Genomic DNA, 144,179 nt, shown 5'->3' with positions numbered 1-144,179 from the left:
GATATTGACCACCCCGATCGCTCCATGAGCGATACAGGCACACAAAACAGATGTTAATTTGAAGGTTTTAGCGGTGGCACATGCAAATTTACTTGGAATGGCAGTGAAATACCATATGTAGGTACGTATGGTGGACTGTCATGGAAGAAACTTGGCTCAAGGATTTGTGTGCACAAGTAGTATCTCTACTTAGTACGAAGTTTTGGCTAGCAAAAGGTTCTAAACAAGCGTCACATGTTGGAGGATCCATAGCAATATAACTTTTATGCAAATATAACCAAACATAACCACTACGTTGTCTTCCTTGTCCAACATCAGCTACTTTATCAAGTTTGAAAATAATTAATGGGAATTCACAATCATAAAAGATGCCCAAGATAATATATTTGTATGTGGAAGTTCTTTTATACGAATCATTCATGAATTGCTTGTTTGACCAATATTTTGATTGTCAAAGTTCAATAAGTTTTACTTTATAAACCAGATGTGAAAGTACTACTAAGCATAAATCACATCGATAATTTTAGATTTATGATATTTCATTCATTCACATTTTATTCTTAGGATACAAGTGAAGCACAAGAGTAAACCTTCAAACTACTCGCAAAATATATAAGTGAAGATAAATGAGTAGTTAAACAATTAAGTAGCTATGTGAGGACTCTCTCGTAATAAATATTTTCAGATCCGAGAATTTTATTTAAACAGAAAACTAAACAAAAATGCACTCCAAAAATAGCCCATATCATGTGGAGAAATAAAAATTTGGGATCAACGTAGGCTAACTAATATTTGTTTATGAAGAGAGGTGGGATGCGTAACATCCCCAAGCTTAGATGCGTGAGACTTCTTGAAATATTTACTTGGGGTGCCTTGGTAATCCCCAAGTTTGAGATTTTGTATCTCGTTCAATCCTCTCACGTCCCGGTTTCACCTGAGTGTCAAAATCTTCATCCACAAAAACTCGAAAAGAACTTGTAAGATAGGTTAGTACACATAAGAATAAATCCACACTTCATGTACTTACAAGACATGTTGCATAATAATTTTCAAACATTAGGTTTTGTATACTATCATTCCACAATTTATATATACTAATATAAGCCATGAAAACTCTAGGAGAAGTAGATAACGAGACTAAGACAACAATTTGTGAAAAGATAACAACCTGTAGCAATTAAATTAAAAAGTGTACTTGTGTATCTCCAAAAATTATGAAAAGTTAGGACATGGTAAAAAGTTTTATGAAAACATTGCATAAAAATTTCAGAAACTTTGGATGTTCCCATAAAATTTGATAATTCAAAAACTATAGCTAAAGTTTATGTTTTTGTACAACACAAATCACACATGCAAGTCAAGCATTCTAAAGGAAATTCTTGGAACTTGTTATTTAAAAACATGATTATAAATAATATCTAACAGAGAACAACAAAATAAAATGAAGCTCCAAACAAAACACATATTATGCGATGAATACAAATATAGCTCTAAATTTTATAGAAATAATTAAACCCTCACGCTTCACTTATACCTATTTAAGAGTCAAAAGGAATTGGTCATTTACATGGTTAGTCATAAAATCCTACATAAAACTTGTAGATCAGTGAGTATGATATGTTTGATTCCTTGCAATAGTTTTGCGGCATTAAGATAGTAATATGTGGATGCACTAGTGATGATTGGGATTAGTAAGAATATTGATGTTAAGGTTTTTGATTCCCAAAGCATGCACGTATAGTCTCTCGTTATGTGATGAAGTTGGAGCATAATGTATCCTTGTTTGAAATCCTTTGTGCTGTTATAATTAGAGTCGCACGATGGTTAACTCCTCCCAACCTTCTCCCTAGGGGCATGCAAGTAGTGCTTTGCTTCAAGAGATCTAATAAATCTTAAAATAAGTATATGAGTTCTTTATGACTAATGTGAGTCCATGGATATACACACTCTTACCTCTCTGCAATTTGCTAGTCTCTACGGTACCTTGCATTGCCCTTTCTCACCTAGCGAGTCAGTGCAAACTTCGCAAGTGCATCCAAACCCCGTGATATGATACGCTCTATCACACGTAAGCCTTATTATATCTTCCTCAAAAAACCACCATACCCACCTATTATGACATTTACATAGCCATTCTGAGATATATTGCCATGCAACTTCCACCACTTCCATTTTGATGACTTGAGTATTCATCTTCATATTGCTTTGCATGATCATAAGATAGCTAGCATGATAATTCCATGGCTTGTCCATTTTTTAATGTCCGTGTTACGCCCGATCATTGCACATCCTGGTACACCACGAGAGGCATTCATATAGAGTCATACTTTGTTTTAGGTATCGAGTTGTAAGTAAATAGAAGTTTCATGATCATAATTATTCATTATTAGAGCATTGTCCCAGTGAGGAAAGGATGATGGAGACTATGATTTCCCCACAAATTAGGCTGAGACTCCGGACGAAAATTGGAAAATGGGGGAGGCCAAATGAGCCCACCACAACGAGAGAAAAAAGAGAAAGAAAAAAGGAAAAAGGAAAGAAAAAAAGAAGATAAAGAAAAAAGGGGAAAATGAGAGAAAAGAGAGAAGGGGCATGCTAATTCCACACTTGTGCTTCAAAGTAGCACCATGTTTTTCATATGGAGAGTCTCCTATGTTGTCACTTTCATATACTAGTGGGAATTTTTCATTATAGAGTTTGATGCACGCCCACTTAGTTTTCATACTGAGCTTTCATACACTTATAGCTCTTAGTGCATCCGTTGCATGACAATCCCTACTCCTCGCACTGATATCTATTGAAGGGCATCTCCATAGCCCATTGATACGCCGAGTTGATGTGAGACTTTCTTCTTCAATTTTACTCCTTTGAAACCTACCACCATATTCTATTCCACCTTTATGCTATATCCATGGTTCACGCTCATGTATTGAGTAAGTAATAAAAAGCTGAAGCGCGTTATAAAGTACGATCCAATTTCTTGATTTGACACCGGGGTGCTCATGATTTATACCTTATGCTAGGAAGACCAAGCATGACACGCAATATGATTTTGTATGGATAGCATTCTTCAAGCACTGTTATTTTGAAAGGACATGATTGTTTGCTAGTAAACCTGAGTATGGATGTCTTTTTTTCAAATGATATACTATTGCCTTGAATCACTTGTATCTTAATATTCATGTCATGATTAGATATATGATCAAGAATATGCTAGGTAGCATTCCACATCAAAAATTATCTTTTTTTATCATTTACCTACTCAAGGACGAGCAAGAATTAAGCTTGGGGATGGTGATATGTATCCTTTTTATCTATAAGTTTTGATTGTTCCATGCCAATATTATACAAATTTCACATATTTTGGCAACATTTTATATGATTTATTGGACTAACATATTGGTCCAGTGCCAATTGCTAGTTCTTGTTTGTTGCATGTTTTTTGTTTCACTGAATATCCATATCAAACGAAGTACAAATGAGATAAAAATTGATGGAGAATTATTTTGGAATATATGTGATTTTTGGGAGTTGGAATCAACACAAACGGAGGCCCGCAACCTCCACTAGGTACTAGGGCGCGACCCATACCCCTAGTGCGGGGTAGTGCCTAGTGGCCACCTCGTAAGTCGGTTGGGGCTCTTCTTCGGGCGCAAGAAAGCTAATTTATGGATAAAAATCGCTCAAAATTTGAGCCCAACCGGAGTTACGGATCTCTGGGAATTTAAGAAACGGTGAAGGGCGAGAGAATAGGAATGTGAAACAGAAGAGAACAGAGAGGGAGATCTAATCTCGAAGGGGCTCCTGCCCCTCCACTACCATGGAGGCCATGTACCAGAGGGGGAATTCTCCTCCCATCTAGGGGGAGGCCAAGGAAGAAGAAGGAGGGTGCTCTCCCCCCTCTCCCCCGGTGGCGTCGGAGTTCCGCCGGGGCAAGGAGCATGACAATGATCTACATCAACAATCTTGCCGCCGTCAACGCCAACTCTCTCCCCCTCTTTGCAGCAGTGTAACACCTCTTTTTCTGCTATGACTCTCTACTTAAACATGGTGCTCAACACTACATACTATTTCCTAGTGATATGTGGTTATCCTATGATGTTTGAGTAGATCCATTTTATCCTACGGGTTAATTGTGATATGATGTTATTGATATGAGTTGCGTGTTGATATGGTACTATCCTAAGGTGCCTTCCATGATGCGCACACGTGAAGGATACATGTTGGAGGGTTTGCAATATGTTCATGATTCGCTTATAGTGGGTGGCAAGAGTGACAGAAACTTACACCCGGGTAAGGGAGTTGTGTATGTATGGGAGTAAAGAGGACTTGCTGCTTAATTCTATGGTTGGGTTTACCTTAATGATTCCTAGTAGTTGTGGATGCTTGCTAGAGGTCCAATCATAAGTTCATATGATCCAAGTACAAAAAGTGTGTTAGCGTATGCCTCTCCCTCATTGCACATAATAAGTACCTATCATGTTATATTCAATTGCCTATGGACAATATTTTTCTTGGGTTACACAAAAAGCTTTCTACTAAACAGCCCCAAACTTTTATTTACATGCTCTTTATTTTTACACAAAATAGTTTCATACTTGTTCTAGGTAAAGTAAGCGTTTGTGCGCGTAGAGTTGTATCGGCGGTTGATAGAACTTGAGAGAATTTAATTCTACCTTTAGCTCCCCGTTGGGTTCGACACTCTTACTTATCAAAAAAGGCTACAAATGATCCCCCACACTTGTGGGTTATCAGCTGTCATTAGCCACCTAACTGGGCTGACAACTATTCGATGCCGTCTAGCCCCTTTGTCGTTTCCTGGTCTAGAAAGACCGATGGCAAAGAGCTTTGATGTCCGCTTCCTCCCAGCAGATGACAAAGAAGGTATTTATCATGACTTTCAGTGCTGAAAATTAGGCTGTCAGCCAGCACACGACAAAGGTCTTTGCCATCCGTGAAGTGGTCCTTTGTTGTCCGCTATGGCAGACGACGAAGAAGCTGATTCCTATAATGTACATCTCCAACATATCTATAATTGTTTATTGTTCCATGCTGGTATGTTATCATTCTCGGATGTTTTATGATAATTTTATAGAAACTTTATATCATTTTTTGGGACTAACATATTGACATAGTGCCCAATTCTAGTTGATGTTTTTTCCTTTGTAGAAAATCAATATGAGATGAAGTCCAAATGCCACGAAACTTTATGAAGATTTTTTTGGACCAGAAGGAAACTTAGGAGACAAGGATGATCATGAGAGGAGGCCCATGCGACCCACTGGGTACTAGGGCAAGCCCAGGGCCCCTGGCACGGCCTGGTGCCACGTGTGGGCCTTGGGTGCCTCCTCCACCACCTGTGAGCTTTATAAATACCGAGATATTCGAGAAACCCTAGAGGAGTCGACGAAAACTCATTTTAGCCGCCGCATGTTCCAAAAGCCATGAAATCCAATCTAGAGCCTGTTCCGAAGAAGAACACGGTCATGGAGGGGTTCATCATCCTCATTGGTGCTTCTTCGATGATGTGTGAGTAGTTCATATCAGACCTATGGGTCAGTAGGTAGTAGCTAGATGGCTTTCTCTCTCGTTTTGCTTCTCAATACAATGGTCTCTTGGAGATCCATATGATGTAACTCATTCTTTTGCGGTGTGTTTGTTGGGATCCGATGAATTGTGAGTTTATGATCATATCTATGAAATTATATTCATGCTTGATTTTTATAGCCTTGTATTTCTTCTCTGATATTGGGTTTTTGTTTGGCCGACTTGATCTTTTATCTTGCAATGGGAAGAGGTGCTTTGTGATGGGTTCGATCTTGCGGTGCTCAATATCAATGATAGAAAGAGACATGACACGCATATGTATCATTGACATTAAGGATAAAATGATGGGGTCTATTCCTACATGAATAGATCTTGTCTACATCATGTCATCGTTCTTAAGGCATTACTCCATTTCTCCATGAACTTAATACACTAGATGCATGCTCGATAGAGGTCGATGTGTGGACTAATAGTAGTAGATGCAGGCAGAAGTCGGTCTACTTGTCTTCAGTGTGTTTCCTATATGCATGATCATTGTCTTGGATATTGTCATAATTTTTCACTATTCTATCAACTGCCCAAAAGTAATTTGTCTATCCACCGTTTGCTATTTTCTCGAGAGAAGCCACTAGTGAAACCTACGGCCCCCGGGTTTATTTCACATCATCTATTTGCATTCTCTACTTTGCTATTCACGTTTTTATTTTATTTGCTCTTTTATTTTCAGATCTATATTATCAAAAAACCCAAAAATACCTTGTTGCGTTTCATTTGCTATCACTTTATTTGCATCTATCAATCTACCATTTACTTTACCCACAAGGGATTGACAACCCCTACACATGTTGGGTTGCGACGGTTTGTTATTTGTGTGCAGGTACCGCTTACATAGTCTTGTGGATATTCCTACTGGATTGATACCTTGATTTCATAAGTGAGAGAAATACTTGTCGTCTCGTGCTACATCATCCTTTAAGCTTGGAGGAAAACCAACACAAATCAGCGGGGAGTCAATGAGCATCATTTCTTCACGAGTGAAAATCCTTATGACTCTCCGAGGATAAGGCGCGATAGGTTGTGGACATCAACACACTGGTGTAGCGACGTGCTATACGAACGGTTTTAACCCCTTTCCTTGATGGCATTTCAAACTGTTTCCTAGTGAGTGTGGGCGATAGGGGGTCCTTTCCACACGACCTAGAAACTGTCGGAGATAGGTATTCTGGTCACACACATTGCGCAAAATGAGCTCGTGTGTGATCGGGCTAGCCATCACATACAATTATACACGACCAATCATTTCCGTTTGTATGTATCCCACACAGTCAATCCAAGAATAACGTTTCCGTTCGTATGTACATCCCACACGATGAATCCTAGACAAACGTTTTAGTTCACACGTACATCACACACAATTTCCCCCATCAAATCGTCTAGGATAGTGTTGTCATTGCATACGATATTAGCAATTTATCATTCGCGTTTTTGAATGCATTGTGCACGGTGCGTAGAATAAAGTGTGTGGCATAGGCTGTCCATCACACACACTTTTTATGTGGAAAACATTTGCGCAAGGAGGCCTAACGCAAACAGTTTTCAAGAGGAAGTCATGTGTGATTGTTCATTGATCCAACACATTTTCGTCCCAGAAACTGTGTGCATTGTCTTAGTCCATTGCCCACGATGTTTTCTCAATAACCATTTGCAATAGAGAAGCCCAATTAGCAGGCTAATTGGCCTATTATTAATAATCCATTTATTAATTAAACTAACATTTCATATTAAGCACACAATATATTTTATCGTATTATGAAACCAGGATTTTGTAAATTGAAATACATGAGAGTACAACATCATGTACCTTCAGCACTTAGTTACACCATATAGGCATATAGCTAGCTACCCCATTACACAACTGCACCAGCACCAAGTTTCACATGCAACATTTATAACCTTTGGAAATTAGCATCATAGACGGTAGATAGACAAATGAATCTCACCTCGGAAACTGCTGAAGCGGAAGGCGAATATTGAGCCTCCATTGATGTTGAAGGTCTTTGCAACTTTTGGCCAGTGCCAGTGGATGATTGAGCATCCATCCTTCATTCTCTTCACGAAGACTTCAAGATTGTAACATGGGTGTTGTATGAATACCTTTCTTGCCTCCTGACCATACAGGTGGTTTCACAGGTAACCATCAATCAAGTGCTTTGGAAAGGCTTGAAAACAAGGGTGTGGATAAATATCTTCTCTAGATTTGAAATGGCACAAACGAATAAAAAAGGCAAGGTATAATAGTTAGTACCATACTGTAGTGCACTGATGTCTTCTTCATTGTGGACACAAAGATCTTGTTGTTTTTTGTCACTCGTTTCTTTATCCTAACAATCTTTCTGAGTTTCTTGACTTGACTAATATTCATGGACAACTCATTTCCCCATATGCAAAAAGGGTCGAACAGTGGGTTAAAACCTCTCACAACAGGACCTACATGTGCAAGACCAATTTGTTAAAAAAACTAAATATTAGCATGGTTCCTGCAATTGCACGATAATGTGCTACTATTAGACAAAGGACCATGCATGTGCAAACCTCGATTGTAAACCTCAGTGCTTCTCATTGTTCCCCTGCAACACATATAAGGTAGGTATTGATTAGGGTCGACATGCTATCAGTAAAATATGTTAATGAAAAATAAACACGTTGCATATTCAGCAGATTAATGGACCACCACAACAAATGAACCAAACATTAAGTGAGCACCACATTGCACAATATAACATACTCCTAATAGAAGATCACATAGTTGACCAAACCAAGCATGCTTAACAACTTGGAAATATAGCAATTGTTTTGTTTCTCATGTATTTAGTATAGACAAATTCGATTTATTTCTCACATGGTAGACAATAAAAAATGCACCAACAAGAACGCGTCGCACTGTTCGTGGGATCAGAGACTGGATGAAGGACACATCAAGTACGCGACCAAGGATGCATGCACAAGCTACGAGATGTACAGGCGGATCATTGACATGAGCATGTGTCTTCATCGTGCCCTAGACGAGGGATCAAGCCACACATAGTGGTGGGAGCTTCACAAGAAGTAGATGACTACATGATCGTTTCTCCTAGTTTAGAATGCATGCAATTGTTTACTGAGGTGTGTGCGAGTTATTTGTATAGTCACTTATGTAATTGGATATTTATTTTAGCTATATATATGTTCTTCTTCTGTACACAGAGCAAATCACACGGATTATAGCAGTAATTTTCTGTGTTATTGTCGGTCTTCGCACACATTTCATATTTTGATCTGTTTGCCGCGTATCACACACATCTTATTCAGTTGAACTGTTTCTATTGTCTTGACTCATCACAAACAGGTCATTCGAGTGAACTATATGCCCTCCATCACACACACCTTGATCTGGCTGACTGTTTGTGTTGTGTTGCCTAATCACAGACAGTTCATCCCAGTGAATTATATGTCGTATATCGCACACACCCTCATCTAGCTGAGCATTTTTGTTGTTTTCTATAATCACAAACAGTTCGTATGGATTAACCATTTTCCACGCATCGCACACCCAGCTCTGATCTGAATCATGTTTGATGTGTGTGCCATCGCAAACCGTTCATATCATTTTTGCTGGTTTTCTTACAACAACGTTTGCGATTAATGCATCTCACATAGTTTTGTCGAAGCGAGAGAAAGATCCTCAATTCCTTATCAACCAGATTTTCAAAATCATTTTAGTTTTCTGCCCCACTCAAAGTCATCAAGAAGACCTTCTCGTCAATGGAAGGTAAGGGAAAAGTTGTCATTGATGAAGGATCACGCCCCCTGGATGGACACTTTTGTCAAGCTGCTTCTTACTCCACCAATGATGACACGTCATCGCAAGATTCTTGTGGGGACCCCGACTGGTAAGTCGAGATCGCCGTGCCCAGTGATCCCAAGGATCAATGCTCATTGAACACAGATACTGAGTAATATAGTCTTACATTCATACATACTGTTTGATACAATAAATGACCACTTCGGTCGAGTCTTACATATATAGGGCCTTAAAGGCCAAGCACCAAACTAGACCAATAGGGGAATTATTGGTTGAAAGCGTGAACCCATGCCATCAGCCTTAACCTATAGGCATTCTGAATGGGAAGCATCCTAGCTCGCAAGAACATCACCGAGTCAATCTTCACCGTATCCTGTCTTTGGCACCTGGTCAATGAAATAACCAGTGGCAAGCCAATGAGTACTTTGAATGTACTCGCAAACAGCCCATGATATGAACAATGAAAGTGAAGGATGACAATCTCATGCATTTCTAGCATAACTCATCTGGGTAGAATGATCATGAATATGCATCAAGTTAAAGAATTACTCTTGAAGAACAGGTTACAGATATCAACATATCTGCTAAGGGTTGAACCATCCGGGTTCACCCTATATGCCAAGTCATCGGACTTATCATAACTTAAATGGATCAACTGAGGGTTAAACCATCCGGGTTTACCCTATATGCCAAGTCACCGAACTTGGTCATATTGTTATCTTTATAACAATACCTTTTTAACACCACACACACACTCACTCACACTTGGTTTATGCAGAAATATCAGGACATAGTTTAAGAAGGATTACCCAACTGTCCTTGACCGTGGACACGGCTATTCGAATAATTTACACTCTGCAGAGGTAGTACGCTGGACCCACGAGAAATGGAAACTTCCGTGTCATCCACGACTCGCGGTATATCACATATACCCGAGGTAAGTACCCGATCATTATCTTTCCCCTGACGATACTAGACAAATAGGTCCACTCGATTGGTACCCAGCCCACATGTTGTACGTCTTACGAGCACCGACTCTGGATAGTATCAACCATGCGGGGATCAACGGTGTGCCTGGAACTCATAATAATGGCATAGTCGTCCTTCCTCACACGACCCCATCACGAGAGTGACGACAATCACTCCCGCCACTAGTAATGTGGCTCTTTGCTAGTACCGACCAGAGTAATCAACAAAGCCCCGAGCCATAAAGGGGTATCGTGGTCGTACTGGTAAGGTTGGGACGGTCGACACATCATAAATCTAATCCCCTTTCCGAAACCATACTCACACAAAAACACCGGTGCATCACTTCACCAAAAGTGATTACCAACTCCTCATCACCCTCGGGCATTAGTGGCACCCGACGGGGTTTTCATAAATTCCTGATTTAACTCATCATGATGCTCATGATAATATGCTCTATCTTTACTTGTCAACATGGTATTAACATGACCCTCAAGGGGTAGGGTCAAGCTCAATGCAATGATCCTATAACTTTACTAGTCAACATGACAGTAGCATGATCCTCATAGATGGTAGGGTCAAGCTCATCATGCTTGTGCTCTGAGGAGCCACATGTATAACATCACTATCATGCAAGTGCTTCGAAGAAGCCTTCGGTACCATCAAACCAATGATGAACCGGCACTATGATCACATGCAATGGAAAAGTACTTGCTATTCTAGTATGCATCAATTCATATGCTCAAGTCATGGTCAAAGGGCCGCTTGCCTTGCTCACGTGAGTCCTCGGGGTCTTTGAGCTCTTCCGCTCCGTCTCCGAATACCCCGTCTACCGTCAACTATCGTCGGAAGCAACCAAAGTAAGCCACACATCAGGCAGAAATAAAAGTGCCACAAAAATAGAAGTTATATTTTTCTTGGACCTCTCTGGTCATAAGAAAAATACCTGAATCATTGTCAAGGGTTTTGAATCATCAGGGGTGCCTAGATGGGAGGAAAGGAGGGATAGGTGACCATTGAAGAAGTCAACATAAATCATTCTGTTAAAAATGAGTGGAGGCACCCATTTAATAGAGAATGATTTTAGAAATATTTAGGAAGTGGTTTCACTGGATTTGGAGATGGTATGAGTATTCTAGAGATTTTACAATGAGGATTAAATAGCAATAGGAGCTATTTTTTTATTGCAACAGAATGAAGCTTGACAAAAATGTTGACCAAGTCTCTAAAAATAGAAGATGATTTTAGAAGTCTCTGGAAGTTTGAATCACTCCAATTGGAGTTGATTTGAGGCCTATGGGATTTTTGAAAGATGGGGCTAATACTATTCAGAGTTGGATTTTTAATAAAACTCCACATAAACATGTCTTGGAAAAATGTGCAAAGCACAGATCTTGATAGTCCTTGATTTTAGAAACCTGCTGAATTTTGAATCAACATTTTTGGAGTTAGAATGAATTTATGGGAGATTTTTGAAGTTTAAGAAATATGGAAAAGGATAAAAGGGCTCAGCTTTTCGGACTAATTAGCGCCTAGGGCGCTGGATAGGCCTTCGGGCCGGCCCAGCAGCTCGGTCTGGCCAGGGAGGAGGCCACGCCGAAGGCGCCTTCCCCGAAGTGTGCTTCTTGTGCGGGGAGACGGCTTCCCACCGAGGCGCGGCCACATAAGTGGCGCGGCCCACCTGGCGGTCTGGCCACCCACTGACGTGCGGGCCCGCTGGCCCCTTCTACAACCTCTCGCCACATCTGGCAGGAGACGAGCAGGGGAACCACGAGGAGGGGAAGAGGAGACCGCGCGGCGCCACGTCTCCGGCCGTTTCCTGCCCGAGGAGGAGCACCGGCCAGCTTACTGCACCTCGCCGCCCCCATCGCCAAACAGGGTGCCCGTAGGGGAGGTCTGCAGGGGAGGCCGGTGGTGGTCGCCGCGGGAGGCCGATGACGCCGTTGCCCTCGGCACCTGCAGCACGGAGGAGGCCCGGAGGGGCTCGAGGGAGAGAAGTGCAGCGGCCTAGGGATCTTCGGCACGGAGGAAGGAGGCGAAGGGTGGCCCTGCATGCCAACCTGAAGAGGCCGGATCTCTACCCCTTCGGCGATGGCAATGGCAGGAGGAGGGGGAGGCTTGGGGAGAGAGCAGGGAGGAGGAGAGAGCTCCAGGGAGAGAGGGAGAGCTGCCCCTGGTTGCAAACGCTCAAGGGGAGGAGGAGGTGATAGAGGGAGAGGAGAGAGAGAGAGCTCAGGGCTCTTTGGAGCTTTGAGAGCACGGGGTAGACACGCGTCCCTGGGACGTCTTGGAGGCTAGCTAGTGTCGGGAGGAGGTTGGACCAGTCAATTGGGATACCCCAGTGCCCTGAGACATGCTCCAACGGTTGAAAACAAGCTGCAGCAAGAGGACAAGGGTTAGAGCACCATTATTGCAGGCTGTGAGCGTGGCCACCATGGCAACCCGTGTCTACATGGTCCAAATGGCCATTCAAACGTGTCTAGCACGTAGGGCACACCTGCAGCAAGGGAACTCTGGAGTTTGGAAGCATTTGAGGCTGGTTAAAGATGGGTTTGACTGCTGTTAAGTTTGCAACAGCAAACTTAAGGTGGGCAGATAGGGCACTAACTTGAGAGATAATGGAATAAAAACATGTCTAGTAGTCTTAGGCATGGAAGGACTTCATCACTGTAAAGTTTCAGCTCAAACAAAGGAGGATAGCTACTACTTGCTGTTCAAAGCCATGATTCAGTCAGAAATCCATTTGTAGAAGTGCTGCTCATTTCCTCCACATGAGCATGCCATATCTTTGTTCTAAATGAAGCATTGACACACCAGGGAGGCTCTTGAAAGAATTGGGGGCCTTGGGTTAAGCAGAAGAATGGGAAGAAGGGAAAACAGTGCTGCCAAGGGTGAAAATGAGAGAAACTTACAAAGGGACCTTCTCCAATAATTGACGAATGGCCATGGGAAAGTTAGTGGAGGTGAAATGTAACTAGGTGAGGCTGTGGTAGAAAGTTGGGCTCAAGGAATAAAGTGGAAGGGGCAAAAGAAACCAAATTAGTGTGTGCACACAAGGTGTTTGATCTGTGGTTAGGCTACTAGATGGATTCCAATGGCTATGAAACTTAGCAGGGTCAAATAATAGAGGAAAATAGGCTTGCACACCAAATTTGGGATTTGCTGGAGAAGTTTTCCGATGTAGACTTGAAAAACCCTAAAAATGGGCAGAAATGGGTTTATGCTTAGAACCCTATTCAAATAAATTCCCACAAATCCATTATTTTGTGTATTGGCATTATTTGAGCATTAAGGCATGCACAAAAAGTTTGAGGATAATTGGAGAAACTTTATAATGTAAAGTTTACTAAAGTCAGAAATCAAGAGAGAGGGTTTTGAGGGTCTTAGGACAAGTTCTTCTATTTTCCTTGGTGTACCACTAGGTGTGGATGCCTTATTGGAGTATTAGAACATGTCCACAAAATTTGAGCACAATTGGAGACACTTCACAATGTAGAGTTGCTCAAATTTGATTCTGGACAGATAGGGTTTTAGAGTGATTGGGGGAGCCAAATCAACTTGGATTAAAATGAAACTTGGCAAGATCATCAATAATATCATAGATGACAAGCTAGAATTTTACTGGAATTTATTGAGAATATTTCTAATAGAAATATTTCAAAAGCTTGAAATAGGCAGGAATGGTTTCAGAGGGGTTTGCCTAATATTTTGAACATGACCATGTGTTGAAACTCATAAATATGGTAAAAATATATCTACTCAGTTTCCCTAAATTTTCTTAAATATTTTTAAAGCAATAAAATTAACTTCCCTTCATAAGAGGTCATTTCTGGCCTCACAGGAAGGCTTTTAAATAAAATAGTAAAATAACTTTTAAAATAATAATATTGTGGTTTTGGGAAGTTGTTTTGATAATGGGTTTTAAATAAAATAATTGGTGCAAAAGAAACTCCCAAATTTGAGGACTTGTAGTACAAAACCTCATCTCAGGGGTTTGAAAGTTTAATTCAAAGAAAAGCTTTTTGGTGAAAATAATATTTGGTAAAAATAGATATTTGTCCTAAACACATGGCATGATCATTAGGCACGAGATCATGGAATGAGGAGGTGATTAGGAGGATGGCAAGAATTTAAGAGGGAGCAATCACATGCATTCAAGCAAACAACAAACATTAGTCACTCCAAGCATCACAAGCATTCACAAATTTTTTAATTGGTCCTAAATTTTGAAATAAGTTAATTAGTCAGGGAAGCCAAAAACAGGATGTGACAATTCTGCAGCAAAATCCTCAGCTCGAGTTCCTCGAGAAACGACCCCATGAGTGATGTCCGATCGAGAGCTTCTTCTAAGTCTTCATCAGAAGGTCGATCAGAATCACAAGTTGGTGAAACGTTAGTTTGGTGCATTACTTCGTGACTTGATTGTCACGCTGTGAGGAAGAATCACTATTATGTGCATGAAATCTTCGATCACGCATGGGCCATTCTATCTCACTTCAGGACTCCTGAATAACTTGCAGAGATGGAATTTTAGCACGACTTTGACTGGTCTTATCCTCCAAAGAAAAATTAAAGAAAGTTCAAGTTCCTCTGCTGGTCACCAGCTCATTTGCTTTATCGTGCTCGAGGATGAAACTGAGGATCTTAACGACATTTTTGATGGTCCTTCATCGACGAACGACCCCGACAACGGTGGCGCTCCTCCACCACCATCAAGATGATATTCTTCAGGGGCGTTAGTCCTCAATTTCGTCCCTTTTCATCACTTGATGATAGGGGGGATTTTGAGTTAGTCTTCAAGCGGGTCTACCTATATGGGCCGTGTTTTTGTTAAGTTGCAACTCTCGCTCTTCTGAAGTGTTTGGTTGTATGAGTTGTAAACTTATGCCCGTCGGTGGCCTGATACTTTTGAACTCCTTTTCTCGCATGCTTATCCCCATGTTGATTAATGCCTACATGCTGAATTTCATCACACACCACTTTCCATCATGCATTTTAATTTCCCCATGACATATGTTAAATGCGTCTATGGATTACAAGATATAGATGAAGATCTCCATGGTATTAACCTACAATGTGCATTTGCAGTCCAAAGAAAATTCCTCAAATATGCACATCTTGAGGGGGAGTTTCTCTATATCTTGCAATCAAATTCCTCAAACTCTGTACTTACACTTCATATATTTATCCCCGTTGAAAACTTAAGCTATTTTTCATCAAACACAAAAAAGGGGGAGATTGTAAGTACATCTAGTGCCCTTAGTGATTTTCATGTATTGAAGACTCATAAGTTAAGAGACTAATAAGTTTGTGACTGTACACATGCCTTATAAGTCACTAAGGAGTTTGAGATATTTGATGAATGTCAACCCCTAAAAATGAATGTATTTAACTGAAGACTTTGATATTTTCTTGAAGACTCAGAAAGTGAGGAAATTGGTGTGTCCTTGAAGATATTGATATGAGGACTACGAAGCGTGAAGGCTTTATTTTCGTAGTTTCATTTCCTTTTTTTGAGTCATAGGAACACTGCTGCGGCAACAGACAACAATGCCAGAGATTGACAGGTTGACGGAGGCTGGGCTTGCGTTCGTTTTTCCCTTGAAGAGGAAAGGGTGGTGCAGCCCAGGAGCAGTAAGTATTTCCCTAAGTTTGAGAACCAAGTTATCAATCCAGTAGGATAATCTCGTCAAGTCCAGGGTACCTACACAAACACAAACGAGCTTGCACCCAACGCTATAAACGGGTTGTCAATCCCTTCAAGATTGATTGCAAAGTGAGATCTAAAGGCGGAAAGTGCAACGAATCAAAAGAGTAAGGCTGAAAATATGGTGTGGAGTAGACCCGGGGGCCATAATGTTCACTAGAGGCTTCTCTCAAAATAGCAAATATTACGGTAGGTGAACAAATTACTGTCGAGCAATTGATAGAACCACGCATAGTCATGACGATATCTAAGGCAATGAACACACATATAGGCATCACGTCCGAGACAAGCAGACCGATACTTTCTGCATATACTACTATTACTCCACACATCGACCGCTATCCAGCATGCATCTAGTGTATTGAGTTCATGACGAACAGAGTAACGCCTTAAGCAAGATGACATGATGTAGAGGGATAATCTCAAACCAATGATGAAAATCCCATCTTTTTACCCTTGATGGCAACAACACAATGCGTGCCTCGCTACCCCTTCTGTCACTGGGTGAGGTCACCGCATGGTATGAACCCAAAACCAAGCACTTCTCCCATTGCAAGAATCATAGATCTAGTTGGCCAAACAAAACCCACAACTCGAAGAGAATTACAAATAGATGAAATCATGCATATAAGAGATCAGAAGAAACTCAAATAAGATTCATAGATAATCTGATCATAAATCCACAATACATCGGATCTTGACAAACACACCGCAAAAGAAGATTACATCGAATAGATCTTCATGAAGATCATGGAGAACTTTGTATTGAAGATCCAAGAGAGAGAAGAAGCCATCTAGCTACTAGCTATGGACCCGTAGGTCTATGGTGAACTACTCACGCATCATCGGAGAGGTCATGATGTTGATGAATAAGCCCTCCGTATCCGAATCCCCCCTCCGGCAGGGCACCAGAACGTGCCCCAGATGGGATCTTGCGGAGACATAAGCTTGCGGCGGCGGAAAAGTACTTTCGATGATCTCCTGATTTTTTTCTGGAATTTATGGGAATATATAGGCGAAAGACCTAGGGCAGGGGAGGCCCAGGGAGCCCACAAGCCTCGGAGGTGCGGGCCCCCTGGCCGCGGATAGGGGGCTTGTGGGGTCCGTGGAGACCCCTGCCTTGGTTCTCAAGCTTCCCGATCTTCTTCTGTTTCGGAAAAAATCTTTTTGAAAGTTTCGTTCCGTTTGCACTCCGTTTAAAACCCTCCTCTGAAAAGGGTCAAAAACACGGAAAAAACAGGAACTGGCACTTGGCACTGAGTTAATAAGTTATTCCCAAAAAAGATATAAAAGGCATACAAAACATCCAAAGTTTGACAAGATAATAGCATGAAACCATCAAAAATTATAGATACGTTGGAGACGTATCAAGCATCCACAAGCTTAACTCCTGCTCGTCCTCGAGTAGGGAAGTGATAAAGACTGAATTTTTGATGTGGAATGCTACCTAGCATAGTTGTCCTTTGTAACTTCTTTCATGTGAAATGAATGTTAAGATCCGTAAGATTCAAAACAATAGTTTGCTATTGACATGAAAACAATAATACTTCAAGAAAACTAGCAAGGCAATCATAAACTTTCAAAATAACAAGGCCAAAGAAGGTTATCCCTACAAATTATCCCTACAAAATCATATAGTTTGGCTATGCTCCATCATCCTCACACAACTAATGTAAATCATGCACAACCCCGGTATTGGCCAAGTAATTGTTTTCGCACTCTTACTTTCTCAAACTTTTTATAACTATCACGCAATACATGAGCGTGAGCCATGGATATAGCACTATAGGTGGAATAGAGTGTGGTGGTGGTTGTGAGACAAAAAGGAGGAGAGGGTCACATTGACTCGGCGTATCAAAGGGCTATGGAGATGCCCATTAATAGATATCAATGTGAATGAGTAGGGATTGCCATACAAGGGATGCACTAGAGGAATAAGTATGTGAAAGCTCAAAAGAAGAACTAGTGGGTGTGCATCCAACTTGCTTGCTCACGAAGACCTAGGGCAATTTTGAGGAAACCCATCATTGGAATATACAAGCCAAGTTATATAATAAAGAGCACCACTAGTATATGGTGGTGACGAAACGAGAGGCTCTCAATCATGAAGAACATGGTGCTATTATGAAGCACAAGTGTGGAAAAAGATAGTAGCATTGTCCCTTCTCTCTTTTTCTCTTTTTTTATTTGGGCTCTATGGCCTCTTTTTTTATTTCCTCACATGGGACAATGCTCTAATAATGATGATCATCACACTTTTATTTACTCACAGCTCGAAGCTCAGAACGATGATGACTCTAAAGGGAATGCCTCTTGCAGTGTACCGGGATGTGCAACGATCTAGCTTGGCGTATGACGTTGAAACATCTCGCTAGCTATCTTATGATCATGCAATGGCAATATGAGAGTGACGGCACAAGTCATGAGATGGAACGGTGGGATTTGCATGGCAATATATCTCGGAATGGCTATGAAAATGCCATAGTAGGTAGGTATGGTGGCTGTTTTGAGGAAGGCATATGGTGGGTTTGTGCAACGACGAAAGTTGCGCGAACTAGAGAGGCTAGCAATGGTGGAAGGTGAAAGTGCATCTATACCATGGACTCACATTAGTCATGAAGAACTCACATACTTGTTGCGAAAGTTTTTATTAGTAATTGAAACAAAGTGCTAAACGCATACTCCTAGGGGAAGGGTTGGTAGGTGTTAACCATCGCGCGATCCCGACCTCCACACAGAGGATGACAATCAATAGATCAATTATGCTCCGACTTCCTAACATAGTGGTTCACCATACGTGCATGCTACGGGAATCACTAACTTCAACACAAGTATTTCTAGAGTCACAACACCCTACTAACATAACTCTTAATATTACCAAATCCACGTCTCAAAACTAATTGAGAGGAATCAAGACTTCTCTTTCTACTCAATGCACATGAAGATGGAGATTTTTGTATCCTCTTTGGGTACCTATCACCTTCGGGACTACTTTCATAGCATAAGCCAACTACCAAGTCACGCACCGCCGTGCTCAAAAAGATCTAAGTGAAGAACATAGAGCAAAATTATCTAGCTCAAAAGATATAAGTGAAGCACGATGGGCATTCTAGCAAAATCACGATGAGTGCATGTCTCTCTCAAAAGGTGTGAAGCAAGGATGATTGTGACACAACAAACATAAAAGACTCCTACGATACAAGACGCTCCAAGAAAAACACACATCATGTGGTGAATAAAAATATAGCTCCAAGTAATGTTACCGATGGAATGAAGACGAAAGAGGGGATGCCTTCCCGGGGCATCCCCAAGCTTAGGATTTTTGGCGTCCTTGAATTTGGCTTGGGATGCCCTGGGAATACCCAAGCTTGAGCTCTTTCCACTCCTTATCTCTTTGTCCATGAGAACATCACCCAAAACTTGAAAACTTCACAACACAAAACTTAAACAGAAACTCGTGATAACAGTAGCACAAGAAAACAAACTACCACCCCTTTAGGTACTATAGCAATCTTGAATTCTATTTATATTGGTGTTGGGTGCTACGGCAACAAAATTCCTTCCCTGGCAGTGGTGCCACAGATCCTTCTGTCGTCTCTTGAGCTTGCGTTGGTTTTTCCTTTGAAGAGGAAAGGGTGATGCAGCACATGAGCGGTAAGTACTTCCCTCAGTTTGAGAACCAAGGTATCAATCCAGTATGAGAATCTCGTCAAGTCCAGAGTACCTGCGCAAACACAAAAGAGCTTGCACCCAACGCTTTAAAGGGGTTGTCAATCCCTTCAAGATTGATTGCAAAGTGAGATCTGAAGGCGGAAAGTGCAACGAAGTAAAAAGTGTAAGGCTGAAAATATGGTGTGGAGTAAACCCGGGGGCCATAGTGTTCACTAGAGGCTTCTCTCAAAATAGATATATCACGGTGAGTGAACAAATTACTGTGGAGCAATTGATAGAACAGCGCAAAGTCATGACGATATCTAAGGCAATGATCATACATATAGGAATCACGTCAGACACAAGTAGACCGATACTTTCCGCATCCACTACTATTACTCCACACATCGACCGCTATCCAGCATGCATCTAGTGTATTGAGTTCATGACGAACAGAGTAATGCCTTAAGCAAGATGACATGATGTAGAGGGATAATCTCAAACCAATGATGTAAACCCCATCTTTTTACCCTTGATGGCAACAACACGATGCGTGCCTCGCTACCCCTTCTGTCACTGGGTGAGGTCACCGCACGGTATGAACCCAAAACCAAGCACTTCTCCCATTGCAAGAATCATAGATCTAGTTGGCCAAACAAAACTCACAACTCGAAGAGAATTACAAGGATATGAAATCATGCATAAGAGAGATCAGAAGAAACTCAAAAAAGATTCATAGATAATCTGATCATAAATCCACAATTCATCGGATCTTGACAAAAACACTACAAAAGAAGATTACATCGGATAGATCTCCATGAAGATCATGGATAACTTTGTATTTAAGATCCAAGATTGAGAAGAAGCCATCTAGTTAGTAGCTATGGACCCGTAGGTCTATGGTGAACTACTCACGCATCATCGGAGAGGTCATGGTGTTGATGAAGAAGCCCTCTGTATCCCGAATCCCCCCTCCGACAGGGCACCAGAACGTGCCCCAGATGGGATCTTGCGGAGACAGAAGCTTGCGGCGGCGGAAAAGTACTTTCGATGATCTCCTGATTTTTTATGGGATTTTAGAGAATATATAGGCGCAAAACCTAGGGCAAAGGAGCCTTAGGGAGCCCACAAGACAGGGGGCCGCGGGCCCCCTGGCTGCGCCATGAGGGCTTGTGGGGTTCCTGGTGGCCCCTGCCCTGATTCTCCGGCTTCCCGATCTTTTTCTGTTCCCGAAAAAATATTTTTGGCAGTTTCATTCCGTTTGGACTCCGTTCAAAATCCTCCTCTGAAAGGGGTCAAAAACATGGAAAAAATAGGAACTGGCACTTGGCACTGAGTTAATAAGTTAGTCCCAAAAAATATATAAAAGGCATGCAAAACATCCAAAGTTTGACAAGATAGTAGCATGAAACCATCAAAAATTATAGATACCTTGGAGACGTATCAAGCATCCCCAAGCTTAACTCCTGCTCGTCCTCGAGTAGGGAAGTGATAAAGAATGAATTTTTGATGTGGAATGCTACCTAGCATAGTTGTCCTTTGCAACTTCTTTCATGTGACATGAATGTTCAGATCCGTAAGATTCGAAACAATAGTTTGCTATTGACATGAAAACAATAATACTTCAAGCAAACTAGCAAGGTAATCATGAACTTTCAAAATAACAAGGCCAAGGAAAGTTATCCCTACAAAATCATATAGTCTGGCTATGCTCCATCATCCTCACACAACTAATGTAAATCATGCACAACCCCGGTATTGGACAAGTAATTGTTTTCGCACTCTTACTTTCTCAAACCTTTTATAACTATCACGCAATAGATGAGCGTGAGCCATGGATATAACACTATAGGTGGAATAGAGTGTGGTGGTGGTTGTGAGACAAAAAGGAGGAGATGGTCAGATTGACTCGGCGTATCAAAGGGCTATGGATATGCCCATTAATAGATATCAATGTGAATGATTAGGATTGCCATACAAGAGATGCACTAGAGCTATACATATGTGAAAGCTCAAAAGGAGAACTAGTGGGTGTGCATCCAACTTGCTTTCTCAGGAAGACCTAGGGCAATTTTGAGGAAGCCCATCATTGGAATATAAAAGCCAAGTTATATAATGAAGATTCCCACTAGCATATGGTAGTAAAAAAGCAAGAAGCTCTCAATCATGAAGAACATGGTGCTATTATGAAGCACAAGTGTGGAAAAAGATAGTAGCATTGTCCCTTTTTTTGGGCTCTTGGGCCTCTTTTTTTTATTTGGGCTCTTTGGCCTCTTTTATTTTATTTTCCTCACATGGGAAAATGCTCTAATAATGATGATCATCACACTTTTATTTACTCACAACTCAAAGCTTAGCAATGACTATATAGGAAATGCCTCCGGCGGTGTACCGGGATGTGCAACGATCTAGCATGGCGTATGACGTTGAAACATCTCGCTAGCTATCTTACGATCATGCAATGGCAATATGAGAGTGACAACACAAGTCATGAGACAGAACGGTGGGAATTGCATGGCAATATATCTCGGAATGGCTATGAAAATGCCATAGTAGGTAGGTATGGTGGCTGTTTTGAGGAAGACATATAGTGGGTTTGTGTACCGGCGAGAATTGCGCGGTACTAGAGAGGCTAGCAATGGTGGAAGGTGAAAGTGCATCTATACCATGGACTCACATTAGTCATGAAGAACTCACATACTTGTTGCGAAAGTTTTTATTAGTAATCGAAACAAAGTGCTAAACGCATACTCCTAGGGGAAGGGTTGGTAGGTGTTAACCATCACGCGATCCCGACCTCAACGCAAAGGATGACAATCAATAGATCAATTATGCTCCGACTTCCTAACATAGCGGTTCACCATACGTACATGCTACGTGAATCACTAACTTCAACACAAGTATTTCTAGATTCACAACACCCTACTAACATAACTCTTAATATTACCAAATCCACGTCTCAAAACTAATTGAGAGGAATCAAGACTTCTCTTTCTACTCAATGCACATGAAGATGGAGGTTTTTGTATCCTCTTTGGGTACCTATCACCTTTGGGACTACTTTCATAGCATAAGCCAACTACCAAGTCACGCACCGTCGTGCTCTAAAAGATATAAGTGAAGCACATAGAGCAAAATTATCTAGCTCAAAAGATATAAGTGAAGCACTATGAGCATTCTAGCAAAATCACGATGAGTGCATGTCTCTCTCTCTCTCTCAAAAAGGTGTGCAGCAAGGATGATTGTGACACAACAAGAAGAAAAGACTCCTAAGATACAAGACGCTCCAAGCAAAACACATATCATGTGGTGAATAAAAATATAGCTCCAAGTAATGTTACCGATGGATTGAAGACAAAAGAGGGGATGCCTTCCCGGGGCATCCCCAAGCTTAGGCTTTTTGGTGTTCTTGAATTTGGCTTGGGATGACTTGGGCATCCCCAAGCTTGAGCTCTTTCCACTCCTTATCTCTTTGTCCATGAGAACATCACCCAAAACTTGAAAACTTCACAACACAAAACTTAAACAGAAACTCGTGATAACATTAGCACAAGAAAATAAACTACCACTTCTTTTGGTACTGTAGCAAACTTGAATTCTATCTATATTGGTGTTGGGATATTGTATTCTCACTTTTACATGGCTAGTACACCCCGATACTAACCATAGTTTCAGCAAAACAATCAATCAACTCAACAAGAACAGAATCTATAAAAAACAGACCAGTCTGTAGAAATCTGTATACTTCGTATACTTCTGGTGCCTCAAAAATTCTTAAAAATTACGACTACCAGGAAAAAAGGCATATAAACCAGCAGCAAAAAGAATCAACTCAAAATCTCTTTCTGAATCAACATGAAAAATCATCTCGTGAGCAAAACATTTCTATCTTTTTCCAGCAGGATCAAACAACCATTACCAAGACTAGTCATAAAGGTTTTGCTTGGCTCAAACACAAAAATAAACACAAAAAACACAATCACAACAGAATTATGATGGTGTGGACGCGACAAAACAGAAAGAAAAAGATAAATTCATTGGGTTGCCACGCAACAAGCGCTATTGTTTAACACCCTTAGCTAGGCATAAGGTGATAGAATCACGTATCGTCCTCTTTGGTGCTCAAACCATAAGTGGCCCTCATCATGGATTCATAAGGCAATCTTATTTTATTTCTAGGAAAGTGATCCATGCCCTTCCTTAAAGGAAATTGAAATCTAATATTCCCTTCCTTCATATCGATGATAGCACCGATAATCCTTAGGAAAGGTCTACCAAGAATAATAGGGCATGTAGGATTGCAATCAATGTCAAGCACAATGAAATCCACGGGTACATAGTTCCTATTTGCAATAATAAGAACATCGTTGATCCTTCCCATGGGTTTCTTGACAGTAGAATCTACACGATGCGAATTAAGAGAACACTCTTCAATCTCATTAAAACCCAGAACATCACATAAAGACTTTGGAATTGCGGAAACACTAGCACCCAAATCACACAAAGCATTGCATTCATAGTTTTTGATTTTGATTTTGATGGTAGGTTCCCACTCATCATGAAGCTTTCTAGGGATAGAGACTTCCAATTCAAGTTTCGCTTCAAGAGTTTTTATCATAGCTTCGACGATATGATCGGTAAAGGCCTTCTTTTGGCTATAAGCGTGTGGAGAGTTTAACATGGATTGCATCAAGGAAATGCATTCGATCAAGGAGCAACTATCATAATTGAATTCCTTGAAATCCATGGTAGTAATTTCATTACTACTCAAAGTTTTCAAATCTTCTACTCCACTTTCAATGCTTTTAGCATCAAGATAGATGGACTCCGAATCATTGGGGCACTTTTCAACCAAAGTGGATTCATATCCAGCCCCATAATCATTAGGTTTGTCACAAGAAAACAAAGATTCAATGGGAGTCACACCAAGCACTTTAAGATCTTCGTGATTCTTATCACGAGAACACGCCTTTTTAAGCCATTCATGTCTAGCACGAATTTGGGTTGTTCTTTCTTTGCTCTCAATCATGGAAACACGCATAGCTTTCAAAGTTTCATCCATATTGATATTGGGAGGAGCACATCTAACTTTCAAAGCATCAACATCACTAGACATTCTATCAAAGCGCTCTTAGCCAAACCGTCAATTTTGAGTAGCTTTTCCTCTATGGACGCATTGAAAATCTTTTGTGAGTTGATGAACTCTTTGATATTACTCTCTAGATCAGAGGGTAATCTATTGTAATTTCCATGAGTATTGTTGTAGGAGTTGCCAAAGTTATTAGAGGAGTTACTAGGAAAAGGCCTAGGAACATAGTTTCCTCTAAAAGCATTGTTGTTGCCAAAATTATTCCTACCAACAAAATTAACGTCGAAGCTAGCGTTGCTACTCTCAATCGAGGAAAACAAGGGCGTATCAATAGGATCTAAAGGAGCACTTCTACTAGCAACCAAATTCATTAACTCGTCCATCTTAGCACTCAACGAGTTAATTTCTTCTATAGCGTCTACCTTCTTACTAGTAGGTGACCTTTTAGTGTGCCACTGAGAGTAGTCCGTCATGATGTTGCCTAGGAGTTTTGTGGCTTCCCCTAACGTTATTTCCATGAACGTTCCACCTGAGGCGGAGTCCAAGATATTTCTAGAAGCAAAATTCAAGCCAAGATAGAAGATTTGTATAATCATCCAAAGACTCAAGCCATGAGCGGGACAATTTCTAATCATCAATTTCATTCTCTCCCAAGATTGTGCAACATGTTCATGATCAAGTTGCTTGAAATTCATGATATCATTATAGCGAGAGATGATCTTAGCCAGCGGAAAATACTTGGATATATAAGCATCTTTGCACTTATCCCAAGAATCGATACTATTTTTGGGCAAAGAAGAAAACCAAGTTTTTGTGCGATCTCGCAACGAGAAAGGAAAAAGCTTCAATTTAATCACGTCATTATCCACATCTCTCTTCTTTTGCATATCGCAAAGCTCAATGAAGGTATTGAGATGGGATGCGGCATCTTCACTAGGAAGGTCGGAGAATTGCTCTTTCATAACAAGATTTAGTAAAGCGGCATTGATTTCGTAGGACTCCGAACAAGTGGCGGGAGCAATCGGAGTACTAATAAATCATTATTATTAGTAGTCGAGAAGTCACAAAGTTTGGTGTTTTCATTCATGGTGACTTCGGCAAGCAAGCAAGCACACAAGCGAACAAAGAGCAAGCGAGAAAAAAGGGCGAACGAAAAGGAAAACGAAAAAAGGTAAATGAAAAAGGCAAATTGTGAAGTGGAGGAGAGGAAAACGAGAGGCAACTGGCAAACAAAGTAAATGCAAGAGATGAGTTTGCGACACCTACTTGGATGAGTTCTTGACTTGATCCTCCCCGGCAACGGCACCAAAAATCCTCCCCGGCAACGGCGCCAGAAATCCTTCTGCTACGGCAACAAAAGTCCTTCCCTGGCAGTGGTGCCAAAGATCCTTCTGTCGTCTCTTGAGCTTGCGTTGGTTTTTCCCTTGAAGAGGAAAGGGTGATGTAGCACAGGAGCAGTAAGTATTTCCCTCAGTTTGAGAACCAAGGTATCAATCCAGTAGGAGAATCTCGTCAAGTCTAGAGTACCTGCGCAAACACAAAAGAGCTTTCACCCAACGCTTTAAAGGGGTGTCAATTCCTTCAAGATTGATTGCAAAGTGAGATCTGAAGGCGGAAAGTGCAACGAAGTAAAAAGTGTAAGGCTGAAAATATGGTGTGGAGTAGACCCGGGGGCCATAGTGTTCACTAGAGGCTTCTCTCAAAATAGCAAATATCACGGTGGGTGCACAAATTACCGTCGAGCAATTGATAGAACCACGCAAAGTCATGACGATATCTAAGGCAATGATCATACATATAGGCATCACGTCCGAGACAAGTAGACCGATACTTTATGCATCTACTACTATTACTCCACACATCATCCGCTATCCAGCATGCATCTAGTGTATTGAGTTCATGACGAACAAAGTAACGCCTTAAGCAAGATGAGATGATGTAGAGGGATAATCTCAAACCAATGATGAAAACCCCATCTTTTTACCCTTGATGGCAACAACACGATGCGTGCCTCGCTACCCATTCTGTCACTGGGTGAGGTCACCGCACGGTATGAACCCAAAACCAAGCATTTCTCCCATTGCAAGAATCATAGATCTAGTTGGCCAAACAAAACCCACAACTCGAAGAGAATTACAAGGATATGAAATCATGCATAAGAGAGATCCGAAGAAACTCAAATAAGATTCATAGATAATCTGATCATAAATCCACAATTCATCGGATCTCGACGAACACACCGCAAAAGAAGGTTACATCGGATAGATCTCCATGAAGATCATGAAGAACTTTGTATTGAAGATCCAAGAGAGATAAGAAGCCATCTAGTTACTAGCTATGGACCGGTAGGTCTATGGTGAACTACTCACGCATCATCGGAGAGGTCATGGTGTTGATGAAGAAGCCCTCCGTATCCGAATCCCCCTCCGGCAGGGCACCAGAACGTGCCCTAGATGGGATCTTGCGGAGACAGAAGCTTGCGGCGGCGGAAAATTACTTTCGATGATCTAATTTTTTATGGGATTTTAGAGAATATATAGGCGCAAAACCTAGGACAAAGGAGACTCAGGGAGCCCACAAGCCAGGGGGCTGTGCCCCCCCAGCCGCGCCATGAGGGCTTGTGGGGTCCCTGGTGGCCCGTGCCCTCATTCTCCGGCTTCCCGATCTTTTTCTATTTTGGAAAAATCTTTTTGGCAGTTTCATTCCGTTTGGACTCTGTTCAAAATCCTCCTCTGAAAGGGGTCAAAAATATGGAAAAAACAGGAACTGACACTTGGCAGTGAGTTAATAAGTTAGTCCCAAAAAATATATAAAAGGCATGCAAAACATCCAAAGTTTGACAAGATAATAGCATGAAACCATCAAAAATTATAGATACGTTGGAGACGTATCATTGGGATACTGTATTATCACTTTTCCAGGGCTATTGCCCCCCGATACTATCCATAGATTCATCAAAACAAGCAACCAAGTCAACAAAAACAGAATCTGTCAAAAACAGACCGGTCTGTAGCAATGTGTATACTTCGTATACTTCTCGTACCTCAAAAATTCTGAAAAATTACGACTGTCTGGGCAAAAGGCATATCAACTATGAGCAAAAAGAATCAACTCAAAAGGTCTTTCTGAATAAAAATTAAAAATCATCTCGTGAGCGAAAAGTTTCTGTCTTTTTCCAGGAGGATCAAACAACCATCACCGAGACTAGTCATAAAGGTTTTGCTTGGCTCAAACACAAAAAGAAACACAAAAGACACAATCGTAACAGAATTATGATGGTGTGGACGCAACAAAACAGAAATAAAAAGATAAATTCATTGGGTTGCCTTCCAACAAGCGCTATTGTTTAACGCCCTTAGCTAGGCATTGATAATTCAATGATGCTCACACAAAAGACAAGAATTGAAGCACAACGAGAGCATGATGAAACATGTGAAAATCACATCTAAGTCTAACATACTTCCTATGCATAGGCATTTTGTAGGAAAACAAATTATCAAGAAAAGCAATAACTGCCATATGCAAGGAAGAAGAAAGAGACAAGAGCAATCTCAACATAACGAGAGGTGATTTAGTGATATGAAAGTTTCTACCACCATATTTTCCTCTCTCATAATAATTACATGTGGGATCATATTCGAATTCAACAATGTAACTATCACAAAGGATATTCTTTTCATGATCCACATGCATGCAAAGTTGACACTCTTCAAAATAGTGGGATTATCATCAACTGAAGTTATGAATTCTCCAAACCCACTTTCAATCTTATTGCAAACATCATATTCATCATGAGGTTTAAATTTTTTTTCAAGATCATAAGAAAAATCATCACCCCAATCATGATCATTGCAACAAGTAGGGGACATAGCAAAACTAGCATCCCAAGCTTAGGGTTTTGCATATTTTTAGCATGATTGACACTAATAGGATTTATAGTGAAACCATTGCAATCTTGCTTTTCATTCAAGGAGCCCCCATGAATCACTTCATAAATTTCTTCATCATGAGTTCCAGATTCACGCATCTCAAGCAAAACTCCATAAAGATAGTCAAGTGCACTCAACTCACTAGCAATTGGATCAACATAATTGGATCTCTTAAAGAGATTAGCAAGTGGGTGAGGATCCATATTACTAGATTCTTAGCAAGCGAAGATGCAAGCATTTTGAAGTCACATGGTAACACAGGCAACCAAAGCAACAAAAAGGCGAACGGAAAAGGCAACTATTTTTGTAAATTTTTGTTTTTCAGAAGTGGGGGAGAGGAAAACGAGAGGCAAAAAAGTAAATGCAAGAGATGACTTTGCGACACTTACTTGGATGAGTTCTTGACTTGATCCTCCCCCGCAACACCGCCAGAAATTCTTCTGCTGCGGCAACAGACAACAGTGCCAGAGATTGACACGTTGACGGAGGCTCGGCTTGCATTGGTTTTTCCCTTGAAGAGGAAAGGGTGGTGCAGCACAGGAGCAGTAAGTATTTCCCTCAGTTTGAGAACCAAGGTATCAATCCAGTAGGAGAATCTCGTCAAGTCCAGAGTACCTGCGCAAACACAAACGAGCTTGCACCCAACGCTATAAAGGGGTTGTCAATCCCTTCAAGATTGATTGCAAAGTGAGATCTGAATGCGGAAAGTGCAACGAAGTAAAAGAGTAAGGCTGAAAATATGGTGTGGAGTAGACCCGGGGGCCATAGTGTTCACTAGAGGCTTCTCTCAAAATAGCAAATATTACGGTGGGTGAACAAATTACTGTCGAGCAATTGATAGAACCGCGCAAAGTCATGACGATATCTAAGGAAATGATCATACATATAGGCATCACGTCCGAGAAAAGTAGACCGATACATTCTGCATCTACTACTATTACTCCACACATCGACCGCTATCCAGCATGCATCTAGTGTATTGAGTTCATGATGAACAGAGTAACGCCTTAAGAAAGATGACATGATGTAGAGAGATAATCTCAAACCAATGATGAAAACCCCATCTTTTTACCCTTGATGGCAACAACATGATGCGTGCCTCGCTACCCCTTTTATCACTGGGTGAGGTCACCGCACGGTATGAACCCAAAACAAAGCACTTCTCCCATTGCAAGAATCATAGATCTAGTTGGCCAAACAAAACCCACAACTCGAAGAGAATTACAAGGATATGAAACCATGCATATAAGAGATCAGAAGAAACTCAAATCAGATTCATAATAATCTGATCATAAATCCACAATTCATCGGATCTCAACAAACACACCGCAAAAGAAGATTACATCGGATAGATATCCATGAAGATCATGGAGAACTTTGTATTGAAGATCCAGGAGAGGGAAGAAGCCCTCTAGCTACTAGCTATGGACCCATAGGTCTATGGTGAACTACTCACGCATCATCGGAGAGGTCATGGTGTTGATGAAGAAGCCCTCCGTATCCGAATCCCCCCTTCGGCAGGGCACCAGAATGTGCCCCAGATGGGATCTTGCGGAGACAGAAGCTTGCGGTGGCGGAAAAGTACTTTCGATGATCTCCTGATTTTTTTCTGGAATATTTGGGAATATATAGGAGAAAGACCTAGGGCAGGGGAGGCCCAGGGAGCCCACAGCCTAGGAGGCGCGGGCCCCCCTGGCCGCGTCTAGGGGGCTTGTGGGGTCCTTGGAGCCCCCCTGCCTTGGTTCTCAAGCTTCCTGATCTTCTTCTGTTTCGGAAAAAAATCTTTTTTGGAGGTTCATTCCGTTTGGATTCTGTTTAAAATCCTCCTCTGAAAAGGGTCAAAAACACCGAAAAAACAGGAACTGGCACTTGGCACTCAGTTAATAAGTTAGTCCCAAAAAAGATATAAAAGGCATACAAAACATCCAAAGTTTGACAAGATAATAGCATGAAACCATAAAAAATTATAGATACGTTGGAGACGTATCAAACACCGTACTGTTAAACGGGGTCGAGCTAATACTAAGAAAAAATTTCCAAGTGATGCTCATCTCAAAGCCTACACATAACCTATCCTTCAAGTGAAGCCTTTTGAAATCTCTTGCAGTGCATTCAATTTATTCAGTAACAGAGACGAAGTTCTTCTGGTCTCTGAGGAAATTGTTCTGGATGAGGAGTTAGGATTTCACGAGTGCGAATTGCCTACAAGTGAGGAATTTGATAGATCTGAGGATTTTCATAGTTCAAAAATTCTGACCATTGGTGTGCTTTGCGCGAGCTGTCCCCAAAATGTTATCCACATACCGGTCATATCATTAGGGGGCATTTATGTAAAATCATGTCAGAATTGCTCCCTCGCAATAAATAGATGCCCCCTACAACCACTAGCTAGTTGGCTGCTGATACGTCCCAAACGTATCTATAATTTTTGCTTGCTCCATGCAAGTTTTGGGTGATATTGCTATGTGTTTTGTACACTTTCATACCTTTTTCACCATATTTGGACTAACCTACCAACTCAGTGCACCTAGTGCTAGTTTATGTCTGCTCATGTCTCTGAATTGTAGGTTTATACCCATATTTACAGTGCCCGAAAAATTCCACAGAAAATATATAAAAAATCGGCGTTCCAAAAGACCCCGGATGCGTGAAAGAGAGCCAGAGGGGGCCACCCCCACCCACGCGGCCACCTGGCGCGACCTAGGGGGAGGCCGCGCCACCAGGCCGCCTGGGCGAGTGGGACCTCCCCTGGTACCCCCTTTGGACCTATTTTTACCCCCGTGGAGGAAACCCTGATTGCATAACCCTTTTCTCCAGAAGCAATTCCGATCTCCGCCGCCATCGCCAACAAGTTTTGGGGAACCAGAATTCCTATGTCGGTACCCTGCCCGGACGGGGAAGTGCCCCCGGATTCATCTCCATCGACGTTTCTCCCTCCCTCCATGAAGCGGGAGTAGTTCCTCCTCGGGGATGAGGTCTTCTACAGTAGCTATGTGGTTAATTCTCTCTCCCATGATTTGATCTTGATTGTGATCATAGGCTATGTTAATCTAGGGTGATCCCATGATGTTTCCCCTTCTTCTATGTATTGGATTGATGTACTCACTTGATCTTATCTAGTATAATCTTTGATACCATGGTGACAACGGTCTATTGGACATGGATTACAAGAATATTTCCATGAGTGATTTCCTCTTTTGTGAATTGATTGAAGATTGAGAGTCTCTTGGTGCTTGTCTTTGACTATTCTTGAGATATGTTGTGGTGATTGTGGTACTCTCTTTGGATGGCCGTGGTGATATTGGGAAAACCATAGATGAGAACTACGAACTCCGAGGTGTGCTTTTGTAGCCCTACATAATTCTCGTCCTCTCTTGATCACAAAGGAATGACCTCCAAGTACGTCTCCATTGCATGTTTTAGTGGAAATATCATGTGATTCGACTATGTTAATGTTGGTGAGAGTTGCCACTAGTGAAAGTATGAAGCCTAGGCCTTATTTCGCACCATTGTTACACCGTTTGTGCTACTTTTGTCACTTGCTACCTTGCTGTAATTTTTTATTACAGATTTATATTACCTTGCTTTGCCACACCTATCACCCATATTTTACCATCTCTTTGCTGAACTAGTGCACCTATACAATTTACCATTGTATTAGGTGTGTTGGGGACACAAGAGACTTCTTGTTTCTTAATTGCAGGGTTGCTTGAGAGAGACCATCTTCAACCTCTACTTTCCTGAGTTCGATAAACCTTAGGTCATCCACTTGAGGGAAATTGCTGGTGTCCTACAAACCTTTGCGCTTGGAGGCCCAACATAGTCTACAAGAATAGAAGCGTGCGTAGACATCAAGCTATTTCTGGTGCCATTGTCTGGGAGGTGAGTGCTTGTAGGTATATCTTTAGATCCTGCAATTAAATCTTTTTATTTCTTGTTTTTATTTTCACTAGTTAGGCTTATGGAAAACTGCACTCTTTGTCCGCTGCTTGGGGAAGGCCGCTTTTCCACACCCGTGGTAGAGAAGTCTCCTCCACCTACTGAATGTATCCCATTCAAAATACCACTTGGGATAATTGAAATAATTAGGAATGATTGTTATGCATGAGATGGAACAGTCAATCCTAGTATTCATTTGTTGAAACTTACAGAACTTTGTGAGTTGTTTAAGATTTCAAGTTTGACAAGAGATGGAGTCATGAGGAAATTATTTGCCTTGTAACTAAAAGGAAAAGCATTGGAATGGTATAGGCTACTAGATAATTCTCACCTATGGGATTGGGAAGAGATCCAATCTCTCTTTTACTCCAAGTTTGATCCTCTTCATGAAGTCCATGAGAATAGGAATTATGTTTATAATTTCTATCCTCATGACGGAGAGAGCATAGTTCAAGCTTGGGGGAGACTGAAAACTTCAATGCTATAATGTCCTAACCATGGGCTCCCCAAAGATATGATTATCACTAATTTCTATGCGAGGCTCTCTCGACAGGATAAAGACTTGCTCGATGCTTCCTCTATGGGTTCTTTCACAAACGAAAGGATTGATGCTAAACGGGAACTCCTTGAAAGAATTCAACGCAATACTGAAGATTGGGAGATCGACAAAGGTAAAGAGTCGGGTATAAATTATGAGTATGATTGCATTAAGGCCTTTGTTGAAACTGCAAGTTTTAATAAGTTTAGTGCTAAGTTTGGGCTTGATTCTGAACTTCTTGTTGATTTCGTCAAATCTTTTGCTTCACATCTTAATATGCCTAAGGAGAATTGGATCAAGCATCATGATCCTTTTAAAGAGATTTGCAAAGAAAATGAAATTGTTAATGATAATTGCAACATGCATGATCCAATTCCTGAAAATGAAGTTTTATATAAGCATGTTAATTTTTGTGGAGTGGATAGACCTTGTGAAAGGCATATGATTGAAGAAGAGAAGTATTGTAACCAACATATGCATGAAAGAACAGTCACTTGGGTTAGAGATTTAAATGAAATTTCTAGAGAATTGTGTGACCTTTATCCTTTTACTTGTGAACTTTGTGGTATAGAGGGTCACTTTATTTTTCAATGCATGTACTTTCAAAACATAACTGTTAACCAGTTGTGTGATAACATGATCACTTCTGATCTTTATGATGAAGTTGTGTTATTTTTGATGTGTGAAGAGTTATCAGAAAAAACTTCTTGGCTAGATGATAACGCCTTAGGAATAAACAACACTTTGCAAAAATGCCATCTCTATTGTGTTGTTAATTGCCATGAAAATGATTACATAAGTAAGATTAGAAAGGAGGGAACTTTACCAAAGCATAAAAATGTCTCTTATGTTTCCACTAATAAAAAGGAGAGTTTCTCCCAAGTTTCCCCTGTTGTTTCTAATGATAAACCAGAATATTTGAAGAAGATCCCTCTCCAACAACTCCCCCCTAAGGTGAAGAAGAAGAAAAAGAAGAGGAGGAAGAGGAACAAGAAGGAAGAAGAATGGGTATCAACCTGGCCTGAGCATATTCCTCGCATCAACTTTTGTCCTAACAGACATAAATTTATGGAGGATGGTGAGCTTGATTGCATTCATTATTATATTTATGATAAGTCCGTAGGTACTATTGAAGATGATTTTGATTATGATATGCATGTTACTTATTGTGATTGGGAAGATGCTGATAAAGCTACTTATGATCTTGAAAATCTTTTTGGTACCAACTTTGAAAATGATGACATGGAAAGCTCTAAGCTTGTGGATGATAGGATTGCAAGTCCTTTACCCATTAGTGATGTGATAATTGATAACTCTTTTTTTAGTAAGAAACATGTTTACAAATATAGTTGCTAGCAATAGTAATGCTCTTTTCTACCATGATGATGTTATAACTCCTATCTATAGTGATTGTAAAGATACCTATGACATAAGGAGAAATTATCCATATGAAACTGGTCATAATCATGGAGGGAATTACTCCCTTGCTAAACACTATCTCCCCAATACACAATTAGTCTATAGTGTTCAGGTTGTTTATGATAGTCCTACTCCCACTATTACCAATGAGAAAGATTATGCTTATGTGGAGAGTAAGAGTACCTTTTTGCATGTGGATCATGGTAACAATGCTTTATCTGATACTTATATTGCTGAGTTTATTCATGATCCCACTGAAAATTATTATGAGAAGGGAACATATGCTTATAGATATTTCAATAATATCAAGTTCCCTCTCTTTATGTTGAAGCTTTTGAAGCTGCACTTGTTTTGCCTTCCTATGCTTATTGCTTTGTGCTTCAATGAATTACTCTATTGCAATATTACTATGCATAGGAAGCATGTTAGACTTAAATGTGTTTGGTATTTTCTTCTTGATGCTCTCTTTTTGTTCTACAACTCTTATTCCTACGAGAGCATCATTAAAATCTTAAGCGTATCTTTATGGCTATAAAGAAAGAGCTCTAGGGATACAACCCTTGTTATCTTTACTTTGAGTTTTTACTTCCAGTTTTTAGTGGTCTTGATGCGTGTTACTACTGTAGCAATATCATTGTATTTTTATTTTTAAGCTTTGTGCCAAGTTTTAGCCTCCGATTGCAAGAAAGTTCAAAAGTTGTGACATGCTGTCCAGAAACAGATTCTGTGTGCTTGACGGAAAAATTCACAAAAAATCACCAGATCATCTTTTTGATCTGAATTGTTTTGAAAGTATAATCTACACAATTGGCTTTCTCGCGTCTGTTCCGAGTTTGTTGATTTGAGTTGCACAAGTGCCCTGAAAAAAATATTTACAACCTGATGGTCTGTTTTTCACAGATTTTGCCACGTTTTGCGTTTTCATCATTTTGCAAATCTTAAGCTTGCTTTTTTCTTTGCAAAAACTTTTTGGAAATCTTGAGAAACAGTAGATCTTCATGAAAATCTTTATTTGCAGTGGAGAAAAATTATTTTATTATGGGTACTAACCACTCTAATCAGCTTATGATGAGTTTCGTATGAAGGGAGTTTTCAAGTATGCTATGGAAGATGATGAAAGAAGATCCAGGAGTGTCAAACACTCAAGCTTGGGGATGCCCCCATGCACCCACAAGAAATATCCAAGGAGACTCAAGTGACTAATCTTGGGGATGCCTCCGTGCATCCCCTTCTCCATCAATAATCATGAGTTCGTCCTTCTCCATGCTATATTTTTATCTCTTCATGTGTTATGTGCTAAACTTGGAGCATCTCGCTCTTTACTTTATAGTTTGATTTAGTTTTGCTTGCTGTTCATAACAAGTTGGACCCTAGCCTTAATTGTTTGGGAGAGAAACACGCTCCACTCCACCCTAGAACACAACATAGGTTTTCATGCTTATCTTTTTGTGTGTTCTTTATATTTTCATAGCTGATGTCATGCTTAGCTCTTAGTTTTCATGCTTTATCATTTTAAGAGATTTTATTTAGGTTGCTTTTGGAACTCTCTTGAGTTATCAAGCTTATCTTGTTTAGAGAGTTGGCTTGTTGCACTGAGTTGTGTGTCTTTCATAAGTAGGTAATAGAGGTTGGTATTTAAGTGTAGTAGTAACTTGCAATAGTTTTGAGGTATTGATTTGAGTAATTTTTGGACTTCTGGTGTCAAGAGCTTGAGCCTATTAGTGATAGGTGTCGTATTTTGGTCAATCCGTGTGTATTTTCAAAACTAAAAAAATAGTTGAGAACTCTAGCTACTAGATGGATCGCTAACCTCTAGTGGGGTTGGAATATATAGAGTACCCTCATGTTATCATGGGTCGAGGATGCGTAAGGATAACCAAACCCAAAAACACTCCTCCTTGGGGTACTTGTCTCTTTGTGAATCTCTTGACTAGATAGAGAGTTACCGATAATAAGTGCATGAGTTCTTTGGACTAATGCGAGTATTCGATTGTTGGCACTTCCACCATCCATATATTGCTAGCCTCTTCGGTACCATGCATTGCCCTTTCTCATCTTGAGAGTTGGTGCATACTTCGCCGGTGCATCCAAACCCTTGGCATGATACGCTCTGTCATCATAAGCCTCATTATATCCTTCCTCAAAATAGCCACCATACCTACCTATTAAGGCATTTCCATAGCCTTTCCGAGATACATTGCCATGCAACATCCACCATCTCATGACTTGATCTTCATGTCATACATTCTTTTGCTTGATCGAGGAGCCACATGCTAGTTGGGCTTTGCCCTTATTATTTCTACATGACGTGCTAGTATCATTGCATATCCTTCTACACTGGCAGAGGCATACATTTGCATACATCATGATAGTTTTCATTTATATTTATGTTTAGTACATCTTATAAAGTGTGAATATCTTCTTTTTTATTTCTTGTAAAATATATAGTGTTGCCCTTAAGTGAGGAAAAGATCCCAAAGAGGACAAATTAAAAGATCCCAACAGAGGACACATGAAAGGATCCCAAAGAGGACAAATGAGAGATAAATAGAAAGAACCAAAGAGGCCACATAAATAAATAAAGGAAAGAAAAAAAAAGAAAAAAAAAGAGAAGGGGGCAACACTACTATTCCTTTTGAAAGATCCACACTCGTACTCTATTGTTATATTTGTAATCCATAGAGATTATCATTCATGCATAACTATGTGGGGACCTTTACACTATAGAACTTGGCTTGTATATTCCAATGGTGAGCCTTTTCAGAGGAGGGTTTTAAATGGAGTCCAAACGGAATAAAACTTCCAAAAAGATTTTTTTCCGGAACACTAGATACGCAGAAAGCTTGGGAACCAAGGCACGGAGTCCCGGGGGAGGCCACAAGCCCTCATGGCACGGCCAGGGGGGCCCGCGACTCCCAGGCTTGTGGGCTTCGTGGGCCTCCCCTACCCTAGCTCCTTCGCCTATAAATTCCTTAAAATCCCAGAAAAAATCAGGAGATCCACAAAAATACTTTTCCGCCGCCGCAAGCTTCTCCCTCCGCAAGATCCCATCTGGGGCACGTTCTGGTGCCCTGCCGGAGGGGGCATTTGGATACGGAGGGCTTCTTCATCAACACCATGACCTTTCCGATGATGCGTGAGTAGTTCACCATAGACCTACGGGTCCATAGCTAGTAGCTAGATGACTTCTTCTCTCTCTTGGATCTTCAATACAAAGTTCTCCATGATCTTCATGGAGATCTATCCGATGTAAACTTCTTTTGCGGTGTGTTTGTCGAGATCCGATGAATTGTGGATTTATGATCAGATTATCTATGAATCTTATTTGAGTTTCTTCTGATCTCTTATATGCATGATTTCATATCCTTGTAATTCTCTTCGAGTTGTGGGTTTTGTTTGGCCAACTTGATCTAAGATTCTTGCGATGGGAGAAGTGCTTGGTTTTGGGTTCATACCGTGCGGTGACCTCACCCAGTGACAGAAGGGGTAGCAAGGCACGTATCGTGTTGTTGCCATAAGGGTAAAAAGATGGGGTTTTCATCATTGATTTGAGTTTATCCCTCTACATCATGTCATCTTGCTTAAGGAGTTACTCTGTTCGTCATGAACTCAATACACTAGATGCATGCTGGATGGCGGTCGATGTATGGAGTAATTGTAGTAGATGCAGAAAGTATCGGTCTACTTGTCTCGGACGTGATGCCGATATGTATGATCATTGCCTTAGATATCGTCATGACTTTGCGCGGTTCTATCAATTGCTCGACAGTAATTTGTTCACCCACCGTAATATTTGCTATTTTGAGAGAAGCCTCTAGTGAACACTATGGCCCCCGGGTCTACTTCACACCATATTTTTAGCCTTACACTTTTACTTCGTTGCACTTTCCGCCTTCAGATCTCACTTTGCAATCAATCTTGAAGGGATTGACAACCCCTTTATAGCATTGGGTGCAAGCTCTTTTGTGTTTGCGCAGGTACTCTGGACTTGACGAGATTATCCTACTAGATTGATACCTTGGTTCTCAAACTGAGGGAAATACTTACTGCTCCTGTGCTGCATTACCCTTTCCTCTTCAAGGGAAAAACCAACGCAAGCCAAGTCTCCGTCAGCATGCCAATTTTTGGCGCTGTTGTTTGAGAAGTAGCAGAAGGATTTCTGGCGCCGTTGCCGGGGAGGATCAAGTCAAGAACTCATCCAAGTAAGTGTCGCAAACTCATCTTTTGCATTTACTTTTTTGCCTCTCGTTTTCCTCTCCCCCACTTATGGAAAACAAAAATTTACAAAAAGGTTTGCCTTTTTCGTTCGCCCTTTTCTCTCGCTTGCTTTTTGTTCGCTTGTGTGCTTGCTTGCTTCCTGAAGTCACCATGACTGAAAACACCAAACTTTGTGACCTCTCGAATACTAGTAATAATGATGTTATAAGTACTCCAATTTCTCCCGCCATTAGTGCGGAATCATACGAAATCAATGCTGCTTTGCTGAATCTTGTTATGAAAGAGCAATTCTCCGGCCTTCCTAGTGAAGATGCCGCATCCCATATTAATACCTTATTGAGCTTTGCGATATGCAAAAGAATAAATATGTGGATAATGATGTGATTAAATTGAAGCCTTTTCCTTTCTCGTTGCGAGATCGAGCAAAAACTTGGTTTTCGTCTCTGCCCAAAAATAGTATCGATTCTTGGAACAAGTGCAAAGATGCTTATATATCCAAGTATTTTCCGCCGGCTAAGATTATCTCTCTCCGTAATGATATCATGAATTTTAAGCAACTTGATCATGAACAAGTTGCACAATCTTGGGAGAGAATGAAATTGATGATTAGAAATTGTCCCGCTCATGGCTTGAGTCTTTGGATGATTATACAAATCTTTTACGCTGGCTTGAATTTCGCTTCTAGAAACATCTTGGACTCCGCCTCAGGTGGAACGTTCATGGAAATCACGTTAGGAGAAGCCACAAAACTCCTAGACAATATCATGACGAACTACTCTCAGTGGCACACTAAAAGGTCACCTACTAGTAAAAAGGTACACGCTATAGAAGAAATTAACTTGTTAAGTGCTAAGATGGATGAGTTAATGAATTTCGTTGCTAGTAGAAGTGCTCCTTTAGATCCTAATGATATGCCCTTGTCTTCCTTGATTGAGAGTAGCAACGCTAGCTTGGACGTTAATTTTGTTAGTAGGAATAATTTTGGCAACAACAATGCTTTTAGAGGAAACTATGTTCCTAGGCCTTTTCCTAGTAACCCCTCTAATAACTTTGGCAACTCCTACAACAATACCGATGGAAATTACAATATATTAGCCTCTAATCTAGAGAGTAATATCAAACAGTTTATCAACTCACAAAATATTTTCAATGCGTCCATAGAGGAAAAACTACTCAAAATTGACGATTTGGCCAGGAGCGTTGATAGAATGTCTAGTGATATTGATGCTTTGAAAGTTAGATGTGCTCCTCCCAAGATCAATATGGATGAAACTTTGAAAGCTATGCGTGTTTCCATGAGTGAGAGCAAAGAAAGAACTACCCAAATTCGTGCTAGACATGAATGGCTTAAAAAGGCATGTTCTCGTGATAAGAATCACAAAGATCTTAAAGTGCTTGGTGTGACTTCCATTGAATCTTTGTTTCCTTGTGTCAAACCTAATTATGATGGGGCTGGATATGAATCCACTTGGTTGAAAAACACCCCAATGATTCGGAGTCCATCTATCTTGATGCTAAAAGCATTGAAAGTGGAGTAGAAGATATTAAAACCTTGAGTAGTAATGAAACTACTACTTTGGATTTCAAGGAATTCAATTATGATAGTTGCTCCTTGATTGAATGCATTTCCTTGATGCAATCCATGCTAAACTCTCCACACGCTTATAGCCAAAACAAGGCCTTTACCGATCATATCGTCGAAGCTATGATAAAATCTCTTGAAGAGAAACTTGAATTGGAAGTTTATATCCCTAGAAAGCTTCATGATGAGTGGGAACCTACTATCAAAATCAAAATCAAAAACTATGAATGCAATGCTTTGTGTGATTTGGGTGCTAGTGTTTCCGTGATTCCAAAGTCTTTATGTGATGTTCTGGGTTCTAATGAGAATGAGGAGTGTTCTTTTAATTTGCATCTTGCGGATTCTACTGTCAAGAAACCCATGGTAAGGATCAGTGATGTTCTTATTATTGCAAATAGGAACTATGTACCCGTGGATTTCATTGTGCTTGACATTGGTTGCAATCCTACATGCCCTATTATTCTTGGTAGACCTTTCCTAAGGACTATCGGTGCTATCATCGATATGAAGGAAGGGAATATTAGATTTCAGTTTCCTTTAAAGAAGGGCATGGAGCATTTTCCTAGAAAGAAAATAAGATTGCCTTATGAATCTATGATGAGAGCTACTTATGGTTTGAGCACCAAAGACGACGATACGTGATTCTATCGCTTTATGCCTAGCTAAGGGTGTTAAACAATAGCGTTTATTGGGAGACAACCCAATGAATTTATCTTTTTCTTTCTGTTTTGTTGCATCCACACCATCATAATTCTGTTACTATTGTGTTTTTTGTGTTTATTTTTGTGTTTGAGCCAAACAAAACCTTTATGACTAGTCTTGGTGATGGTTTTTGATCCTGCTGGAAAAAGACGGATACTTTTCGCTCACGAGATTATTTTTCATTTTTATTCAAAAAGATATTTTGAGTTGATTCTTTTTTGCTTCTGGTTGATATGCCTTTTTCCCAGGCAGTCGTAATTTTTCAGAATTTTTGAGGTACCAGAAGTATACGAAGTATACAGATTCCTACAGACTGGTCTATTTTTGACAGATTCTGTCTTTTGTTGAGTTGGTTGCTTGTTTTGATGAAACTATGGATAGTATCGGGGGATACTAGCCATGGAAGAGTGAGAATACAGTAATCTAAAACCAATATAAATATAAATCAAGATTGCTACAATACCTAAAGAGGTGGTAGTTTGTTTTTTTGTGCTAATGATATCACAAGTTTCTGCTTAAGTTTTGTGTTGTGAAGTTTTCAAGTTTTGGGTGATGTTCTCATGACAAAGGGATAAAGAGTGGAAAGAGCTCAAGATTGGGGATGCCCAAGGCATCCCAAGCCAAATTCAAGGACACCAAAAAGCCTAAGCTTGGGGATGCCCCGGGAAGGCATCCCCTCTTTCGTCTTCAATCCATCGGTAACATTACTTGGAGCTATATTTTTATTCACCACATGATATGTGTTTTGCTTGGAGCGTCTTGTATCGTAGGAGTCTTTTCTTTTTGCTGTGTCACAATCATCCTTTCTGCACACCTTTTGAGAGAGACATACACTCATCGTGATTTTGCTAGAATGCTCATCGTGCTTCACTTATATCTTTTGAGCTAGATAATTTTGCTCTGTGTGCTTCACTTAGATCTTTTAGAGCAGGGCGGTGCGTAATTTGGTAGTTGGTTTGTGCTATGAAAGTAGTCCCAAAGGTGATAGGTACCCAAAGAGGATACAAAAACTTCCATATTCATGTGCGTTGAGTAGAAAGAGAAGTTTGATTCCTCTCAATTCGTTTTGAGACGTGGATTTGGTAATATTAAGAGTTATGTTAGTAGGGTGTTGCGAATCTAGAAATACTTGTGTTGAAGTTAGTGATTCCCGTAACATGCACGTATGGTGAACCGCTATGTTAGGAAGTCGGAGCATAATTTATCTATTGATTGTCATCCTTTGTGTTGCGGTCGGGATCGCGCGATGGTTAACACCTACCAACCCTTCCCCTAGGAGTATGCGTTTAGCACTTTGTTTTGATTACTAATAAAAACTTTCGCAACAAGTATGTGAGTTCTTCATGACTAATGTGAGTCCATGGTATAGATGCACTTTCACCTTCCACCATTGGTAGCCTCTCTAGTGCCACGCAACTTTCGTCGGTGCACAAACCCACCATATGCCTTCCTCAAAACAGCCACCATACCTACCTACTATGGCATTTTCATAGCCATTCCAAGATATATTGCCATGCAACTCCCACTATTTCGTCTCATGACTTATGCCGTCACTCTTATATTGCCATTGCATGATCGTAAGATAGCTAGCGAGATGTTTCAACGTCATACTCCAAGCTAGATCATTGCACATCCCGGTACACTGCCGAAGGCATTTCCTATAGAGTCATCATCGTTCTAAGCTTTGAGCTCTGAGTAAATAAAAGTGTGATGATCTTCATTATTAGAGCATTGTCCCATGTGAGGAAAAAAGGCCAATGAGACCAAAAAAAAGAGGCCAAGAGCCCCAATAAAAAAAGAGAGAAAAAGAGAGAAGGGGCAATGCTACTATCTTTTTCCACACTTGTGCTTAATAATAGCACCATGTTCTTCATGATTGAGAGCCTCTCGTTTCGTCACCACCATATGCTAGTGGGAATCTTTATTATATAACTTGGCTTGTATATTCCAATGATGGGCTTCCTCAAAATTTCCCTAGGTCTTAGTCAGCAAGCAAGTTGATGCACACCCACTAGTTCTCCTTTTGAGCTTTCATATACTTATAACTCTAGTGCATCCTTTGTATGGCAATCCCTACTCATTCACATTGATATCTATTAATGGGCATCTCCATAGCCCTTTGATACGCCGATTCAATATGACCATCTCCTACTTTTTTGTCTCACAACCACCACCACACTCTTTTCCACCTATAGTGCTATATCCATGGCTCACGCTCATGTATTGCGTGATAGTTATAAAAGGTTTGAGAAAGTAAGAGTGCAAAAACAATTACTTGGCCAATACCGGGTTGTGAATGATTTAAATTAGTTGTGTGAGGATGATGGAGCATAGCCAGACTATATGATTTTGTAGGGATAACTTTCTTTGGCCTTGTTATTTCAAAAGTTCATGATTACCTTGCTAGTTTGCTTGAAGTATTATTGTTTTCATGTCAATAGCAAACTATATTTTTGAATCTTACGGATCTGAACATTCATGTCAAATGAAAGAAGTTACAAAGGACAACTATGCTAGGTAGCATTCCACATCCAAAATTCAGTCTTTATCACTTCCCTACTCGAGGACGAGCATGAGTTAAGCTTGGGGATGCTTGATATGTCTCCAACGTATCTATAATTTTTTATGGTTTCATGCTATTATCTTGCCAAACTTTGGATGATTTTTATGCCTTTTATATCTTTTTTTGTACTAACTTGCTCATAGTGATTGGGTAAGTCCAGTACATTGCGTACCTAAGAAGGGAGGTATCACCGTCGTTCCTAATGATAAGGATGAACTAATCCCACAAAGGATTATTACCGGCTATAGAATGGTGATAGACTTCCGGAAACTGAACAAGGCAACCAAGAAAGATCATTATCCTTTGCCGTTCACCGACCAAATTCTAGAAAGGCTATCAAAACACACACACTCCTGCTTTCTAGACGGTTATTCAGGTTTCTCGCAAATACCTGTTGCACAATCTGATCAAGAGAAAACCACTTTCACCTGCCCTTTCGGTACCTTTGCCTATAGACGTATGCCTTTTGGCTTATGTAATGCACCCACCACCTTCCAAATATGTATGATGGCTATATTCTCTGACTTTTGTGAAAAGATTGTCGAGGTTTTCATGGATGACTTCTCCGTTTACGGGTCTTCCTTTGACGATTGCCTCAGCAACCTTGATCGAGTCTTACAGAGATGCGAAGAAACCAACCTCGTCTTGAATTGGGAGAAGTGACACTTTATGGTTAATGAAGGTATCGTCTTAGGACACAAAATATCTGAAAGAGGCATTGAAGTTGATAAGGCTAAGGTTGATGCAATTGAGAAAATGCCTTGCCCCACAGATATCAGAGGTATACGAAGTTTCCTAGGTCATGCTGGTTTCTATAGAAGGTTCATTAAAGACTTCTCTAAGATTTCTAGGCCTCTTACCAACCTCTTGCAGAAGGATGTTCCTTTTGTTTTTGATGAGGATTGTGAGGAAGCTTTCGAAATACTTAAGAAGGCTTTGATAACCGCACCTATTGTTCAACCACCTGACTGGAACTTGCCCTTTGAAATCATGTGTGACGCTAGTGATTTGCTGTTGGTGCTGTTCTAGGACAAAGAGTTGACAACAAGTTGAATGTCATTCACTACGCTAGTGAAACTCTAGACAGTGCCCAAAGAAACTATGCCACTACGGAGAAGGAATTTTTAGCAGTCGTGTTTGCATGTGAAAAGTTCAGATCTTACATAGTTGACTCCAAAGTCACTATTCACTCTGATCATGCTGCTATTAAGTACCTCATTGAGAAGAAGGACGCTAAGCCTAGGCTGATCAGATGGGTTCTCCTGGTACAGGAATTTGATTTGCACGTCGTTGACCGAAAGGGTGCTGATAACCGTGTAGCAGATAACATGTCTAGGCTAGAGAATGTCCTTGATGACCCACTACCTATTGATGATAGCTTTCCTGATGAGCAACTAAATGTCATCCGCACTTCACTTAGTGCACCGTGGTATGACGATTATGCAAACTATATCGTAGCCAAATACATACCACCCAGTTTCACCTATCAACAAAAGAAGAAATTCTTCTTTGATTTGAGACACTACTTTTGGGATGATCCTCACCTTTATAAGGAAGGAGTAGATGGTGTTATTAGATGTTGTGTGTCTGAACATGAACGGGGACAGATCCTGCAGAAGTGTCATTCCGAAGCCTACGGAGGACACCATGCTGGAGATAGAACTGCCCATAAGGTATTGCAATCACGTTTCTATTGGCCCACTCTCTTCAAGGATGCCCGTAAGTTTGTCTTGTCTTGTGACGAATGCCAAAGGATTGGGAACATCAGTAAGCGTCAAGAGGTGCCTATGAACTATTCACTTGTCATTGAACCATTTGATGTCTGGGGCTTTGATTATATGGGACCCTTTCCGAGTTCCAATGGGTACACTCACATCTTAGTTGATGTGGATTATGTTACTAAGTGGGTAGAAGCTATCCCCACTAAAAATGCTGATCACCACACCTCTATTAAGATGCTTAAAGAAGTCATATTCCCAAGAATTAGAGTCCCTAGATACTTGATGACTGATGGCGGTTCACACTTCATTCATGGTGTTTTCCGCAAGATGCTAGCTAAGTATGATGTCAACCATAGAGTTGCATCTCCTTATCATCCTCAGTCTAGTGGTCAAGTTGAGTTGAGTAATAGGGAGATCAAGTTGATCCTACAAAAGACCGTCAATAGATCTTGAAAGAACTGGTCTAGCAAACTTGACGATGCACTATGGGCTTATAGGACTGCTTATAAGAATCCCATGGGCATGTCACCGTATAAAATGGTTTACAGTAAGGCCTGCCATCTACCTATTGAGCTGGAACACAAAGCTTATTGGGCAATCAAAGAGCTCAACTTTGATTTCAAACTTGCCGGTGAGAACCGGTTGTTTGATATCAGCTCGTTAGATGAATGGAGAGCCTAGGCATACGAGAATGCCAGGTTGTTCAAGGAAAAGGTTAAGAGATGGCATGACAAACGAATACAGAAACGAGAGTTCAGTGTAGGTGATTATGTCTTGCTATACAATTCTCATTTGAGATTCTTTGCAGGCAAGCTTCTCTCTAAATGGGAAGGTCCCTATGTTTCCGAGGAAGTATATCGTTCCGGTGCCATCAAAATCAATAACACGGAAGGAAATTTTCCTAGAGTGGTAAATGGGCAAAGAATCAAGCATTACATCTGTGGTACTCCCATAAATGTTGAGACCAATATCATCAATTTCATAACTCCAGAGGAGTACATAAGGGATATATTATCAGCCTGTTTCAGACCTTGAAAACAAAGATGTATCTGTTTCGGTAAGAAATTGGACTCTGATACTTTTCCAATAGGAAATTTCTTCCGTTTTGGAATTTTTGGAAAATTAGAAAAATAAAAAGCAGTCCAGAGAGCGAACGGGGCAGCCACAAGCCCTGCCACCGCCCCTACCCCCCGGTGGCGGAGGGCAAGCTTGTGGGCACCTCGTGTGCCTCCCGGACTCCGTTTGGTTGCGGAGGACTCCTTCTGGCCCAGAAAAAATCAATATATAGTCGCCCAAAGGTTTTGATCTCCGTATTGCGTAGTTTCCCTCTGTTTTCGTTTCGAGGTTGTTTCTGTGACAGATCTAGATCATCATGACTTCCCCAAACACTCCTAAGGACAAGATCTTCGAGAAGGTCATCAATCCCTACCTCACGGAAGTGCTGAAACACCCTCAATCTATCAAGATGAGCGAGGGGATGTTGCACATCCATGATGTTGAGGGGCCTAAGAAGACCGGAAGCATGGAGACGAGGATCGAAGCAATGGAGCAACAAGTCTTCAAGTGCCAAGGGATGGTGGAGCTGGACTCAACGCCAAACACACAATGATCACGAAGTTCACTAGCAATCGCAAGATGGATGCCATTGATATTGGGAAACACCTCTCCAGGCTCTACGATAGGGTTGACCAACTTCAGGGCCAGATCTATGACCTGTAGAATCAAAACTGTGAGTATGAGTGCAAATTTAAATCAATAAGGTTGGCTGCAGATTTGAGGATTCCGGCGACTCGTTCATCCTCCCATGATGGAGCACCTATGCCTTGGAAGACGGAGGATCAAACTACTCCGACAACAACACCACCATCACCACCAAAGGAAGACAACTAAGCATTGGTATGGGCAATCCCCTTGGCTTCTTCCAAGCTTGGGGGAGTTGCCCTCGTATCGTATCACCTTTATATCTTTTGCTTTTACCTTTGTTTTAGTTCTTTCCTTTTGAGTTTTTATTTCTTCTTTTAGAGGAATAAGTCTTTACTTTTTAGTTTGAGTCTTTTATTTTGTCTCTCCCCTGTTGTATTCGAGCTTACGAGCTATGTAATAAAGAGTGTCCTAGTCAAGGGCTTTGCTTTGTGCCATGATCAAAAGTATGAAAAGAACGATAGCATGAAAGATCATGAGACGATCTTATGGAAAGTGGTAACTTCACTTATGACACGTATGATGATTGGAACTTGTTGAGAATAAATCAACATAGACCTCAGTCATTGTTGCAATTAATAAGAAGTAATAAGGAAAGAGAGGTTCACATATAAATATATCAGCTTAGACCCTTTTTGCAATTGTGAGGACTCACCAAACTATTACATGCCTAGGAGTAGATGTTGGACAAGGAAGACAACATAATGAATTGTGTTTGCTTGGTTCCAAACAATGTTATATGATTAGAGATCCCTTAGCATTTGACGATTGCTTCCACCTCATATTAGCCAAAACTCCCGCACCAAGTAGAGATACTACTTGTGCATCCATAAACATTCAACCCAGTTTTGCCATGAGAGTCCACCATACCTACCTATGGATTGAATAAGATCCTTCAAGTAAGTTGTTATCGGTGCAAGCAATAAAAATTGCTCCCTAATATGTATGATCTATTAGTGTGTGGAAAATAAGCTTTGTACGAACCTGTGATGAGGAAGACATAAAAGCGACAGACTGCATAATAAAGTTCTTTATCAGAGGAGCCAATATAAAGTGACGTTCCTCCGCACTAAGAGGACACGCATTCAAACCTCAAAAGCGCATGACAACCTCTGCTTCCCTCTGCGAAGGGCCTATCTTGTACCTTTACTTTTTACCCTTGTAAGAGTCATGGTGATCTTCACCAATTCCCTTTTTGCCTTTGTCTTGGCTACCGTCACATGCTTGGAAAGATCTATATTCATATATCAACTTGGAGTTGAGTACTCATGCTTTATTGTTGTTGACTTTACCCTTGAGGTAAATCGTTGGGAGGCAAAACTATAAGACCCTATCTTTCTCTGTGCCCAGCTGAAACTTTGACACCATGAGTACCATGCGAGTTGTAACAATTGTGGAAAACAAAATAGATGATTGAGTATGTGGGTTTGCCTTACAAGCTCTTATTTGACTCTTTGTGATGTTGTGATAAATTGCAATTGCTTCAATGACTATGGACTATTGTTGGTTACTTCTTGGTAAGGTTTTTGCTTCATGCTTTGCTTTGTGAAGGAATTGTTACTTTCCCATAAGAATCTTTACGATGTATTGTTGTTCTATGTGTGATCATGATGCCCGCATGTCTGTATTATGTTTTATCGACACCTTCGTCCCCAAACATGTGGACATGTTTATGGAACTTGGTTTTCACTTGAGGACAAGCGAGGTCTAAGCTTGGGGGAGTTGATACGTCCATTTTGCATCATGCTTTCATGTTGATATTTATTGCTTTTTGGGCTGTTATATTACTTGTGGTACCATATTTATGCCTTTTTCTCTTATTTTGCAAGGTTTATTTGAAGAGGGAGAATTCAGGCAGCTGGAATTCTGGACTAGAAAAGGAGCAAATCCTAGTCCACTATTCTGCACATCTCCAAATGCCCTGAAAAGTTACGTGGATTTTTTTTTGGATTAAATAAAAATACTGGGCGAAAGAACTATCGGAGGGGGCCTGCCAGGGCGCCACAAGCCGTGACACCGCCACCCCCTGGTGGCGGAGTGGGGGCTTGTGGGCTCCCTGACGGCCCACTAGCCCCCCTCTTTTTCTATATGAAGCATCCTGGTCCAGAAAAAATTAAGAGGGGGCTTTTTCGTGGTTTCACCGCCGCCACGAGGCGGAACTTGAGCAGATCCAATCTAGAGCTCCGGCAGGACGATCCTACCGGGGAAACTTCCCTCCCGGAGGGGGAATTGTCGCCATCGTCATCACCAACACTCCTCTCGTCGGAGGGGAGGCATCTTCATCAACATCTTCATCAGCACCATCTCCTCTCCAATCCCTAGTTCATCTCTTGTAACCAATCTTCGTCTCGCAACTCCGATTGGTACTTGTAAGGATGCTAGTAGTGTTGATTACTCTTTGTAGTTGATGCTAGTTGGATTACTTGGTGGAAGAGTTTATGTTCAGATCCTTGATGCTATTCATTACACCTCTGATCATGATTATTATTATGCTTTGTGAGTAGTTACTTTTGTTCCTGAGGACATGGGATAAGTCATGCTGATAATAGTCATCTGAATTTGATATTCGTTCGGTATTTTGATATGATGTATGTTGTTTTTCCTCTAGTGGTGTTATGTGAACATCGACTACATAACATTTCACCATATTTGGGCCTAGAGGAAGGCATTGGGAAGTAGTAAGTAGATGATGGGTTGCTGGAGTGACAGACCTTAAACCCCAGTCTATGCATTGCTTCGTGAGGGGCTGATTTGGATCCACTAGTTTAATGCTATGGTTAGACTTTGTGTAGCGACCCGACTCAAGACGAGTCAAGCCTCTGTGTTTCTGTGCCATCCCTGGATTGGTATGCTGGCACACACAGTACATCAATGTATATATCAAAGTGCAATCACATGTAAATAGCGTAAAACTGATATATACCTCAAATATCTCAGCGGAAGCAGTCAAGGGAGTGGAGTCCCAATAACACCAACGGCAAGTTGAGTGTAGACCGTAACCCTGAATCGTACTCTTACTTGTCGAAGAAACATATCTGCAACATAAGACGTTGCAGCCGTGTAGGTCAGCATATTGAATATGCCGGCAAGTCACATAAGAGAGGGGTAAAATGTCATCTATACTATATGCATATATGGCAGGTGGGGTTGTAGGTTTTAGCGTAAAGCAAATTTTTCTCCTACAACAAGAGAGGGCTAAAAACAAAATGTTACTACTTTGTTGGTTGTTAACGAGATGGTTCCGCCAACCAGTTCTCGTACCCGAGTTGTCAATAATTACCCTCATCAAATATATTTAATGGTGTTGAGAAATCCAGATAACTTCAGTTCCTTTGGCTCAAGTTGTCCATGACCGTGGACACGGCTAATCGATTAGGTTTGAGTACTCTGCAGAATTTTGCACACGTTCCCCACAAGATTTGATCGCCTCCGAGTATGTCCTCGCACTTCAGGGTGTTTGAAGACCGGATGATCAAAACATGGTCTTTCAACGGGTCCCTCTGAATCCCTGTCGGTGCCCATCCATTCCTACCGTTCTTCTACATCTGCTAGCACCGCCTGTCCAGAGTCGCCACGTTGTCCAACCAAGCCACAACCCATAATGACTTGTGGATGTGCAGGTAAGCCTTGGGTCTTGAAAATATCCGTCTGTCTCTTTGAGCCTGGGTGAAGCTTTCCGCAAGATGTCATGGCCGTCTCCAGCATCCCGGGTCATCCACTGGTTTCTCCAGGGAGCCGATCAACCGTCCTTCACCCAGAGTTGCATTGCATCACGAGGTCTTGAAAAGTCTTGACTTAACCGGTCTTGGTTATTAAATTATTCTCGCATCACTCGTGGTAAACTCTCAACCAGAATCCCGTCTACTCAAGCATAGCAATATGAAATTTGTCGTCCCGGGCCAAGTAACGGGGTTGTTGGGTGCCTACCACATGATACTACAATATGTAACCATAATTTCCAAGTACCTACTCAGCATGCAATTGGGCATAGGATGGTAGAACTATGATGCATAAAACATAGGTGATACATGATCAAATGACTTGCCTGGTATTACTTGATGAAGATAGTCGCTCTCATAATCCTGATAATTCTACTCGCCACACTCCGAGCAATCTGTCGTAAACAAATAGCATTCAATAAACATTCATGCCAAAAAGGAAGAACCAAGAGAACATAAGAACAAAGCATGTCTTGGTACAAAATAACAACGTACTAAGGTTTAATAAAAAAAGATAGGGCCTTATGGTGTTATAAAAGGTACGATGAAAGGGGTCAACTCAAAAGAGTCAAAGGATGATCAACTATCGCTATATAAGCTCGACTTGCATACACTATGGGAGATGATCAAAAATATTGGGAGAACAACATGAATGTTGTTTGACAAATAGTATAAGGCATAAGAATTTATTTGTAGAAAGAATTTCTTGAAATGGAGCACTACAACGCAAGTTATAGCGAATTGAAGTATGAATTAAATTTGCATTAAAAAGGTCAAGAGAAGTTGAACTGAAGTACGATGGTTATGTACAAAAATATATGACATGAGTGTTTAGGGGTGAAATGAATCAATTGAAAAGGTGGTACGATTTGCAAGATAAGATCAAATGAATGTTCGAATACAAATTTGAATCGCTCAAATTTGTAAGGTTCAAAGGTCGAAACTAATGATGCTATTGGATATAGTAGATCAATATGAGCGTGTAGAAAAAAGAATTACTAGATTTGAAATAGCGGATCAAAAGATACAAATACTTCAATATAACATTGAATCGGCTTAGAACGATGTGAACACTTTTGGGAAATAATAGATAAATCTGATTTGATCAAAATTATAAGTTGAAAAGTTAAAACTAATGATACAAACGGGAAGATTACTTTGATACGAATCCGACGCAATTGGATTCATCTAAAACGGAGCTACGGATAAAAAGATATGATTAAAAGAAGTTTGAATATGAATATGAACAAATTTAGAAATTTGAAAATTTCAAAAAGTTGATATGATAGGTTCACATGATAGGTGGGATCAATACGAAACTCTAGGCGTTGGTTTCATCTAATTCGGATAAACGAGTAAAAAGTTATGGCTATTTGAAAAATCAGGGCCAAGCTGTTTTACGGAATAAAAGTGCTACGTCTAAAAGAATTCTAGTACTAATGTGGAAATACGAAGACTAATTAATATATCTAATTACTCTACCATATAATAGTGTAGGAATACTAATCTAGAAATAATAAACTACGGGAGTATAAAAAAAATACAAAGAGAAATACCTTTAGAATCCAGAGTAAGAATTAATTCCAATGAGGAGACGACTTCGAGAAATCCCGCCGAAGAGAAGAAAAAAATATTTTTATTTAATAAATGTAGTTAAACCAAAAGATTGATTTAACCGGAAATAGATAATTTTTTGGATGCTCTATGGATCTATATTTATAGATGGAAGGTAGGTCTAATGGTCCATAGATAGGCAATGTGGGACTAAACATATACGTAAAGAGGAGAAAATAGAAAAAAGAGAGAAGAAGTGCCGCATGGGCTGAAAGACTTTGGCCAGCCGCATGAGCCGTTCCGGCCAGCCGTGGCCTTGTTTTTTTTTTTGCGAACGAACAATTTTTTTAAAACAAAGAAGAAAAACGTATAAATGGAAAAAAGAACATTTTATATAGACATATTATATATCAAAATTTTCAGAATAATTTTTTCTAAAACATGAACATATTTTCAAAACCAAAAAAATACTTTTTTAAAAAATTATTTTTTTGCAAAAACTTTAAAATGAAAAGGAATTTGAATTTCAAATAAATTGCAAATACTTAAAATTTGAATCAAGACATTGTCTCTGATTTTGGAGGGTCATTTTCCTCCTCTCGTTTGATTTTTTTTTAATCAAAGGGTTTTGAAAATATTCAAACTCAAAATTGAAAAGGGATTCAAAATAGAAAACTTTTGGGAAAGTCATTTTATTCCCTCTAATTTTTTTGAGAAGTTTCAAATTCCACTCAAGTTTCAATCACTCAAACAAACAAACAATCAATCTAATAATTATATTAACATTCCAAAATTTATAAATTTGGGATGTTACAAACTACCACACTTAAAATGAATCACGTCCTCGAGATTCGAAGAGGCTAGAAAGAAAACGTTATGGTTTGGGGGGTCTTCTATCAAATCTAGTCTCCTGCAAAGTGGGGTGCTACCACACTTAAAATAAGAGTTACTGGTCGCTCAAATTTTTAACAATCCTTTGGGGTCTTGGCATCTCGCTCGTCACATTCTTCATGGTAACTTCTTTGGTGAAGTTCTTCCATTATATTCATAATGTTTCCATCAAAATCGAGGGTTCTTCTGTTGATATAAGATTCTTCCGTCACTGGGTCTTCTTAACTGACAAGTCTCGTGACCATTCTAAATAACCTATCGATGATTCTCATGGTGGTCTACCATTTGTGGTTATCCTGCACAGAGAAGGGTCTTGGCTTCATCCTCACCGTAAAATTGCCTACGCGTGACAACAAGTGCCATGTACATGGGCTTTCATTATACCATTCTAAGGCTCAAACAAAAGCTTCAAAGGACGTCATCTCTTACTATGGGTAAGTCTCTTAGATTTACCATTCCGAATAGCAAGAGAAAGATAATAGTAAGTCGTCATGGTGGTCAAGCCATGTCGCACTGAAATCATTACCTTGTATAAGGCTTAGTGAATCTCGTATTCTAACACTTGGACATCCTCACAAGCGTTGCAGAGTTTCTCTTGTCCACGAACGAAGTTCGGATAAACCATTGGTTCTGCAAGCTGAACAAAACATCTATCGTTTCTTCACCACTCTCAAGTTGGCGTATGCTCCTAAGAAAACGTTTGCTGATACAAGTTTCCTTCTCCAAAAAGATAGTACTTGATCCTTGTTAGTCCCGGGGTCTGTGGGTTTCAGGCATACTTGGGGTAAATGTGCCACGCCGCTGGGTAGTGGGTGGTTCCTTCACACAAGAAACAAGTCACCTGACTAGTTGGGCATTCCTCAGCTGGGTGATTTTCTTCACAATGAGTGCATCCATCCTTGTGTTCCTCCTGGGTGTGTCCTATTTCTCCACAGATCTTGCATGCACAAGTCTTCTTCTTTGGATTATCATAGCACTTCTGAATAAGATGGGATCTTAACAGAGTCTTCTTGAATTCGTCCCAGGTTTCTGCTCCACTAAATCCTTGTATGGCATGATGCATTTTTCACCAGATTGCAGCACTTCGTGTAAATTACTGAAGAGCATGTTCCACTTCATACTTCCTTGAGATCAAGTTGCTCCCGAAGTGGTTCTCCATGTTCTGAATCCATATTTCAGCCTCCAGTTGGGTCATTGGTCCAGAGACTACAAGTCCAGCTTCATACTCCATCTGGTAGGGTTGAGGTTTTGGGGATGAGACGGGTAAGAGAGGGAGGGAGATACACACAATACAAACAATATTTTTGAGAATAGGTTTTATTTGTGGCCGTCGGAAAACACACACCAATGACGGCTCACAAATCATTGTATCTAATGTGGGTATATAACAGGGGTTTGGACTTCTAATGGTCATATAAATATTCGAACGCTTCAAGGTCTTCGAATTCTTCGGGTCTTGAGAGTCTTCAACTGGTGCAGCTTCAACTGCATGATAAAATCCTCTTTACTTTGAAGTGGGAGTCGGTTGATCCTTCACGTGGTCAAAGGGGAAAGGGCATTGTCTAATTATGTGAGGTGAGAGAGAACGTTTGATGAAATCAGAAGAGGTGAGAAGTAAAAGGTGTTGTTTGAAAATAAGATTTTTGAGAGGTCCTATCATAAGAAGTTTCCAGTTTCTAGGATCACGTCCTACAGTCAACATGTGCTCTGATACCATTTCTGTAGCGACCGGACTCAAGACGAGTCAAGCCTCTGTGTTTCTGTGCCATCCCTGGATCAGTATGCTGGCACACACAGTACATCAATGTATATATCAAAGTGCAATCACATGTAAATAGCGTAAAACTGATATATACCTCAAATATCTCAGCGGAAGCAGTTAAGGGATTGGAGTCCCAATAACACCAACGACAAGTTGAGTGTAGACCGTAACCCTGAATCGTACTCTTACTCGTCGAAGAAACATATCTGCAACATAAGACGTTGCAGCCGTGTAGGTCAGCATATTGAATATGCCGGCAAGTCACATAAGAGAGGGGTAAAATGTCATCTATACTATATGCATATATGGCAGGTACGGTTGTAGGTTTTAGCGTAAAGCAAATTTTTCTCCTACAACAAGAGAGGGCTAAAAACAAAATGTTACGACTTTGTTGGTTGTTAACGAGATGGTTCCGCCAACCAGTTCTCGTACCTGAGTTGTCAATAATTACCCTCATCAAATATATTTAATGGTGTTGAGAAATCCAGATAACTTCAGTTCCTTTGGCTCAAGTTGTCCATGACCGTGGACACGGCTAATCGATTAGGTTTGAGTACTCTGCAGAATTTTGCACACGTTCCCCACAAGATTTGATCGCCTCCGAGTATGTCCTCGCACTTCAGGGTGTTTGAAGACCGGATGATCAAAACATGGTCTTTCAACGGGTCCCTCTGAATCCCTGTCGGTGCCCATCCATTCCTATCATTCTTCTACATCTGCTAGCACCGCCTGTGCAGAGTCGCCGCGTTGCCCAACCAAGCCAGAGCCCATAATGACTTGTGGCTATGCAGGTAAGCCTTGGGTCTTGAAAATATCCGTCCGTCTCTTTGAGCCTCGGTGAAGCTTTCCGCAAGATGTCATGGCCGTCTCCAACATCCCGGGTCATCCACTGGTTTCTCCAGGGAGCCGATCAACCGTCCTTCACCCAGAGTTGCATTGCATCACGAGGTCTTGAAAAGTCTTGACTTAACCGGTCTTGGTTATTAAATTATTCTCGCATCACTCGTGGTAAACTCTCAACCAGAATCCCGTCTACTCAAGCATAGCAATATGAAATTTGTCGTCCTGGGCCAAGTAACGGGGTTGTTGGGTGCCTACCACATGATACTACAATATGTAACCATAATTTCCAAGTACCTACTCAGCATGCAATTGGGCATAGGATGGTAGAACTACGATGCATAAAACATAGGTGATACATGATCAAATGACTTGCCTGGTATTACTTGAACAAGATAGTCGCTCTCATAATCCTGATAATTCTACTCGCCACACTCCGAGCAATCTATCGTAAACAAATAGCATTCAGTAAACATTCATGCCAAAAAGGAAGAACCAAGAGAACATAAGAACAAATCATGTCTTGGTACAAAATAACAACGTACTAAGGTTTAATAAAAAAAGATAGGGCCTTATGGTGTTGTAAAAGTTACGATGAAAGGGGTCAACTCAAAAGAGTCAAAGGATGATCAACTATCGCTATATAAGCTCGACTTGCATACACTATGGGAGATGATCAAAAATATTGGGAGAACAACATGAATGTTGTTTGACAAATAGTATAAGGCATAAGAATTTATTTGTAGAAAGAATTTCTTGAAATGGAGCACTACAACGCAAGTTATAACAAATTGAAGTATGAATTAAATTTGCATTAAAAAGGTCAAGAGAAGTTGAACTGAAGTACGATGGTTATGTACAAAAATATATGACATGAGTGTTTAGGGGTGAAATGAATCAATTGAAAAGGTGGTACGATTTGCAAGATAAGATCAAATGAATGTTTGAATACAAATTTGAATCGCTCAAATTTGTAAGGTTCAAAGGTCGAAACTAATGATGCTATTGGATATAGTAGATCAATATGAGCGTGTAGAAAAAAGAATTACTAGATTTGAAATAGCGGATCAAAAGATACAAATACTTCAATATAACATTGAATCGGCTTAGAACGATGTGAACACTTTTGGGCACTAATAGATAAATCTGATTTGATCAAAATTATAAGTTGAAAAGTTAAAACTAATGATACAAACAGGAAGATTACTTTGATAAGAATCCGACGCAATTGGATTCATCTAAAACGGAGCTACGGATAAAAAGATATGATTAAAAGAAGTTTGAATATGAATATGAACAAATTTCGAAATATGAAAATTTTAAAAAGTTGATATGATAGTTTCACAGGATAGGTGGGATCAAGACGAAACTCTAGGCGTTGGTTTCATCTAATTCGGATAAACGAGTAAAAAGTTATGGCTATTTGAAATATCAGGGTCAAGCTGTTTTACGGAATAAAAGTGCTACGTCTAAAAGAATTCTAGTACTAATGTGGAAATACGAAGACTAATTAATATATCTAATTACTCTACCATATAATAGTGTAGGAATACTAATCTAGAAATAATAAACTACGGGAGTATAAAAAAATACGAAGAGAAATAACTTTAGAATGCAGAGTAAGAATTAATTCCAATGAGGAGACGACTTCGAGAAATCCCGCCGAAGAGAAGAAAAAAAATATTTTTATTTAATAAATCTAGTTAAACCAAAAGATTGATTTAACCCGAAATAGATGATTTTTTGGATGCTCCTATGGATCTATATTTATAGGTGGAAGGTAGGTCTAATGGTCCATAGATAGGCAATGTGGGACTAAACATATACGTAAAGAGGAGAAAATAGAAAAAAGAGATAAGAAGTGCCGCATGGGCTGAAAGACTTTGGCCAACCGCATGAGCTGTTCCGGCTAGCCATGGCCTTGTTTTTTCTTTTTTTTGCGAACGAACAAAATTTTTTTAAAACAAAGAAGAAAACCGTATAAATGGAAAAAAGAGAACATTTTATATAGACATATTATATATCAAAATTTTCTGAATAAAATTTTCTAAAACATGAACATATTTTCAAAACCAAAAAAATACTTTTTTAAAAAAATTATTTTTTTGCAATAACTTTAAAATGAAAAGGAATTTGAATTTCGAATAAATTGCAAATACTTAAAATTTGAATCAAGACATTGTCTCTGATTTTGGAGGGTCATTTTCCTCCTCTCGGTTGATATTTTTTTAATCAAAGGGTTTTGAAAATATTCAAACTCAAAATTGAAAAGGGATTGAAAATAGAAAACTTTTGGGAAAGTCATTTTATTCCCTCTCATTTTTTTGAGAAGTTTCAAATTCCACTCAAGTTTCAATCACTCAAACAAACAAACAATCAACCTAATAATTATATTAACATTCCAAAATTTATAATTTTGGGATGTTACACTTTGTCTTAATTCTTCTTTTGTAGTTGCGGATGCTTGCGAGAGAGGTTAATCATAAGTGGGATACTTGTCCAAATAAGGGCAGTACCCAAGCGCCGGTCCACACACATATCAAACTATCAAAGTAACGAACGCGAATCATATGAACATGATGAAACTAGCACGGCAGAAATTCCCGTGTGTCCTCGGGAGCGTTTTTCCTCCTATAAGACTTTGTTCAGGCTTGTCCTTTGCTACAAAAGGGATTGGGCCACTTGCTACACTGTTGCTACTACTTGTTACTTGTTAATTTTTGCTCGCTACGTTTCACCTCACTACACCATCACTTGTTACCGCTACTTTCAGTGCTTGCAATTATTACCTTGCTGAAATCCGTTTATCAGAGCCTTCTGCTCCTTGTTGGGTTCGACACTCTTACTTATCGAAAAGACTACGATTGATCCCCTATACTTGTGGGTCATCAGTCCCATATAATCAAAGCCTGAAACATCAAATGGTTCAATGACAAGTGAATAGTTCATAGGCATTTCCTGACTTTTGCTAATATTACCTATTCTTTGACATTCATCACAAGACAAGACAAACTTACGGGCATCCTTGAAGAGAGTGGGCCAATAGAAACCTGATTGCAATACCTTGTGTGCAGTTCTATCTCCCGCATGGTGTCCTCCGTAGGCCTCGGAGTGACACTTCTGTAGGATCTTTCCCTGTTCATGTTCAGGTACACAACGTCTAATAACACCATCTACTCCTTCCTTATAAATGTGAGGATCATCCCAAAGTAGTGTCTCAAGTTAAAGAAGAATTTCTTCTTTTGCGGGATACGTGAAACTAGGTGGTATGTATTTGGCAACGATATAGTTTGCATAATCAGCATACCACGGTGCACTACGTGAAGCATTGATGACATTCAATTGCTCATCAGGAATGCTATCATCAATAGGTTGTGGGTCATCAAGAACGTTCTCCAACCTAGACAAGTTATCTGCTACTGGGTTATCAGCACCCTTTCTGTCGACAACATGCAAATCAAATTCTTGTAGCAAGAGAACCCATCTGATAAGTCTAGGTTTAGCGTCTTTCTTCTCCATGAGGTACTTAATAGCAGCATGATCAGTGTGAATAGTGACTTTGAAATCAACTATGTAAGACCTGAACTTTTCACATGCAAACACGACTGCTAAAAATTCCTTCTCCGTAGTGGCATAGTTTCTTTGGGCACTGTCTAGAGTTTTACTAGCATAGTGAATAACATTCAACTTCTTATCAACTCTTTGCCCTAGGACAACACCAACAGCATAATCACTAGCGTCACACATGATCTCAAAAGGCAAGTTCCAATCAGGTGGTTGAACAATAGGTGCAGTTATCAAAGCCCTCTTAAGTATTTCGAAGGCTTCCTCACAATCATCGTCAAAGACAAAAGGAATATACTTTTGCAAGAGATTGGTAAGAGGCCTAGAAATCTTAGAGAAGTCTTTGATGAACCTTCTATAGAAACCAACATGACCAAGGAAACTTCTTATCCCTTTGATATCTGTGGGGTATGGCATTTTCTCGATTGCATCAACCTTAGCCTTATCGACTTCAATACCTCTTTGAGAAATTTTATGTCCTAAGACAATGCCTTCATTAACCATAAAGTGGCAATTCTCCCAATTCAAGACAAGATTGGTGTCTTTACATCTCTACAAGACTCGATCTAGGTTGCTGAGGCAGTCATCAAAGGAAGACCCCTAAACGGAGAAGTCATCCATGAAAACCTCGACAATCTTTTCACAAAAGTCAGAGAATATAGCCATCATACATCTTTGAAAGGTGGCAGTGGCCTTACATAAGCCAAAAGGCATACGCCTATAAGCAAAGGTACCGAAAGGGCAGGTGAAAGTGGTCTTCTCCTGATCAGATTGTGCAACTGGTATTTGGGAGAAACCAGAATAACCGTCTAGAAAGCAAAAGTGTGTGTGTTTGGACAGTCTTTCTAGCATTTGGTCGATAAAAGGCAAAGGGTAATGATCTTTCCTATTGCCTTTGTTCAATTTCCTAAAATCGATCACCATCCTATAGCCAGTGATAATCCTCTGTGGGATAAATTCATCCTTATCATCGGGGACAACGGCAATGCCTCCCTTCTTAGGAACGCAATGCACCGGACTCACCCAATCGCTATGAGCAACAGGATAAATGATACCTGCTTCCAGGAGCTTTAGTATTTCTTTTCTCACTACTTCTTTCATCTTAGGATTCAATCTCCTTTGATGATCAGCAACTGGTTTGAATTCAGGATCAGTTTTAATCTTGTGCTGGCATAGAGTAGGACTGGTGCCCTTAAGATCATCAAGAGTATATCCTATAGCAGCACAGTGCTTCCTCAGAGTTTTTAGTAACTTCTTTTCTTCCTGCTCTGAGAGGCTAGCACTAATAATAACATGATATATCTCCTTTTCAACAAGATAGGCATACTTAAGAGTATCAGGCAACTGTTTAAGCTCGAACACAGGATCACCCTTTGGTGGGGGTGGATCCCCAAGCAGTTCAACAGGCAGATTATTCTTAAGGATAGGATGTTGTTCTAAGACAACTCTATCTATTTCATCCCTTTCATCCATATGCGTATCATTTTCATGTTCAAGCAAGTATTGCTCTAAGGGATCAATAGGAGGCACGACAATAGAGGCCAAGGCAATAGTTTCTTCCCTACTAGGCAACACCTTTTCATGAGGTTGTCTACCAAACTTAGAGAAATTGAACTCATGTGACACACCTTCATAGCCAACAGTGACAGTTTGCTTCTCACAATCAATATGAGCATTGACAGTATTGAGAAAAGGTCTACCAAATATGATGGGACAGAAGCTATCTTGTGCGGTAGCAAGAACGAGGAAATCAACAGGATACTTTGTTTTACCACACAAGACTTCAACATCCCTAACAATTCCCATAGGGCAAGTAGTTTCTCTATTGGCAAGCTGAATAGTGACATCAATGGGCTCAATCTCAACAGGTGCAATCTCATCTTTGATTTCATCGTATAAGGATTGAGGTATTGCACTAACACTAGCACCCACGTCACATAAACCATGATAACAATGATCTCCTATCTTAACAGAAACCACAGGCATGCCAACAACAGGCCTATGTTTGTCTCTAGCGTGAGGTTTAGCAATTCTAGCAGCATGTTCACAGAAGTGAATATTATGTCCCTCAACTTCTTCAGACAGAAGATCTTTGATAATAGCAATGCTAGGTTCAACTCTAATTTGCTCAGGGGGTGTAGGTGTTCTAATATAGCCTCTACGTATCGCACTTGAAGCTTTAGAATGATCCTTTATCCTAACAGGGAAAGGTGGTTTCTCAATGTAAGCATTGGGAACAACAGGATCGCTATAGGCAATGACTTTCTCTTCAACTGGAGTGGATTAACTACATTGACTTCTAAATGAGGATGATATTTAAACCACTTCTCTTTGGGGAGATCAATATGAGCAGCAAAAGATTCACACAATGAAGCTACTATCTCAGAGTCAAGTCCATACTTAGCGCTAAAATCACTAAAGGTATTTGTCTCAACAAAGGATTGAACGCAATCAAATGTGAAATTCATACCTGACTCCTTACCTTCTTCAAGCTCCCAATCTTCAGAGTTGCGTTTAATTCTCTCCAATAAATTCCATTTGAAGTCAATATCTCTCTTCATAAAAGAATCGGTACAAGAAGTGTTAAGCATGGTGCGATCACCATGAGAAAGCCGAGCATAGAAGTTCTGAATGATAATTTCTCTCGAGAGCTCATGATTGGGGCATGAATATAGCATTGATTTAAGCCTCCCCCAAGCTTGACCGATGCTTTCTCTGTCACGAGGGCAAAAATTGTAAATATAATTCCGATCACGATGTACTAAATGCATAGGATAAAACTTTTGATGAAATTCCAATTTCAACCGATTGTAGTCCCATGATCCAGTATCATCACATAGCCTATACCATGTCAACGCCTTATCCTTCAAAGATAAAGGAAAGACCTTCTTCTTGACCTCATCCTCGGGCACACCTGCAAGCTTAAATAAACCACAAACCTCATCTTAATAGATTAGATGCAAGTATGGATGTGATGTTCCATCTCCTGTAAAAGGATTAGCCAGCAGTTTCTCAAGCATACCCGAAGGAAATTCAAAGCAAATATTTTCAGTAGGTGCAGCAGGTTGAGGAGCAACTCTTTGTGCTTCCGTTCAAGGTGAACATACCCCGAACAAGCCCCTCAAAGGATTAGTATCCATAGTGACAAGTGACAAGAAATTTCAGCACACTAAGTGAATGTTTCCTTACCAAGTTCCACTTACCAAAGGCGCTTCACTCCCCGGCAACGGCGCCAGAAAAGAGTCTTGATGACCCACAACTATAGGGGATCAATCGTAGTCCTTTCGATAAGTAAGAGTGTCGAACCCAACGAGGAGCAGAAGGATTTGACAAGTGGTTTTCAGCAAGGTAAAATCTGCACGCACTGAAATTGTCGGTAACAAGTGATTGTGTGGTGAGATGATTCGAAGCAAGCAACAAGTAACAAAAGTAGCAACGATGCAGAAAAGTGGCCCCATCCCTTTGTAGCAAGGGACAAGCCTAGACAAAGTCTTATAAGAGGAAAAACGCTCCCGAGGACACACGAGAATTTCTGTCATGCTAGTTTCATCATGTTCATATGATTCACGTTTGTTACTTTGATAATTTGATAGGTGGGTGGACCGGCGCTTGGGTACTGCCCTTACTTGGACAAGCATACCACTTATGATTAACCCCTCTCGCAAGCATCTGCAACTACGAAAGAAGAATTAAGATAAAGTCTAACCATAGCATTAAACTAGTGGATCCAAATCAGCCCCTTACGAACCAACGCATAAACTCGGGTTTAAGCTTCTGTCACTCTAGCAACCCATCATCTACTTACTACTTCCCAATGCCTTCCTCTAGGCCCAAATAATGGTGAAGTGTTATGTAGTCGACATTCACATAACACCACTAGAGGAAAATCAACATCCAACATATCAAAATACCGAACGAATACCAAATTCACATGACTATTATTAGCATGACTTATCCCATGTCCTCAGGAACAAAAGTAACTACTCACAAAGCATAATCATAATCATGATCTGAGGTCTAATGAGTAGCATCAAGGATCTGAACATAAACTCTTCCACCAAGTAATCCAACTAGAATCAACTACAAAGAGTAATCAACACTACTAGCAACCTTACAAGTACCAATCGGAGTCGCGAGACGGAGATTTGTTACAAGAGATGAGCTCGGGTTTGGAGATGAGATGGTGCTGATGAAGATGTTGATGGTGACGAGTCCCCTCCGTGAGAGGAGTGTTGGTGATGACGATGGCGACGATTTACCCCTCCGGGAGGGAAGTTCCCCGGCAGGATCGTCGTGTCGGAGCTCTAGATTGGTTCTGCTCAAGTTCCGCCTCGTGGTGGCAGCGAAACCACGAAAAAGCTCCCTTCTTATTTTTGCTGGACAAAAACCTCCATATAGAAAAAGAGGGGGGCCAGTGGGCCAGTGGGTCGGCCACAAGCCCCTCTGGCGCGGCCTGGGGGGTGGTCGCGCCGTGCAGGCTTGTTGGCACCCCCTGGTGCCCCTCCGACACTTCTTCGGCCCAGTATTTTTTATAAACTGGGAAAAAAATCTCCGTTGATTTTCACGGTGTTTGGAGTTGCGCATAATAGGTATCTCAACTTTGCTCCACTTTCAGGCCAGAATTCCAGTTGCCGGTATTCTCCCACTTAATGTAAACCTTGCAAAATAAGAGACAAAAGGCATAAGAATAGTACCGTGAAGTGAAATAACAGCCAAAGAAGCGATAAATATCAACATGGAAACATGATGCAAAATGGACGTATCAGTCCCTCCCACTAATTAAACTAATTAATCATTAGTTAATCTAAAAATTAAAATGTGCATATGACAACGGGGACCCACTAGTCATATTTGACTAGTCAAAGTTAGTGTTGACTGCCAATGTCATATTTAATTATCTAATATAATTATATCTGTTAATTCCTAAATAATTAATAAAAAATAAAAAATAATATAAATTAACCCGTAAGTCAGATGAAATGTTTTGAACATGAAAGTTCATCTATCGAGACAAACCCGGATACGCTATCCGTTCGTGCGTCTCGTGCCCCTAGCATAGCAAACGTTGAACTTTTCCACCGTTTTCGTTTGACCGATAGTAGCTAGAGACCCGGGAAATATTATCCGATATTTTCCCGATCCATATATGACGGATAGCACTGCGTTAGCTCATGCCTAGACATGTATATCGCCATGTCATGCATCTTGTTGCATCTGTTTGCTTGTATTTATTGTTTCTTCCCCCTTTTCTCTCCAATAACCTGCGAGACTGACGCTGCTGCCAGAAACGACTACCCACCTGACGACCAGCCCTTTGCCACAGAGCAACAAGGCAAGCAAACCCCCCTTGATCATCTGTATATCGCCTAATTCTTGCTCCCTCCTACTTGCGTTAGAATTTTTGCTATATCTGATGCATAGCCTGTTTTTGATGAACTGCTACTTTCAGTACCAACTTTTAAACTGCTTAGTATAGGTGGCTCGGTCATCCACTCTGACCCCTTAGGCCAGTCGCCCCTCTTTATCATCCAGTCTCGATCAATCGATCGATGAGCCAAGACCCGACACCGCACTTACACCCCCTTAGTTGTACGACGCTGCAAGGCTACCATCGGACACCTCGTTATGTACCCTGATGTTAGCAGTGTAGTGAAGTTGACCGGCGGTGGTTCTCGGAGGGTGATTCCTCATACCCCACCTCTAACAACGACTCTATCGTACAATCCTTCAAGCTGTTCCAGCGAGGGTGATTCCGCCATGGTCACCTTGACGGTTACATCGTACAACATCCATCGAGGGTGATACCTCGGATCCCTCTGATGTTTCGACCACACCGTTACTTGACCGTGCTACTGGGAACATTGATGGACAATGTTTGGCGGGTGGATTCCCGCGTGAATGTGACGAGGCGTGGCTGGGCATCCTGGTCCTTGCCACACATCCTCGAGTTTAATTAGAATGCTAATGGATTTGGGTATTTGATCTAAGTTGGTCGGGAGACCTTTTTGCACTAACCTTCTGCGTGAGAGGAGTTATGGGTTCTCAACTCCGTGGTATCAGCTGAATCTCTTCACACGTCAGCAATGGAGCGGCGCACGCCCGAGTGGTCTAGATATGCATCATGCTTTTTGTAAGGGGTGCTAGGACTAACCTCGGCCGCCCTCGCATCATGCATGAGCGTAGAGGGCAAGTGGGCCCATGAACCCTTTGTGCTTAGGATTTAGACCAGTGGGCTGGCCTCTGTGTTGAGCTTAGGTTGGGCTACGACGTGTTGATGTTCCGAGGCCGGGCATGACCCAGAAAAGTATGTACGGTCAGAGTTTATCAAGCGTGTTTGGAATTGTGGTGCACCCCTGCAGGGAAGAAATAAACTATTCGGATAGCCATGTCCATGTTTACACGATGATTTGGAGTTGTGCCCTAATCTTATATACAACTACAACTGTTACTTAATTGGTTTGTTTGCCCCGGGATCGCTTCCACTGAGGGAGTCAAGGAAGGATCTTTGGGCATGACCTCATATTATAATTGTTGCAACAATATGACTATTATATGTGTTACCCCTATTCTAATCTCGTGTGTTGCTGCAAGACCCCCGAAGATGCTAGTCTTCGATAGGACCAGACTTCTCTCTCTATTCTCGCATTGCTGCAGTCAGTCCACATAAACCCCTCCCTTTGATATTGTTACATACTTAGCATAGTTCTGATATAAGTCTTGCGAGTACTTTGGATGAGTACTCACCGTTGCTTTGCTCCCCCTTTCCCTGTTATCCGTTGTTGCGACCGGATGACGGAGCCCAGGAGATGGAGTATCCCGCCGACGACGCGTGCTACCCCGACGGTGCCTACTACTACGTGGAGGCCGCTGAAGATCAGGAGTAGTTTAGAGGTTCCCAGGTAGGAGGCCTCGCCTCGTTCGATCGTTGTACTCGGATATTTGTTCATTCCGCTGACTCGTGTGTTTCTCGAGCTTCTGTATTCTAGCCCTCGAGGCCCCTGGCTTGTAATATGAAGCTTGTTTATTTTATTTGTGTCTAGTGTTGTTTTGTGATATCTTTTCGTGAGTCCTTGACCTTGGTCGTACGCATTTGCGTGTATGTTTAGCGTACAATCAAATCGAGGGCGTCACAGATGTTAACCCAATCATCGAGACAAAGTTCATCCCTGATCTGGCCTTGAAGCCCGACATGCTCGGGATGTCCGAACTCGCGTCACACGAGCTCTCCCCGAGGGTGATCTGAAACACCTCCGAGGGATTAAGGACACAAGTTGACCCCGAGCACACTAGTAGCGCAAGCACCACCAGGATCCCAACGTTGCACAAATTACTCGACCAGATCCAAGGTATGGGCATGACGAACAGTCAGGGTACAATCTATGACCGTATCGGGATCAGACCCGATGAGAGGGAAATCGACATCCCGCCCATCACGCATTTGGTTAGTACCATCGAGTGCCCCATCGAGGGTTGTATGCACCAATCATCAGAACTAAGAACGGTATGCGCCCCAGTCGCCGATCATTCGGAGAAACCCAACGACCCGGAACTTTTACCCCGCTCCAGGAATGATTCAGAGCCTATCGCTGGTCTGCTACATTGTCCTATCAAGGATGCAGCGACCGAAATCTCGAAATCATAGCTATCGAGAATCCAAAATTTAAACTCACCCACCACCCAACTTGAGCATCCCTTGGGAATAGGGTTCGATTCAAACCCACACATGGTCATTCAATGGCCGGGTGCGTCAGTGCACCCCTTTTGGGCTAGATTCCTTCTTCTTCAAAAGAAGGAAGGATGCATCAACCATGAGCTAATAAGCGCCTTCTGGACACACTGTCAGAGCGAGGGCATTCTCAACACCCTAGCCCGCCGCCGGGTTCAAACCTTCACGGAACTATCGAACCTGGTACTCAAGTACTGCGCCATGGAGAGCACCTGGAAAATGGAGAAGATGTGTTACAGCCTAATTACATCGAGCAAAACACGCGAATTCAGAGAAGGCAGTCACCCCCATTTATGGGGCAGGCTACCTCCGAACACGTGGAAAAATAGAAACAAGTAAAAATCAAGGGACACGTCGGTCCTCGACACAGTACTGGACAAGCCATGCCCCATACACTTTGCCCCATCGGATACACTTTCCACACACAGCTTTCGAGCATGTTGGGTCGTCCGACAACTTGCAAAAAGTGGCAAAGCAATCCTCGAGACGCCAAGAAACAAAGAGTCTGGGGCATCGCCGAGCAATAGTACAGAGATCCTAACGATCTACAAAACATTCTCCTAAGCAAGCCGGCGAAAGAGAGACTTTCGAGAGCTCCACCAAATCCGCCATGTAGTAGAGACAAACCCCTGGTCGAACACACCCATTACCTTTGACCAAGATGATGAGCGGTAACGAACACTGGACGGACACCTGCTGCCCTAGTTTTGAACCCCATCGTAGACGACTTCAGACTGAGAAAAGTACTCATGGATGGGGGTAGCATCCTTAACCTCATCTATGAGGATACACTAGAGAAAATGCAATTTCACCGACCTCGGATCGAGCAAAGCTCAGCCACCTTTCGAGGCATAGTCCCCAGCAAAGAGGAATGCTATGTTGGACGCATAACACTCGATGTCGTATTCGATACTCCTGATAATTATCGATCTGAGGAGCTCCTGTTCCACATCGTGCTATTCCACATTGGCTACCACGCCCTATTAGGACGTCAGACCTTCACAAGATTCCAGGCCATACTACACTACGGGTACATGAAGCTGAAGACGCTAGGGCCAAATGGTATAATCACATTAGAAATTGATCCCCATAGGGCGCTCTGAGCCAAATATAAGATGGCATCTCTAGTCTTGGAGGTACTAGCGGAAACCCTGGTCGTAGAAGAATTAACAGCCTCGTGGTCCATGGTGGATAAAGATGACGTAGTCCTGGTAAGTGACCCAAATCCATGTCTTTCAAGCCGACAGACAAAACTATCATATTCCACGTACATGCAACGGACCCCAATAAAACACCATCCATCGAAGCCCACCTGGAGCCAGCAGTAGATGAAGCATTAAGTGCCTTCCTATGCGAGATCTGGGATATATTTGCCTGGCACCCCTCAGATGTGACAGGGATCTCCAAGGGTTGGTGGAGCACAGCGTGAACATAATAGCAGGCTTCAAGCTGGTTAAACAAACCTTGCGACGATTTTCTGAACCTAAGCGTCAAGCCATGGGGGAAGAACTAACCAAGTTACTAGAGGTCGGGTTCATCAGGGACATCAAACACCCCGACTGGCTGGCAAATCTTATCATGGTACCAAAGAAGGATAAATCCTCGCGGCTAAGCGTTGATTTTAAAGACCTCAATAAAGCATGCCCAAAGGACCTTTTTCCCTTAGCCCGAATAGAACAGATCATCGATGAAACAGACGGACACGACTCCGTGTGTTTCCTCGATGCCTATTCCGGGTACCATCAGATCAAGATGAAGGAACCCGATCAGGCAACAACTGCCTTCTCAACCCCGTATGGGTCATTCTGCTTGAACACAATGCCTTTCGGGTTAAAAACGCAAGCGCCACTTACCAGCGCATGATCCAGACATGCTTGGAAAACCAAATCGGCAAAACCGTGGAGGCATACGTGGACGACGTAGTCGTCAAGACCCGACACGTCAGCCAACTGGTTAACGATCTCAGAGAAACATTTGCCAGCCTATGCGCATATGACATACGGCTTAATCCGGACGAATGCGTCTTTGGAGTTCCACGCGGCAAACTCCTCTGGTTTATAGTGTCACAGCGTGGAATCGAGGCCAATCCGGCCAAAATCTGAGCTCTGTCCGAACTCGCTATCCCAACAGAGCTACCACACGTCCAAAAACTAGCAGGCTTCATGGTGGCTTTTAGCCGATTCATATCTCGCCTTGGCGATAAGGCCCTCCCGCTCTACAGGTTGCTGAAGAAGACTAAGCACTTCACATGGACCAAGGAAGCCACGACGGCCCTGGAGGAAATCAAAATGCTACTGGCTAGCAACCCCATACTTGTACACCTTACCCAGGGGAACCGATGCTACTATACATCACATCCACTTAATATAATTAATTAACAGATTCTAAATTACTTAGTTTAGGTTAATTAACTTAATTAATTACCCAAACTAATTACTATAATTAAATTTAGGCATGATTACTTTAGTGACTTAATTAATCTACTAATTAATATAATTAATTAATTAATTAAACAATTAACTATTTCATAATTATTATTTATATATATATTGTTTCTCTCTTTTTTTAATGGGGGCATCGTCCACCCATGTCATTCACAAGGGGGGGGGGTAAATTGCCCCCAAAAATGCTAGATCACAGGGGGGTAATCCTCCCTGGATTTGCAGGGAAAGCGCCAGGGGAAAGGGAGGTTAATCCCCCACCCAAACCGAACCGGCCAGGGGTGAAGCCCGGCGCGTGGGGAGGCCGACGACTACCAGCGTGGTCGGCGGTGGTTGGAGGTCGACGGCCAAGGCCAGTGGCCGCACGGGGGTGGCAGCCGACTGCGACGACTGGGGAGTCCGCGGGGCGGCGGTGCGTGGCAGGGTGTGAGCACGTGGACGCGGGAGTGCGCAGTTGTGGGCGAGTGGGGGAGCGAGCCAGGGCGGGAGCAGGCCGGCGGGGAGGCGAGGCGCACACGGTGGAAATGTGTGGCGATGCCATGGCCACGGGGGCGCGCCAGTCAGCCGGAGAAGTGGCCATGGACGGGGGCACCGGAGGGGAAGAAGGGGAGGAGAGGGTCGAGGGGAGGAACCTCCGGGTGGTTCTCATCAGCGCGTAGGGGAAGCAGAGGCTTGGGGAAGGCTGGTGGAGCCGACGAGGGAGAGGCGACCGGCGGTGGCACCGGGCACATACGGCGTTGTTGGTGGGAGGGTGTCAGGCCGGCGGGTGCGTGGGAGGAGGAGGAAGGGGGCCGACAGGGTAGTCCGGTGGGGAGGGCCACGGTGCACCGGGGCAGCACTAGCGCGAGGGCGAGGCGAGCCGCCGCTGTGGGGGAGTCGGGGTGGTTCCTCGATCCAGATCGGGTCGGGCGGAAGGAGAGGCGTGGGGATCGGGGTGCGTGGGGAGTGGGGCGACAGGGGGCAGATCTGGCCAAAAGGGTCGGGTATGGGCCGGCCCGACAGCCCGCGTGCCTCGCACAACATGGGCCCGGCCCGACAGCCCGCGTTCCTGACACGACACGGGCCCGGCCCGGCACGGGCTAATCGTGCTCGGGCCCGGCACGAAGCATGCCTCGGACCGTGCCTGGGCCTGGAGGCTGGGCACGCGGGCCGGCACGGCACGACCCATTTTTTTGTATTTTAGACTTTATATATATATATATATATATATATATATATATAGGAAAGTATGGCCCAATAGGCCCAAAATTAAGCTCGTAAGGCTAAAAAAATACGGCCGAGAGTGCTAATCGGGCTGACATGCCGGCCCGTTTAATAGTCGGGCCGTGCCTGGGACTATTAAACGGGCCGGCATGTCAGCCCGATTAGCACTCTCGGCCGTATTTTTTTAGCCTTACGAGCTTAATTTTGGGCCTATTGGGCCATACTTTCCTATATATATATATATAGGCGCATCACGACCCGACTAATAAACGTGCGTGGGCGGGCCGTGCCGTGCGAGGCCCGATTTGCACGGGTCGTGCCGTGTCGGCCTGTTTGGCCAGGTATGACAGGGGGTGTCGGTGGGGGTGGCCCCTTGTAGCGTCGGAGGGGGAGGTGGGCCGCTGGCTGGCAGGGGGTGGGCCGGCCTCGCGAGCGAGCTGGGCCTCGGCCGAGGGGTGCTTTTATTTTTATTTTATTTCTCTTCTTCTCTAAATTTGATTTTATTTGTTTATGTTTATCTATATTTTAGCTACAAAACACTTTTATAAATTATGGCATTGGGTCCATAATTTATATTAGATTTTTCTATTGATACTGCCACAAAAGCTTGACATTTATTTGAAGGGTTTGGGGATCTATATGATTTAAAAAGGGTATTAAAATTATTATTTGACCTTCGTCTTAATTGTTTTAAGGCCTTTAATTAATCACAACAATATTGGTTAAACTTTATGTTTACCAATGGATTATTAGCAACCCATCGATGATTTTCAATTTGAAGTTTGCAAAACTTTTAAATCCACCTTTTTAATCCATTTTGAAAATCATTAGGGAATTCAAATGACTTATGACTCAATGTGATCAAGCATGGTTTAGCAAAAAAATGGATTAGCTTAATCCTCCTAGTTAGTGTATCTTAATTATGAAATGTTCGTGTAGCTTATCCCGGGGATGTCACAAACCTTGCCTCAGTCTTTACTCTAGCTCTAAAAAAATGTTTGTATCATTTACCTACTCGAGGACGAGCATGAATTAAGCTTGGGGATGATGATATGTCTCCAACGTATCTATAATTTTTTATCATTCCATGCTATTATATTATTAGTCTAGGATACTTTTTAAGAATTTACGTGTTATTTTATATTATTTTTCAACACTAACCTATTAACCTTGTGTCGAGTGTGAGTTGCTATTTCCTGCATGATTTTGGCCTTTCATGAATATTGTAACAAACGAAGTCCGAATACCCCAAATCTTTTTGATGATTTTTCTGGACAAAAATAAGATCTAGAATCTTCGAAGGAAGACCGAAGGGCACAGGAGTGCCCCCAAGCCAAGAGGATGCACCCAGGGGGTGGCCGCACCCTGATGGCTTGGGGCCACCTCCCATATCTCCTGTCCCTGATATCTTTGCAATAAATTCTCATATATCATAAAAATCCTATAGAGCCTCCCGAAACACTTTTTCCACCACCGCAAGTCTCTGCTTCATCGTGTGCCCATCTAGATCCCTGTTCCGGTTCCCTGCCGGAGGGGGGATTGATCATGGAGGGCATGTACATCAACTGTGTTGCAGCTATAGACCTACGGGTCCGTAGTTAGTTCCTAGATGGCCATCTCTCTCTATATATATATTCTTCATTGCCAAGATCACCGCAATTTCCGCGGCGATCTATCTTATGTAATCACTCTTTGCGGTGTGTTTGTTGGGATTCGATGAATTGTGGGTTTATGTTTAGATTATCCATGAATAATATTTGAGTCTTCTCTGAATTTGTGTATGCAAGATTGTTATAGCTTCTCAATTCTCTTTGATCTCTCGGTTTTGTTTGGCATACTAGATTGATTTATCTTCAGCGGGAGAGGTGCGTTATAGTAGCTTCAATCTTGCGGTGTTGAATCCTAGTGATAGGAAGGACATGACACGTGTTTGTATTACTGCCACTAAGGGTAAAATGATCGGGTTTATTCATATTAATTGGATTTACTTTGTCTACATAATGTCATCATCCTCCAAGCATTACTCTGTGTTTTACTTAATACTCTAGATGCATGCTGGATAGCGGTTGATGAATGAAGTAATAGTAGTAGATGTAGGGAGGAGTCGGTCTACTTGTTTATGGACGTGATGCCTATATGCATGATCATCGCCATGAATAAATATTGCTTAAATATGCGCTTTTCTATCAATAGCCCAATAGTAATTTTTCTACCCATCGTATGCTTTCTTCGAGAAAGAAGCCTCTAGCGACAAGTATGGCCCCGGGTCTTTTCACAAATATATATATACAATAACTCTAAATACCTTGCTGTCATTATTTACTTTCTTTTTGTTTTCAATTTATTTTTATGAAACTATCTATCTATCACTACTTATCACTTGCAAGTAACAAGTTCAAGGGGATTGACAGCCCTCTTGCCTGTGTTGGATGCAAGTGTGTGCTCTTTTATGTGTAGACGTTGAATACGTGAAATTGTGTGGTCCTCCTATTGGTTTGAAAACCTTTGTTCTCACTGAGGAAATACTTATCTTTACTGTGATGCATAATCCCCTCCTCTTCGAAAAACCCCAACGCAGTTCACAAGTATCAGTAGGTAAGTGGTAAGATTGATGTGTGCCTATCCTATATGTCGTCATTTGAATTCATAGTAGTATGATCTATCTCGTATGTTGTTATACAATGGTGAATCCTATGTGTATTGTCCAATTTAAGGGCCCACACAACATGATCTCAAGACATACTCATGTAATACATATTGTCTAGAAACTTCGTGACCGCTAACGTGATAGGTGGACATATCTATGAGAACCGAAGACAATATGAGACAAGATGATCCATTGAACTTAATGCTTAGTTCCAGCCTTATGACATTAATTGTGGAAACGACCACTCCGTGGCAACGGAAAAGCACGACTGTTAGAGCATATTTCTCCATATGTTGTTTTGGTAATTGATGACAATCCCTATGGACTAATGGTTGCCATAAGCTATATTTATAGGATTTGTCCATAGGCACTTCTTGAAGTCCATCTGTTGGTTTCAAGGAGTTTATATGTTGACCAAGGTGGTATTCAAGGTATTATCATAGGATTGTCGTAAAGACACAAGGTTGATCAAGATCGTCAGACAAAGAGTAAATCAAGATGATCAGCACACAAAGTGCACAAGATGTTCCGAGAGGGATCAAGTGATCCCATAGTATGGTAAGCATTGTCCATTACGTATTTGTGTACTAACCCATGGCCTTAGTGAAAGTTCTATGTAGGGTTACGTGTGTTTCCATGGGCGTGCGTCAAGAGGAAGATCTCATATAACCCATGAAGGATGACGTCAAGTGGTTATCGTCATCAAGATTGTGGTGTGCAAGTTCAAGTGGATCATCACGATGATATCATGCTTCAAGCTTGCCGTCCATTGTCGTGGCAATGGACTTGTGAAGATATCTTGAAGAGTGGCTCACCCATAGTGAGTATGGGGGAGAAATCAACTAGTCTTCATGAAGCCAACACAATCAAGAAAGGTGGTCCATCTTGAGGAATCCAAGATCATCCTCATCTTTCTTAAGAGGACAAGGTGCAAGGCATAGGTTTTCCCTTGATAGGTCTTCTATTTTAGAATAGTTTGTCGTACTCTCAAGGGAGACTCTCAAGTGAGTAGCTTGACTATATCGTTCGTTGAGGGCTCAAACCATTTGCATCCTTGCATCATACTTCTTGGTTCTTGTTTGGTGTTTCTCTTTGTGAGTTTTAGTGCTTATGTTCATCTTCATGACAAGCTCGGGTTCATCGGAAATGGAGTCCATATGCATCTTCTATGATGTTTTCGATGTTGGGAGTTTTTACCGGTCTTATTCGAGGAAGGGTTCTCACAATTTTATTATGTGCCTGTTCACATTTGCTTCTTATTGATATTTATATCAAGATTGTATCAGCCCATGTCGTTATCTTTCCAACAAACTTGGTTTCGTTGAATTCGGAGTCTGTATGCGGAAGTTATGGAAGTTTCTGTGGCCAGCGGTAGTACCGCCTGTGCCAAGCGGTAGTACCGCTCTCATAGCGGTAGTGCCGTTCTAGGAGCGGTAGTAAGTTTTTACTACCGCTACCTAGCGGTAGTACCACTCTGTCGGACTTTATTTGCACATCCTGTTGCCTCAGCATGGTTGGTGAACCTACCGAGCGGTGGTACCGCTTCGTGCGGGCTGTGAGCATAATGGTTGGATTTTTCCTCACCTATAAAAGGGGGTCTTCTTCCCCATTCAACCTTATATCTTTAGCTCATGTTCTTCCCGCATTGTTCACCTTCTTCGATCTTGCTAACTCCCAATCCCTCCAATGATTCTTTCTAGTTCTTGAGGGAAAAGAGAGAGGAGATCTAGATCCACATCTCCACCAATCACTTTCTCCTCTATGTGAGGGGAACCCGTAGGATCTTGATCTTGGAGTTCTTTGTGAGCTCCTTATTCTTCCTCTCATATTTCTTCATACTTTTTCTTGTTGTGGAGGGATTTGAGTGTGAGGTACTTGTTCACTTCGTGTGTTCTTGCCATTGCATTTGGTGTATAGGTCTGAATTCTCCACGGTCATACGTGGAAGTGAAGTTTGAGAAGCTTATTATCCTTTGGTACTTAGTACCCTAGAGATTGTTCTTCGTGGATGCTTTGGCGTCCTAGAAGCTTGGTGGTGTCTCGGAGCTCAATCATTGTGGTGTAAAGCTTTGGGCAAGCGTCGGGGTCTCCAATTAGGTTGTGGAGATTGCCCCAAGCAATTTGTACGGGTACCGGTGACCGCCCCCAAAGGTTGCCATTTGTACGGGTTCGGTGACTACCCTCAAGGGTCCCTTAGTGGAATCACGGAATCTTGCATTGTGCGAGGGCGTGAGGAGATTATGGTGGCCTTAGAGGCATCTTGGGGAGCATTGTGCCTCCACACCGCTCCAAACGGAGATTAGCATCCGCACGGGTGTGAACTTCGGGATACATCGTCGTCTGTGCGTGCCTCGATTATCTCTTACACGAACCCTTTACTTATGCACTTTACTTTGTGATAGCCATATTGTTTCTTGTCATATATATTGCTATCACTTAGTTGTTTATCTTTCTTAGCATAAGTTGTTGGTGCAGATAGGTGATCCTAGTTTTTTTAGGTTTTGTACTTGACAAATTAAATGTTAGTTTTATTCCGCATTTTTTCAATCCTAAACCATAATTATTTTAAAGCGCCTATCTAGGCGAAATCCACGTCCTTTCAATTGGTATCACAGCTAGGTCTTTGTCGGTGCACTGAAGACTGGGGTCTCCATTACCCCACACTCGTGCGCGGACACCGGCAGCCCCCACAAATGGCAAGGCTCGGTGCAAGACTCAGAAAGAAACGATCCCAAGATTCACTGGGAACAAGACACGAGGTCCCGGCAAGTATCTCCTTACCGGGAAGGAAGACAAGACCCCGACAGGGCATCCCTGCCGGGGAGATAGACAAGGCCTCGGCAGGGCGCCCCCCTGCCGAGAGGAAGAACAACGAGGCCCCGGAAAGCAACCCATGCCGGTATGACAGACGAGACTTGGGGCGGAGCACATGCCCGGCATTTTCCTACGCCCGTCAAGAACTCCACTGACAGCTGCATGTGCCCGCACGTCCACCGCGCGCTAGCACAATGCCCAGGTGTCGCCACACCTGAGTACGTTTCAACACTGTCTTGATGAAGCCCAGGGGGGTCTGACGAAGCATTTAATGCCCCCCTGACGGTGCAGTAACACTGTAACCTGACAATAGACACTATTTACTATTTCACCCTTGAACCCACTATTCAGCCACTTTTGGTGACCCCTTCTACCTATAAAAGGAGGCCCAAGGCTCAGTTGTGGAGGGACTTTTTTGAGGCTTTTGGGTCACAAACAGGCCCATGTTAAGCAACCATTACACACTTAATACACATGCAGGAGTAGGGTTTTACGCTCAGGCGGCCCGAACCTGGGTAAAAACATCTTGCCGGTGTTGGTAGGTAGTTCTGCTCTTGCCGTGATCCCTCTCCCACGAACCAGCAAAGAGACCTCCGAGGATCCCATAGGTGTCGTTCCCCGACATCTTTTGTGCGCCAGGTAGGGGAATGCGGTGCTAGGCAGCATCGACGTCACACCGATCGAGCGAGCCCTGCGTCGGCTCCTTGGATACAAGTACACCGCTATAGCTCCCTGAACTAGGACGAGACAGTGGCTGCTCCACTCGTGCATGTGCTCCTAGCACCTGCGCAGGCGCTGTGCGAGCGCGGGTGGAAGGATCATAGACCCCAAGACCCGCATCACTCGGCGGGTACGCCTCCCTGGAACGGCACAATGTTGTCGAGGGTGTACAACGGGGCTTCGGCTAGGCCCCTGGTGAAAAGGATCGAGATGGACCTAGAGGGGGGTGAATAGGTACAGTTCCAAATTTTAATAATTACTTAGCAATTTTAGGCAAAAGTGGGGAATATGAGTGTAGGCCTAATAGTTGCTACGACAAGGAGTAAGCTATTTAGAGTGAAGTAAGACAAGCGGTAAACAATAATCAAATACAAGTACGTAATAAGGATTAACACAAGTATAGAGTTAGGGTTAGGAATAACCGAAACTCCAAGAGAGACAAGGATGTATCCCGATGTTCACTTCCTTGGAGGGAAGCTACGTCACCGTTAGGGGGGCGGATGTTACCACGAAGGCACACCAACGCCACGAAGGCTCACCCTATTCTCCCTTTGGGATAACTCCACGAAGGCGTTTCTCAACCACTAGTGGTAAGCCTTGAGGTGGCTTCCAAACCTTCACAAACTTTCCGGGGGAAATCACAATGGTTTGATTCCTCCCCGAAGACTCCTACCGCCTAGGAGTCTCCAACCTCCAAGAGTAACAAGATCACGGGGATTGCTCAAAACTTGCTCAAATCACAAATCACTTTCGTGGGAAGGAGGAGAGGGAGACGATCTATCTTTTGATTGGAACAACACTCAAAGGGACTCACAAATGCTCTTGGGATCTAAGATTTTGTGTAGACAAGAGTGAGTGAGAAGAAAGGTGTTCTTGGATGTATTCTAGCTGTGTTGAACACCCTCTCACGAAGTGGGAGAGGGGTATATATAGTGGGGAGTGTAAAACAGCCGTTGGAGACACTTTAAGTCACACAGGGTCCGGACGTCCGGCAATTCTCAGAAGTCTGGGCGTCCGCAAGGGGTCGGACGTCCGACAGGGGTTGGTCGTCCGAGGGCTATAGCTATGACTGGAAACACTGTGAATTGAACAGCGACCGGACGTCCAGAGAAGGCCGGTAATCCGAGTTATTCGACTCAACTTCTTCTGGTGGGAGGTTTCGGATTTCCGAAAGGGGACACACGTCCGGCCCTCGGACGTCCGGAGGGAGACGAAAATCCGAGTTATAGAGCTCATGTTCTTCTGGTGCAGGGCTCCGGATTTCCGAAGCTGGTCGGACGTCCGGCCCTCGGATGTCCGGAGGGAGCCGGAAATCCGAGTTATATGACTCAAATACTTCTGGTGGAGGGCTCCGGATTTCCGAAGCCTGCCGGTCGTCCGACCCTCGGACGTCCGGAGGGAGCCGGAAGTCCGAGGCAATAGACCTGTTTTGAGATAGGAACGGAGTAGATAATATGTGGTATTGGGTAGGATAGTGAAGATGTGGTATGAGCAAATTTATCGCAAAACCTGTGATCCCCTCTTAATAGTGCGGGATCCCTATACTCAATAATAGTAAACTCAAAAGGATAGTCTACATCATCTTTTCTCAATCCCGAGCCTTCTTGAAATATAAATCCCGATCTTCTCAGACCACCTTTGGCACATAATTCTCAATCTACTAAAGTACTTGCCATCCTGAGATACGCTCAACAAATAGGATTAGTTTCCTATGTATGTGTTATCATGAACACCAAAAGTCTATTAGGGGCATAGCATGCACTTTCAATCTCCCCCTTTTAGGTAGTTGATGACAACATATACATAGGTCTCAAAAAGATTTAACATACATTATAGCCTAGGAGATATTTAGTACGGAGCTCCCCCTTAGTATGTGCATGATAAAATATCGGAGCTCCCTTTTAATGTGTTTATCGAACATATAATGGATCATCATGTAAAGATAATAGATCATCATAGAAAGACAATAGATCATCATAGAAGTAGTGGAGCAAAACATAATAGTCTATGATGATATCATAGCAATCCATAGCAATCACAATCATTCATAAGTAGCCATACATGAGTTTATCCATTACATTAAATGTCCAAAGACTAAAAACTACGATACATTACTCCCCCTTTGGCACCAAGTACCAAAAAGGGAGGCACCAACAGCACCAACCACGCTTAGAGCTCATCAGCATCATCACCATCGTTAGGCAAGCCACTGCCACCAGCCTCGTCAAGGAAATCAGCCCACTCAGGACCAGATGGGAAGCCGAAGTCAGAAGGAGGAGCAGTAGGAGGGGCCTCATCATCACTCACATCAAGAGCACCGGAGGCTCTCAGACGAGCCTTGAGGGCATTCTTGGAGGAGACTAGGCGAGAAACCACATCATGGGTTTGACCACACTGGAAAGAGACGGCCTTCATCATAGCAGAATGTGCCTTGCCAAGGAATTTGGCAATGCGACCGAGCGGAGCGGAGCTAGATGAGGGGGTGGCTGACCGGGCAGCAGTGCGGCGAGTGGATGTGGAGGATGGGGCTTTCTTGGAAGCATAGTTATCCGCCATGTGAGCGGGAATGACCCACTTGCGATGTGTGTGAGTGAAAGCAACAGGGAAATCAGCAACATGATTAATAAGAGCCTGGATGAAGGGGGCATGAGGAAAGGCTCGCTTGTACTGAAAGTTAGCAAGCCGAATCTCATGCCATAGAAAGCGAGGCACATTAATTTTGCTCTTGGGGTGCTCGTACAAGTGAGAAATGATGTCAATACAATAGCCACTGCAAGAGCCCTTATCACCCATCTTGGGATACAGGGTGCGGATAAGACAATGAAAGATGATGAAGTAAGGTGAGCGCCAGATGGATACCTGGTTAAGATCCTTCATGCGTTCATCGGCATCAAGCTCACTTAGTGGTTTGAGAAGATACCTGTCACATCCCTGACACCTTAAGCAAGTTAGTCTTGTGCTCATGTCTTCTTTGCATTTGCATCTAAGAATTTTCAACAAGATCAAAGAAAGAGGTGAAGGAAAACTCAAAACCCTAGCCACTACTTTAAATAAAGGAGATCTGAAACTAGTTAAAATCAATGAACCCAAAATGGCCTCAAGAAATGTTCAAACTTTCTGATAAATCATGAAAGTAAATGAGAATTGGAGAAAACTATTTTCATGACACTTTAAGCATTTTAAATAAATGCAAAAAGCTACTGGTTTCAAGTTTTAAATTTGAAAACAGAAACTTTAAACTTTCAAAAATGTTGAAAACTTTAGGAATGGTTCGAAATATTCCAACATATATTCTAGGGTGCCTCAAATAAATTTTACAAATTATTTGGGAGCTGAAATAAATAGTAAATTATTGAAGTAGCTAAAACAGAAAAAAATAGAAAAAAAATGGAAAACTCTTACCTGTCGCTCACCTGGCCCGGCCCATCTCAGCTCCTGACGTCTTCCTCCCCGCCAGTGGGCAGCACAAGGTGGCCGCCGCGTTCTCCGGCGCGGCCACGCACCTGTGCGCCTGCCTGCCCGCCGCCTCGCGCTGGCAAGCACGGGGATAAGCTCCCCGTGGCCGACCCTATCCATTCCCAGCGCTAGATCCCCCCCTCCTCTCGGATCTCTCCTCCCTCCTTCTGCCGCCATTGGAGCCCGAGCAAAGCTCGAGCTACCCGTGCCCCTAGCCATAGGATCCCCTCTCTAAGTGCGCCGTTAGCTCCGCCTCGTCGTTCTGGTCCTCCCTGCAGAAGACGAAGCTTCCCCGAGCCCTGCAACGCCCACGGCACCGTCGTCTTCAACCTTCGGCCGCCGGCGAGCTCTGCTCGATTCGTCGCCCCCAGGCCTTCCCCGAGCCGTCTAAACCCTGCTCTGCACTCCCCGTGAGCATGCGGTCCTTTCCCCTAAGCTCTCCCCGTCAATCCCCTCCTCTAGGCTAAGTTCTATCGGAGCCCGACGAGAACCGCCACTACAGCTCGTCGCCGGTAACCCTCCGGTGAAGTGCTGGTCCGTATGAGGCTACCAACAGCCTCAGGACGTTGCGTAGGTGCGATAGGTGCCCAGCCCCGAGCGTTTTGACCCCGTATCCGATGGCTTCGACGATGGCCGAACTTGGTCGCCGCCAAGCTCGTCGCCAGCGTTGATCCCGGCCACCCCAGCCCCTGGGGCTTGTTCCATCGTGCGCGCCATCGAGTGGTCGTTCCTCCCATGGTCTCAGCCGTGCGTTTGGCCCTCTGTGTGCCATTTCCGAGCCCTCCCGACGTTCTGGTGCTCGCCGGAGGCTCCCCGCCGCGAGGACAACCTCGCCGCCGGTGGATCTCGGATGGCCTGAGGCACTAACGTGTGGGGCCAGCCTCTGGGAGATTAAGTTTAAAGAAAATAAATTTAATTAATCTGCTAAGTCACTGACATGTGGGTCCAGTGGGTTTAATTAACTAAATAAGATTAATCCTAATCTAAAATTGACCAGAGAGACTGACCAGTGGGTCCCATTGGTCAGGTTTAACTTTCAGCGGCGAGATGGACCTGCTGATGCAATAAAAGTATTTTCCAGTATAAAAATAATTCCAAAAATGTTTAAAACTTCAAAAATTCATAGAAATTAATTTGTAACTCCAATGATAATAATTTATATATGAAAAAGTATCAGAAAAATTCAAGGAATCTGAATATGCTATTTTCAATCATGTTTGAAAAAGTTACAGAACCCTAACATGTAGAATAATGAATAATTCAATTCTTATAATTACTTTATAAATGGAATTTGGAAAAATATTCAAATTTCATTATGAATGACATGATCACACACTGTCCTAATTACAAATCAGTACCCTAACATGACATTTCATGCATGTTAACATCAAGTTGATCTGAGCATCAGGTCGAATCAATTAAATCGGTATCCGGGAATACCTTGTTTGAATTGATATCCGAATATGATTCAAATCAATTACAAACCTAATACATGTTAATTACAATAGTTAATCACCTTGCATGCCATGCTCATGCATCATCTTGCTTGCATATGATTGTTATTGATTGTTGCCATTCATTTCGGTAGGCTCCGCACCCCCGGATACCACCGAATATCCGTCTGACGAATATTATCCCTCCTCTGAGCAACAAGGCAAGCAACCCTTTTGATCATCCCGATAATTCCCATGTTCTTGCTCCTGCACTTATTCATTGCATTAGGATCAAATGCTTCAACTGCTTTTGCCACGTTAGTTGAACCCACTTCCTTTGCATGACCTAACCTTGTCACAGTAAATAGCCGAACCTTGCAACCTAGCATACCTGGTAGTTGCTTGAGCTATGATGTGCCTTATCCTGCTATGCATGCTATGGTTAGAGTTGTGTATGGTCTGTCATCTGGGAGATGAACAGAATTGTGAGAATGTGTTCGGTAAGCAAAGGTTGTGTGTTGAACCTGACTTGGTAAAGGTACCGGTGAAAGGCTATGTAGGAGTACATGGCGGGTTGTTTCATTGGAACCGTCCATAGGAACTGAGTTCCGTGTATGTAATCCAAGAATAGATACTACCACATGCTGGGCCCTGAAATATGACCCCGCTCGGCCTATTAATCGCGTATTACTCGGTCCAGGAGTTGCAAGTAGTTTCTGGTATTTATAGTAATGCTGGAAGCCGTGCATGGTGCTGACCTGAGAGGTGGGCCGTGATGCGGTAGGCAGTGGCACGGTGTACCAAGTGGCACCCGGATGGTGGGCTTGGGAACCCTGCGCACATCGTTTGAGGCCGTGGCGGAAACCTCGCCCGGACTTCCGTACGGGTTACTCTCAGATAGGCGATAAACCTGGACTAGGTACTAGTGTGGTTAACGGTCGTGGCCGACTCCCTCGCTGGGCTTCCGCTTGAAGGTTTCCGAGGTGCATGACGTGCACATGGCGATAACTGGCGAGAGCGTGTATGACGAAGTACACCCCTGCAGGGTTATGATCTATTCGAATAGCCGCGTCCGCGGATATGGACTACTTGGAGACATATGTTGTTCATAGATAACTTCAATGGCTACTCATAAAATTGCCAAGATAAGCGTGAGTGTCGTGGACGGCATTTCTGTATGGAGACGGAATGATTCCACGATAGTGTATTGTTGTGGTGTTAGTGGACTCGTGTGCAAGAAATCAAGTTGTCAAAATTATTTAAAAATGCAAGTTGTCTAGCCACGAGTCAAATGCTGGCTTTCCGCATGAAACCCCACAATACCTTTTGATACCTTGCATGAGTAGTTAGTTATCCTAAAGTCTTGCTGAGTACCTTCGTACTCATGTTTGCTTAATAAATGTTACAGAGGTTGCTAATGACCCTAATGGAGGGTTCTTCGTAGACATCGACGACGACGAGTAGCTGGTGTCCCAGCTACGATCTGGCCCTACGTTGGGTCTGTAGTATAGTCAGGCCATGTGCCTTCTAGTTGCCCTGTCTGTACTAAGACAGTTTTAAACTCTTCCGCTGGCTTGTAACTGAATGACTGCTATTATGGGTCGTGAGACCCTTAATGTGTAATATTATGTGTGTGGCTCTTCCGGGCCTTTTAAATAAAGGTTGTATGTTTATGGTTATGTTGTGATGCCATCGATGTATCTATACATATCGGTATGCCATGCGTACGTGTGTCGTACTTGATATGTATGGGGTTCGATTACTTAGTCGTCAACTTTAGTAGCACTCCTTACAAGGAAATGCCCCTTCGTGATCCAATGAGCCTTGGTAGTTCGCTACTGCTCCGGACACATTGGTTGACCGGCATCTGTCCTTCTTAGCTGCTGTGTCTGTCCCCTTTGGGGAAATGTCACGCGATGTAATGCAGTCCTTGTAGCTTGCTACGACTCGTCTACATTCGCTGATGACCGACACCTGCTTTGTTGGGTCATGGATGCTTGTCCTTGTGCGGTACTGCCACTTTGGTTTATGACTAGACATGTCAATCCGGATTCTTTGACATTGGAATGCTAGCGACACTATTGCATACGTGAGTCAAAAGATGCAAACGGTCCCGGCTAAGGTAAGGCTGCAGCCGTGGAGTTAACCGTGCGTGAGACCGCAAAGGGATGCGATGTGTTACAGGCTGGATTCCTATGGCTTAGGATCGGGGTCCCGACAACGTTGGTATCAGAGCCTGAGTGACTGTAGGATTACTAAGCCAAACTGGTCGAAGTTGAGTCTAGAATTGCTTTAGTTATATATAAGGGAATTGTTTGTGGAAGGGAACATAAGACTCTTGTTCTCTTCTCAAGTTATTCTATTCTGGTCATCCTCGTCTTTTCTGCGGGAATTAAGGACTAGGTTACTCATCTTCTTCTAGGCTCGTGTTTCTGATCGGTAGATTATAGGACTACGGGTCAAGAGATATTGGGTTTCTGTCATTCCTAGGAAAAAGGAAGTAAGTTTGATGATCAGAGAGTTGAACTTGATAGTTGAGTGGTTATGCTATTCCAATTTTTGGGTTGTCTCAAAATTTGTTTTTGAGCATTTACAACCGTTATGCTGCCCAATTTTTCATTCGGAGCTCTAATGCTTTTGCATTAATCTCTATTTACAGATGTCTGGCCATCCTTCTCGTCAGGTGGTACGTATGACCAGGTGCATTGATGTACCGGGTCATACGGCCATGCTGGTCAAGGTGATGTCGGTGTGCAGTTACCGCTGGTACCCTGAGTACACAGTGGAGGAACAGTACTGAGACTTCAACCAGAGCCAGTACATCTGCACTGTTAGGGTATTTCCAGACTACCCTGGAGCTGAGAAGCCAATCCATTGGTCCTATGGGTTGGGGGTCACCGTTGACATGGCAGTACAGGATGCTGCCTATTCAATGCTGACCATTATGAGAGCGAGACATGCACTGCTGCAGAATTCAGAGTTGTGCTATGTTCCGGCCTCTCAGCCTGGTGAAGAGGGATACCTCAGTGGAGTCTATTTTGATTCTTCTATGGAGGATCCACTACTGCAGTCCACTGTTGAGATGCTAGAGAACAAAGACAGGGATGCTCGTGCTCTTCGCATGGAGCTTTATGTTACCCGTGCCCGTCTGTGGACGGCTTTGACGCAGCTGGCACCGGTAGTCCAGACAGGGTATGGAGAGATGGAGATGCTGAACCCTGTTAGGACCCATCTTCCGGCCCACATTGACTGGCCAGCTATAGGAGGATTCACACCTCTTCGGGGACCCCTCTTACCACCAGTCAGGGGACCAAGGCCACATCCGTGTCCTTATGGATCCCAGGGATCTCAGGCTAGAGTGTTTCCTGATCCGCAGGTTGAGCTTCCAGGTCATGGAGGTAATCTCTATGAGATGTTCTATGCGGATGCCTGAGCTGTGAGCGGAAGGATAGTATGGTAGTAGCCGTACGTTCACAGTCCTGCGTGACTTGTGAAGTATGCTTGTGATGTGAAATGAATTTCGGAGGCCTAGATAAATAATGTATAGGAAGCTTGTAAGCCTCTGATGAGTAGTTTCATAATTTCAGTAGTTTGCTCTTCGGTTAAGGTTGTACTGAACTATGTAAGGGTGTGTATGAACCATGGTGTATATATAGCAGTTGCTTGTTACCATGCTGTTCGGATATTCATTTCCGCATTCCGTGTGTTCAGTACATTCTTAATCCATAGGTAGTATTGATATGATATTGGTCTAAGCTATGAGTTTGTTTGTCTGGATGGTGTTCACCAGGTTGAACCGTGCCCCTGCTCATGAGCAAGGCGAGGGTAGTCAAGCGTCGCAGGAAGACCTGCCTCATCCGCCTTCTCTGGTGGAAGTGATGCTTGACGCAGAAAGAAACAAAAGGGAGACCAACCGACTGCTAGAGCGTATTGAGCAGAATACGGCTCGACAGCCTAGGAATGCCACAGTGTCCCTCAATGACTTTGTGAAGCTGAATCCTCCAAAGTTTCATCATTCCGTCGATCCCCTCGACGCTGATGACTGGCTGTGCAACATCTCACGCAAGATTCGCTCTGCGAATGTGTCTGAGGCCGACAAGGTGACCTTTGCGGCGTATTTCCTGGAAGGACCCGCCAATCTGTGGTGGGAGAACTTTGAAGCTATGCGTCCCGCTGAACCAGTGGCCACATGGGCAGACTTCAGTGCAGCTTTTCGTCTGCACCATATTCCAGAGGGCCTGATGGACAGAAAGAGAGAGGAGTTCCGTGCCTTCACTCAGGGCAAGTTGTCTGTGGATGCCTATAGCCGCGAGTTCGGTAATCTCGCCTGCTATGCAACACAGGAGGTGTCTACTGACGCCAAGAAGCAAGCAAGATTCCGTAAGGGTCTGAGCCCTGAGCTTCGTCGTGATCTGCGCCTCCATGAGTGTGCAAGCTTTCAAGCCATGGTCAACAAAGCGATCAGTGCCGAGTCTCGTCATACTGACTTCGAAGCCACAAGGAAGCACTCCCGTGACTTTGGCTCGTCTTCTGGTTCCGCGTTTCCAAAACGCAGGCTGTGGGTTCCAAACAGTTCTCTACCGCCAAGATACACTCCAAGGCCATCCTACGTGGCGCCTCAGACGAATCAGGCCAACCCTCCAGCAAAAGCTTATGGTGGTCCAGCTAGTAATGCTGCACCACGTGCCAACCAAGTGATATGCTACAAGTGTGGAGAACCAGGGCACTATTCCCGTGAGTGTCCTCAGAATGTGGGTGCCAAGCAACCCGGAAAGTCCGTCGGGCAAGCCAAGTCGGGCAAAGCTTATTATGTGAAGCCAACTCCTGCACGTGGCCGTGTGAACTATGTGTCAGCAGAAGAAGCTGCAGAGGATCCCGACGTCATGCTGGGTACGCTTCTTGTTAATCATCATCCAGCGTCCGTTCACTTTGACACTGGGTCTTCTCATTCCTTCATTTCAGAAAGTTATGCACAGTTGCATAACATGTCTTTTTGTGATATGCCAATCACATTGGTTGTCCAAACCCCTGGTTGTAAATGGCAAACCTCTAGGATAACCTATGACAATGAAATTCTAGTAGACAGGCTAGTTTTTCTAGCCTCATTGATAGCCTTGAAATCTTCGGATATTAATATCATCTTGGGCATGGACTGGATGTCAGCTCACTATGCCAAGATTGATACTCATTCTAGAAATGTCCAGCTTACCCATCCCTCGGGTGAGATAGTAAATGTCTCTACTCGAGTTGCCAAATGCCAACTCTATTCCTTAAATGCCAACCCTCTTCCGGAACTTGAAGACATTCCGGTAGTCCGTGACTTCCCGGATGTTTTTCCAGAGGAACTGCCAGGAATTCCACCTGACAGAGATGTAGAGTTTGTGATAGATCTTGTTCCGGGAACTGTCCCAATAGCCAGAAGACCATATAAGATGGCACCCCTGGAGCTAGCCGAACTTAAGAAGCAATTAGATGAGGCCTTGAACAAAGGTTTCATTCGTCCTAGCTCTTCTCCTTGGGCTTGCCCCGTCCTCTTTGTCAAGAAGAAAGACAGAACGGATCGGATGGTTGTAGATTACCGACCAGTTAATCTGGTCACCATAAAGAACAAGTATCCGCTCCCCAGGATCAACGACCTGTATGATCAGCTCGCTGGATCCTCAGTCTTCTCCAAAATGGATTTGAGGTTGGGATACCATCAAATCAAGATTAAGAACGGGGACATTCCAAAAACGGCTTTCGTTACTCGTTATGGCCAATACGAGTACACCGTCATGTCCTTCGGTTTGACCAATGCCCCAGCCACCTTCTCTCGACCGATGAATTCAATCTTCATGGAGTATTTGGATAAATTCGTCGTGGTATACCTCGATGATATTCTCATCTACTCGAAGAATGAACAAGAACATGCCGAGCATCTAAGGCTGGTATTGATGAAACTTCGAGAGCATCGCCTTTACGCCAAGTTTTCAAAATGTGAATTTTGGTTACCAGAAGTGACCTATCTGGGTCACGTAATCTCTGGTAAGGGTATTGTTGTCAATCCCGAGAGAGTTCAAGCTATCCTTGATTGGACTCAACCTGAATCAGTTAAGCAAGTTAGGAGTTTTCTTGGTCTAGCGAGCTATTGTCGCCGCTTCGTCGAGAACTTCTCCAAGGTTGCAAAGCCTCTAACTGAACTCCTCAAGAAAGATAAAAAGTTCCAGTGGACACCACAGTGTGAGCATAGTTTTCAGGAACTAAAAAGACGCCTGACTTCTGCACCTGTGTTGCTACCACCAGATTTTTCTAAGGACTTTGTTATCTACTGCGATGCCTCGCGACAAGGATTAGGTTGCATTCTCATGGAAGATCGTCATGTGATCGCATACGCATCTCGACAGTTGCGTCCACATGAGGATAATTATCCCATACATGACCTTGAGCTTGCAGCTGTGGTCCATGCACTAAAAACCTGGCGACATTACCTTCTGGGTTATCGTTGCGAAATATTCACTGATCACCAAAGTCTGAAATATATCTTCACCCAGCCGGATTTGAATCTCAGGCAAAGACGGTTGGTTGAGTTGATCTCGGATTACGACTTAGGGATAACTTACACCCCGGGGAAGGCCAATGTTATGGCCGATGCACTAAGTTGTAAATCTTATTGTAACAATTTGATGCTACAACAAGGTCAACCACATCTCCATGAGGACTTTCGGAAGTTGAATCTTCATATTGTTCCTCAAGGATCCTTTCTACCCTGGTGGCGAAGCCTACTCTTAAGGATCAAATTATAGCTGGCCAAAAGCGTGACAAGGGTATATCATGGATTAGGGAGAATATTTTTAACGGAAACGCTAAAGAATTTTCCATGAACGATCAAGGTGTTGTGTTCTTCCAGAATCGTCTAGTGGTTCCTAAGAACCCACATCTAAGGCAGTTAATCCTTAAGGAGGCTCATGATTCTCCTCTCACCATTCATCCCGGTAGTACTAAGATGTATCAGGACCTACGCCAGAGGTTCTGGTGGACTAGGATGAAGAGAGAAATTGCTGAGTTCGTTGCTAACTGCGACATTTGTCGTCGAGTTAAGGCAGAACATCAAAGGCCTGCTGGCACCCTTCAACCTCTAGCTATTCCTGAATGGAAATGGGATAAAGTTAGCATGGATTTCATTACCGGATTTCCCAAGACCAAGAAAGGGAATAATGCTATCTTTGTGTTCATTGACCGTCTTTCCAAAGTGGCTCATTTTCTTCCTGTTCGTGAGAGCATAACAGCTAGCCAGCTAGCAGAGTTATATATCTCCCGAATAGTGTCTCTTCATGGTGTTCCCCTGGAGATTAACTCGGACCGTGGGAGTATCTTTACTTCTCGCTTCTGGGAAAGTTTTCAGAATGCCATGGGGACTCACCTATCTTTTAGCACTGCTTTCCATCCCCAATCAAGTGGTCAAGTAGAAAGAGTGAATCAAATCCTAGAAGATATGCTCCGAGCTTGTGTTATATCGTTCGGTATGAATTGGGAGAAGTGCCTTCCATTCGCCGAATTCGCTTATAACAATAGTTACCAATCGAGCTTGGGCAAAGCTCCTTTTGAAGTTCTCTATGGACGAAGATGTCGGACACCTCTTAATTGGTCAGAAACCGGAGAGAGGCAACTCTTTGGCCCGGATATGATCCAGGATGCAGAAGAGCAGGTTCGTATTATTCGTGAAAAGTTGAAAACAGCCCAGTCTCGTCAAAAGAGCCAATATGATCGTCATCATAAGGTTGTGACCTTTGAAGTTGACGAGAAGGCTTACCTTCGGGTTACACCTTTGAAGGGTACCCATCGATTCGGTATCAAGGGCAAGTTGGCTCCTCGTTACATTGGTCCTTTTCGTATTCTTGCCAAACGAGGAGAAGTTGCTTACCAGTTGGAACTTCCTCCGCATCTTTCCAAGGTTCATGATGTTTTCCACGTCTCGCAACTCAGGCGTTGCTTTTCGGATCCTATCCGTGAAGTGGACCACGAAACGCTTGATCTCCAAGATAACCTTTCATACCGAGAATACCCCGTGCGTATTCTTGATCAAGCTGAGCGTACCACTCGACGTCGAAACCTCAAGTTTCTTAAAGTTCAATGGTCAAATCATTCTGAAAAGGAGGCAACTTGGGAAAGAGAGGATCGTCTCCGACTTGAGTATCCTGCGTTATTCCCGACGACTTCTAAATCTCGGGACGAGATTCTTTTGAGTGGGGGTGAGTTGTCACATCCCTGACACCTTAAGCAAGTTAGTCTTGTGCTCATGTCTTCTTTGCATTTGCATCTAAGAATTTTCAACAAGATCAAAGAAACAGGTGAAGGAAAACTCAAAACCCTAGCCACTACTTTAAATAAAGGAGATCTCAAACTAGTTAAAATCAATGAACCCAAAATGGCCTCAAGAAATGTTCAAACTTTCTGGTAAATCATGGAAGTAAATGAGCATTGGAGAAAACTATTTTCTTGACACTTTAAGCATTTTAAATAAATGCAAAAAGCTACTGGTTTCAAGTTTTAAATTTGAAAACAGAAACTTTAAACTTTCAAAAATGTTGAAAACTTTAGGAATGGTTGGAAATATTCCAACAAATATTCTAGGGTGCCTCAAATAAATTTTACAAATTAGTTGGGAGCTGAAATAAATAGCAAATTATTGAAGTAGCTAAAACAGAAACAAAAACAGAAAAAAATGGAAAACTCTTACCTGTCGCACACCTGGCCCGGCCCATCTCAGCTCCTGTCACTTCCTCCCCGCCAGTGGGCAGCAGGAGGTGGCCGCCGCGTTCTCCGGCGCGGCCACGCACCTGTGCGCCTGCCTGGCCGCTGCCTCGCGCTGGCAAGCACGGGGATAAGCTCCCCGTGGCCGACCCTATCCATTCCCAGCGCCAGATCCTCCCCCTCCTCTCGGATCTCTCCTCCCTCCTTCTGCCGCCATTGGAGCCTGACCAAAGCTCGAGCTACCCGTGCCCTTAGCCATAGGATCCCCTCTCTGAGTGCGCCGTTAGCTCCGCCTCGTCGTTCTGGTCCTCCCTGCAGAAGCCGAAGCTTCCCCGAGCCCTGCAACGCCCACGGCACCGTCGTCTTCAACCTTCGGCCGCCGGCGAGCTCTGCTCGATTTGTCGCCCCCAGGCCTTCCCCGAGCCGTCTAAACCCTGCTCTGCACTCCCCGTGAGCATGCGGTCCTTTCCCCTAAGCTCTCCCCGTCGATCCCCTCCTCTAGGCTAAGTTCCGTCGGAGCTCGACGAGGACCGCCGCTGCAGCTCGTCGCCGGTAACCCTCCGGTGAAGTGCTGGTCCGTCTGAGGCTACCAACAGCCTCAAGACATCGCGTAGGTGCGATAGGTGCCCAGCCCCGAGCGTTTTGACCCCGTATCCGATGGCTTCGACGATGGCCCAACTTGGTCGCCGCCAAGCTCGTCGCCGGCGTTGATCCCGGCCACCCCAGCCCCTGGGGCTTGTTCCATCGTGCGCGCCATCGAGTGGCCGTTCCTCCCATGGTCTCAGGCGTGCGTTTGGCCCTCTGTGCGCCATTTCCGAGCCCTCCCGACGTTCTGGTGCTCGCCGGAGGCTCCCCGCCGGCGAGGACGACCTCGCTGCCGGTGGATCTCGGATGGCCTGAGGCACTCACGTGTGGGGCCAGCCTCTGGGAGATTAAGTTCAAAGAAAATAAATTTAATTAATCTGCTAAGTCACTGACATGTGGGTCCAGTGGGTTTAATTAACTAAATAAGATTAATCCTAATCTAAAATTGACCAGAGAGACTGACCAGTGGGTCCCACTGGTCAGGTTTGACTTTCAACGGCCAGATGGACCTGCTGATGTCATGCTGATGCAATAAAAGTATTTTCCAGTATAAAAATAATTCCAGAAATGTTTAAAACTTCAAAAATTCATAGAAATTAATTTGTAACTCCAATGAAAATAATTTCTATATGAAAAAGTATCAGAAAAATTCAAGGAATCTGAATATGCTATTTTCAATCATGTTTGAAAAAGTTACAGAACCCTAACATGTAGAATAATGAATAATTCAATTCTTATAATTACTTTATAAATGGAATTTAGAAAAATATTCAAATTTCATTATGAATGACATGATCACACACTGTCCTAATTACAAATCAGTACCCTAACATGACATTTCATGCATGTTAACATCAAGTTGATCTGAGCATCACGTCGAATCAATTAAATCGGTATCCAGGAATACCTCGTTTGAATTGATATCCGAATATGATTCAAATCAATTACAAACCTAATACATGTTAATTAAAATAGTTAATAACCTTGCATGCCATGCTCATGCATCATCTTGCTTGCATATGATTGTTATTGATTGTTGCCATTTATTTCGGTAGGCTCCGCACCCCCGGATTCCACCGAATATCCGTCTGACGGATATTGTCCCTCGTGTGAGCAACAAGGCAAGCAACCCTTTTGATCATCCCGATAATTCCCATGTTCTTGCTCCTGCACTTATTCATTGCATTAGGATCAAATGCTTCAACTGCTTTTGCCACGTTAGTTGAACCCACTTCCTTTGCATGACCTAACCTTGTCACAGTAAATAGCCGAACCTTGCAACCTAGCATACCTGGTAGTTGCTTGAGCTATGATGTGCCTTATCCTGCTATGCATGCTATGCTTAGAGTTGTGTATGGTCTGTCATCTGGGAGATGAACAGAATTGTGAGAATGTGTTCGGTAAGCAAAGGTTGTGTGTTGAACCTGACTTGGTAAAGGTACCGGTGAAAGGCTGTGTAGGAGTACATGGTGGGTTGTTTCATTGGAACCGTCCATAGGAACTGAGTTCCGTGTATGTAATCCAAGACTAGATACTACCACATGCTGGGCCCTAAAATATGACCCCGCTCGGCCTATTAATCGCGTAGTACTCGGTCCAGGAGTTGCAAGTAGTTTCTGGTGTTTATAGTAATGCTGGAGGCCATGCATGGTGCTGACCTGAGAGGTGGGTCGTGATGCGGTAGGCAGTGGCACGGTGTACCAAGTGGCACCCGGATGGTGGGCTTGGGAACCCTGCGCACATCGTTTGATGCCGTGGCAGAAACCTCGGCCGGACTTCCGTACGGGTTACTCTCAGATAGGCGATAAACATGGACTAGGTACTAGTGTGGTTAACGGTCGTGGCCGACTCCCTCGCTGGGCTTCCGCTTGAAGGTTGCCGAGGTGCATCACGTGCACATGGCGATAAGTGGCGAGAGCGTGTGTGACGATGTACACCCATGCAGGGTTATGATCTATTCGAATAGCCGCGTCCGCGGATATGGACTACTTGGAGACATATGTTGTTCATACATAACTTCAATGGCTACTCATAAAATTGCCAAGATAAGCGTGAGTGTCGTGGACGTCATTTCTGTATGGAGACGGAATGATTCCACGATAATGTATTGTTGTGGTGTTAGTGGACTCGTGTGCGAGAAATCAAGTTGTCAAACTTATTTAAAAATGCAACTTGTCTAGCCACGAGTCAAATGCTGGCTTTCCGCATGAAACCCCACAATACCTTTTGATACCTTGCATGAGTAGTTAGTTATCCTAAAGTCTTGCTGAGTACCTTCGTACTCATGTTTGCTTAATAAATGTTACAGAGGTTGCTAATGACCCTAATGGAGGGTTCTTCGTAGACATCGACGACGACGAGTAGCTGGTGTCCCAGCTACGATCTGGCCCTACGTTGGGTCTGTAGTATAGTCAGGCCATGTGCCTTCTAGTTGCCCTGTATGTACTAAGACAGTTTTAAACTCTTCCGCTGGCTTGTAACTGAATGACTGCTATTATGGGTCGTGAGACCCTTAATGTGTAATATTATGTGTGTGGCTCTTCCGAGCCTCTTAAATAAAGGTTGTATGTTTATGGTTATGTTGTGATGCCATCGATGTATCTATACATATCGGTATGCCATGCGTACGTGTGTCGTACTTGATATGTATGGGGTTCGATTACTTAGTCGTGAACTTTAGTAGCACTCCTTACAAGGAAATGCCCCTTTGTGATCCAATGAGCCTAGGTAGTTCGCTACTGCTCCGGACACATTGGTCGATTGGCATGTGTCCTTCTTAGCTGCTGTGTCTGTCCCCTTTGGGGAAATGTCACGCGATGTAATGGAGTCCTTGTAGCTTGCTACGACTCGTCTACATTCGCTGATGACCGACACCTGCTTTGTTGGATCATGGATGCCTGTCCTTGTGCGGTACTGCCACATTGGTTTATGACTAGACATGTCGATCCGGGTTCTTTGACATTGGAATGCTAGCGACACTATTGCATACGTGAGTCAAAAGACGCAAACGGTCCCGGCTAAGGTAATGCTGCAGCCGTGGAGTTAACCATGCGTGAGACCGCAAAGGGATGCGATGTGTTACAGGCTGGATTCCTATGGCTTAGGATCAGGGTCCCGACAATACCCACACGCGTCAATGGACTTAGGCGCATGGTTAGGATCATCCCTATGTATTTTGAAGCCGGAGTTGGGGAAACCAAGTGCGGCAACAAATGTATCATACGAAGCTGTGAAGCGAACGTCAGAGGTGATCCAGCTAACAGTGTGGTTTGGATTAAAGAAGCATGTGGCATAGAACTGGTGAATGGCAGCAGCATTAAAGTCGCGATGAAAGGCAAACGGAGCGGCAAGCCCCGATGCCTCAATAAGCTCAATGGCACCCGGATATTTCGCCGGGTGCATGCGAATATGCTCAAGATCTATATAGAGATGAACAGATAAACCCTTAGGAACTATGACTGTAGTCAAAATGTCCGCCTGGACATGTGTGCGGAAACATGAGTCCGTAGAGTCACGTACGACAGCGTATTGATCAATGTCGCGGAGGAAAGTGAGGTATGACGACTTGGCAAGTGTGGTGAAGTTCGTGATTGCACGACCTAAGGTAGCAGGGGGTTCTAGTGAGATGCGACGAGCTTCACCTGCGGGCTGAGCAGGAGAAGTTGGTGGCATGTAGGACGCCTGCGAGTCCCGGGCTTTGGCTTGGACCTACGATCGGCGGGCTGGTCAGCAAGGTCCTCGGCGGCAAGTTCATCCTCGAAGTCGGAGTCATCACCATCAGACGACGAGGGGAGCTGTGGAGACAAAGAATGCCGGGCAATCCGTTTGAAGGGACGACGTGGCCCGTCTGAGTCTGACCCCGTGCTAGTAGGGGCGCGAGAGGATGAGCCAGCAACGTTCTTTCGAGCGGCGTGCTTGGTCTTGGGCATGGTGCACAATATCCTACACGGATGGAAATCCCAAATAAGGAACGAACATGGTCAAACCATAGGAACGAACATGTGGACTTGGAAGAGAGGGAACCAAACGCGAGGGGAACGGAGGAGCTACCTGTAGACGGATCCCGCAGAGGAAGAAGAGGAAGAAAAGAAGGATCCGCAGAGGAGATCGGGCAGATCTCAGGAGTGGCGGCGCTGGCGAGTGCTCCTGGAGCTGGCGGCGGCGGCGGCAGGGGAAAAAGGGGGCGCGTGAGGGCTAGGGCAAAGCCCAGCCCCGCGCCCAACTATTTATAGGCCCCGATGCGTCGGACGTCCGACAGGCGTCGGACGTCCCGAGAGGATTGTGCCGCCGGACGACCGACACTGGTCGAACGTCCGGAAGGAGATTTGCCGCCGGACGTCCGAGACACGTCGGACGACCGAGAAAGAGGAGGAGGCAGAGGCTGTTTGTGGAATTTTTGATGATGAGATGATGATTTTCATGGTTTCTCACAAAAAGTACGAACACAGTTGCCTACAAGCATTACATATACGACTTGTGGACAAAAATTGATTTATGCGTACTTTGTAAGCTCAAAAACAAAAAATTAAGACTCACTCCCCCTAAATGCATGCCCACATCAAGACACAAACATAATTTAAGTGTGTGTATGTGTGCAAGGTTTCAAGTTATGTTGTCAAGCTCCAAGATACCAAGTTCACGCCTAAGTTGACAGAACCTAGCTACGCTAAGCGGCTTGGTGAAAATGTCGGCTAGCTGCATGTCGGTACCCACATGGGTAATATCAATGTCACCCTTTTGCACATGGTCTCTCAAGAAATGATACCTAATATCAATATTTTTTGTGCGAGGGTGATCAATGGGGTTCTCGGAGATCTTTATGGCACTTTCATTATCACAGAGAAGAGGAATGTATCGATACGTGATACCATAATCCTTTAGTGTTTGCCTCATCCATAGCAGTTGGGTTGCACAGCTTGCGGCTGCAATATATTCGGCCTCGGCCGTGGAGAGAGAAAGAAAGTTCTGCTTTTTCGAGGACCAACTTACCAAGGAGCATCCAAGAAACTGACATGCACCGGAAGTGGATTTCCGTCCCACTTTGTCACCGGCCCAATCCGCATCGGAGTACCCAATAAGATCGAACTTTGCATCCTTAGGGTACCATAAGCCTAACTTTGGAGTGTGAACAAGGTATCTAAGAATATGCTTAACCGCCATATGATGGCTTTCCCTAGGGTAAGCTTGAAATCTAGCACATATGCCTACACTTAACATGATGTCCAGTCTAGATGCGCAAAGATAAAGTAGCGAACCAATCATGGAGTGGTAAGTAGATGGGTCAAAAGGAATACCGTCTGTGTCTTCATTTAGAACTACATCTGTGGCCATGGGTGTATTCATTGGTTTAACATTTTTCATATCAAATTTTCCAAGAATGTCCTTGAGGTACTTAGTTTGAGACAAGAAAATCCCTTCTTGAAATTGTTGTATTTGAAAACCAAGAAAGAACTTCAAGTCCGTGTTGAGTGACATCTCAAAGGTCTTGGTCATGGAAGCCGCAAACTTCTTGCATAAATGGATGTTAGGAGAACCAAAAATGATGTCATCTACATAGATTTGGCATAAGATCAAATCACCATTTTCCCTCTTAGTAAAAAGAGTGGGATCGATCACCCCCACCACAAAGCCATCATCGAGTAGGAACTTCTTAAGATGATCGTACCAAGCATGGGGTGCTTGTTTGAGGCCATACAGAGCCTTTCGAAGTTTGTATACATGGTCTTTGTGGTGAGGGTCAACAAACCCAGGTGGTTGTGATACATATACCTCCTCTTGTAGAGGACCGTTAAGAAAAGCACTTTTCACATCCATTTGATGCAAAGTAAAACCATTGAAAGCAGCATAGGCCAATAAAATGCCAATGGACTCAAGACGAGCAACAGGGGCGAAAGTTTCACCAAAGTCCAAACCTTCAACTTGGGAGTACCCCTGTGCTACTAACCTTGCCTTTTTGCGTAGGACAGTCCCATTCTCATCTTCCTTGTTCTTGAAAATCCATTTAGTTCCAATGACATTATGTTCCTCAGTTGGTCGTTCTACCAATGACCATACTTCGTTGCGTGTAAAACTGTTTAACTCCTCTTGCATAGCAAGGAGCCAGTCATTGTCGCACAATGCATCCTTAACCCTGTATGGCACGGTACTAGAGACAAACGAAAAGTGAGCACAAAAGTTTGTTAATTGTTTACGAGTCACTCTACCTTCCGACACGCCGGTGAGGATTTGATCAATATCAACACGACCGGCCACACGTGGCATGATGGAGGTCAGGGTTTCACGAGGTTTGACTTCGTTTCCATCATCAACGTCCTCAACATATGGATCATCTATGTGCGGAGGAAGATATTCCTCTTCGTGTTGCACCTGTTGAGGTTCATCATCAAACATACCCATACTTTGGTCTAGCTCTTGAAGATCAACTTGTTCTTGAGTGTGATCAGGGTGAGAGACATGTTCTCCCACTTGATCCTCAACGACTGGCATGATGTGTGTGCTAGTATCGTGTGGAGGTACGGGCAGTGAACTGTCTTGAGGATGAGAAATACTCTCATCATCTTCATCATCATCATGAGGTCTTTGTTCCATGGGAAGAAGTGCACCTACACCCATGTTTAAGATATCTTGTGGGGAGTCTTCTTCACCTGCATCATTTAGATCAACGTGCTCCCCATGGGAGCGGTTAAATTCATCAAACGTCATGTCACAGGTTTCTATAACACATCCAGTGGATTTGTTGTAGACTCTGTAGGCGTGAGAGTTTGACCCATAGCCAACAAAAATCCCTTCAGTTGTTTTGGATTGAAATTTTCCTAACCGTTCCCGTTTGTTGAGGATGAAACAGTTGCATCCAAACACACGAAAGTACTTAACATTGGGCTTGTTCCCAGTTAGGAGCTCATATGGAGTCCTCTCCAATATTGATCGAAGGAAGAGCCGGTTTGATGCATGGCATGCTGTGTTGACGGCCTCAGCCCAAAAACTATGTGGTGACTTGTATTCGTCTAACATGGACCTTGCCATTTCCACAAGTGTCCGGTTCTTCCTCTCTGCCACACCATTTTGCTGAGGGGTGTAAGGTGCGGAGTACTGATGTTCAATTCCCTCATAACTAAGAAATTCTTCTAGGGTGTAGTTCTTGAACTCAGAGCCATTATCACTTCTTACTGCCTTGATGTCCTTGTCAAACTTTCGCTGGGCTTGTTTGGCAAAATCAATGAAGGTGATCTTCGTCTCGTCCTTGGACTTGAGAAAGAACACCCATGTATATATTGAGTAATCATCAACAATGACTAGGCCATACTTTTCCCTCCAAGATTTTCCCATGAAGGAGGCCCAAACAGATCCACATGAAGGAGCTCTAACGGCCTCGAAGTGGATACAATGTTCTTTGGTGGATGTTTTGATTGATGTTGTTTCCCAGCTATGCATGCACTGCACACACGATCTTTCTTAAAAGATACATTTGTTAGTCCAAGGATGTGATTGTCGTTTAAGAGATTTTGAAGATTTTTCATGCCAACATGGGCGAGCCGGCGATGCCACAGCCATCCCATGTCGGCCTTGGCCATTAGACAAGTTGTATGGAAGGTGCTCTCTTTCGAGAAATCAACCGTGTAAAGGTTTCCATCCAACTCTCCAACAAAGGCCACTTCGAGAGTGTCTCTCTTAAAGACTTTCACATATGTTAGTCCAAATAATGTGTCATAACCGACGGAAGCCAATTGGCGAACTGAAAGTAAATGATATTGAAGAGATTGAACAAGCATGACATTTGCAATAGACATGTCATTAGTGATTGCCACCTTGCCCAACCCAATTACCTGCCCTTTCGACCCTCCACCAAATACAATGCTCATGTATGGTCGAATGGCTTGCATGAAATCATAGAGCAAGTTACTATCTCTGGTCATATGATTGGTGCATCCAGTGTCGATCACCCATTTGGCTCCTCCGAAGAAAACAACCTGTAACGAATTAAGACTTGGTTTGAGGTACCCATTTCGTCATTGGGCCTTTCACATTAGTTACAAGAGTCTTAGGGACCCAAATAGCATAGAATCGGAATGCATTACGGGGACCAACGAATTTAGCATAAACCTCTCCTTCCTTTGATTTGCGTAGTACATAGGATGGAGGCATGAATTCAGTTGTCTTGTTGTGAGTAGGCGAACCCCTAGTGGCCGACCCACTCACAACCTTACCTTTCTCCTTGTGTCCCTCTCGTACAAATATTTCTTTAAGCGGAGTGGTACACTTGAGAGGAGATGCAATTTTCTTGGCGGTGCTTGGGTTGAACCCAAGCCCTTCCTTGGCAAGGCCTCCATTGTGTCGACTTAAGATCTCATTGAGAGTCTTTTGTCCTTGTGCACCTGTCATGAGACCTCTATCTAGCTGTGCCTTTAGCGAACAGTTTTCCTCAAGGATAGATGTCAGTTCACTACTAGAGTTATTAGTGCAGGTATCAACATTAATAATAGGTGAGGAGTAGGCCTTATCTAAAGTGTCAAGATAAGTAACCTTGAGTGCCTCAAATCTCTTTGTAAGAACGATGAGTTACTCTTCCTTGTCTTTGAGAGACAAGGATAGACGCTCACAGTCCTTAGAAAGGAAAGCATGAGAGTTCACTAGTCGGTTTTTATCATTTAGTAACTCTTTGCACACAAATTCCTCCTTTTTCAAGGAGGCAAGATCATTAACATGTTTATCAAGGTTTTCACCTACTTTCGAGCATAATGCATCATTTTGTGCTTCCTCATACAGGACTTTCTGCTCAAGGATCTCATTTCTTTCCTTCTCCTCAGTGACGAGGGTTTCGAGTTCCTTGATGGTATTGGTGTGCTTACTCACCATTTCCATAAGTATGCGAAACATAGTGAGCTTCTTTCCTTTAAGAGAGCACATAAATTTGTTTATTTTAGCAAACATGGGATGATCTAGATCATTATCCTCATAGTGATCTTCCGCATCAAGATACTCATCAGATGGGGTAGAAGCTAGACTGAAAGAGTTTAACCGTGGAGTTACCTTAACCTTATCATGGGAGCTTTGGTCTTCCTCATCTCCCATGGCAGTCTTTGCCATCAAACACTTGTGAGCGTCGCCCTTGTAGTCCTTCATATAGTTGTAGTGAACAACATCACCACTTTTGTTGACTAGCCTCAAGGTGTTTTGTGTATCCTGAGCTACTCAGGCAACCCCACCAACATCTTCTGGATCTGATTCTTCTTGTGCAACCATTGCTCTTCCATCAGTCCTCTTGAGCTTGGAGTTCATAGGGTTTGGCAACTTCTTCTTTACAAAGGTCTTTGGAAACCTTGGTTTGTCTTCTCTCTTCTCATAAGGGCAGTCATTGGAGAAGTGGTTGGTTTCCTCACAGTTGTAGCATTTCCTTACCTTCTTCTTTGGGAATCTTCCCTTGAATTTTCCTGCACTGAACTTCTTTACAAAGAGAGAAATGTCCTCATAAGATGGGCTTTCATCAGAGTCAACATCATCACCATCTTCGCAGTCATCATCACCCTCTTCCTCTTCACTTTCTTCTTCGTCACATTCATGCTTGGCTTTCAAGGCAAGATTGATCTTTGATGTTGAAGTGCCATGCATGGCAAGGTGCTTTGTTGCATTCGCCTTTGACTCTTCAAATAATTGGAAAGTGGATATGATGTCATCTGGAGTCATTTCTTTGAACCCATGGTGGTGCCTCATGTCCCATACCATTTGATGGTGATATGGAGCAAGAGCGTGAAGTAACTTGTCCACGAGAAATCTCTTGGTCAGATTGAAACCATCTTGCGTCTTGTCACAGTCACATGACTCAATGTCTGCGGCGAGAGTCATGAGCCGTTCTAGTAGTTGCTTGGGAGATTCACCCTTTTCCATACAGAAATTCTGTAATTGCCCCTTGGCAATTTCATATTGAGCAAGCCGAAGAGTGGAGGTACCGGTCTTGGCCCTTATAATGCTATCCCACAGTTCCTTGGCACTTGTGATGTGAATGTAAGGTCTCCGTTGCTTGTCATTCATTCCTTTTCTTATGCACATGATCGCAGTGTCACTGAGATGCTTGTCATAAGTTTCTCTGGGAGTAAGGCACCTTGGATCTACAGGATTGTACCCATGCTCGAGGATGTCCAACATCTCATCATTGGCGTACCTAAGATGATCCTGCATACCAACTCTCCACAAAGCAAAATCGGAATTGTCATCAAGAAAGGGAGGTTTTCCTCCAGGATTGTACTTAGGTTTCTCAATTTGAGATCTAGCATAAAGCCATGGAACACTGGTTTGGTTCCTTTCCGGAGGTTGTTGGCCAAATGAAGTACCATGCACATGTGGCCCTGAGGCCCTCGGGGATGTGGTTGTCCCCGTGGTTAGTGATGCCAGTCTCATTTGGACCATGGCCTCAAGAGAAGCATCATGCTCCTCCGTTTGCTTGGCAAGGGCCCGTTCCAGGTCCTCAGAGGTGAAAGACTTGACTTCCGTGGAAGTCCCGTCCCTCTGCACTAGAGCTAACGTAGCTGGAACCCCGTCCATCTCGCTTTAGGGCGGTTAAGCTACAAGAATAGAGCACGAGGCTCTGATACCAATTGAAAAGGATCGAGATGGACCTAGAGGGGGGGGTGAATAGGTACAGTTCCAAATTTTAATAATTACTTAGCAATTTTAGGCAAAAGTGCGGAATATGAGTGTAGGCCTAATAATTGCTACGACAAGGAGTAAGCTATTTAGAGTGAAGTAAGACAAGCGGGAAACAATAATCAAATACAAGTACGTAATAAGGATTAACACAAGTAGAGAGTTAGGGTTAGGAATAACTGAAACTCCAAGAGAGACAAGGATGTATCCCGATGTTCACTTCCTTGGAGGGAAGCTACATCACCGTTAGAGGGGCGGATGTTACCACGAAGGCACACCAACGCCACGAAGGCTCACCCTATTCTCCCTTTGAGATAACTCCATGAAGGCGTTTCTCAACCACTAGTGGTAAGCCTTGAGGTGGCTTCCAAACCTTCACAAACTTTCCGGGAGAAATCACAATGGTTTGATTCCTCTCCGAAGACTCCTACCGCCTAGGAGTCTCCAACCTCCAAGAGTAACAAAATCACGGGGATTGCTCAAAACTTGCTCAAATCACAAATCACTTTGGCGGGAAGGAGGAGAGGGAGACAATCTATCTTTTGATTGGAACAACACTCAAAGGGACTCACAAATGCTCTTGGGATCTAAGATTTGGTGTAGACAAGAGTGAGTGACAAGAAAGGTGTTCTTCGATGTATTCTAGCTGTGTTGAACACCCTCTCACGAAGTGGGAGAGGGGTATATATAGTGGGGAGTGTAAAACAGCCGCTGGGGACACTTTAAGTCACACAGGGTCCGGACGTCCGGCAGTTCTCGGAAGTCCGGGCGTCCGCAAGGGGTCGGACGTCCGACAGGGGTCGGTCGTCCGAGGGCTGTAGCTATGACTGGAAACACTGTGAATTGAACAGCGACCGGACGTCCGGAGAAGGCCGGAAATCCGAGTTATTCGACTCAACTTCTTCTAGTGGGAGGTTCCGGATTTCCGAAAGGGGACGGACGTCCGGCCCTCGGACGTCCGGAGGGAGCCAGAAATCCGAGTTATAGAGCTCATATTCTTCTGGTGCAGGGCTGTGGATTTCCGAAGCTGGTCGGACGTCCGGCCCTCGGATGTCCGGAGGGAGCCGGAAATCTGAGTTATATGACTCAAATACTTCTGGTGGAGGGCTCCGGATTTCCGAAGCCTGCCGGTCGTCCGGCCCTCGGACGTCTGGAGGGAGCCGGAAGTCTGAGGCAATAGACATGTTTTGAGATAGGAATAGAGTAGAGAATATGTGGTATTGGGTAGGATAGTGAAGATGTGGTATGAGCAAGTTTATCGCAAAACCTGTGATCCCCTCTTAATAGTGTGGGATCCCTATACTCAATAATAGTAAACTCAAAAGGATAGTCTACATCATCTTTTCTCAATCCCGAGCCTTCTTGAAATATAAATCCCGATCTTCTTAGACCACCTTTGGCACATAATTCTCAATCTACTAAAGTACTTGCCATCCTGAGATACACTCAACAAATAGGATTAGTTTCCTATGTATGTGTTGTCATCAACACCAAAAGTCTATTAGGGGCATAGCATGCACTTTCACCTGGCGCATACTCCGACCGATGCACCTCTCCGGAGTGCTACATGGTCGTCGAGGATGCGTCTGAAGGCCCCGAATCCCCATTTCACACGCCCTTCGGCTTTCATTTCTCCTCGGGGCGTTGTGCCGCCGGTAAAAATGTGCTCGGGGGCTCTGCCAGCAAGGCCAGACAAGAAAAAATGAAAAAGGGTTGCGCCCTGGCAAGCCTCTTCCCTGCAAGGTAGCCAAGGGCTACCGGCGAAGACTTCGCCGGCAAGGAGGCTGCCAGAGGCGACACCAGCTTGCCGGGAACGCAGACCCCCGGCAAGACCTTCGCATACCACGACGAGGAATGCCACAGTGCAACAGATAAGTACAACAACAAGCTTTGAGCAACGTTTGAGTTGATCAATTGTATCCTTTTTTAGATACCGACTTTTGTATGGGAAGTGTGCGCATAGAGGAACCTTGCTAATATTAGTGCACCTCGACTCTGTTTCGAACTCGTTCAACGATTTGAGCGGCCACACAGTGCCCTTATTTCATTTCGAACCCGTTCAACAATTCGGGCGGCTACGCAACAGCTTATTTCGTTTCGAGCCGCGCTCGACGATTTAGACGGTTGCACTGAGTGGGGTAAGGCGTCTTGCCGGTAACTATTTTCCTTTGTCGAGTTTCTGAGGATCCGCTCCTCAAAGCGCTCGCGGCAGGACATGTCAGGCCGGCAAGCTTCGAGAAAATGCAAAAGGTGGATCATACAAAAAGGAAATTGAATAAGGGATACAATATTTCATTCATTCGTTTGGGATACATTGGAATATGTTACATAAGAAAATCATCATTGTTCTAACCCTAAGAAAATAACTTTGGTGGGGAATGGTGCATGCGAAGAGAGTGAAGTTCAGGAAGACAAAAAGAGGGAAGGCTCCCGACAGTTGCAACCTGGTCTCTCTACCTCATACACGGAGAACAGGGCGACCGGCAAGGATGAAGAAGTCGAAGCCCATAAGTGCGCCTCCTCTTAGAAGACGAGGCAGCGTCGGCGACTCCGGCAAGATAACCCCGCCAAGGCAGGGGAGAGGCCTGAGCTGACGGCGATTGTGCGGACGCTGGTCAGTCAGAGCTCGGGGCATCATACTCCGACTTGACGCCCTGAGATCCTGACCTGGAATCAGCGCCATCACCATTGTTGTCCTCCTCATCACTGTCGCTGGAGCAGGAACATTCGACGCTGCTCGAGCTTTCTTCGCAGCAACCAAGACGCACACCAGAGCACCCATAAAACTTGATGGAGAGTATGTTGGCCTCCGGGAGTTTAAAGCGGAGGACGTACCCGTCCTCAAGACCACGCGGACGGGTGAAGGCCTTCCAGCCATGCTCGAGCGGCATGGAGTGGGGCTTCGGGTACTCCACGTTTGCCTGCATGGCACCGTGGGAACACCCGTACGCCCGCAGCCAAAGCACGGAAGGCGTGTCAACCTCCATCACCCTCGCAAAGCCGTGAGGGAGATGAAGGTGGCCTCGGGGAGGGCCGCCCAGCTCTACGATGAACCCCAACGGCGTCGCCTCCGAGTAGCCTCCCGGGGAATATGGCACGAGGAAGGTGCACGAGGTCGCGCCTCTACTTCCCTGGCCACGACCTCCCTGACCCCTCGAGCCTCTCCCGTCGCGGTCGATGGAGCTACCATCGGCCGCAACTCCTGAAGTTCTCGCATGATCCGAACAAGATCCTCTTGCCGCTCGGGCGGCGGACGGTGGCCGTCCCGTTCCCCTAGCCATGGCTAGGAGCGGGCGACACTTGAAGTTAGACGAAGACAAAGAAGAACAAGCAGAAGGTGTTGTGCGCTTCACGAACAAGATGGATGTGCAACGCCCCTCGTGAACCCCTAGGTTTATAGGGCAGAGCGCTGGTGCTAGCCCTCCCCCGCTCCGAAGGGCACCGCCCCTCGTAGCCAATCACCCACAATCATGGGCGTACAGCAACGGCCCTGTTGCACCAATGCATGTAAAGACGGACCCAACCACGTTCGTGACTTTTATGGCCACGATCGCCAATTGCCCGACCGCCCCCGCGCATGTCCTACACGTGGTGAGGGCATTTCGGAAGGTGGGGCGGCCATTACGCGCACGCCGCATGACCCCCACTTCGCGCGTTCAATGCGGGGCGTGCGGAAAGAAAACCATGCAACGGCTTGATCCCGAAGGGTCTTGTGCTAATCGGCCCGCGCACCGCTTTGGGCCTGGCCCAGGCCCCGGGGCTCCAGTCGGTGCACTAAAGACTGGGGTCTCCAGTACCCCAAACTCGTGCGCGGACACCGGCAACCCCCATAAACGGCGAGGCACGGTGTAAGACTCAGAAGGAAACGAGCCCAAGACTCACCGAGAACAAGACACGAGGTCCCGGCAGGTATCTCCTTACCAGGAAGGAAGACAAGACCCCGGCATGGCATCCCTGCCGGTAAGATAGACAAGACCCCGGAAGGGCATCCCTGTCGAGAAGATATACAAGGCCTCGGCAAGGTGATCCATTGAGCTTAATGCTTAGTTCCGGCCTTATGACATTAAGTGTGGAAACGACCACTTAGTGGCAACCGAAAAACAGGATTGTTAGAGCATAGTTCTCCATATGTGGTTTTGGTAATTGATGACAATCCCTATGGACTAATGGTTGCCTTAAGCTATATTTATAGGATTTGTCCATAGGCACTTCTTGAAGTCCATCTGTTAGTTTCAAGGAGTTTATAGGTTGACCATGGTGGTATTCAAGGTATTATCAAAGGATGGTAGTAAAAACACAGGGTTGATCAAGATTGTCATACAAAAGAGTAAATCAAGATGATCAACACACAAACCGTCATCAAGATTCCGGTGTGCAACTTCAAGCGGATCATCACAAAGATATCATGCTTGAAGCTTGCCGTCCATTGTGGTGGCAATGGACTTGTGAAGATATGCTGAAGAGTGGCTCACCCACAGTGAGTACGGGGGAGCAATCAAGTAGTCTTCATCAAGCAAACACAATCAAGAAGGCCAAGATCATCGTCATCTAGCTAAATAGGATGAGGTGTAAGGCATAGGTTTGCCCTTGACAGGTCTTCTATTTTAGGATAGTTTGTCGTACTGTCAAGGGGGGCTCTCAAGTGAGTAGCTTGATCGTGTCGTTCGTTGAGAGCTCAAACCATTTGCATCCTTGCATCATACTTCTTGGTTCTTGTTTGGTGTTTCTCTTTCTGAGTTTTAGAACTTATGGTTATCTTCATGACAAGCTCGAGTTCATCGAAAACGGAGTCCATATGCATCTTCTATGATGTTTTCGATGTTGGGAGTTTTTACGAGTCTTATTCGAGGAAGGGTGTGACAGCCCGAGACCGACACTCCAGAAGATTCCCCGTTTATTCCGTTCTCGTCGTGTGGTTTGTTTCCCTGTTGCATTCATCATCGCATCTTTCGCATCATCCGCATTGCATCGGCACTCCGTTGCCGCTAGTTTTTCAAACCCGCATCTGTTATTAGTTGCCGGTTCCCTCCGTGTTCGTCGCTCTCCGTCTGGAGCCCAACCACACTCGCACGCGCCGCGCTATTTCCCTCCCATCTCCGCCTAAGCCACTCTACATGGCCTAACCTAACCATAGGGCATTTTCGGAGCGTCCGATCGAGACCGGAGGGTCCGAAAACGCCCCGAATAGCTAACCATAGCCCCTCTGTTTATAAATAGACACCAAATCTCCGCTCTCCCTCGGTTCCCGTGCCACCCCCAAACCCTAGCCGCCACCCACAACCTTTCTTCCACCTCTAGCGACCAGGGCCCGCTGAGCCCATCTGGAGCCCGCCCCGGGCCCGATCTGGGCCGAGCAGGCCCATCTGCCCAAGCTCCCTCGCTCCTTCTCCCATGGCGCCTGTGCCCGAGCTCCACCGTGCCCGCCTCGTCGGCCCTGTCGCCCCGCCTCCTCGCCGGAACCAGGCCGGTGTCCCGCGCTCTCTCTCTCTCCCTCTCCTTCCCCCTGTGCCCTAATCTCCCATGCGTTCTCTCTCTCCCTGCAGGAGCGCCGACCGATCTGCTCTCCCTGGTGCCGTCTCGAGTTTTTGTCCCCCGGAATGGGATTGTGCCGCACATATCCGCCTGTGGCCCCCGATTTCTCGGCTCCCGACCGAGCCGTCGTTCCTCTCCCTCGCTGGTGCCGCCATTGTGGTCTCCTCGCCTCATGCGGCTGGAGGAGCACAACGAGCACGAACGCTCGTGCCCGTGTGGGCCACGAGGAGACAGGCCAGATCACCCGAGGCTGAGCGCCCCGAGCCGCCGGCCCAGCGCCCCGTCCGGCCCACCTTCCTGCCGAGGCCCAACGAGCCACCGCCTTCCCCAGCAGCCAGCCCAGTGCTCAGCAGCCTCCCCGTGGCCCAGGAGCCAGGCCGAGCGCCCCCTCGCCCGCGGCCCAGCTCCAACCCCCAGCCCAACCGGCCTCCCGAAGGCCCAAGGTGAGCGTGACCTCCCTGTCCAGCGCCTCGTGCGTGTTTTAGTTATCATGCGCCTGATGTCACTATTTCGTCCTGTATCCAGATTTGACCCGTTTAGTTTTTTTTTAATTTCGTGATTTTATTAATTTCAGGAAAATTTCATATTTTGAAACCTCCGCAGAATTCAAACTGTGCACCGGATCGGAATAAGTTATATATGAAACTTCATAAGTTTTTCACGTAGAACAGTAGTTTGCAACTTGCATGCATGTTTGGAGTGGTTTGAGCCGCCGTTTGGCTAGATTTGTGTGATGTCCTAATAGGTTAATATTCCGTATATATTTTTGTGCGCGTCCAGTTTGTTCAAATCCCGTAGATAATATGTTCATGTTTTTCGGGAACCTTGGCCATGTATTTTAGAGTAGTTGTTTGCATTTTTGCATGTAGGTGGCATCATTAGTTTGCTATGTCGTGTTTAAGTCCTATTCCCACATTTAATTGTGGCGCTAGTTTTATTTTTCGAGTCCCACATATTATATATGTTATCGGGGTACAAAAATTCATAGAATTTAAATGTGCATTCAGTTTTAGCTTTTGAGTAAGTTAGAGTGCATGATATTGCTGTCATGTTGCCCTCTTTTTATTTTGTGTGATTTATTCTGTGCGTGATATGCATGAGTTGTGAACTAGAGATATGTCATTGGAGATGTATGTTAGCCCTTGGTAATTTTGGTTACAATAGAAATCCATGTTTAGGTGTTGTTTGCTTGTTGTCAACATGCTACGAAATAGTCTGAGATCTGTAATGTTCTGTTGTTGTCTTGCCATGAGTTTTGCTAGTGATCTACAGCTCCTTTGGGGTTCATGTAAAGGAGTTAATTGTAGTGCATAAGATTCTATTCCATGCTGTAAATTTTCATGCCATTCGGAGCCCCTTAGCATATAGTTTTGCTGCTGTCAATATGCCTTCAGATCGAAAACTGCATTGTCAACAATGTTATTTTCACTAAGTCTAAAACTGTGTGTGAGATGCCATTTTATGAATTTTTTTCCTAGTGATCCATGCTTCCATGCTAGATGTTATTAGTAGTATGTTGTAGTGCATCTTGTCCTCTACTGCCTCATGTCTTGTTTGAGCATTTTAGAATTATGTAGCTTGTTGTTTTGGGGTGTAGAAAATCCCATGTTGCTGTTTTGGGCAGATTGTAGCTATTTCTTGTTTAGCTTTTATTTGTTGAACCATCGCTCCGTATTGATCATGTCCTATATGAAACTTGCTTAGAATATCGTGTAGGTTCATATTATCTTGCTGCTTGTATGTTTTGGAGTGCGCGTGACCGTCATTGCATACATATTGCATTCATGTCATCATATCTTGCGGTGTCCGTATCTTTTGAACCATAGCTCCGTTGGAGATATTCCATATGTGTAAATGGACTAGGACGACATGTAGTTTCACGTGAACCACTTTCTTTTGCATTTAACGAACATAAATGTGATTAGAACAGATCTGGACAGATTTATAAATTAACACATGCGGCCATATCGGAGATGCTATATGATGTTTCCGGCCTCAGTAAAAATGCCTAGATAGGTAGTTTAATTCCCGCTTCACCTTTTGCCATGTTTAACAACATTTAATATTGCCGTGTACCTAAACAAGAGTGAACTAAATAATTCGTATGTTGAGTTTCGTCAATATGCAAGTCGTTGCATATTGAGCTTCACTTAATGTGTAGTGTTTGATTGTTGTGATTGCCATGCCTTGCATTAGACTGCTCATGCATCATATGTGTTGTGTATTATGTCGTGCATGTGTCGTGGTGAATATATTTGTTGATGCTTGTTTCCGGTTTGCTTCGTCTCGATAGAGTTCCGACCGGTTCGGAGAGTGAGGATCCGTTCGACTTCGTCGGTTCGTCTGCTTCACGGAGTCATTCTTCTTCCAAGCGGGATCTCAGGCAAGATGACCATTTCCCTAGATACCATTACTATCATTGCCATGCTAGTTGTTTCGTTTCTATTGCTATGTCTCGTTGCCTACCACCTGTTAAATGTCAGCCTCTCAACATTGCCATGAAAACCTTTAACATGTTCACAACCTAGCAAACCACTGTTTGGCTATGTTAGCGTTGCTAGTTGCAGGTGCAGTTGCTTCCATGTGATAACATGGGTTCTGTCGTGGGTATAAGCCTGACAGTAGATGTGTAGGGTACGAAAAGGATGGGCAGAGTCCCAGATACGGCGAGGTTGTATGAGTTCAGGCCCCTCTACGGTGGAGGTAATAGCCCTACGTCTCAGTGCTCTGGGAGCTTGTTGTCGAGTGAAATATGGAATACAATGATTTGCTAACCCCTGCACCAGCGGGGGAGGGTGGCTTATACAAAGTGCGCTGCCCTCCACAATGGTTCCGGTACAGGGGTGGAGTATTGGCGATTGAATGCGTACGTTACAGGTAACGTATGTCCTAAATGCTAATAAATGCACTGGGAAACGTACGACCGTTTCCCTCCAAGGGGGTTACGATGTTCCGAGTGGCATCGAGTCGGTTAGTTGGATGTTCTCCGAATGCTAGTCTCCGACTGGATGGTCGAGGACCTGTTACCGACTGGACGATGGAGACTCCTTAATTCAGTCGGAACTGACTAAGGGCCTTGTCCCTTACGAGGGGTAGTCCTTGGGTAGGACTTACAGGGCAGGCCTATGACCCTACCCTAGGACTATAACCCCATCATTAGTCCCCGAATGGATTGGGGTTGGAACGACGAAGCGATGCTTGAAGTTTGGATCCGACTGGAACGGATGTGACTTTGGCGTTGCTTGCCTCAACCCATTTTATCTTCTCTGACCAACGATCCGAGTGGAAATCTTTGTGGAACAAACTGTCGGAAACCGAGTGCTTCCAGGGTATCTCTTGACGTGACCAGTCAACTGACAGCGGCGGATTTTCCGGGATCCTCAAATTTTGGTTTCCGCGCGCTCAGCGGGGATGACGCCAGCGCGCTCGAGTAGCGCCTGATGCCTCGATTCTCGCGCCTTCAACTTCTCCACTGATATCGCCGCGGTCGGTCGGGGGATAAGGTTTCGGGGCCACCTGCCAGCGACCCAGTCGGAACCTTACTTAAATCCGAGCGGCAAGGGTTTTTCGTTACGCCCATCGGATCTTTTGCCTTTGCTTCGTCCTCCTCGCCGCCTCCAGCGCACCTAACCTCTCCACTCCTCCTTCCCCTCCGCGGATTCGGAACTTCCGCCATGACCAAGGGTCAGACCAGCAAGATGGAGGCGAGGAAGAAGAAGGGGAAGGCGGCGGCTCCTGCTCAGAGGCGGCAGCGGCCGTTGCCGGCGGGGTGGATCCAAGGCGACTTCCTCCCCTCCACGGTGATGGAGGGGGATCTGCTGCAAGTGGTGGAGGACGGGATGATCGTGCACAAGTCTTGGAGGCTGCTGGCGGAGAATGAGGTCGAGCCGGCACCCCGGGAGGGGGAGCGCGTCCTGCTGCTCAGCCATGTCTATCGAGGTTTTTCTCTGCCCCCGCATCCTTTCTTCAAGGGCACTTTGAACCACTTCGGGGCACAGCTTCACCACTTTCCCCCAAATGCTATAGCCCATCTCTCTGCTTTCATAGTTATGTGCGAGTGCTTCATCGGCTGCCCTCCCCATTGGGGGTTGTTCAAACATATATTCTCTGCTGGATCTCAAACTATCAAACGACTCAGCCAGTCGGATGATAAAACGCATCTTCTCCAACTCTGCGGAGGCTTAGGTTTCCAGAAAAAGAGTCGGAGTAGTTATCCTGCTCTTCAGCTGAGTGAGTCGGTTAGGAACTCGCAGTCGACGTGGTTCTACTGCCAAGACGTTGCATGCCCGAATGCCTCGACAGGGTTGCCTCCTTTTAGCTTAGGTCATCCCGCTCCACCTAAGCAGCTCGCGCTCACGAAGGCGGAGAAGATCGACATCCAGCCCCTGGTCGACGCACTCGTAGATGTCGTCAGAAGGGGAGTCACCGGCATGGATTTTCTGGAGACTTTCCTTGGTCGGCGCATACAACCACTGCAGGCTCGCGACCACGCCATGTGGCACTACGCGGGGCCCAAAGACTCCACTCGGACCAATGTCTTGAGCGTGACCGAGGAGAAGGTGGTGTTGTCGGTGCTCCAGATCACAGGCGCCTATGAGAACCCCAGAGGGTCTCGGCGAGTGAGGGCTTTCAGCACAGACAATCCTCCTCCGAACCAAGTGAGTACCATTTGTCGAGCGCACGTATCTGTTTTATTTTTATTGCTTTCTTGAATCCCTGTCTGTCGTTTGATGTCGCCGACTGTATTTCACGCAGAAGTGGACCAACTGGTTTTCTCCTGTCTCGAACGGGAACCCGGACGAGGAGGAGGAAGAAGGCAGCCAGGAGGGCAGTGTGGAGAGCGGCGAGTATGTCTCCGACAGTGGGGAGACGGATGAGGAGTCTGGTGAAGAAGAGGAGGATGACGAAGAGCAGGACTCGCCGCCTCCACTGCCAGAGCACCGGACCAAGCGCCGACATGAACCTGCGGTTCCCTCGGCCCCTCCGGCATCCTCGAGTGCTCCGCCTGCTGCTCCCGTGGTTCCGAGTGCTCGGAGCACCAAGAGGGCCAAGGATGTTCCTGTCGAGTCCATGGGTCAGCCTTCCAAGGTGGCCAAACCGAGTGGGTCTAAACCTCGGAAGGCTTTGCCGCGGATAAGGGTCGTCGTTCCTGTCACCTCGACGTAAGTGTACTGTTCCTCTAACTTCCTCTGATATCCGATTGGACTGCTGTTTTATTGGTCGAATGAATTTCACTCGACAGGGTTGCCACCTCTGCCACCTCTCCGGCGCGCCGGGAGGATGATCCCATGGACGCGGACAACGTCGTCTCGTCCCAGCCAGGTGCGTTGTAGCGAATCTGAGAGTTTTATATTATCGCATCGCGGATTCTGTCTTTGGTCTTGCCCCTTTCTTTTTCTGAGATCCCGCGTTGTTCGGTCCGGCAGGGGCGATTTATGTGGATGAGGGTGACCAGGGGAGACCTGAGCAAGCTGCGGAGCCTGTCCTTGAGGCTACCCCGCCAGTTACTGCTCTCGCCGCGGTCGTTCCGCCGACTGAGGCGATGCCGCCGACTGTGGCTGCTGAACCGACTGGAACGGGCCTTGGGATGCCCAAGGAGCCTCCAACGATGCCAGGCCCGTCAAATGTCGAGTTCAACATCGAACACCTCCCGGAGGATCAGGTGGGAGCAGCCAAGGGAGCCATGGCGCAGGCAGAGCTGATGGCAGGAGAAGCCAAGAAGGCGTACGACTCCATCGCTTCTCTGTACCAGCGCAGCTTGGGCATGTGGGACGATATCCGAGTAAGTAGTGTAGTAAGTATTTGCTTTTCTCTTGTTTCTCTTGTAACCCAGTGGGTGTGCTCGGATACCGTATGATGTTTGCAATGGGTTCACTCTGAGTGAACCCAGTGGGTGTAGTCCCCGAGACTTCTGTCGAGTGCTTGCACCGGCAGTTGTCTTTATGCATATTGTCTCTGACTTAGTCATATTCGTAAATAATATGGTCGACTGCTGACAGTTGGGGCACTCGGAGTGCACCTACTGTAAGAGTCTCCGAGAGTAATTTTACTCAGGTTGGGTGGTATTAGCCTTGTAGGTGTATTGTTGTCATGACTCTCAATAGGGCGGACCTGTTTGGGTTGCATGCTAGTGGGGTCACTCTCAGTGAACCCACTGGGTGTAGTCCCCGAGACCACCGTCGACTGCTTGCGTCGGCAGGGGTCTGAAGAACTTAGACTTTGTATTGTTGGATTTGTTTGATCGTCTCTTGGCGCTGACTGGCAGAAAACTTGCGAGATGGGGACAGCATATGAGACTCTGAGGACATAAAAGGTGCAATTTGCTGGTGAGATGGATGCGGCACTGATTGCAATGGCTGGAATGAAGGAAGTGCTGGTGGAACGAGAGAAGTCATTGGAGCAGGCTCGTGAAGTGAACAAAGCGCTGACTGCTGAAGTTGAGAAGATGGGAAAGCAAAGGTCCACGCTGATGGGACAAATGGATCTGTTGAACAAACGGTGTATAGCGCAGGAGAAATACGTCAGTGACTGGGCTCGGCAGATGATGACGCGTCTGGGTGGTAAGTCCTGTTTTTCCGAGTGCTTGTGGTACGCGCGTTACACTCGGCGCTGATTGTTTGCTTGCCCTGTGTTTGCAGATTTTTGCGTGGACGCTGAAGCTGAAGCAGCTGACGTGGAGCGGTCGATTCGCGAGAACGTTCCACTCGGCGAGGACGCCAATCGAGACCTGCTCGCAGCGCACATTCGCGTGGGCAAAGTTGGTCCTTTCATCAGTCGACTGAGAGAAGTCGTCGGCCGGATCGACAAGGAGCTTTGGCCGGAAGATGAGTCGCGGCAGGAGATGGAAAACTTGATGAATCGACTGGAGGAGGTCCCCAACCGAGTGCAGTCATGGAAGAAATCTGTGGCTCGCTGTGGTGCGGACGTTGCGCTGTCCTTGGTCCGAGTGCATTGCAAGGAGGTGCGCGATTAGAAGCTGAAAGCGTTGAAGGTCGCCAACACGAAGAAACTTTGATTCGAAGACTTCATGGAAACCTTCCTTGAAAGTGCCACCCGCATCGCCGACGGAATCGACCTGGACACCTTCGTGGAGCCCTCCAGTCCTGGCGCCAATCGAGACGACGCGTAAGAAAACTTTATCCTCGGTATGCCGAGTGTTGATTTGTAAGAAACTTTGGCCACTGCTGTTGGCCGTCACATTCTTGGTTCGGTGTGGGTAAGCTTGATCCACACCGAGCCACTATCCTTGTTTGAACCTTGAATCGAATCCTTTGCTCTTCTGTTGCAATTTTGACTCGAGTTTTTGTTTGGCGTTTCTTGGTGAAGCCAAAGGCAAACATTCGGAACATGTCAGTTATCTTGACATCTGCATGAGCCTCATTGAGGGTCTGTACAATTGCCGATTGGATCTGTATGATCACCGAGTGGATCGGTAGGATCGTCGAGTGGATCGGTAGGACGTACTCGGAGGTCAAAGAGTACTTGGGCGATACGGGATCGCAGCTAGGTTGTCGAGTGCCACTATCAGGTCGCACTCGGGGCGATTTTGTACTGATGTAGTTGTCAGTTGTTTTGACGTCCACATGAGCCTCAATGAGGGTCTGCAACTCATGTAGTTGTCAGTTGTTTTGACATCCACATGAGCGTCAATGAGGGTCTGCAACTCATGTAGTTATCAGTTGTTTAGACATCCACATGAGCCTCAATGAGGGTCTGCAACTCATGTAGTTGTCAGTTGTTTTGACATCCACATGAGCCTCAATGAGGGTCGGCAACTCATGTAGTTGTCAGTTGTTTTGACATCTACATGAGCCTCAATGAGGGTCTGTTGAGTTCCCGAGTGTACCTGTAGGATACAGTCGAAGGCATGTGGGTGCTTAGGCGATTTTGCATAGCATCTAAGTCCCCGAGTGTGGCGTTAAGTGCACACTCGAAGAAAGTAAATACTTAGGCAATTCGTGATCGCAGCTAAGTCCCGAGTGTGACGTTAAGTGCACACTCGGAGAAAGTTAATACTTAGGCGATTCGGGATCGCATCTAAGTCCCCGAGTGTGACGTTAAGTGCACACTCGGAGAAAGTTAATACTTAGGCGATTCTGGATCGCAGCTAAGCCCCCGAGTGTGACGTTAAGTGCACACTCGGAGAAAGTTAATACTTAGGCGATTCTGGATCGCAGCTAAGCCCCCGAGTGTGACGTTAAGTGCACACTCGGAGAAAGTTAATACTTAGGCGATTCTGGATCGCAGCTAAGCCCCCGAGTGTGACGTTAAGTGCACACTCGGAGAAAGTTAATACTTAGGCGATTCTGGATTGCAGCTAAGCCCCCGAGTGTGACGTTAAGTGAAACTTGGAGAAAGTTAATACTTAGGCGATTCTGGATCGCAGCTAAGTCCCCGAGTGTGACGTTAAGTGCACACTCAGAGAAAGTTAATACTTAGGCGATTCTGGATCGCAGCTAAGCCCCCGAGTGTGACGTTAAGTGCACACTCGAAGAAAGTTAATACTTAGGCGATTCTGGATCGCAGCTAAGCCCCCGAGTGTGACGTTAAGTGCACACTCGGAGAAAGTTAATACTTAGGCGATTCTGGATCGCAGCTAAGTCCCCGAGTGTGATGTTAAGTGCACACTCGGAGAGTGTTAATACTTAGGCGATTCTGGATCGCAGCTAAGTCCCCGAGTGTGACGTTAAGTGCACACTCGGAGAAAGTTAATACCTAGGCGATTCTGGATCGCAGCTAAGCCCCCGAGTGTGACGTTAAGTGCACACTCGGAGAAAGTTAATACTTAGGCGATTCTGGATCGCAGCTAAGCCCCCGAGTGTGACGTTAAGTGCACACTCGGAGAAAGTTAATACTTAGGCGATCCTGGATCGCAGCTAAGGCCCCGATGTGATGTTAAGTGCACACTCGGAGAAAGTTAATACTTAGGCGATTCTGGATCGCAGCTAAGCCCCCGAGTGTGACGTTAAGTGCACACTCAGAGAAAGTTAATACTTAGGCGATTCTGGATCGCAGCTAAGTCCCCGAGTGTGATGTTAAGTGCACACTCGGAGAAAGTTAATACGTAGGCGATTCTGGATCGCAGCTAAGCCCCCGAGTGTGACGTTAAGTGCACGCTCGGAGAAAGTTAATACTTAGGCGATTCTGGATCGCAGCTAAGTTTTTTTTTGAGGCAGGAGTCTGCGACCGCGGAAGAACTTTGAACCTGCAAAAAACCCAATCTGCTTTATATTATTTCACCAATACTTGTTCTTTACATTGCTTCAGTCGACGGTCACGTGTAGAAGCGCTGCAGGAGATCTCCATTCCATGCTCGCGGCTCGTCTGTCTCCCTGTCGACGTTGTAGAGTCTGTATGCTCCATTGTTCAGCACCTTGGAGATGATGAAGGGTCCTTCCCAGGCAGGAGCCAACTTGTGAGGTCTTTGCTGATCCACTCGGAGCACCAGGTCGCCTGCTTGAAACGTACGACTCCTGACGTGTCGCACGTGAAAACGCCGCAGATCTTGTTGATAAATGGTTGAGCAAGTCAGTGCCATCTCGCGCTCCTCCTCTAGAAGGTCCACTCCGTCTTGCCTTGCTTGTTCTGCTTCAGCTTCAGAGAAGAGTTCGACTCGTGGAGCATTGTGAAGTAAGTCACTCGGAAGGACTGCTTCTGCTCCGTAGACGAGGAAGAACGGCGATCGCCCTGTAGATCTGTTCGGGGTTGTGCGAAGACCCCAAAGCACTGAAGGTAGCTCGGTGACCCATGCGCCAGCGGCATGTCCCACCTCTCGCAGGAGTCGGGGCTTCAAACCTTGCAGAATAAGTCCGTTCGCCCGCTCTGCTTGTCCATTGGACTGGGGATGCGCCACGGAAGCAAAATCCACTCGGATACCTTGGCTTGTACAGAAACCTTTGAATCTGTCCGAGTCAAAGTTTGTCCCGTTGTCCGTGATTATGCTGTGAGGTACACCGAATCTGGAGATGATGTCCCTGACAAACTTGATGGCTGTTGAGGCATCGAGCTTCTTGATGGGCTTGGCTTCGATCCATTTCGTGAACTTGTCGACTGCCACCAACAGATGTGTGTATCCCCCTTGGCTTGTCCTAAATGGACCGACTATATCTAATCCCCACACTGCGAACGGCCAGACAAGAGGGATTGTCTTCAACGCAGATGTTGGCTTGTGTGACTTGTTGGAGTAGAACTGACAACCCTCACATCGGTCGACCATATCTTTAGCCATCTCGTTTGCCTGCAGCCAGAAGAAACCAGCCCCGAATGCCTTGGCGACGATTGCTCTCGAAGAGGCGTGATGACCGCAGGTTCCTGAGTGAATATCTTCCAGGATTAGTTGTCCCTCCTCTGGGGAGATGCATCATTGAAGAACGCCTGAAACGCTTTCCTTGTACAATTGGCCATCAATGACAGTGAATGACTTCGACCTGCAGACTATCTGCCTGGCCTGGACTTCGTCTTCTGGTAGTTCCTGCCTCATGATATACGCAATGATCGGCACAGTCCAATCGGGGATGACAGCAAGAATCTCCATGACCAGATCAACCACAGCAGGTACATCGACTTCAGTCGGATCTGTTGAACTCTTTGGTTGTACTGGTTCCTCTGTAAAAGGATCTTCTTTGACTGAGGGAAGGTGGAGGTGCTCGAGGCAGACGTCACTCGGGACTGGTCTCCGAGCGGATCCGAGTTTTGCCAACTCATCAGCTGCTTGGTTCTTCAGTCTCGGAACATGGTGAAGTTCTAGACCTTCAAACTTCTTCTCAAGCTTCCTCACTGCATTGCAGTATGTGGTCATGGTGGGGTTCCTGACGTCCCACTCTTTCATCACTTGATTGACCACCAAATCCGAATCGCCGTAAACCATCACGCGACGGATGCCGAGTGAGATGGCCATGCGCAATCCGTAGAGGAGAGCTTCATACTCTGCCTCGTTGTTGGAGGAATCGAAGTGTATCTGTAGCACGTACTTGAGTTTGTCGCCCTTTGGCGATATGATCACAACGCCAGCGCCGGAGCCATTCAACATCTTGGACCCATCGAAGAACATTGTCCAATGGGCCGAGTAGATGTGGGTCGGTTGCTGTTGTTCTACCCATTCTGCTATGAAGTCAGCCAGAGCTTGAGACTTAATAGCTTTCTTGGCATCGAACTTGATATCGCAGTACAGCATCTCCATCGCCCACTTCGCCACTCGGCCTCACGCGTCTCGATTGTGGAGAATTTCCGACAACGGAGCATCAGAAACGACAGACACCGAGTGGTCTTGGAAATAATGGGACACCTTCTTCGCAGTCATGTAGATCCCGTAGATAAGTTTTTGATAGTGGGGATACCTCTTCTTGGAAGGAGTCAGGACTTTCGGAGACGTAGTACACTGGCCGCTAAACTTTGTATGCTTTGCCTTCTTCTTCTCGTTCGACTGTAAGAACAGTACTGACGACTTGATTTGTAGCCGCGATATACAGAAGAAGGGGCTCTTTACTGAGCGGAGCAGTAAGAACCGGCTGGGTGGAAAGTAGGACTTTGAGGTCGTCGAATGCGACTTGGGCTTCGTCTGTCCACTCGAAAGTATCTGATTTCTTCATGAGTCGGTACAGAGGAAGTGCTTTCTCACCAAGTCGACTGATGAACTTGCACAAAGCCGCTAGGCAACCTCTGAGCCGTTGAACATCGTGTATTCTGACCGGCCTCTCCATTCGGACGATGGTCCCGATCTTTTCGGGGTTGACATCGATCCCTCGTTCGGAAACGAAGAAACCGAGTAACTTTCCGCTGGGAACACCGAATGAACATTTGGCGGGGTTGAGCTTGATATCGTACCTACGAAGGTTGGCGAATGTTTCTGCCAAGTCAGTCAGCAGGTCGAAACCTTTGCGTGACTTGACTACGATATCATCCATATACGCCTCCACATTCGGACCGATCTGATCGAGGAGACATTTTTGGATCATACGCATAAAGGTAGCTCCTGCATTCTTCAAACCGAATGGCATAGTGATGTAGCAGAAGCACCCGAATGGGGTGATGAAGGCTGTTTTTAATTCACCGGGGCGATACAGATGGATCTGATGATAGCCCGAATAGGCATCAAGAAATGACAGACGCTCGCAACCCACAGTCGAATCGACAATTTGATCTATGCGGGGGAGCGGAAGATGGTCTTTCGGGCAGACATTATTGAGATGCTTGAAGTCGATGCACATTCGGAGCGACTTGTCCTTCTTGGGCACCATGACAACATTGGCGAGCCACTCGGAGTGGTGAACCTCGCGAATGAAGTTGGCTGCCAGCAGCTTGGCCACCTCTTCCCCGATTGCCTTCCTCTTGTGCGCGGCAGACCGGCGCAGGCGCTCTCAGACGGGCCGAGCGGTGGAATCCACGTGCAGTCGGTGCTCAGCCAACTCCCTGGGTACACCTGGCATGTCAGAGGGTTTCCATGCGAAGATGTCCCAGTTCTCACGGAGGAATTGGGTGAGCTCGGCTTCCTATTTAGGATCGAGGGTGGTGGAGATGTTCGTCGGGGCAGCTGTGGCATTCGTCGGGTGGATGCTGACCTTCTTCGTCTCTCCCGCCGACTGGAATGCAGACTCTGAAGCTGGCTTCTTCGAGCGCATCAGGTCGGCGGGGTCGACTGTTTTCTTGTACTCGTCAAGCTCGAGGACGGCCATCTGCTGGTCGGCGATTCTTGATCCCTACTGCAGACACTCTTCGGCCCGCTGCCGATTGCCTGTGATGGTGATCACACCCTTCGGGCCTGGCATCTTCAGCTTCAGGTATACGTAACATGGACGGGTCATGAAACGCGCATACGCTGGGCGACCCAGAATTGCGTGATAAGCGCTCTGGAAGTCGACCACTTTGAACGTCAACTTTTCCTTGCGGAAGTTCTTGTCGGAGCCGAAAACGACGTCCAACGCGATCTGGCCGAGTGACTTGGCCTTCCGTCCAGGGACGACTCCATGGAACTGCATGCTGCTCTCGCTGAGTTTGGACATCAGGATGCCCATCCCCTTGAGTGTGTCGGCGTACATGATGTTCAAGCCGCTGTCGCCATCCATGAGGACTTTGCGCAGTCAGACTCCTTCCACCACCGGGTCGACGACCAGAGCCTGTCTCCCCGGGGTGGGTACATGTGCCGGATGATCCGACTGGTCGAAGGTGATTGCAGTCTGAGACCATTTGATGAACTTGGGGTTGGTAGGGGTGGCCATGTTCACCTCTCTGTTCACCAGCTTCAGTCGACTCTTGCTCTCGACGTCAGCAAAAATCATCAGGGTTGCATGGACTTGGGGGAACGGATCCTCCTTATCCTCCTCATCCTGTTCATGGTCCTTCTCACTCGGTTGCCCTTCGCTGAACCCCTGGATCAGGAGGCGACACTGTCGAGTGGTATGCTTCACATATATGGGGTTGCCCTCTTCATCCATCTTCGTATGAACCGGATATGGCTGGTCCAGGATGGGGTTATTGAACTGCTTCTTCTTGGGGGTGAACTGAGCCTTCCCTTTTCCCTTGAACTTGGCATTGGTTACGGCTGCAGCTTCTGCTTGCGGAGCGGTCGGAGCTTTCTACTTGTGCTTCCAAGTGTTGCCCCCATCTCCATCAGCGACTGTTTTGTGCTTGCCGCTTCGGATGCGGTCCTCTTCTTCGCCATTTGCATAGAGTGTTGCTATCTCCATCATCTTGCTCATGGAGATGTCGCCTGTTCGGCCGAACTTCAGGTACAGATCCCTGTACCGCACGCCTGCCTTGAAGGCGCAGACTGCTTGATGCTTGGTGACGTTCTCCACCGTGTGGTAGAGAGTTGTCCAACACTGAATGAAATCTCGCAGGGGCTCATTCTGTTTCTGGACGCAGTGCTGGAGCTCCACGAGGCCAGCAGGGCGCTTGCACGTCCCTTCGAAGGTCCTGATGAACACTCGGGCCAGATCTGCCCAGCTGTAGATGCTTGAGGGGGCCAACTGATTCAGCCACGCTCGCACCGAGCCGTCGAGCATCAGAGGGAGGTGCTTCATGGCGACATGGTCGTCTCCTCCTCCGATCTGGACTGCTACTCGGTAATCATCCAACCACGTTTCTGGCTTGGACTCCCCTGTAAACTTGCTAATTCCCGTAGCCAATCGGAAGTTGGGAGGGATGTCAGCCGAACGGATGGCTCAACTGAAACACTCGGGACCAGAAACGATGGCCCTGCTTCCACTCGGACAGTCAATATCGTAACCATCGCGGTGGGCTCGGCCCCTGTCGACCCTCCGCTGGGTGATATGCCCTCTTGCGTCGGGCCTTGGGTCGTAAGTGCCGCCGACTTAACGCCGATCATCATGATGTTGGGGCCCATAGGGCCCACCCCGCGGAGGGGTGCGTGAACGGCGACGATCTTCGGGATTTATGGAACGACTGCCTCCTCTGTGTCGCTGATGAGAACCAGGGCTATAAACTGACCGATGCATATTTGCATGAACAAAACTATTGTAGATCCTGTTGTGCGACTGGGAGACCGCCGAATTTTGCGGCTGCGCCGTATGCAACAGGGCGCGGATTTGCTCGATTCCCATGCCAGCCTCTGAATCAGTCGGCTGAAGGGAATCGGCTATCTTGGCAGCCGCGGCCAAGTTGAGGAGAGGCGTGCGGAACAGCTCCACGTTGCTCCGTCGAGTGTGCCGACTGGCAGAACGGCGAGGCGGACGACGCGCGCCGGACGTTTCGCCGATCTCGTGCTCGTTCCGGCCAGCTTGACGGGGATCTTCATGGGAATTGGCCATGTGTACTTCTGTTGCAGGCCCGCGACCCGCGTACTCGGAAGGAAACTCAGTCGGAACCGAGCTCGAGCGCTGGGACGCGGGGCAACCACAACTGACTCTAGAACCGCCACTTGTGAAGACGCGTTCTGGCGCGCCTCGGCGTGTTGCACCCAACGCTAGAGCCGCGGACGGCGGGACCGCTTGTTGCGGCGCGTGACGGCGGTGTAGGTCGACACCGGAGCCGACTGTTGGAGAAGAAGAATGCCGCGGGCGCCGGCACGGAAGTGCGTATCCCCGCGACCGGGAAGCGCCTCGACGTCGAGAGGGGCGTCCCGGAGCCATGCCGAATCGTCGACGATGAAGGAGAGAGCGCCAAAGAGGATCTCGTGACCCATGCTCGAATCTCCACCGGACGACATGACGAAGTGATGTAGTCGCAAACTCGCGGGAAGTCGCTTACACGCCTGCCCCACGGTGGGCGCCAACTGTCGTGGGTATAAGCCTGATAGTAGATGTGTAGGGTACGAAAAGGATGGGCAGAGTCCCAGCTACGGCAAGGTTGTATGAGTTCAGGCCCCTCTACGGTGGAGGTAATAGCCCTACGTCTCAGTGCTCTGGGAGCTTGTTGTCGAGTGAAATATGGAATACAATGATTTGCTAACCCCTACACCAGCGGGGGAGGGTGGCTTATATAGAGTGCGCTGCCCTCCACAATGGTTCCGGTACAGGGGTGGAGTAGTGGCGATTGAATGCGTACGTTACAGGTAACGTACGTCCTAAATGCTAATAAATGCACCGGGAAACGTACGACCGTTTCCCTCCAAGGGGGTTACGATGTTCCGGGTGGCATCCAGCCGGTTAGTTGGATGTTCTCCGAATGCTAGTCTCCGACTGGATGGTCGAGGACCTGTTACCGACTGGATGATGGAGACTCCTTAATTCAGTCGGAACTGACTGAGGGCCTTGTCCCTTATGAGGGGTAGTCCTTGGGTAGGACTTACAGGGCAGGCCTATGACCCTACCCTAGGACTATAACCCCATCAGGTTCCTTGTTATATCACCATATTAAATGCTATTTAATTTAATGCACCTATATACTTGGTAAAAGGTGGAAGGATCGGCCTTTCTAGCCTGGTGTTTTGTTCCACCTTTGCCCCCTTAGTTCCGGCTACCTGTATTATATTCCATAATTGAGCGCTCCTAACATGATCGGGGTTGTTATGGGGACCCCCTTGATAATTCGTATTAGATTAAGACTGGTCTGGTAAGGCCCAACATTGGTACTACATTTGCCTAATAACCTAATAAAAATGCATAGGGACTTTTCGGACCCTGTGGATAATTAATCAACCCCCAGGCCAGTGCTCCTCATGAGTGTTGGTCCAAACTAGAGTCGTGTGAGGGGCCAACCCAGGGCAACTCGGGAGATGTCTATCAGGCCACTGTACGTTGCGCTCATATGATTGTGCCCTGAGAACGAGATACGCGGCTCCTATCGGGATCGTCGGCACATCGGGCGGCCTTGCTGGATTAGTTTTACCTTTTACGAATGTCTTGTGCATCGGGATTCCGGTGATGCTTTGGGATTTTTTAGAGTTGAGGTTTTCCACTAAGGAATCAGACGAAGTCATGAGTTTCGTGATCGAGGCTTTCTATGCGGCTTGTGGTAATTTGTGATGGACTAGTTGGAGCACCCCTGCAGGGTTAAATATTTCGGAAAGCCGTGCCCACGGTTATGTGGCAACGTGGAAACTTTGTTTAACATCCGGTTCTAGACGACCTGAAGTAAACTTAATTAAAATTCGCCAATCGTGTGCGTAACCGTGTCTGTCTCTTTCATAAGCTCCTTCTCCGATTGAGGACACGGTGGGGTTATATCTGACGTAAGTAGGTGTTCAGGATTGTTCATTTGATCATTAATAGTTCACGTCCGATATGCGTAGAACTTCCCCCTCTTATTCTTGTACTCCTAAGTTAGCCACCTCAAATAAATGCTTAGTCGCTTGCTGCAGCCTCACCACATTAACCGTACCTCACCCATTAAGCTTTCCTAGTCTTGATACCTTTGGAAATGAGATTGTTGAGTCCCCTGTGGCTCACAAATTACTACAACACCAGTTGTAGGTACAGGTAAAGTGATATTAAGACGTGAGCGCGATGATATTTCATTTGGAGTTTCTTCTTCTTCTTCATCGGTGTAGGATGGGCTCCACGACGGCAGCCTGGGATAGCAAGGATGTACGTCGTTCTTTTATCATTTGTTTTTGTCCGTAGTCGGACCCTGCTCTTCTACATGATGTTTATGTATTATACCGATGTGACTTTGATGCAGCTTGTGGCGAGTGTAAGCCAATTCCATATACTCTTCTATTCAGTACATGTACTTGTAACGATATCCATTCTTGTGAAACGACAAGATGCGCTTTTATCCCTGTCGAGGCCCTTGCGCCAAAATAAGGATAGGATCGCATCTTGGGCGTTACAAGTTGGTATCAGAGCAGTACCTACCTAGGAGCCCCCTTGATTGTTCGAACTTGGCCGAGTCGAGTCTAGTAAAAACGCTTTGAGTCTAGTTATATATCGGAGAGTAGGATTCTTTTTTCTCCTCTTCTATGCTCTGGTGAGGGATCTTGACGTAATAATTTTAATTCTTCTTCTCTTCTCACTCAATTTTTTTTAGGATCACGCGGATATTTTTGGAATCTATATGATGTCGATGTGACGGAGTTCTGTCTTGGTGCCTCCTGTTTGACTTGATTTCTTCTAGGGATATGAGCTCCGCGGGATTCTTGAGCACATCGTTATCATTCAGATTTCTTAGTATCTCAGGACGAAGGATGTTCGAAATTGCTTCAATACTAGTAGTGGCGAGAGGAGTACGGCTTCCCTAGTACTGGTGAAGAGAGTTCCGGATGTATCGCCATACTTAGTATTGTTGTGATAACGAGTGTCTGAGATAGATGAGATTCCGAGATTCTGGTTATGTGTTGACGGATGTGATACACTGGACGGGTTAGATGCTAGGAGTTGAGTGAAATTTCTCCTTGTATCTGTGGACCGGATTGCATGACCAAAAATTTCGGGAGTTCTTAGGTGGGAATTCAAGTAGTTACTTATAAGACAATATTCCAATAGATGCATGATGTGAGGTTGGGGTTTGACATCTTGTGGATTCATTTGTTCACGATCATTTTACAGCGGTTCACGTTGTGTATTTAAGAGTCATTGTAGCTTGCCACGACTCGGGATGCTTCGTATGTCGTGTGCACTGCCTTGTACATGATGGCTACTGTAGGATAGAGCCCGTGCGAGCCTCATCCACGAAAATATCGGACAGAATCTCTCTCATGAATTTGTTCTGGCTTGTTCCATCAGCCCCATCCTTTGTTTTTTGGAGTATGGTAATTCGAGTTGCTTAGTTTTTAAGTGGTGATTTCAAATCTTTCCTAAGCAGTGTTCTCATATTCATACGAGAGTGCAAATCCTTTTGCTCAATTAGGTTGTCTTATCAATTCTTGTCAACCGGGGTCGTCATGTCAATCCCTTTCAACCGGTGTGCTTCCCTTCAAGTGAATTCAATCTTCTCCAAGATTTTCATCCAAGTGTCTTTATTTCATTGCGCTTCTACTATCTTTTCTTCCGTGTCCTATCCGGTGATTCATTGTGAAGATTCTTAGGAGTTTTGTAGTTCATCATTCTTCATTCTTATTTGTTCTTCTCCGGTGGATTCAATTCAAACTTTCAGTGTTCATCATGTCCTTCTATTTGTTCAATGCTTTCCCGTGTTGGAAATTCTCATCAAACCTCTCTTGTTATTCATCTCTCTAATCTATCCAGAGTGCTGAAGATATCTCAAAAGTTCTTGTTTTCAATCCTTTCAATTATTTCGAGGTTCTCACCTCATCAAGTTTTCATTTGTATCGGTGCAATCTCCCTTCTCTGATCTATTGTTTCAACGGTGGTTTCTTTTCACTGGGCCCTAACCCACATGTCCTTTCCCAGGATCTTTCCTGGCTCTTCTAATCATTTCCCCGAGTGTCTTAGTAATTCTTGGTGTTGTTCTTCTCATCATTCTCTCTATTGAGGATTGAAGAAGTGTTTCTCTTAAATCTTCGTCCATTCTTTCGAAGTTTGTCATATCAACTTTGTGTTATCTTCTTAATTGTTGTAAATCATTAGTAATTCCTTCAATATATATCTGGTTCATTTCAGTGTGGTGTTCATTTTTATCGATCCATCAAAGGCCATCATTTCTGAAGATTCTTCGTTCTCAGCTTTCAGCTTTCATTCTCAAATTCTCCTCAATTGTTGTCTCTTTGTTCGTCTCTCAATTATTCCGGTGCCTCATCCAAGTTTTTGTTAGGCGGCTCAAGATCTCTTCATTCTCAAGATGTTCTTCAAGATTCTTGTGGTAGTAGTGTCATTTTCTTCTTCATTCTTTCTTTCCAAGACCTAGTTCTATTCTTTTGTTCCGGAGGCTTTGTGATGTTGCTCTCTCGAATCAATCATTTTATCTTTTCAAGATCATATTGTTTCCTTCCTTATAAATTTCGTTTCTTTGTTGTGAATTTTGTCTAGTTCTTCCACGTTATCAAATTTTGTCCTCTTTTCCTACCGAAGTGCTGCCGAAATTTTCTGTGAATTCTTATTTGTTTCTCATATCATTCTTCATCTCTTTGCAACCTTCAAGATTCATTGGTTTCACTCGGTCGTCAAAGAAGCAACTAAGTTTTACCTATTCCTCTTTCTCATCCTCTTCCCCTTTTCGTTCTTAGATCTCGGGGCGAGATCTCTTGTTTGTGTAGGAGAGTTCTGACAGCCCGAGACCGACGCTCCAGAAGATTCCCCATTTATTCTGTTCTCGTCGTGTGGTTTGTTTCCCTGTTGCATTCATCATCGCATCATTCGCATCATCCGCATTGCATCGACACTCTGTTGACGCCAGCTTTTCAAACCTGCATCCGTTATTAGTTGTCGGTTCCCTCCGTGTTCGTCGATGTCCGTTTGGAGCCCAACCACACTCGCCAGCGCCCGCGGCATCGTCAAAACCTTGTTTTTAAAAGTGTTTATAAAAATTTCTCTGATTGGGTTGAAACTTGGCGTGTGGTCTTATTTTAATATAGGTAGGTCGCCTGCCAATTTTTGTCGCAATCGGAGTTCGTGTGGTACCCGAACGGTCGACCGTAGCGGCACCATCATCGGTTATTTGTCACATGTTTTTTTCGCTGTTTTAAAACGCGTTGCTGCGCCGCGCTATTTCCCTCTCATCTCCGCCTAAGCCACTCTACGCAGCGTAACCTAACCCTAGGGCGTTTCTAGAGCGTCCGATCGAGACCGAAGGGTCCGAAAACGCCCGAATAGCTAACCCTAGCCCATCTATCTATAAATAGACACCAAATCTCCTCTCTCCCTTGGTTCTCGTGCCACCCCAAACCCTAGCCGCCACCCACAACATTTCTCCCACCTCCAATGAGAAGGGCCCACCGAGCCCATCTGGAGCCTGCCCCGGGCCCGATCTGGGCCGAGCAGGCCCATCTGCCCAATCTCCCTCGCTCATTCTCCCATGGCGCATGTGCCCCGAGCTCCATCGCGCCGCAACTCGTCAGCCCCGTCGTCCCGCCTCCTCGCCGGAACCAGGCCGGTGTCCCACGCCTTCTCTCTCCCTCTCCTTCTTCCTCCTCTCCCCCTGTGCCCTTATCTTCCGTACGTTCTCTCTCTCCGTGCAGGAGCGCCGGTCGATCTGCTCTCCCTGGCGCCGTCTCGAGCTGCTATCCCCAGAATGGGATCGTGCCGCCCGGATCTGCCAGTGGCCGTCGGGATCTGGGCTCCCGTCCAAGCCGCCGGTCCTCTGCCTCGCTGGTGCCGCCGTTGCGGTCTCCTGGCCTCAAGCGGCTGGAGGAGCACGACGAGCGCGAGCGCTCGTGCCCGCGTGGGCCACGACGAGCCAGGTTAGATCGCCCCAGGCGCAGTGCCCCGAGCCGCAGGCCCAGCGCCCCGACCGGCCCACCTCCCTGCCGATGCCCAGCGAGCCACCGCCTTCCCCAGCTGGCGGCCCAATGCTCAGCAGCCTCCCCGCGGCCCAGGAGCGAGGCCCATCGCCCCCTCGCCCGCGGCCCAGCACAAACCCCGAGCGTGACCGGCCTACCGAAGGCCCAAGGTGAGAACCACCTCCCTGTCCAGCGCCTCGTGCGTGTTTTAGTTATCATGCGCCCAATATCACTATTTCGGCGTGTATCCGGATTCGGCCTGTTTAGTTTTTTTTTTAAATTTCGCAATTTTATTAATTTCAGGAAAATGTCATATTTTGAAACCCCCGTAGATTTCAAACCGTGCACCGGATCGGAATAAGTTATATATGAAACTTGATTAGTTTTTCGCGTAGAACATTATTTTGCAACTTGTATGCAAGTTTGGAGTAGTTTGAACCGTCGTTTTCCTAGATTTGCATGTTGTCCTAATAGGTTAATATTCCGTAGATATTTTTGTGCACGTTTGGTTTGTTCAAATCCCGTAGATAATATTTTCATGTATTTCGGGAACCTTTACCATGTATTTTAGAGTAGTTGCTTGCATTTTTGCATGTAGGTGGCATCATTAGTTTGCTATGACGTGTTTAGGTCATATTCCCGCATTTTATTGTGGCGCTAGTTTATTTTTCGAACCCCACATGCTATATATGTTTTCGGGGTAAACAAATCCATAGAATTTTACCGTGCATTTTATTTTAGCTTTTGAGTAAGTTAGAGTGCATGATATTTCTGCCATGTTGTCCTCTTTTTTATTTTGTGTGATTTATTCCGTGCGTGATATGCATGAGTTGTGAACTAGAGATATGCCCTTGGAGATGTATGTTAGACCCTGGTAATTTTGGTTACAATAGAAATCCATGTTTATGTGTTGTTTGCTTGTTGTCAACATGCTAGGAAATAGTGCTGTTTTGGAGATGCTGAAATATTTCTAAGTCTCAGATCTGTAATGTTTTGTTGTTGTCTTTCCATGAGTTTTTCTAGTGATCTACAGAACATTTGGGGTTCATGCAATGGAGTTATTTGTAGTGCATAAGATTCTCTTGCATGCTATAAATTTTCATGCCATTCGGAGCTCTTTAGCATATAGTTTTGCTGTTGTCAATATGCCTTCAGATCGAAAACTGCACTGTCAACAATGTTATTTTCACTAAGTTTGAAACTGTGTGTGAGATGCCATTTTGTGAGTTCTTTTCCTAGTGATCCATGCTGCCGTGCCAGATGCTATTAGTAGTATGCTGTAGTGCATCTTGTCCTCTACTGCCTCATGTCTTGTTTGAGCATTTTAAAATTATGTAGTTTGTTGTTTGGGGTGTAGAAAATGTCATGTTACTGTTTTGGGCAGATTGTAGCTATTTCTTGTTTAGCTTGTATTTGTTGAACCGTCGCTCAGTTTTGTTCATGTACTGTATGAAACTTGCTTAGAATCTCATGTAGGTTCATATTATCTTGCTGCTTGTATGTTTTGGAGTGCGCGTGACCGTCATTGCATACATATTGCATTCATGCCATCATATCTTGCGGTGTCCGTATCTTTTGAACCGTAGCTCCGTTGGAGACGTTCCATATGTGTAACTGCACTAGGACGACATGTAGTTTCACGTGAACCACTCTCTCTTGTTGTTTAACAAACATAAAATGTGATTAGGACAGATCTTGACAGATTTATAAATTAACGCATGGGGCCATATCAGAGATGCTATATGATGCTTCCGGTCTCATTAAAAATGCCTGGATCGGTAGTTTAATTCCCTCTTTACCTTTTGCCATGTTTAACAACATTGAATATTTTCGTGTACCTAAATAAGAGTGAACTAAATAATTCGTATGTGGAGTTTCGTCAATATGCAACATATTGAGCTTCACTTAATGTATAGTGTTTGATTGTTGTGATTGCCATGCCTTGCATTAGATCGCTCATGCATCAGATGTGTTGTGTATTATGGCGTGCATGTGCCGTGGTGAATATCTTTGTTGATGCTTATTTCCGGTTTGCTTCGTCTCGATAGAGTTCTGACTGCTTCGGAGAGTGAGGATCCGTTCGACTTTGTCGGTTCGTCTGCTTCACGGAGTCATTCTTCTTCCAAGCCGGATCTCAAGCAAGATGACCATTTCCCTAGATACCATTACTATCATTGCCATGCTAGTTGTTTCATTTCTATCGCTATGTCTCGTTGCCTACCACCTGTTAAATGTCAGCCTCTTGACATTTCCATGAAAACCTTCAACCTGTTCACAACCTAGCAAACCACTTTCTAGCTATGGTACTGCTCGCTTAACCCATGGGTTCCTTGTTATATCACCATATTAAATTCTATTTAATTTAATGCACCTATATACTTGGTAAGAGGTGGAAGGCTCGGCCTTTCTAGCCTGGTGTTTTATTCCACCTTTGCCCCCTTAGTTTTGGCTACCGGTGTTATATTCCATAATTGAGCGCTCCTAACACGATCGGGGTTGTTATGGGGACCCCCTTGATAATTCTTATTAGATTAAGACTGGTTTGGCAAGGGCCAACTTTGGTACTACATTTGCCTAATGACCTAATAAAAATGCATAGGGACTTTCCGGACCCCGTGGATAATTAATCAACCCCCCGGGTCAGTGCTCCTCATGAGTGTTGGTCCAAACTAGAGTCATGTGCGGGGCCAACCCGGGGCAACTCGGGAGATGTCTATCAGGCCACTGTACGCTGCGCTCATCTGATTGTGCCCTGAGAACGAGATACGTGGCTCCTATTGGGATCGTCGGCACGTCGGGCGGCCTTGCTAGATTAGTTTTACCTTTTACGAATGTATTGTGCATCGGGATTCTGGTGATGCTTTGGGATTTCTTAGAGTTGAGGTTTTCCACTAAGGAATCCAATGAAGTCACGAGTTTCGTGATCGAGGCTTTCTATGCGGCTTGTGGTAATTTGTGATGGACTGGTTGGAGCACCCTTGCAGGGTGAAATCTTTCGGAAAGCCTTGCCCACGGTTATGTGGCAATGTGGAAACTTTGTTTAACATCCGATTCTAGACGACCTGAAGTAAACTTAATTAAAATTTGCCAACCGTGTGTATAACTTTCGTGAGCTCCTTCTCCGATCGAGGACACGGTGGGGTTATATTTGACGTAAGTAGGTGTTCAGGATCATTCATTTGATCATTAATAGTTCATGTCTGATATGCGTAGAACTTCCCCCTCTTATTCTTGTACTCGTAAGTTAGCCACCTCAAATAAATGCTCAGTCGCTTGTTGCAGCCTCACCACATTAACCATACATCACCAATTAAGCGCTTTCCTAGTCTTGATACCTTAGGAAATGAGATTGTTGAGAGCCCTATGGCTCACAAATTACTACAAAACCAGCTGCATGTACAAGTAGAGTTATATTAAGACGTGAGCGCGATGATTGTTCATTTGGAGTTTCTTCTTCTTCATCATCAGTCTAGGATGGTCTCCAGGCCGGCAGCCTGGGATAGCAAGGATGGCCGTCGTTCTTTTATCATTTGTTTTCAACCGTAGTCGGACCCTGCTCTTCTACATGATGTTTATGTATTGTACTGATGTGACTCTGATGTAGCTTGTGGCGAGTGTAATCCAATTCCATATACTCATCTTTTTCAGTACATGTACTTGTAACAATATCCATTCTTGCGAAACGACGAGATGCGCTTCTATCCCTGTCGAGGCCCTCGCGCCAAAATAAGGATAGGATTGCATCTTGGGCGTTACAAAGGGTTCTCACAATTTTATTATTGGCTGTTTCTCATTTGCTTCTTATTGATATTTCTATCGAGATTGTGTTAGCCCATGTCGTTAGCTTTCCAAAAAACTTGGTTTCGTTGAATTTGGAGTCTGTATGTGAAAGTTATGGCAGTTTCTGTGGCGAGCGGTAGTACCGCTTGTGCCAAGCGGTAGTACCGCTCTTGGAACGGTAGTAATTTTATACTAACGCTCCCTAGCGGTCGTACCGCTCTAGGAGCGATAGTACCGCTCCGTCGGACTTTATTTGCACATTCTTTTGCCTCAACATGGTTGGTGAACCTACCGAGCGGTAGTACCACTCTCTGCGGGTTGTGAGCATAACGATTGGATTTTTACTCACCTATAAAAGGGGGTCTTCTTCCCCATTGAACATTATCTCTTTAGCTCGTGTTCTTTTCCCATTGTTGACCTTCTTCAAGCTTGCTAACTCTCAATCCCTCCAATGATTCTTGCTAGTTCTTTAGGGAAAGGAGACAGGAGATCTAGATCCACATCTCCACCAATCACTTTCTCCTCTACGTGAGGGGAACCCCTTGGAAATGATCTTGGAGTTCTTTGTGAGATCCTTGTTCTTCCTCTCATATTTCTCCATAGTTTTTGTTGTTGTGGAGGGATTTGAGTGTGAGGGACTTGTCCACTTCGTGTGTTCTTGCCATTGCATTTGGTGCATAGGTTTGAGTTCTCCACGGTGATACGTGGAAGTGCAGTTTGAGAAGATTAATATCCTTTGGTACTTAGTACCCTAGAGATTGTTCTTCGTGGATGCTTTAGCGTCCTAGAAGCTTGGTGGTGTCTCGAAGCTCAATCATTGTGGTGTAAAGCTCCGGGGCAAGCGTCGGGGTCTCCAATTAGGTTGTGGAGATTGCCCCGAGTAATTTGTACGGGTACCGGTGACCGCCCCCAAAGGTTGCCCTTTGTACGGCTTCGGTGACCGCCCTCAAGGGCCCCGTAGTGGAATCATGACATCTTGCATTGCGCGATGGTGTGAGAAGATTACGATGGCCTTAGTGGCATCTTGGGGAGCATTGTGGCTTCACACCGCTCCAAACGGAGATTAGCATTCGCACGGCATGAACTTTGGGATACATCGTCGTCTCTGCGTGCCTCGGTTATCTCTTACCTGAACCCTTTACTTATGCACTTTACTTTGTGATAGCCATATCGTTTCTTGTCATATATATTGCTATAACTTAGTTGTTTATCTTGCTTAGCATTAGTTGTTGGTGCACATAGGTGAGCCTAGTTGTTTTAGGGTTTTGTGCTTGACAAATTAAACATTAGTTTTTTTCCGCATTTGTTCAAGCCTAAACTATAACTATTTTAAAGCGCCTATTCACCCCCCTCTAGGCGATGTTAGAGCATATATCTCCATATGTGGTTTTGGTACTTGATGACAATTCCTATGGACTAATGGTTGCCTTAAGTTACATTTGTAGGATTTGTCCATAGGCACTTCTTGAAGTCCATCTGTTGGGTTCAAGGAGTTTATATGATGACCAAGATGGTATTCAAGGTATTATCCAAAGAATGGTCATAGAGACACATGGTTGATCAAGATGTCAGACAAAGAGTAAATCCAGATGATCAACACACAAAGCGTACAAGATGTACCGAGAGGGATCAAGTGATCCCATGGTATGGTAAGAATTGTCCATTACGTGTTTGTGTACTAACCCATGGTCTTCGTGAGAGTTCTATGTGGGGGTTAGGTGTGTTTCCATGGGCTTGTGTCAAAGGGAAGATCTCATACAACCCATGGAGTATGACGTCAAGTTGTGATCGTCATCAAGATTGCGATGTGCAAGTTCAAGTGGATCAGCGCGAAGATAGCATGCTTGAAGCTTGCCGTCCATTGTGGTGGCAATGGACTTGTGAAGATATGTTGAAGAGTGGCTCACCCATAGTGAGTATGGGGGAGCAATCAACTAGTCTTCATCAAGCCAACGCAATCAAGAAAGGTGGTCCATCTTTAGGAAGCCAAGATCATCATCATCTAGCTCAAGAGGACGAGGTGCAAGGTATAGGTTTGCCCTTGATAGGTTTTCTGGTTAGGATAGATTGTTGTACTATCAAGGGGGGCTCTCAAGTGAGTAGCTTGATCGTATCGTTCGTTGAGAGCTCAAACCATTTGCATCCTTGCATCATACTTCTTGGTTCTTGTTTGGTGTTTCTCTTTGTGAGTTTTAGAGCTTATGGTCATCTTCGTGACAAGCTCGAGTTCATCGAAAACGGAGTCCATATGCATCTACTATGATGTTTTCGATGTTGGAGTTTTTGCCGGTTCTTCATTCATAGAGGACTCACATCTCTATATCATTGGCATTTTCATATCTGCATGGTCTTAAGATTTCCAACAAGCTGTTTGGATAGCTCTTGTCGTCCTGAATCCAACAAGCTTGGGTTTGCTCGATTCGGAGCTCGTATGCGAAAGTTATGGCTGTTTCAGTGGCGAGTGGTAGTACCGCTGGACCTAGCGGTAGTACCGCTAGAGTTGGCGGTAGTACCGCTGGCCCTAGCGGTAGTTCCGCTGGCTGGCGGTAGTACCGCCCCTGGTCAGCGATAGTACCGCTCCAGGAGCTTAGTACCGCCTGCCTAGCGGTTGTTCGTGGACGGACCTTTTTGCGAAGACTTTCTTGGCGGTGGTAGTGCCTTTGCACTACCAGGGGCCCAGCGGTAGTACCGTTGGGCCAGCGGTAGTACCGCTAGCTGGCGGTAGTACTGCTGGAGTGCCAGCGGTAGTACCGCTGCAGCCAGCGGTAGTATCGCTGGAGCTCGGGCAGAGAGTGGGGGTAACGGTCTGATTCCTTTCCCCACTATATAAAGGGGGTCTTCTTCCCTCCTGGCCTTATCTATCCGTTGAGCTCTTGTTCTACCTCCATTGTTGACATTCTTTGAGCTTGCTAACTCTCAATCCCTCCAATGATTCTTGCTTGTTCTTGAGGGAAAAGAGAGAGGAGATCTAGATCCACATCTCCACCAATCACTTTCTCCTCTATGTGAGGGGAACCCCTTGGATCTAGATCTTGGAGTTCTTTGTGAGCTCCTTGTTCTTCCTCTCATATTTCTCCATAGCTTTTGTTGTTGTGGAGGGATTTGAGTGTGAGGGACTTGACCACTTCGTGTGTTCTTGCCATTGCATTAGTTGCATCGTTTTGAGTTCTCCACGGTGATACGTGGAAGTGAGAAGTTGAGAAGCTTACTACCTTTGGTACTTAGTACCCTTGATATTGTTCTTCGTGGATGCTTTGGCATCCTAGAATCTTGGTGGTGTCTCGGAGCTCAATCATTGTGGTGTGAAGCTCCGGGCAAGCGTCGGGGCCTCCAATTAGGTTGTGGAGATAGCCCCGAGCAATTTGTATGGGTACCGGTAACCGCCCCCAAGGGTTGCCACGTGTACGGGTTCGGTGACCGCCCCCAAGGTTTTCCATTTGTACGGGTTCGGTGACCGCCCTCAAGGGTCCCTTACTGGAATCACGACATCTTGCATTGTGCGAGGGCGTGAGGAGATTACGGTGGCCTTAGTGGCATCTTGGGGAGCATTGTGCCTCCACACCGCTCTAACGGAGATTAGCATCCGCAAGGGTGTGAACTTCAGGATACATCATCGTCTCCCCGTGCCTCGGTTATCTCTTACCCGAACCCTTTACTTATGCACTTTACTTTGTGATAGACATATTGTTTATTGTAATATATCTTGCTATCACTTAGTTGTTTATCTTGCTTAGCATAAGTTGTTGGTGCACATAGGTGAGCCTAGTTGTTTGTAGGTTTTGTGCTTGACATATTAAACGTTAGTTTTATTCCGCATTTGTTCAAGCCTAAACCTTAATTATTTTAAAGCGCCTATTCACCCCCCCCCCTCTAGGCGACATCCACGTCCTTTCAGGCGACATCCACATCCTTTCAAGGACCATAAAATGAAATGCAATCCCAAGAGGAGGAGTTTCGTAACTCTATAGAGAACTTCCCACGGAACAATTATATCAAATATTACGAGCACAAGACAATGTAACCGATATTACTGTCACATTCACATAATTCATTTATGTCACCATGAACTGAAAAACTCTCCTCACAAAATCTCATCCCTGCAGGAAACACCATTTACATTTTAGCTCTTGTTATTTACTTCCATTAGTCATTTAGTATACACTTTTAAACTCTCTTTATATTAGAATATTTGGTTTACCATTTATCCAAGATAGTAATGGTATCCGCAAAAGCTCAAGTAGTTACTTCACACAAAAATTATGACACCTTGTGTGTGAGAGATGCGCCTTGATAAATACTGTCCTTCAATCTTTGTTGGGACGATTAGCCATTGGGATATTTCTATGAAAGTGCTGCGCTAACCTGTTTAGTCTCCAGGTACCGCATAGCCTATGGACGATCCTTCAAATATGACTCAAGGCAAACATTAGTCCATAGAGAATGTCATCAATTACCAAAACCACTCATGGGGGCACCATGCTCTTTCAACTTGGTGCAAGCTTATTATCTCGTGGTTCCTTTTAGCTTGCACTTGTTGTTTGTTGTGCTTGTCATAGAAATAGCCCACCTAGTTGCATATCTAGACAATCTACTTTATTTTTGAGCCTAAAAATTTCAAAAGGAGTCAAAAAATAATAATCTCCTATTTACCCCCTCCCTATAGCCAACCATAGCTATCCTTTTGCCCAACCCCATGTTTATCAAGTATCAATATACCAGACAACATGGTGGGTATTTAGTCACTCAGGACAGGCTACCCGAGTGTAGATTCCCGTCATTCGGTCCAGACCAAGAAGAGCACATATTCACTAGGGCATACTCCACTCGGATAGAAAGAATCTCAACAACTTGGAGCATTGTTGAGGCATTACCAAGTTTTCAATCCTCGCGACCAAAAACTCTTAGACTGTTTGTTACTTATTGTAGTGGGTGTGTCTTAACTCTCTTTCTTTCTATGACTCCCTCTTGAAATTACATCCAATGAAGCATACAATGGGACCAAGAACTCTATATAAGGACCCCAACAACAGTTGGTTACGGGTTCGGGGCCATATACACTCTCATACGCAAGAACAAGATCAATTTCTCGAGGCTAGGGTATTTACCTCCGCCGCCAGGGTCTCAGACTGTCATCCTCCTACGGGTTGCTAGATCAAGCCTCATTTATTCTTCTATCTTACCGCTAGATTTCCGACAACAATAAAGAAGACAAAATCATAAGTTTCAGAAGCCACAACTTAAAGCTTGTTGTGTCATCGTATAGGAACACACGACTTTGCGGATCACGAGGAAATTAAACGACTTTGGGAGGTACATTTTCCCGAACATGCGAATTTCTAGTGTGTTGCATCTCCCCTCCATATAGGGTGGGTTTGCATGCGTTTTTTATTCAATTGTTTTTGGTAAGAGGGTATCGAGAACACCTTTTTTACCCAACTCATTCCATACGAACAGTTTTACTTTTCTTTTTTGTTAGTGGTGATTTGCTGGTACTACTGTATGAAATACATTGCACAAGGATTCAGAGTTTTTTTCATGGTAATACGTGTCTTATTTATATCAAAAAGATCATAATGCATGCCACATACAAACCGACACAAAAAATTATAAAAGCAGCAGAACCCTAGCCTTTACATATAGGATCAAGAGCCAAGAAATAAAATTACAATCAAGATCGAAGAATCTCTAAACTTGACACCAACGTCTCTCACCTAACTCCGGCACCATCATAATAGCCCAAAGAAAAACTGATGGATAACCTCCTCATGCGAGTTTGCCAGACTCCATCGCTCATACACAATTTTGGAGACCTCCAAGATGGCTCAACAAAGGCGAAACCACTACTGTTGAACGAATCAGACCAGAGTAGCACCACAGACACGCCAACAACTCTAGATTTGGCACCCCATCACAACTACGACGCCGAAAGAGGAAACCATACCAGTCAGCCATCAACCACGAACCTAGCACACGTTCTGTATTTTAGATATTGTCGATGTAGAACACAATCTACATCCGCTCTTGGACTACCTCCCGAACTTCGCGTCAACGTTGGAGCAAACGCTACATACGCTCTTGGACTACCACCCAAACTCTACACCGATGTTGGAGCAAACATCATCGCAACAACAGAGCCCGACGACACAAGTCCACCACAAGAATGCCATCGCTGCCACGACATCCTCGTTTGAACAAACTAGTTCCCAAATCCATCACCGACCACAATAACGATTGCCTCTTCGAGGATGAATCTAACGCTTCATTGTTGAACATCGCCGTTGCCGAAACAAAAACGTCGAACGACCCAAAAATCTAATCCAGTAGGACCCTAAAACCTAAAGACTAAAACGATCCGCACATGTGGCATCCGACGAACCCCCTTCCAGCGACGACCAAAAGGTCAACGACGGAGGAGAGCCATCGAAAGACGATGTCGGAAGGAGCGGTTCTTGTGGTGACGGCGGCGGCTAGGTTTCCTAGTCTGTGGACCTAGGATTCGGAGTTCCCTGTCTAAGAGCATCTCCAATAGACGCATGCTAGCATGGCGCGCTAAAAATATACATAGCATTGAAATAGCCTTTTTAGCGTGTGGGGGAGCGTTTGCTCCAACAGGCGCTATAAAATATGGCACGATGCTATAGCTCCAGCACGCTCTGCAAAATGCAACATGCGTGAGCAGGCCGCGTTTGGTAAATATGAACAACACATATGCATTTGACAATATGATGATCTTACAAACATAAAAAGTGTGCATTGGAGCAAGATAACATAGTTCAATTGCATGCCATAGTTTAAAATCATCCAATCAAGTTCATGACAAATAAAAGTTCACATAACAAATGGCACATCAACTATCGTGCATCCTCTTCTTCCTCCTCTTCTCCATCCTCTTATGAAGACAATTCTTCCTCCTCATGCGAAGGTATGTGAGGCACACCACAAGGCATGCATCCATCCATGTCACCTGGAAATGTTCCCATGCCTCCCATGAGAGACCCAAAACTCATGGCTCCAAAGCCTCTCACGGTAGCTCCGAAGCCACCCATGCCTCCCATGCCGTCCATGATAGCTTCAAAGCCACCCATGCCCCCATGCCTCGCATGCCGCCCATGATGGCTTCAAAGCCACCCATGCCTTTCATAGATGCTCCCATGCCTCCCGTGGTACCTCCGAAGCCACCCATGCCTCCCATGCGTGTTTTCAAGCCTTCTATGCCTGTGAAGCCACCCATGGCCATGGATCTTTTTTGGACCAAGACTTCATCACGGGAAATATTGATGAACTCCTTTTTGCCTCACGGAAGGGGTCGTGGGTGTAGGGAGGGGTGGGGGGATGTCGGCGCCGCCTTCCATCGGTCGAATTTCATCGTCGACGGTGTGTGGCGAGGCGGCCGAAGAGGTTGGGTCGCAGTTGGTCGCTCGCGCGTGAATCGTTATTGTTCAATGCACGAAAACGGGCATGCGACATAAGCAAAGCACGATGCCATTTTTCTCCGCACGCTGAACCAACTATACCATGTGCGCACGATTATTACGCGTCTGTTGAAGCATTCGATACAGGCCCGTACGTAATAAGAGGGTGCTTGGATTCAAGAGACTAAAACTAGTCTCTTTAAGAGGCTAAAGTTTCAAGCACCCCTGACTAAAGAGAGGCTAAAACTAGTCTTGAGGCTAAAATCTTTTAGTGAGGGGTACCTCTATTAAAATGTGCATTAGTCCTCTCTCTCCTTATTTAACTCCTCATGCAAGTTCTGGATTGAAGGGTTTGGAGGATAATAAATATTCATTAACTTGATTTTAATCTCTTTAGTATTTAGATCCAAACATGAATGAGGCTAACAAGTTTTAGTCTCGTTACTTTTAGTCATGGGATTAAAAGGTATTCAAGCACCCTCTAATTTGATTTTTTGCTACCACGACGAAGCTACCGCGGCTGTTGAAGATGCTTTGGAAGCAATTCTGCGTTTGAACGGTACCAAAGCATGTACTCCTACAGCACTCCCGCTGCAAGGCCCATTCCAATCAGTGGTCCAAACTCCCCAGCATTGACACGGCACCGACACTGCGAGATCAGAAACGTCTCGCCACAGAGTCTCGTCTAGCGTGTGTCGAGAAAACTGATCACTGGTACAGTGGTGACAACAAAATTATCACCATAAAACTATCTCTAACTAAAGGAAGTCACGGTAATGACCGTGTCCGAAGCAGCGGCTGCTATTTTACGGCGCCCTGAAAAGTCGTGCTGGGTACCAGTGGCGCACAGGCAGGCAGGCACACACCGACCGACCAGAGCACTTCCAAACAAAACAGTTCTACTACTACTCCAGTTCCCAAGCCCCAGCTAGCTAAATGAGCAGCTGCCTTTGCTGCTTTTGCTCTGCTCTTCCCTCCCCTTCCTTCCCTTTCTCCCCCCTCCACCGGGCTCGCTGCCGGTGGCCGCCGCTTCCGCCGCCCGCTTTATCCCCCGCTGATTTACACGTCAGCTGCTCAGCTCGAGTCGCATAGCAAGGCTGTGGAGGTCCTGTGCGGAGCAAAGAACTACTCCTACTCCCGGAGGAGATGAAGTCCCGGAGCTCTGCGAGGGGCGAGCCGAGGAGGTTCGGGAATGTGGCTCTCCTGGCCCTCATGCTCTGCTCCCTCGTCGCGCTCTCGCTCATCAGGGCAAGGTTCTCCCCAATCGGTAACGCCATCGCTTTCTTCTGCTCTTTCTCTTTTGTTCCTGACTATGCAGAGGCGTGGCCAGTGGTGGGAGCAAATCTGAGGGCGTCAGAGCTGCTGTTTGACTGCTCTCATGGTCTCACTGCGTTTCCGCAGGGAATACGCCCGTTGTGGAGACCATCAAAGTGGAGGATCCGAAGCCGGTGTTGCCGAGCAAGCCGGCTGTCGCCGCGCAGGCCGGCGATGGCGCCGACGAGGCCGCCGCAGTTGCTGGTAAGCTAGCTTATCCGCCTTCGTACACGGCGTGTATCGTCTAGAAAGATTAGTGAGTGGATTGGAAGCCGCTTGCTTTATGCAGGGGGTGGTTGGGTGTCTAGATCTGCTTGGCATTTCTTTACCGGCCGCTTTCTTTTGGTAATATCATATCCATTTTAGCTGAGATTCAGCCTCAAATCAGACAAGGAGAGGAGAGGAGGAACAATGGAACCATCCACGGATTTAGCAGCTCGTCCTAAACTATCGCTGATATACACTGAAGATTTTCGTTCTAAATAATTCGGTGAAGAGGGTGGTGGCATCAGATCTCACCAGGAACTGGATTTTCTTCTTGCAGTGGAGGAAGACAAGGAGGAGGAAATTCAGCCCAAGACCGAGCAGGCCGTGGGCGCCACAGTGCGGCCAGCCAAAGCCGCCGTGGTCGTTGACGCCAGCAAGCCGGTGTGCTACGAGACGAGTCGGCGCTCCGACACCTGCGAGGCAGCCGGCGACGTGCGCCTGGTGGGGAGAAGCCAGACCATCTACATCGATACGCTGGAGCGGGAATGGAAGACCAGGCCGTACTGCCGGAAGCACGATACCTACGCGTTGTCCCACGTCAAGGAGTGGTCTCTGAAGCCGTTCCCCTCCGGCGACGACGCGGCGCCCAAGTGCACGTCCAACAGCTCGGCCACCGCCTTCGTGATCTCGACGGGCGGGTTCACCGGCAACCCCTTCCACGACTACACGGACGTGCTCATCCCGGCCTTCATCACGGCCCACCGCTTCGCCGGCGAGGTCCAGTTCCTGGTGAGCAGCTACAAGTCGTGGTGGATGAGCAGGTACATCCAGATCTTCCAGCAGATGAGCCGGTACGAGGTGGTCGACATCGACGCCGACGACGAGGTCCGGTGCTACCCGAGCGCCGTGGTCGGGCCGACCTTCCACAAGGAGCTGGGCGTGGATCCCTCCAAGGCGCCGTCGGGCGCCTCGATGGCGGACTTCCGCAAGATGCTCCGCAACGCGTTCGGGCTGGAGCGCGCCACTGCGACGCCGAGCGGCGACCGGTGGGACATCCGCCGCCGGCCCCGACTGCTGATCATCTCCCGGCGCACCTCACGCGGGCGGGCGTTCATGAACGAGCGCGCCATGGCCGACATGGCGGGGAGCCTGGGGTTCGACGTCCGCATCGGGGACCCGGACACGACCTCCGACACGTCCAAGTTCGCGCGGCTGGTGAACTCGTGCGACGTGATGGTGGGCGTGCACGGCGCCGGGCTGACCAACATGGTGTTCCTCCCGGCGGGCGCCGTGCTGGTGCAGGTGGTGCCGTACGGGCGGCTGGAGTGGCTGGCCCGAAACACGTTCGCGGAGCCGTCGGCGGGCATGGAGGTGCACTACCTGGAGTACGTGGTGCAGCTGGACGAGACGACGCTGAGCGAGCAGTACCCCAGCGACCACCTGGTGCTCAAGGACCCCATGGCCATCCACAAGCAGGGCTGGGACGCGCTCAAGACCACCTACCTCGACAAGCAGAACGTCCGGCCGCACCTCGGCCGCCTCAAGAAGACCTTCCTCCAGGCACTCAAGATGCTGCCGCACGGCCGGGACGATTAGACCAGCTTTAGTTCACCGTCGTCCCCATCATCGCGGGAGCTTTGAGAGCTGCTGGTAGCCTAGTATCATCAGTAATAGTGTACAAAATGGATGCAGAGGACAAGTGTCTATAACCTTTTCTCTGTTTTCGCCTAATCCGTGGGTTGCGGTGCACTCTACTCTAACTCTGTTTTTAGAGCATGAGGTATAAACTTGCAACCGTGTTAACACGATGCACACCACGCACACACTGTATCCTCTCTCTTGCTAGAAGCAATGCCCATGGTTTCTTTTCTCGCTTTGCTATTCCTCATCATCTCCAATAGAGAACGTATATGCAAAACCCAAAAACACCTCTCTAACAAATGGTGTAGAAGATGTATATGCAAAACCCAAAAACACCTCCCTAACAAATGGTGTAGATGCAAAAACAAAAATTATATCCCGCCAACTGCCAGACTATCGTCCATTAGTCTTTTGTGCAACCAACCACCGCCTGTCCGTCGTTGCCATGACCGCACCGATGACCCTGTCGCCTTCTCCGACTCCGTCGCCGCTGCACTGACCCACCTTGCCGTGGTCGTCGCCTTCACGCCAACTTTCCCCAATGCGGCCGCCTCCGCCTCCATGCCGTCGCCTTGGATTTGCCCCACCCCGGTCGATCGCCTTCGCATTGGAGGCTGCAAAGAAGCAGTGGGCCGCCAAGCTTCGTGGTGGTGGCGTGAAGCGGTCGGCGGTGTGGGGCCGCATCCCAGCGCGGAACCAACCTCGACCGATTTAAGGACGAATGTGGCTATGATAGATGATTTGCAGCCGACGTCGACCTTGGCGTCCTCCTCCGGCCATGAAGCTCCTCGGCCACATCCTCCGTCGCCGGCACCGTCCGTCATGGAGGAAGATGTATCCATGCCGACCGCGACCGCATCCAAACGTGTGTTCAATGATACATCACAAAGGTAAAAAAATTGTTTGTGCATTTCTTTATTGTTTCAGTTGTAGATTCCAATAGAATATGAAGTTGATTGCGTGTACGTTCTTTTATAGTCTTGATGATGAAGCTTTCATGCGCGCAACAAATGTGAGAGATGATGATTATTCACATGAATATGCATTGCAAGAATATGAAATTCCACAATATGGTGATGACGATCTCGACATGGATGATTGGTTGTGCAAATGCGGCTGTGCAGTGGCTGAACAATAGTCGCGCGGCCGGCTGTCGGTTTTACATCTTTAGTTTGCATCTTCCGTTGAAGTAGCTGTTTTACATCTCCGTTTTGCATTGTTTGTAAGAGTTGGTACTTTTCGAAGATGTAATTTTGTACATTTCGTATTTTACATCTTCAATTTGCATCTTTTATTGGGGATGCTCTCATGTAAGTTAGATTGTATCCATATTATAATATTCCCATAATATCCATCAGCATGGTGATTTCAGTATAAAAATGGGTTGAAAAATTCGGCACTCCGTGCTCAAGCGGCATAATAATCATGAGTACGATGATTCTTGGCGTAAATCGAATCTAGCACAATTGCTATCTAATATGTCTTCTATGTATCTATAAATTTTGATTGTTTCATACTATTATTATACCACTTCTACATGTTTTTGTCACCATTTTTTTATTTTCATCCTATTAACCTAGTGCAAAAGGCCAGTTTCTTTTTTCTATTGTCTTTGGGTTTTCACGTGAAAACTTTATGGAGCGAGAATGACGTGAAAATTTCTGTGAATTTTTTATTGGATATATCTAAATTTATGGTGCAAAAAAGAATGCAAGATGAGGCGCGTC

At 44.8% G+C, this 144,179-nt stretch overlaps 1 protein-coding gene across 1 annotated transcript; it reads left to right on the top strand.

Moving 5' to 3' along the window:
* The first annotated feature begins 140,209 nt into the window (after positions 1 to 140,209).
* LOC123407733 (alpha-1,3-arabinosyltransferase XAT3-like) lies at positions 140,210 to 142,542 on the top strand. Its single transcript, XM_045100931.1, has 3 exons — positions 140,210 to 140,557; positions 140,692 to 140,808; positions 141,149 to 142,542. The coding sequence occupies exons 1-3, from the start codon at positions 140,437 to 140,439 to the stop codon at positions 142,405 to 142,407; spliced, it is 1,497 nt and encodes a 498-aa protein (XP_044956866.1). The 5' UTR covers positions 140,210 to 140,436; the 3' UTR covers positions 142,408 to 142,542.
* Positions 142,543 to 144,179: the final 1,637 nt, after the last annotated feature.

This window comes from Hordeum vulgare, chromosome 7H (genome assembly GCF_904849725.1).
Source record: "Hordeum vulgare subsp. vulgare chromosome 7H, MorexV3_pseudomolecules_assembly, whole genome shotgun sequence".
NCBI lineage: Eukaryota > Viridiplantae > Streptophyta > Magnoliopsida > Poales > Poaceae > Hordeum > Hordeum vulgare.
Note: the sequence above shows the minus strand (reverse complement) of the source record. Positions and strands in the feature narration are given on the sequence as shown.

Bases quoted from the DNA above. Each gene is read 5' to 3' on its own strand.
- LOC123407733 (XM_045100931.1), top strand. From the start codon at position 140,437: ATGAAGTCCCGGAGCTCTGCGAGGGGCGAGCCGAGGAGGTTCGGGAAT. The intron at 140,558-140,691 runs GTAACGCCATCG...GCGTTTCCGCAG, and splicing joins GGCAAGGTTCTCCCCAATCG to GGAATACGCCCGTTGTGGAG. The intron at 140,809-141,148 runs GTAAGCTAGCTT...TTCTTCTTGCAG, and splicing joins CGAGGCCGCCGCAGTTGCTG to TGGAGGAAGACAAGGAGGAG.